At 38.0% G+C, this 144,179-nt stretch overlaps 2 protein-coding genes across 2 annotated transcripts; both read left to right on the forward strand.

Moving 5' to 3' along the window:
• Positions 1–25,858: 25,858 nt before the first annotated feature.
• On the forward strand, positions 25,859–89,712 carry PTGFR (prostaglandin F receptor). Its single transcript, XM_027114156.1, has 3 exons — positions 25,859–26,100; positions 27,556–28,425; positions 87,844–89,712. Exons 2-3 carry the CDS (start codon positions 27,628–27,630, stop codon positions 88,132–88,134), a joined length of 1,089 nt encoding a protein of 362 aa, XP_026969957.1. The 5' UTR covers positions 25,859–26,100; positions 27,556–27,627; the 3' UTR covers positions 88,135–89,712.
• A 46,213-nt stretch (positions 89,713–135,925) lies between these two features.
• Positions 135,926–142,936, forward strand: IFI44 (interferon induced protein 44). Its single transcript, XM_027113935.1, is given in 5 exon segments — positions 135,926–135,966; positions 136,350–136,545; positions 136,704–136,853; positions 141,751–141,778; positions 141,781–142,936. Coding segments are annotated over 5 exon segments (573 nt in total). The 3' UTR covers positions 141,939–142,936.
• The last annotated feature ends 1,243 nt before the right edge of the window (positions 142,937–144,179 follow it).

Consider the following 144,179-nt stretch of genomic DNA (forward strand, 5'->3'; position numbering starts at 1 on the left):
GTTATCTCACCATTGTGTTAAGTACACAGGAAGTGATGAGTGAATATTTCACGAATTTATTAACATTTCAGTCCCCTATTATAAATACCAGTTTTTGAATACCAAATCTAGTTTTTCAGATATTCAGAATTGCTTCTGCCTTAGGTAAACATCTAAGAATTTATAGTCTGATTTAACTCTTGTACATAAAACAAATGAATCACTGTATATCAAAATCTGTATTTTATCTTGCGCTATGTAGCTTGCCATATTGAATAATAGTTAAGAGAATGGGCTTAAGAGTTAGAGTGACCGGGTTTTAAATTCCAACTCTAGCACTTAATAGCTGTGTGACCTTGGGCAAATTACTTCATGTGTAAAATGAGGATAATAAGAGTACCTATTTCACAAGGTTGTTGAGAGAATAAAATGAGTTAATGCATGTAAAACAGCACTCTTTTTTTTTTTTTTTTTTTTTGTGGTACGCGGGCCTCTCACTGTTGTGGCCTCTCTTGTTGCGGAGCACAGGCTCCGGACGCGCAGGCTCAGCGGCCATGGCTCATGGGCCCAGCTGCTCCGCGGCATGTGGGATCTTCCCGGACCAGGGCATGAACCCGTGTCCCCTGCATCGGCAGGAGGACTCTCAACCACTGCGCCACCAGGGAAGCCCTAAAACAGCACTCTTTGAAAGAGATTTTTACACATGTTGTTATTCCTCCTCACCTCCATTTACTCTTAGACCTCTTCCAATCTGGCTTCTAGCCCCATCACCTATTGAAATTTCTTTTGTTAAATTCACCAATGACCTCCATATTATGTTGATTTTTCTTCATTTCTCTTATGCTCAACATCTTAGTAGCCTTCCTCTTTTACTTATCTTTATTTCTTCCAAGGTTATTTCACTCTCACCTACGATTTTAAAAACTGTCTACATGCCAATAGTCTCCAAATGCGACCTCATGAGAAATGTTTGCAACGTGGTACAAGAGAAAAGTAGCCTACACAATAGTACACAGTATGATCCCAGCTTTGCAAATTCACACACTTAGGGGCCCACTTGCTCCCTTTGTTGGGCACCTAAACAGCCACATACGAATGCCCTGCAGATCAAAATATCGTTGGCGCTTATCTATACATACTAAGATTATATAAATTGTATAAACAAAATTTGAGGTCTGAAGACCTGGGTTTGAGACCTGACTTCATAACTCACTTTCCAGACTTTCTCATAATACGACACAAAGAACAAATTACAGTATTTAGTATTTAATATATATTGATTTATATATAGTATGTAGTTCATAATATACAGTACTTAGTATAGTATGTATACTAATATACATAGTATTAGTATAATATTTAGTTTAATATAGTATTTAGTTGTTGTTGTCTCAGTCACCAGATATTTCCACTTTCCTAAACATCAATTCTTAGAACTTTATTTGACCTCCTGGTAGCATCTGTCATAGTTGATTACTTTTTTGTCCTTTACCTTTACTTTTTTTTCTTTACTCCCCCTCCCCCCACCCCCCTAATATCCCCTTTTTCTTGTTTTCCCTTTTCCTTTTCTCCTGCTTCTTAGTTTTTTTTTTTTTTTCTGTTCCCTCGTCATCAACCTGAACTCAGTATAAAAGCCCTTCCTCTTCTTACCTCTGTCTATACTTATTACTCCTTTGGTGATCACATTTGATTCCCTAGTTTTAAGCATAATCTATAGGTAGACATTCCCCATATTTACATCTTCAGTCGGATCTCCAGGCTTATGTATGCAATTGCCTGATCAACACTTTTACCTGTAGTTCTAACAGGCATCTAAAACTTAACATATCTGCAACTGAATTCCTGCCTCCCTCACCAAACCTTCTCTACCCCAGTCTTACTTTTCTCAGCTAATAGGAACTCCATCCTTTAGTTGCTTTGGCCAAGGTCTTGGAGGCATTTTGGCTCTTCTTTCCACTCTGTGTCAAATCCATCGGTAAATCTTACTGACTCTACCTTCAAAATATGTTCAACCACTTCTCACATTTCCACCACCTGGTTCCAAGCTACCATCATATCCTTCCTGAGCTAGTCTGGTTACCTCCAAACTGGAGACCTGAAGTACGAGAGGGAGTCGACAGAAAACACGGTAAGAGCAGTTATGCCAGAGGGAACAGCTAGTTCCAGGACCCAGGTCTCCTCCCTTAGAATGAAAGCTCCCCAAGGGAAGGGATTTTGGTGTTTTGTTCACTGCTATGTTCCCAGAGTGTTACCCAATGCCATAGCAATGCCTCAAAAATTATTTGTTAAGTAAATAAATTTTCACTTTTAATGATATCTTATGACAGGGAACCTATGGATTTCAGTTGTACAATTTCTTATACAGTTATGAAAATTTTGCAAATAATTATTTTTGTCAGTGTTACTTCTCTCTGCCTTGACTATCTTATTCTTTTTAATTCTACCTTCTAGTATGCTTTATATTTCTATGATCTTTCCACAAACTATTTTTTTACCTCAAAAAGGGAAGGAGAGAGAAGTAGGGGAGTGATATTTTGTGATCCAATTTTTTTGCAACTTGATATTTTTATTCTTAAGTGTGCATATTAAGATTTGTAATATTCATTAAAACAATAGGAAAAGTTAAAAAAATTTATCTTCATGAACGTATTTTTTCTTCATGAACATTTATCTTGTCATTTCTTGGGAAATATTTTCAATCTAATCATAATATATATTTTTATTTTGAAATTTTTGAACTTCTACTTAAAAAATAATAAGTAAAACATATTGCTATTAGCTAAAATTCCTAAGTTTCCATTAGCCATTTGTAAACTGTGTTTTTTAAACAGCAAAAAAGAAAATCTAATTAGAATCATACATATTTTCAGGTTTTCCTTTGATGAACAATGAAAAATGACTACTTTTCAAATGGAACTTTTTCATCTCTTCCTTTTTTTAATCGGGGAAATGAGAGTAAGACCCAAGCATTTGTTTGGAACCTTTTGCACAGTCAGTTCAGAGACGTTTAATACTCACTTATCCCCATAGGCCCTGTGGGTTGGGAGAATGGGACTGCTCAGTGCCAAACTTCTGCCCTGCCAGGTCAGCTGCCTGCAGCTGCTGGGAACAGCCCGAATTGGGGGGGATCCTCCCAGAGTCTTTGGACTTCTGCTTTCTGTCACTCTGAATCACTTGGTCTACATTCCTGAGTTTTCTACAGATGCTGGTGAATGGCTAACATTATTTTTCATATTATCCCTAAACCTTTCTTTTCTGGAAGATGTCCAGAGAATCTAGGCTTTAGTTTTTATAAAATTATCATCTCAAACCTCATAAAAATACCAAGGAAGAATTTTGAGAGCTATGAATCATAAAATCTGTCTTCAGTGCTTGTAGACAGAAAATGCTGGTGGGCATAGTAATAGTTTCACAGTTAAGATTGTTACTGCTTCAGTAATTAAAAATCGTTTCCTTAATTGTTATTTGGTTTTAAAAGAAAGTGAATTCATTTGAGCCATTGGTTGTTACTTCTTATTTGTAGCTGGTTATTTTAGCCTGTACCAGTTTCAGCCTACCTCACTCTCCACACTGCACACACAAAGGTATGCAAATTCTGTTTTTGAACTTAGAACCCTGGGAACCATTAGGAGACAGAAAATGCTGTCACGTTATAAATACAGTTTTTTGAATAATTTTAAAATGAAATGTTTTTAAAGATTGAGTTATACAACTTTTTTCCCTCAAATATTCAATCTAATACTTAAAAAAAAAACCCTCTCTGAACTATTATTTTAAAACTTTACTTTTACTTTTTATTGGTGTTAAAGAGCTCTTACTACTGAATTAATTTCTTATTGGACTCTAGAGAAAAGACACTTTAAATAAGCATTTATTATGTTAGAAAAGATCATATTTTACACTCTGAGAAATATAACTATATCTACACATAGCATCACTTGTTATTGGATGTACTCTTAACCCTTTCATATTTGTAATTCTAAGAAAAGCTATTTGTTTTGTATTATTAATATTAATAAGCTCACATATTTACAAGTGAGCTTTTCTCAGAGGGATTCTTCTCACTGCTTGACTTTCACTAGTCTGAGAAGCACTTGCTTTGTCTTTCAAATAGCCTGAAGAATTGATGCTATGTATGGGTTCTGGCCCATTGGAATGGATTCAGGACACTGAGCTGGAGCAGGGTAGCCAGGTTTCTGCTATTTAAAGCGTTAGCTTTTCAATGTTTAAATTCAACGTTTCCGATATAGAGGCGACCCAGGGGGTGTGGCCTGGGTGGAGGCTGTGTGCATGGGCACTGCAATGCTTGAGTTGGCACCTAGTTATCTATTGGCATGAAAGTATTTCAATGTTTTAAAAGCCAGATCTCCCATTCTGGTGCATATTGAAGAGTATTAGTACTAGTGGTAGCTCTGTTATTATCCCCCATTTGCAGTTAAGGAAATCAAGACACAGAGAGATCAAGTACCTTGCTGAAGGTCACAACTAATACATGATGAAGCTGGAGTTGAAACAGGAATGTTGGTGCCAGGACCTGTGCTCTTAGTGTGTAATACAGCTTCAGAGAAATGAGTGCTGCTTATCCTTTTTTTATTTTTATTTTTCAGTTTAAAATTTTGCTTTATTTATTTTTGAAATTGAAGTATAGTTGATTTACAATGTTGTGTTAGTTTCAGGTGTACAGCAAAGTGATTCAGATATATCTCTCTCTATGTATTTTATATATATTTATATCTATATTCTTTTTCAGATTCTTTTCCATTATGGGTTATTAAAAGGTATAGAATATAGTTCCCTGGGCTATACAGTAGGACCTTGTTTTTTATCTGTTTTGTATATAGTGGTTTGTATCTGCTAATCCCAAACTCCTAATTTATCCTTCCCCCACCCTCTTTTCCATTTGGTAACCACAAGTTTGTTTCCTATGTTTGTGAGTCTGTTTTTGTTTTGTAAATAAGATCATTTGTATCATTTTTTAGATTCTACATATAAGTGATATCATATGATATTTGTCTTCCTCTGTCTGGCTTATTTCACTTAGTATGATAATCTCTAGGTCCATCCATATTGCTATAAATGGCATTATTTCATTCTTTTTTATGATTGAGTAATATTCCATTGAATGTATATACCACATCTTCTTTATCCATTCATCTGTCGATGGACATTTAGTTTGCTTCCATGTCTTAGCTATTATAAATAGTGCTGCTATGACACTGGGGTGCATCTAACTTTCTGAATTAGAGTTTTTGTCTTTTCCAGATATTTGCACAGGACTGGGATTACTGGACCATATGGTAACTCTAGTTTTAGCTTTTTAAGGAACCTCCATACTGTTTTCCATAGTGGCTGCACCAATGTACATTCCCACCAACAATGTAGGAGGGTTCCCTTTTCTCCACACCCTCTCCAGCATTTGTTTGTAGATTTTTTGTTGGTGACCTTTCTGAATGGTATGAGGTGATACCTTGCTGTAGTTTTGATTTGCATTTCTGTAATAGTTAGCGTTATGCTTATCTTTTTAAAATAAATTTATTTATTTTTGACTGTGTTGGGTGTTCATTGCTGCACGTGGGCTTTCCTCTAGTTGCGGCAAGTGGGGATTACTCTTCGTTGTGGCACGCAGGCTTCTCATTGTGGTGGTGGCTTCTCTTGTTGCAGAGCACAGGCTCTAGGCACGCAGGCTTCAGTAGTTGTGGCACGCGGGCTCTAGAGCACAGGCTCAGTAGTTGTGGCACACAGGCTTAGCTGCTCCGTGGCATGTGGGATCTTCCCGGACCAGGGCTCGAACCTGTGTCCCCTGCATTGGCAGGTGGATTCTTAACGACTTCACTACCAGGGGAGTCCTATGCTTATCTTAAGCTTCAATAAACAGTGCAGGGATTGAGTGGAAGGGAGAGTGATGGACTCTAAAATAGACATCAAGCTTCTTGATTCTTTACCCCAAATGACATCCATAAGAAATTCAGTTGTGAAATGACCTTGAGAAACCAAGAAGGAGAAAATTGCAATAGAATGATGTCTGGTATATACTTTTTTAGCTTGCAAAAGTATGGAAGACTATTTTTTTTATTTTTTATTTTTTTGCGGTATGTGGACCTCTCACTGCTTGGCCTCTCCTGTCGCGGAGCACAGGCTCTGGATGCGCAGGCTCAGCGGCCATGGTTCACGGGCCCAGCTGCTCCGTGGCATGTGGGATCTTCCCGGACCCGGGCACGAACCCATGTCCCCTACATCGGCAGGCAGACTCTCAACCACTGCACCACCAGGGAAGCCCTGGAAGACTATTTATGTAAGTCCATATTTCATACGGAAACAGGTTGATTTAAAAAGAAGTGAGAAGGGAGGAGCTTCAAGATGGCAGAAGAGTAAAATGCGGAGATCACCTTCCTCTCCATAAATATGTCAGAAATACATCTACATGTGGAACAACTCCTACAGAACACCTACTGAACGCTGGCAGAAGACCTCAGACCTCCCAAAAGGCAAGAAACTCCCCACGTACCCGGGTAGGGCAAAAGAAAAAGAAAAAAACAGAGACAAAAGAATAGGGACGGGACCTGCACCAGTGGGAGGAGCTGTGAAGGAGGAAAGGTTTCCACACACTAGAAGCCCCTTCGCGGGCGGAGACTGTGGGTGGTGGAGCGGGGAATCTTCGGAGCCATGGAGGAGAGCACAGCAACAGGGGTGCAGAGGGCAAAGCGGAGAGATTCCTGCACAGAGGATTGGTGCCGACCGGCACTCACTAGCCCGGGAGGCTTGTCTGCTCCCCCACCGGGGCGGGCGGGGCTGGGAGCTGAGGCTCGGGCTTCGGTCTGAGCGCAGGGAGAGGACTGGGGTTGGTGGCAAGAACACAGCGTGAAGGGGGCTAGTGCGCCACGGCTAGCCAGGAGGGAGTCAGGGAGAAAGTCTGGAACTGCTGAAGAGGCAAGAGACTTTTTCTTCCCTCTTTGTTTCCTGGTGCATGAGGAGAGGGTATTAAGAGCGCCGCTTAAAGGAGCTCCAGAGATGGGCGCGAGCCGCGGCTATCATCACGGACCCCAGAGACAGGCATGAGATGCTAAGGCTGCCGCTGCCACCACCAAGAAGCCTGTGTGCGAGCACAGGTCACTATCCACACCTCCCTTCCGGGGAGCCTGTGCAGCCCGCCACTGCCAGGGTCCCGGGATCCAGGGACAACTTCCCCTGGAGAACACCCGGCGCGCCTCAAGCTGGTGCAACGTCACACTGGCCTCTGCTGCCGCAGGCTTGCCCCGCACTCCGTACCCCTCCGTACCCCCTGCCTGAGTGAGCCAGAGCTCCCGAATCAGCTGCTCCTTTAACCCCGTCCTGTCTGAGAGAAGAACAGACGCCCTCAGGTGACCTACACACAGAGGCATGTCCAAATCCAAAGCTGAACCCTGGGAGCTGTGCGAACAAAGAAGAGAAAGGGAAATCTCTCCCAGCAGCCTCAGGAGCAGCGGTTTAAATCTCCACAATCAACTTGATGTACCCTGCATGTGTGGAATACCTGGATACACAACAAAACATCCCAAATTGAGGAGGTGGACTTTGGGAGCAACTATATATATATATATGTATATATATATTTTTCCCCTTTTTCTCTTTTTGAGAGTGTGTAGGTGTATGCTTCGGTGTGTCATTTTGTCTGTAAAGCTTTGCTTTTACCTTTTGTCCTAGGGTTCTGTCTGTCCGTCTTTTATTTTTTACTTAAAAAATTTTTTTTCTTAATAATTATTTTTTATTTTAATAACTTTATTTTATTTTTATCTTATTTCCTTCTTTCTTTCTATTTTTTTCTCCCTTTTATTCTAGCAGTGTGGATGAAAGGCTCTTGGTGCTCCAGCCAGGAGTCAGTGCTGTGCCTCTGAGGTGGGAGAGCCAAGTTCAGGACACTGGTCCACAAGAGACCTCCCAGCTCCACCTAATATCAAATGGCGAAAATCTTCCAGAGATCTCCATCTCAACGGCAAGACCCAGCTTCACTCAATGACCAGAAAGCTACAGTGCAAGACACCCTATGCCAAACAACTAGCAAGACAGGAACACAACTCCATCCATTAGCACAGAGGCTGCCTAAAATCATAGTAAGGCCACAGACACCCCAAAACACACAACCAGACGTGGACCTTCCCACCAGAAAGACAGGATCCAGCCTCATCCACCAGAATACAGGCACTAGTCCCCTCCATCAGGAAGCCTGCTAACCCACCGAACCAACCTTAGCCACTGGGGACAGACAGCAAAAACAAAGGGAACTATGAACCTGCAGCCTGCGAAAAGGAGACCCCAAACACAGTAAGTTAAGCAAAATGAGAAGACAGAAAAACACACCGCATATGAAGGAGCAAGGCAAAAACTCACCAGACCTAACAAATAAAGAGGAAATAGATAGTCTACCTGAAAAAGAATTCAGAATAATGATAGTAAAGATGATCCAGAATCTTGGAAATAGAATAGAGAAAATACAAGAAACATTTAACAAGGGCCTAGAAGAACTAAAGAGCAAAAAAACAGTGATGAACAACACAATAAATGAAATTATAAATTCTCTAGAAGGGATCAATAGCAGAATAACTGAGGCAGAAGAACGGATAAGTGACCTGGAAGATAAAATAGTGGAAATAACTACTGCAGAGCAGAATAAAGAAAAAAGAAAGAAAAGAAATGAGGACAGACTCAGAGGCCTCTGGGACAACATTAAACACACCAACATTCGAATTATAGGGGTCCCAGAAGAAGAAGAGAAACAGAAAGGGACTGTGAAAATATTTGAAGACATTATAGTTGAAAACTTCCCTAATACGGTAAAGGAAACCATAAACAACATGAAAAGACAACTTTCAGAATGGGAGAGAATATTTGCAAATGCAGCAACTGACAAAGGATTAATCTCCAAAATTTACAATCACCTCATGCAGCTCAATATCAAAAAAACGAAAAACCCAATCCAAAAATGGGCAGAAGACCTAAATAGACATTACTCCAAAGGAGATATACAGATTGCCAAGAAACACATGAAAGAATGCTCAACATCATTAATCATTAGAGAAATGCAAATCAAAACTACAATGAGATATCATCTCACACCAGTCAGAATGGCCATCATCAAAAAATCTACAAACAATAAATGCTGGAGAGGGTGTGGAGAAAAGGGAACCCTCTTGTACTGTTGGTGGGAATGTAAATTGATACAGCCACTCTGGAGAACAGTATGGAGTTTCCTTCAAAAACTAAAAATAGAACTACCATGCAACCCAGCAATCCCACTACTGGGCATATACCCTGAGAAAAACATAATTCAGGAAGAGTCATGTACCAAAATATTCATTGCAGCTCTATTTACAATAGCCAGAACATGGAAGCAATCTATGTGTCCATCGACAGATGAATGGATAAAGAAGATGTGGAACATAAATACAATGGAATATTACTCAGCCATAAAAAGAAACGAAATTGAGTGATTTGTAGTGAGGTGGATGGACCTAGAGTCTGTCATACAGAGTGAAGTAATTCAGAAAGAGAAAAACAAATACCGTATGCTGACACATATATATGGAATCTAAGAAGAAAAAAAAAAAGGTCATGAAGAAACTAAGGGCAAGTTGGTAAGAAAGACATAGACCTACTAGAGAATGGACTTGAGGATATGGGGAGGGCGAAGGGTAAGCTGTGACAAAGTGAGAGAGAGGCATGGACATATATATACACTACCAAACGTAAGGTAGATAGCTAGTGGGAAGCAGCCGCATAGCACAGGGAGATCAGCTCGGTGCTTTGTGACCACCTAGATGGGTGGGATAGGGAGGGTTGGAGGGAGGGAGACGCAAGAGGGAAGAGATATGGGAACATATGTTTATGTATAACTGATTCACTTTGTTATAAAACAGAAAGTAACACACATTGTAAAACAATTATACTCTAATAAAGATGTAAAAAAAAAAAAGAAGTGAGAAAAGGTTATTAAAGTTTTCAATGAAATTTTAATGTGAGAAATGTTATGAATATATAAAATATTTTAAATATAAATAATATACATTACATCATTAAAATTTTAATGTGAGGAAATATTATGAATTCCTAAAGTGTTGTGTATCATAAAATGGGTAACAACATGTAGTGATTGTGCTCTAAGTTTTGCTAGATCCTTTAATTCTTACTCCTCTTGACCATATATTGTTTCATCCTTGATCCCATGTTGGATTTTTTAGAGAGAATGAGAGTGCAGCTGCTGTATGTGAGGTTAAGCTCTGAGTGAGCACCAAGCAGTGTCCTAGCTTGTGGACTCATTAGTTATGAGAGGACATTATCATGTTCCATGTCTAGCACAGCGCCTAGCTGGTGGGTGCTCTATAAATATTAGTTCCAAGTACCAATGTTTGAAAATTTGGGATGAACACAGAGGCAGATGAGCTAACCTTTCAGGGCACAATGTACAAATTCTTCAGTGAGAAGAATTCCATTCTTACATATTGCCTTTTACTCTTTTGATCACTTTAGTTTTGTTAGAACAAAATGACAGTAATAATATACTCCAGTTTCTTTTGGCATATTTGCTGTGGGGTTAGTTAGCAGAATTTGATTCAGAACGCAAGCTCTGGATATTACTGCCTGAATTTGTCTCTCAATCCACCACCTACCAACTTTGATACCCTGGACACATTACTTATCCTCTTGGTAATTTCCTCATCTGCAAAATTGGGATAATAATAGCACTTGCCTCATAGTACCGTCCTGAGAATAAAATATGTTAGCGAGTTAATATAAGTAAAGTACTTAAGAAAGTTCTTGGGACCATAGAAAAGGCTCAAAAATGTTGATTACTTCTGAAAGTCCAAGCAGGCAGATGACCACCTAAAGTTTACTTATGAAAACAGGAGATGTTAAGAATTTGCAAAGTGTGCAATACTCGATGAGAACCATTATTAGATGTCTGATGAATGACTGAGAGAAATAAAGAGACTGCTCTAATTGATTGAGATCTAACCATCTTGTTAATCGCAGAGCAGGAGATCAAGACAAAGTGGCAAAACAGGGGGCCCAGCTTACTGTGCTCCTGATGGTTAAGGCTATGCTTCATTACTAAGTTCGTGCGGATAATAAGACAATGGCTCTGCCTAATGTGGAGGTCAAATGAGCCACTAGAATGGAAGCATCATATTTTGTCAAACATTAAGTTTAATTAATTAATTAATTAATTCTTTTCACTGAATTGTTTTTGAAGGTCAAGTGTATGCTGCAGCAGAGGAGTACTGGAGCCATTCTCCTCATACATTTGAACGCACCCACCAACCACAACTCTCCCAGCCATGGAGAGTTATTGGCTACCTCCCCACTCACACACTCTCCCCCACAGAGTGAAGATCTTCCTATGTTAGTTTTGCCATAATTACCTGAGGATCTTGGACAAGTCCCCAGTGTCTTCTGGGACTTCTTTCTCCATCTTTAAAATGAGGAGTTACATTAGATGTTCTCTCACTGAACTTTCCAGTCTGCTATTATTATAAGGTTGTGACGATTTGTTCAATCAAATTTGGAGAGAACTAGAGTTATCAGTTACTTCCTTGTTGGGCTTGGTTAGGCAAGCTATTTAGACTTCTCGAACTTCAGTTTCTTTAACTGTACAATGAGGAACAGAATAGTATTTTCCTTATAGGGTTGTAGTGAGGATTCAATGATATGGTATGTGTGAATTACTGGGAACAATGTCTGGCTGTATGGCAGACACTCGATAATATTAGATATTACCGTTATTTATAGCAAAGTTGGCAATATATTTAGAAATTGTCAAATTAATTTCAGCCCATTGTTATTAATATAAAACAGTACACTAGAACCTCACATTTAACTTTAAGCTTCCAGTTAGGTTCCCAGGTAGGACATTTATCTTAGACATAAAATGCTAGTGGATGTTAATAATAGCCAAGATTGCTTGAATCTTTTGGTGCAGTGTCTATCGTGTGCCTGACACACTTGTATCACTTAGTCTGTACAGCAATCCTTTAAGGTAGATATTGCTATCCATGTTCAATTGCTTTGCATGTAAGACATAATTTACTCTTTACAATAATACTCTTAGGTAGGGACTTTAAAAAAAACCTCTGTTAACAGGTGAGAAAACTGAGGCTTACAGAGGTTAAGTAGTGGGGCCAGTATTCAAACCCAGATCTTTATGACTCTAGTGTGCTTATTCACCTTTGCACATTACATGTCACATCATGTTATACATCTCCCATCATGGTATCTCTCATTCACGTGCTAGGAACAGTCCTCGTCCCCCACCTTAAAGAACTGGCATTTCTCCCTTCCTTCTTTGTCTGAAACAACTATATGACTATTTCTTCCTTTACAAGAGACATATTAAGAAGCTTAGATCCAAATATGAGACTCAAATACAGTAACTCTATAATGCTGACAAATTGCTTTATAATGCTGATAAGTTTCCCTGCTATCCTACTCTCTTATTTGTATTTTGCCCAGCCCTGATTTTTAATTCTAAGCTTGTCTTTTTTTTTTTAGATCTTTATTGGAGTATAATTGCTTTACAAGGTTGTGTTAGTTTCTGCTGCATAACAAAGTGAATCAGCTATATGTATACATACATCCCCATATCCCCTCCCTCTTGTGTCTCCCTCCCTCTTGTGTCTCCCTCCCTCCCACCCTCCCTATCCCACCCCTCCAGGTGGTCACTAAGTACCGAGCTGATCTCCCTGTGCTATGCAGCTGCTTTCCACTATAAGCTTGCATTTTTTATTTAACAAACTATTAGATATAAAATAAACTACAAGGATACATTGTACAACTCGGGGAATATAGCCAATATTTTATAATAACTATAAAGAGAATATAATCTTTAAAAATTGTGAATCACTATATTGTGCCCCTGTAACTTATTTAATATTGTACATCAACTATACTTCAATAAAAAATAAGTTAAAAAATAAACTTGCCTTTTTATTAGCCATCTGTTTATTAAAACAACCCCCTTTAGGCTACAGTCAGATCTTTTGTGGAGCAAGATGAATGAATAAATAAATAAAGCTTATATCCATAGCCTGATAAATTGCTTAACAGGGTGGATTAAAGATACAATAGTTATTAACTGAGAGTGACCACTGCTCCTGGTTGTTTCCACAAGGTTTATGAATCTCAAATAATCACCTGTAAAATATACATTTTTGAGAGTCAATAGTGTGGGTTATTATCTGGAGTTGGAATTCTGTGAGGTAATAAACATTTTAAAAGCATGCCAAGACTAATATGTCATTCAATAGCTGTTGACTGGTTAGTTAAACATTCTGAGTTAGTAACTCTGAATGTATGTACCCCGAGAAGTAGTCCTTCACAGAGATTGTACAGCATATAGACAAAACGAAAAGGTGGAATAATTTTAAAGAAAGGAAACAAAAGGGGGTCATATTTCAATCTAATCATTCAGGGGTGATTCAGTTCAATAGAGACTTCATTTCTTTCACAGAAAGAAATGTTCTAAGATGTGGCAGAGGTAAAGTAATTGTGTGAATAACGCTAGGCAGTACGGCTTCTTTGGATGCCTTTACCACATTGTGAAATTTTCTGTGAATGCTTCTCAAGATCACATATGATACAGTCAAATTCTCAACTAAATATTTGAAACTACTTGTATGATTTCACTTTATACAGTTTAACTATATTAATGCAACTGGTATTTATTGAGTCCTTACTGTGTTCCAGGTTCGGGTTGAGATAACCTGAAGGAACAAAACAGACAGAATTCCTATCCTCGTTGGGATAGGCTGAGAAATGCCCACCAAAGAAGTTGACATAGTCCCAGGAAGCTGTGAATATGTTAATTTCTGTGGCAAAGGGACTTTGCTGGTAGGATTAGGTTAAGGACCTTGAGACGAGAGGTTAGCCTCACAGGATTATCCCTGTGAACCCTAACTGTGATTACAAGTGTCTTTACAAGAGGGAGGCAGAGAGAGATTTTCCTTCAGGAGAGGAGAAGGTGGAGATTGGAGTGATGTGCTACGAAGGTATAGGAAGGGCCCACAAGCCGCGAAATGAGGGTGGCTTCTAAAAGTTGAAAAAGAGAAAGAGATGGATCCTCTCATCAGAGCCTCCCTGCTGATACCTTGGTGTTAGCCCAGTGAAACTGGCTTTGGACTTCTGAGCTCCAGAACCATAAGAGAACACATTTATGTTGTTTAAGCCACCGAGTCTGAAGTAGTTTGTTATTGCAGCCATGGGATACTAAGGCATTCACGGAGATGTCATCCTAGAGGGGGAGAGAGCAAATAATAATTACAATAAAGAAAGAAATCATATATTATGTTAGAAGTTAATAAGTACTATGGAAAAGAGGAAACGTAGTGCATGGTAAGAGGGATGGAGAGGGTCTGATCCATGCAGGGGTGCTGGTGAGGCATGGGGGGAACAGTTTACAGTATAACTAGGAATAGAACTCATTGAGAAGGGGAGATTTCAACAAAGACATGAAGTTGGTAAAGGAGTTGGCTAAGCGGATATCTGTGGGAAAATTATTCCAGTCGGAGAGAACAACTGTACACATGCCCTAAGGTAGGAAAAAAAGCCAGGGTGATTAAGATGATGAGGTAGAGAAGGATGATTAGAGAGGTAGTTGCAAGCTGATCGTGTAAGCCACCGTAAAGTCTACAGTTAGGAAAATGAAACCATTTTACAGATTTGCTAGAAGGTATTTTCTAGAAGATGATAAATATCTGGTCAGTTAAGTTAAATAGGTTTCAATTGAAAAAAATTATTGATAGGGTAAACTAGGGGATAACCCTAGACCCAGAGACATCTTCTAAATTAGTTTCGAAACACCAGTTTGGAAGAGTGAAATCAATTAACTGATGATGTGTGTGAGACAATAGTTTTCCATTGCTTTTGAGTGTAAATACATAAGGACTGTACTTAAACTGAATTTCAGCGGATATCACTGCCTGTTTTTATTTTATAAAGTTTTGATTGATTATTTTAAGGTCAAACTTCACAATTCTGAGGAAATAATTTCTTCTTAATTTTTTTCTTCTTCTAGCATATGATTTTGGATTACAGTGCAGTTTTGGATTTAATGTACCTGAAACGGACAGATTCCACATGTGAGGCAGGGGTAACTATCAATACATTTTAGTTGGATGGGTCAGCCTCAGGCCCTCATGGCCGAACAGCCTGGACTGACCAATTGGAGCAGATATCTTGGTAAAGTGAAGGCACAATGACACAGTGATTGCCAACCTAATCCTGGCCCAGTGGTTCATTTCATATTCCAAGTACCTTCAGGCTTTCAGAGGCAGCCTGGTTTACCCAAAGTATTTTCCATACCACACCCTGATGTGGTTAAGTTCTAAAATCACCTGTAGATGTGGTGTGATTATGAGCTCAACTCCTCTTTCTTCTTCACATGTTATATTTGGGTGATGTCTACCATGCCAATTCTATCAAAGGCCTCTTGCCCACTTAAATTTTAGCTGCATAACTTGATGGCAAACTTACTCCAGAAAGTCTGGAATCGTTGTATCCAGAATTTTGTTCAAGCTAAACCCATAAACATTTGTTGAATAAATTAGTAAACCAGTGGTAGAATTAGCAGGGAGTGCCTGTCTTTGTTAGAATCTTCTCTAGCAGATTCCTGGGCTTGTTCTGATGGAGTGGTCGGTGGGCTCAGACCACAAGCAAAGGGGAACTGGAGTGGACTTTGCCCATGGGGTACGTGGGAAGAGTCCTAGGCACTTGCATGTCCGGTGGGCTGACTTACACTAATTCCACTTCATTCACCCACTCTTTACAAACAGGCTTTTCCCTTGGTTTTTTATTCTGTCCTCTAGTTCCTTGTGTGGCTGGTCCTCTGTACGGAATGCTATCTAACTGCTGATGCCCTGACCACCCTCATGGTGTATGGGAGGGTCGTTTTCATGTAGAGGCCAAGCAATAGGATTAGGATTTCGTATCAGGGTTCTCCAGAGAAACAGAGCCACTAAATTGTGTGTGTATATGTATACACATTGAACATCTGATTAGAACAAAAAGGCTGGCGTCCCCAGTGAGAGGGAATTCTCCAGTGGTCTGCCTTTAGACTGGAACTGGAGCATGGTCGTTCTGGGTCTCTGCCTGTGGGCTGAACACTCATGTAGTATATTACATATATATGTATATAATATATACTTTATATATATAATATGTGTAATATATATATGTAGTGTATATATGCACACACATACACAAGCACACACACACACACACACCTTATCGATTCTGTTTCTCTGGAGAACTAATACAGAATCCTAAAGAGCATTCTAGCCTAGTCATTCCTCTTTTCTGTTCCCTTGCCTGTTGTTCTCCAGTGTGTAGATGAGACGTCTGAAGATCAGAGGAGTCCAGTGACTTGTCCAAGATGATCAGCTAATTAGTGACTGAGTTGGTATGTTGAGCTATCGGTGGGGTAGGGAGAGAGGGGGCATCAAAGATGACTAATATATTGACCTGCTGGATACCTGGGATTGTCTAAAGGAACAGAGATGTCAGGAGAATGTTCACATTTTGAGACAAAGTTTGACCCTCATTCAATTGTGTTTAAACCATCAGCTGTGGCAGAGACGCAGAAGGTAGTCAATGTGCAAGAGAGGTGTTCTGGAAAGGAAGACATCTCTGTCTGATGATTGTCCTGTTGAGAATAGAGATTTATTCTCAGTTATGATGATGTGAAAGAACAAACTCTCAGCATGTGTGAAAAGAGCCAAGTTTCTATTTGTCAAGGCTGCAGCATTCTAACAGCAGCATTGTTCCCTCTGATTAGTGAAAAATGCCTCTGGCTGACATTTTCACAAGATGAGAGCCTCTTACAATCAGAAAAGTCACACTCTGAAAGCCAAATTTTTTCTGAATTAAAAAAAAGTCATGACCATACAGAGCTTTCAACCTTCAATTTGATTAAAAAAATTTTTTACGATAGAAGAAGAAACAATGTCAACCACATTAGAATAAGTTCTAACTGGCCTTTTTGAAAATGAGATGTGATGCCTCAGCTCTGTCTGGGTAGGAAACATGTTGTGGAGAACGTGGCTAATAAGTTGCACAATTCAGTCTGAGAACGACTTTTCCTCTCAATTTTTTTTTCTGCCTTGTGTGTTGGATAACTTGAGAGTATTTTTTGGTTTTAATTTATTCAGCCTATAATTTTGATCTCCACTTCACATTGTCTAGAGAGATATGGTTACTGAGACAAGGGAAAACACAAATGTATGTGGTGATTCAATACACTCTAATGATCATCAACAAAGGAAATGTGCTAAGTTTTAGGGAAGATACAGAAATATAGATGACACAGCCTCTCTGTCAGTTTAGCAGGTAGAAAGCTTTTAGCGCCGTAAGGGAAAAGTTGTTACAGGAATTTATTCATTCACTTACCAAATGTTTATTGATTGTATGTTATAGCCTAGAGGTACCCAGATGACTAGGATCCAGTGTTCAATGTGTGTAAGCTGAGAAAGAAATGCAAAAAGCAGAAAAAAGGGCAAAGGTGTTATATAAAGCTTTTCCTTCCTTTGTGGTCTGTCTCTGGCCTTGTCTTGGTGGTGTTTATTTGCTAGTTGATGTTCTAAGAAAATAGAAACTAAAATAATACATTACTAGCATGAATTTTATTGTTCTCTGTATGGTGCAATACCAATTCAAATGCAAATATCACATTTCACTTTGGAGTGGGGTCACCGAAATTACACAATTTGTATTTTGTGGCTTGTCCTTCAAGGGTGCCTCTAGCTGGTCAGAGACAAACTCAAGACTGAATGAGGAAGGTTGGAAGGAAGAAGAGAAAGTCTGGCAGCCTGGAGCTGGCTGAGGGAGCCCTCGGGGCATAGGGGCCAGTGCAAAACCCTCACAGATACCCAAGGGGCCCGTTCTGTGATTTGAGGTGTGTATGCATTTGCTGGGGCCTGATGGCTACTGGGTTCCTCCTCCCCTCAAACAAGGGACCCATGTGCAGTGTCCCGGTAGGGGACTTGGGCCAAGGGAGTCTAGCCAGGTGGCTCCCTGTTTCCACGGGCCCACTGCCCCACCCCACGGTAGATGGGAGACCCCTCAAGATCTTAAACCTCTGTGCCAGGATGTGCTCAGCACCTGGTTGAGAGCTTGTCCTGCCCTGGCCCAGACAAGTCTCACCCGGAGTGGGAATGACAGCAGCCATGTTTGGCCCAGAGATGCCAGAGTGTGTGCCTGATCTCCACCCTACCAAAGCTCGTGGCCAGGCCCCTTCCCAGGTAAAGAGTGGCAGCAGTCACCTGCTGGGGGTGTCAGAGGAGACTGGCTGAGGTCTGGGACAGGGGAATGAGTGGCCAAGAACCCATCCCAGGGAGGCCCATCCCAGGGAGGTGGGATTGTACAGGAGTTGGAGGTCTAAGCCCTTGGTGCAGGCTCCATTGTCCCACTGCACTTCACTTAAATACACAAGTTCAAAGATAAAATGATGAAGTGATTTCAAGGTCGCACTGGCTGCCTGCCCAAGAAGGCAGCCCTACTCTGGAGCTCGGCTTGTGGCTACTGTTTCCACAGCTGAGATGGCTCCATCTTTCAAGAAAAGCAGTTTCCCTTTTGTGCTGAGCTGGAGGAACAGTGAACCTATCACTGTTTTCTTCTTCAAGCTCTCTTTACTTAAATTGCAGTTCAAGGGACTCATTTTTAATGTTTTTTTAAGGGGAGGTTTTCTTGACTTTAGCAAGGACGGTCTCATCATCTTTCATGGTGGTTTCAGATTTGCTCTGGATTTGGGTGCGGGTGTTTTGAAACTTCACTGAAGCAACATTCATGTGAAAACCCTGGACAAACACTGAATGCAGATGAGGAATCAAGATGACCCCTGATAACTACTTAGCCACAAAGGACATTCCGTGACAGCTGCCAATACTGGGAAAACCCTGCGTGTCCAACCACAGCGTGCGGGGGCGTCTTGACAGCTTATCATTTTCAGGGAGGCGGTTGGGCCAGGGGTTAGGGTCAAGGAGTTGAACAGACCTGGTACTGAGTTCCTCCTCTACCATTAAGCAATTTAACCCCTTAATCTTTCTGTGCCTCAGTTGCCTCTGTGCAAAACGAAGATCATGATTTTGCCTTTTTAAATAGAGTTCTAGGGTAAGTTAATTGAATATATATGTAAAGTGTTTAGCATTGAGACACAGCCAATTCTCAACAGATGTAAATTCTATATTTTTTCATATGCAAGCATGCAAAAAATAGTGAAGGAGACAAAGTTTCTTTGCATAACACTGTCTTCCTTTTTGGCCCCTGTGGGGTCCCCAGTGCCTTCAGGCATTTCTGTGATGCTGCATCTGGTCCATTCTCTCCCCTGATGCAAACTCTTGCTTGCCACTTTCACTTTTGTCAAACACTGTATGTCTTGTGTCTCACCTGCTCAGGGCCACTTAAAAATGATAGTTTACTGGGTGAATTAAATTTGCTTCTTAGTTGGATCCTAGCTATCTATTTGAAATATTGAAGTCAAATAAATCAGGAAGAAAAGTATCAAAAGGGCAAATGGGAGCCAGGAAAAGGATGAAGGTGAAATGGAAAGAAAAGTGAAAAATCGGTCATTAACAAGAACTAGCATACTAGTCTAGATTTTAAGTTTCTTGAAGGCAGAAGCTGGGGCTACATGATCCCTGCATCTGAAAAGTCCTTAGCATAACACCTTGCTCAGTTTGAGTCTAATAAACTTGTAGAATAAATAGTGAATGGTGATAGGCATCCAGGGCTCCAGAGGGACTAGCCAGGGACAGGGTCCAGGCTGATGGGGAGGTGTGGGAATAGACGGGAGTTTTAAGAGGATCCGCATGGCCCCCTGTCCCTGAATGAAGCAGAAATTGCTGAGCACCTCATGGTTTGGGTTGCATCTCACTTTCATCATAGCTGTGTGATCTTGGACAAAGAATTTATGTTTTTTGGGCTTCGGTTTCTTCCTTTCTCCTCTGTGTAATGAGGATAAAATGACCATCTGATGGTGTTGATGTGTGCATTTAAAGAGCCTGTCACAGTGCTGGGCACAGGGCAGGAAGTCAATAAATATTATCTTGCTATTCTGCTTCCTTCCAACCTTTCCCATCTTTTCACCTCATAGACTTTCCATTCTGCCTGTCTTGAAGAGTTAACAAAAACATCAGTGCTAAAAAAGTGGCATTGTGGGTCTTGGATCTTGTGAAAGGATGTAGATGATTATTGAAAAACTTCTTGCACCAAAAGAAAAACAATACAGGCATTTGTCCTTCTTGTGGTAGGCTTAGCAGCAACAAACCCTGTGCATAAAGGACAGCACTTTATGTTTTATTAAACCCAGAGGCAATACGAAGAGTTGGTAAGAGTATGGGTTTTGTGGTCAGATAGACTTGGTTTTGTCACATGTACTTGCCACTCTAATCAGGCAAGTTACTTCTTTGTGCTTGGGTTTCCACTTCTGTAGTATGCTACTTCATTCATTCATTCATTCACTCATTCATGAGCACTTCCACAGCATGTGCAAGGTGCTGGAAATACAACGGCAATGATAGACAGGCAGTTAGCATGATGTACAGAAACCACAATAACTTTTGAGCACTGAAGCCTGAATAGGGATCAGGCAATGTGTGAGGGGTTGGAGGAAGATTGCTAAAGATAGAGGTAGCAGAAGGCCAAGGGGCAGGTTGTAGGAGTTGAGGATGTCAGTGTTGCTGAGGCAAAGAGTTCGAGCAGTGAGGAATGAGAGTTAAACCTCGGGGCAGAAGTAGGGGGATAGATTAGGAAGAGCCTTGAAAACCACCCTTAAAGAATTCAGAGTTTATCCTAAGGATGACAATAGCACTTCCCAAATAGTAATTCCGAGGGGGACCAGAGTCCAGTGGGAACCACTGAGCATGGTAGGTCTGTCAATGAATAATAATTTCCCCATGCATATATGGAAACTCGGTCCGTGAGAGATATATGTTTCAGATTAGTGGGGAAGGGAGGATGTACAAATTTGATAGGGCTGCCATAACAAAGTACCACAAACTGGGTGACTTAAACAACTGAAATGTATTGTCTCACAGTTCTGGAGGCTAGAAGTCCAAAATCAAGGTGTTGGCAGCATTGGTTCATTCTGAAGGTTATGAGGGCTATGATTCTCTTCCAGGCCTCTTTCCATAGCATGTAATTGGGTCATCTTCATGTTCACATGGTGTTCTCCTTCTGTGTCTGTCTCCAAATTTCTCCTTTTTATAAGGACACCAATCAGATTGAATTAGGGCCCACCCTGATGGCCTCATTTTAACTTGATTACCTCTGTAAAGACCTTATCTCCAAATAAGGTCACTTTCTGAGGTGCTGGGGGTTAGGACTTCAATATTTGCATTTTGGGGAACACAGTTCAACCCCATAATAGTGGGATCATTTAATAATGGTGCCACAAATGTTGGTTATCCATATGGAGAAAAACCCTGGATTCCTACTTCACAAATACTCAAAAATAATTATCTGAAGGATTAAAGACTCAAATGTGGAAGGCAAAAATATTAGAACATTTAGAAAATATATAGTAGAATATCTTTATAATCCACGTTCTGGAAGGCATTTTAAAATGTGACACAAAAAATGTTAGAGTACAGCATAAACTGTGAGATTAAAAATATTTAAATTTGACATCATTAAGTTAAGCACTGCTTGTAAAAAAAAATGATAGCAAAGAAATGATAGTAAAGAAAATGAAAAGGCAAGCTGTGATTTGGAAAAAGATGTTTGCTCTACAACTGATAGAGGATTAGTATCTAGAACACATAAAGAATTAATAAGAATATAAATAACCCAGTAAAAATTTGGACAAAAGAGACAAACAGATATTTCACAGAAGAAGAAACAGGAATGCAAAGAGAAATATAATTTAGTTTCCCAATGTGATATCACTTTACAACCATCTGGTTGGTAATAATTAAAGAGATAGACAATTGCAAGTGTTATCACAAATGTAAAGGAAATCTCTTAGGCACAGCCTTATCTTGGCAAGTTAGACATTTTCATATGCTATGACCCAGTAATTTCACTCTAGGTATATATCCTAGAGAAACTCCTACACAAAGTGATAAATACAAGATTATTCATAGTAGATTATTTCCTAAGAACAAAAAACTGGAAATAATCCCAATGGTTATTAATAAGATGATATTCTAAAAATTTGGATATCCAAACATTGACTATAGAATTTTGTAAATGAATAACTATTACTGTATACAATATGTGTGAATCTTATAAATCTTGCATTAAAGAAACAAGTTACAGAAGGTTAAGTTACAAAACAAGGAAAATTAAATTACATATTGGTTCATCTGCTTATTTATGTGATAAAACAATAAAAGGCAAGGGAATGATAACAAACAATTCAGGATAGGGGTTATCTCTGGGGGATGGATACAGAGGAATGAAATGGAGGCAGAAATATGCAGATAGATGTAACGATATTAGTAATGTTCTAGTCTAGCCCTTGTTATGGATGGAATTAGTCCCCGCCCTCCCCTCAAATATGTTGAAATCCCAACCCCGGGTATCTCAGAGTGTGACTGTATTAGGAAATAGGGTTGTTGCAGATGAAATCAATTAAGATCAGGTCGTACTGGAGTAGGGTGGATCCCGAATCCAATATGACTGGGCTCCTTATAAGAAGATGGCCATGTGAGGACAAAGAGAGAGAATGGCACGTGAAGATGAAGGGCAGAGATTGGAGTGAGGCATCTACAAGATAAGCAACAATAAAGATTGCCAGAAATTCATCAGAAGCTAGGCCAGGGTTATGGCACAGATTCTCCCTCAGAAGGAACTAACCAACACCTTGATTTTGGACTCTAACCTCCAAACTATAAGACAATACATTTCTGTCGTTTAAGCCACTCAGTTTGTGGTACTTTGTAACAGCAGTCCTAGGAAATTAATGCCGGCCTTAAATTAGATAGTAGGTGCATGGGTGTTTATTTTATAATTCACAACTTACAAGTGCATTATGTATGTTACTTTTCGTGTTTCAAAGAGTTACATAATAAAAATAAAAAGACAAAAGAAGTTGTTATTAGTTTCATTACTACCAAACTGGGCGTAGTTTCTAGTATTAATGTCAATGGCAAGTTCCAGAAAAGTTTTCCTAGACAGTTTTATTAAAACTATAAAAATCAACTTCCAACACTTCCTTTGATTTTTATGGAGTTTTAATTTCAGCCTCAGTGTCACTGAGTCCCAGTTTCTCTGACTTTAATTATAATGTGCACACTCTTCTGAGCAAAGTGATCTGCATCTAATCCTGAATGAAGATGATTGCCAGGTACACACCTGTCATGGTATGTTATCTCCTTGCAGACAGGCTGACATCAGCTTTGCCTCCATTAAAGGGAAGCCACCAAATCACATCAGGGTTTTGGACACATGCTCCACAAAAGTAAGTACCTCCCCCAGCCTAGAAGCCATACCAGAGCAGGGGCTTGGATTCTTTGTCCACACAGCTGTACCTCTGCCTCTTAGAAACAGTGCCTGACACAAAGTAGGTGCTCAAGAAATTTGTTGAATGAATGTATAAATTAAGAGTTTTATGTGCGTCCACTTAGTAGTAGCAATACCAACTACCACTTTTCAGAAGTTTATCAGCCATCCCCTCCCCCCACACACAATTATTGATCTGTTTGTTTCTCTCATCTGCTGATTGGCCAGCTAGTCTTCCTTATATAAGCAGTCAGAGGCTGCCATTGGGAACTTGGAATAGGGGATCAGATTTGGGTGTGATAAAGCCAGACATATATTTTTTTCTTTTAAGAGTAGTTAGTTAGCTGTTTAATCTTCCATATAAATTAGTAGCCTTTTCTACTGATACTAATATATTCTTTCTATCTTGAGAAGAGATGTAGATGCTTTAGAATCTTTTATTGAGACTCAGGTGAAATGTGTCGATTAAGGAATGGATTCTAAAAAAGGAACTCCAAGAATACATGTGAAGTGGATGGTTTTTTTTTGCGGGTCTCTCATTGTTGTGGCCTCTTCCGTTGCGGAGCACAGGCTCCGGACGCGCAGGCTCAGCGGCCATGGCTCACGGGCCCAGCCGCTCTGCAGCATGTGGGATCTTCTCGGACCGGGGCACGAACCCATGTCCCCTGCATCGCCAGGCGGACTCTCAACCACTGCGCCACCAGGGAAGCCCTGTTGGAAGATTTTTAATCACAGTCTCCACTTCAGTGCTTGTGATTGGTCTACTTACATTTTCTATTTCTATTTCTGTTTTCTATTTCTTCCTGTTTCTATATTGGAAAGTTTTTTTTTTTTAATAGGATTTATCTAGTACTTTGAAAACTAAATTAATAATGTTTTGAATATATTACATAATAAATATTATGACTTGAAATTGCATTAACGAGAATTTTCTCTTTTTTTACCCAGTAGATTGAGCAGCTGTTGTTAGTGAGATGTGCCAGTGAGAGATGGGGACTGTTCAAGATTTTGAAGTGTGATACTGGAAATGTCGGTTATAACATTGATGAATTCAGACAGCGTTGGATAAGTGACCAGGCATAATCCTGGGTGAGGACGGAGAGATGAATGAGACTTCTGCAGGAATTCAATTCAGTGGGAGAGACATAAGTAAATAGGTAATTGCATCTAATGTGATTAAGTGCTGTTAATCACTAAAGGAAAGAATAGTTCTCTGTGTCATGCACATTTTCCATGTGGTTTATTACATAGTTGTTTTTTGGACACTGGTCATCCAGATGTAATATTTCTCTACTAACCAGAATATTTGGTTAACCAAATTTTTCAATTCCCTGACCATACCTGAGTAACAGTTTATTTTACAAGTTATGATCATATCATTAAAAAAAACCCTCAATATTTACCACAGGGGAAAGCTGTGCAATCATTCTTTTCTATAGTTAATGGCTAATTTATTTTATCTCACTGTAGCACTTTATGATCCTTTCCAATTTCTAGGAATTTAGAGGCCCTTTCTGATTTTAGAATGGAGAAAAGAGAGTTTATTTCCATGTGGCATTGGTTTTTCACAAAAGCCGTGGCAATATTTTACTGATAAAAGAGCAAAGGTCAGTAATAGATTTCCATAAGTGATTAGCTATAAAAATGAGATAGTTAATAGGTACAGATCAAAACAATATTAGCAAAAAGTGGTTACAGCATTAAAATGGCTCAAATTATAATTCCTAATGAAGTAGTGGATTTTTCTTTACTTGATCATAAAAATAATCTCCACAAAATTTAAGAGTCACATCTCTTTGGGTAAACATACCACTAGAAATTCTCTCACCATTGGGCTTTTTTGATCATTAAAATGTTACTAATGCTTTATCTGCATGTGTCCTGTGAGAATACTGCTTATCCCTTTCCCTTCTCACATTCTTTAGAAAGCTAGGAACAGTCCAGTCCTCTAAGTGACAGTGAATCCTAAGGCAGTGACTTTCCATTGACAACACGTGACCCGAATACCTGTTTTTAACTTCCTGGGGATGTCGGTCCCTAAGCCCAAATACACCATCTCTTTCCTTCTACCTGGTTTCTTTATCCTTTTTGAGCTGGATTTGGGATGAAGTGTCTGCAATCTGCAATCTGACAGTTCAAGACGCTGTCACGACAGCTTTCTGCAGGCTTTCCTCAGCTCTCCTTGTTCCTATTTTACAGCCGTAGCGATGGCGCCTTTAGCTGGAGAATGAGTTTAAAACAAAACTTTTCCTTAAGTGGTCGGGCAGCTGAGGGGGCCGCTCTGATGCTGAGGAGGGGGACGTAGCATCCGAGCGCGGTTCTCAAGTCCCTCCGGGTCCGGCTCTGGACTCCAAGCAAAAGGGGCGGAGAGGAAGGGGCGGAGGTCAACCGCGCCCTCCACCCCGCCCAGGCGGTGAGCGCCGCTAGGTGCTAAAGGATCCGGGGAGCCCAGCGCACCCGGCAGGTTCCGCGCTGGGAGCGCGCGCAGAAGCACGCGCGGCGAGACAGAGTCGGAGCCCGGGCCGGAGCTGGAGCGAGAGCGAGGCGCAGGGCCCCAGGAACCGGCGGCAGCGACGGAGCGAAGCCGGGCGCGGGATGGCCCACGGACCCGCGCGCTCTTCTGCTCCACCTAGAGCCCTGCCCGCGGCCCGGGATGCCAAGGTAAACACCCCTTCAGCGGCTGGATTCCCACGCGTTGGCCACCCGACTGAGGTTTAGCCACCCCACCTCGGATGCCCGGCGGCAGCAGCAGCCGGCGGCACCGGAGGGCACCTTAGCCTGAGCTGGCCAACAAGTTTGGACCAGATGCCCCAACCTGGGGAGACCCGCAGAGCAATGTCTGATCCGTCTGAAGCCTGAGGTGCGCGCCTGGGGACCGGGTAGAACGGATCTCAGAGGAGGGAAACTGGTAAAGGAAAAGATCCCCTTCCCTCTCCTTGCTTCCCCGCCCGCGACACTTCGACTCCGGCATCCTGGCCAGCGCAGGCCTTTGGCGCCCCCCGGGGTGGGAGGGAAATCGGCCTCTGGCGTTTGAGCAATCGCAGAAAGTTTCAGGCAGTTAAGAGGTTTGGGAAGGATGTTGCAAGCAGAGGCCTGGGGGCGGTGGGGTAGTAGTGATCGAAAGTCGAGCTGTGAGTAAGACCGGAGGAGGCGGCCGCCCTCCGGGCAGTCCCGGGCGGCCCCACTTGGGCAGGTCCCAGGAAAGGCTGGCTCCGGAATTCCTAGCCTCCCAGAAAGCTGCTGGGGAAACGCCGGTGGAAATAGCTCGGGGCGGGGTGGCAGTAGTGGCGGGTATAGAGGGTCTGTGACTCAGGCCTCAACTCACTAGAGAAAGAGCGACAAATAAATAATTCGCCTGGGATGTAGCTACCCTGAAGCTATAACTTAGATCAACAGCATCTAGGCAGATGCGCCCACAGTGAGGTCGGCCTGCCTTCTATGCTCTCATCAGCCAACATTTCTGCACAGGTGGTAGCTGGACCAGAAAATCTTCCTAGAGACTCAACACTGAGCCTTCCAGGGGTCACTGATGTGTGTGGTTTGCTGTTATTTGACCTAAATCAAATAGTTTTAGAACTTATTCAGAGAAGCCCCATGCTGCGTCAGTGAGCTTGTGGCTCCACTTTGCACCCTCCCAAAGTTTGGAGAAGATGATTTTGTCTGCCTGACAGTCATAGGTCTCAGAGAAATAATCTGCACTTTGGGGACAAAGCTCATCAGAGAAAAAAGCAGAAACTTTAGAAAGTCACCTAGTTATTAAAATAGACTATTATACTTTAAAAACTCAGCTGGGTTTAAATCTAGCCTTGTTAAGCGACTTCGTAAACCTTAGGAGTTTTAAGGTGTCAGTGAATTGTCAGGAGGCAGTTTAGGAGGTGCCCAGTGGCAGAGTAGCCATAGAGGTTAACCAAGGGGTCTCAATTCTGGTAGCTTCTTTACCTTGAAAATGAAATGTGGAACTGCAGGCAGATGTGTGCTATTTTCAGTATGATGCAACCTTGCTCATGACAGGCCAGATAAGTCTGATTCCCACCACAGGGTGCTGGGGAGGTTTAGCCTTCAATGTCAGATGAACAGTTATCCAGGGCTCATAATTTCTCTGTCTTTATGCTACAGATCTCTGGACCGCAAGCCTGCACTGTTTTGAGAGGGAGATGACTTGAGTGGCCAGCTCTTATCTCCACAACAATGTCCACGAACAATTCCAAACAGCCAGTGTCTCCTGCAGCCGGGCTCCTTTCAAATACAACTTGCCAAATGGAAGAAGAGCTTTCAATATCTTTTTCGATAACCTTCATGACAGTGGGAATCTTATCAAACAGTCTTGCTATTGCTATTCTCATGAAGGCATACCAGAGATTTAGACAGAAGTACAAGTCATCGTTTTTGCTTTTAGCTAGTGCTCTGGTAATCACAGATTTCTTTGGGCACCTCATCAATGGAGCTATAGCAGTCTTTGTATATGCTTCTGATAAAGACTGGATCCATTTTGACAAATCAAACGTCCTTTGCAGTATTTTTGGTATCTGCATGGTGTTCTCTGGTCTGTGCCCACTTTTTCTAGGCAGTGTGATGGCCATTGAGCGATGTATTGGAGTCACCCAACCAATATTTCACTCTACGAAAATTACATCCAAACATGTTAAAATGATGTTGAGTGGAGTGTGCTTTTTTGCTGTTTTCGTAGCTTTGCTGCCCATCCTTGGGCATCGTGACTATAAAATTCAAGCGTCGAAGACCTGGTGTTTCTACAAAACAGATCACATCAAAGACTGGGAAGATAGGTTTTATCTTTTACTTTTTTCATTTCTGGGGCTCCTAGCCCTTGGTATTTCATTTTTTTGCAATGCCATCACAGGAATTTCACTTTTAAGAGTTAAATTTAAAAGTCAGCAGCACAGACAAGGCAGGTCTCATCATTTTGAAATGGTCATCCAGCTCCTGGGTATAATGTGTGTCTCCTGCGTTTGCTGGAGTCCGTTTCTGGTAAGGACCTATGGTTTTGACAATTTTTGCTTTGTTCAGTTAATTGATATTCAATACAAGGTTTCTTGTCTTTTCAAAGTTGGTAGTCTTGATGGGCAATGCTGTTTCATCTTTTCAATGCTGGAACTTACTTCTACTCAGAACTTACTTCAGTTCTCAGCTCTGGCTTAGAATTAAGCTATTTATGACATAGATGGTTATTTCCCCACAAGCCCAGAATTAAAAGAAATATCTCCCTAAACAATTCTAACCATAGTGTTACCTGTTGCAGTGTGGTATAAAGTAATTTTCACAAAAGTAACATAGTTTTAATATACTGAATATGATTAGTTTCTAAAATGTGAAAAAAAAAGGCTATAAAACAATATTAGAATGGACTCCAGTAAGTCTTGATAGAAAACCACATGGACTTGTAATTTATAGACTGGCTGCTTCTCAGCACACAATGACCAGGTCTCAGCTTGCAAAGGGAGGTGATGGGTTGATAGTTGGATAGTGTAGGTGAACTAGATGGGTAGATAAGGTAAAGAATCACTAGTTCACTAACCCAGGATGATAGTAATGCAGGGAGAGGTATGATTGGCAGGAGAGCCAGGGATTCTTCTCTTATCATTTCATTCCTTCCTCTTTTTCAATTTAGCCAGCAGCTATATTTAACATCTTGGTATTTTTATTTGGAAATGACGGCTAAGTTTAAAGAATTAGCAACAAACATAAATCATTTATATGACTTTCTAGGTAGAAGACAAAATACTTATGATTGATAAGTATGACCATAACTGTCTCCAACAGTTTACTTTATGATGGAAAAAGTGATAACATACAACGAAAGAGAAAACATCCTTCTGTATGTAGCTCCTGATGGCAGTAAAGATTATTTTGATCCCTTTTTTTGTACCAGTGGGGAAACAGATTGGTATCCAAAGATAGTAATACAGGTGATACCCAGGTAGAGGTAAAGCAAAAGGGTGAGACAAAGGTAGACATAACACAAAGGTCATGGTCATACCTTGCATCGTGTTATGCAGGTGCTTGTTAATAATGCAGTTCTTTTAGGCCCCCTTAGGTCCATTGCCCAAGAACTGTTGCCAGTAGGGTTTTAATGAACAATCCTGATGGTTCTGGTGAACAGAAAAGTCTTTGAGAGCTGTTGCTGCAGACAGATCCTATGGTAGTTGATTTTATTCTGCAAAAAGATTTCTACTTTTAAAATATTTCTTGGGCTTCCCCGGTGGTGCAGTGGTTGAGAGTCCGCCTGCCGATGCAGGGGACGCGGGTTCGTGCCCCGATCCGGGAGGATCCCACATGCCGCGGAGCGGCTGGGCCAGTGAGCCATGGCCGCTCAGCCTGCGTGTCTGGAGCCTATGCTCCGCAACGGGAGAGGCCACAGCAGTGAGGGGCCCGCGTACCGCAAAAAAAAAAAAAAAAAAAATTGTTTCTATCTCTGTTATTTCCTCACAATTTGAATTTGGCTTCTGGAATTTTTGTATCATTTAAATATTTTTTTCGTGATGTTCCAGAACTGTCCTAGGGGCCCAACCGAGGAGAGGATAGGCTACATCTGTCAATGGCAAGTCAACGTTTTGAGGCTGGCTAATTGTCAATTTAGGAGGCCTTGGGTGACCCCAGTTAGGGGTCTCATCTGAGCTCATAGTTCAGTTGTTTGAATCTGAATAGCAGAGACGAGTTCTATCAACACATCGAGTCATTTCAGTGTTCATTCTTAGAGAGTTTAATTTATGCTACTTGACAAAGGAAATTCCCTTAGAGTAATGCTCCTCTTCTTAAACTTTTAAATAGAGTAGCTTTTTAAAATAAACAGTGAGTCTGAGCAAAAACAAAATTAATTTCAGGGTTGGAAAGGGAATACTAAGAAAGGGAGAAAAGAGGTAGCTGAAAATATTTAAAGAAAATGTAAAAATGAAGGTCCTACTTCTGGAGAAAACCTGAAAACCATGAAATAGTGAACTTAATGAGAGACAGATAATCTGGACAACTGGGCTAATCACTGGTGTTTTGGTTTTTGCTTGTTCTGAGTCACCTTTAAAATTCTACTTAGTTCTGGCTTTTGACTTTGAGAAATAGGAGTTATAGGTTAACTACTGTAAGGGAATGGAAAGTAACAAAATTTCATCCTCACCATGGATATTTTGAATTTATGTTTTTCTCTAATTTCTTTTCCTGAATTTTTGGTTTCCTTTACTGTTAAAATAGATATTACAATTTAATTCATATTTTGAACATATTTCCTAGTGGAATATAATTTTATTTTTGTGAAACATTTTCTGAGGTCTGCGTTCTATTTAACTGTGAATTATTGCTACACCTATGACATCAATGTATCAATACTTCTAAAATGCTTTTTAGTGTGGAAAATTATTTCTGCATTAGATGTGTAGTAGGTTTACCACAGATACCCCTGCTGGATTGATGTTTTAAGTTGTTTCAAGCATTATTTTCAGTTTCTCTTGTGGAGTCTTGGGTCTTCATGGCAAGTTCTGTCTGAAGGATTTATAACTTGTGGCCTGGACATAAGTTCCTTGCACATTACATTAAGACCACCAGACAGTTCTAAATGGAACCTGAGTGAAAAACCCAGGCTTGGGAATGCCAAAATAACACCTAACACTGATTCCTCTGTTGAACCATTTCTTCTTTACTACTTAAGTGCCCAGGAGGAACTGCATAGGTATTAATGACTGAGCCATTATTCTCCACCCTATATTTTAAAAGCTTCTTGTTTAAAAAATATCTCTGAAACCAAGCTTCTAAATTCCCATAGATGCACTATAGTTGTGACATCTTCCATGTCAATGGCCTACTTTACACCATGTGCCTTCTCTCTATGATTGATGAGGATGAAATGTTGGATTTGTCATTTGAATGAACATCTGAAGACACTCTTTGACCTGTGTTCACTGTCATTTTCAAGCCTCAAACTGGAATGGGGTACAGGTGCATACACTAAAAGGAGGAAGTGAGTAATGCGGATGATGGTGTCTGGGTTTGGCAAGATTTACTGCATCAAAACATCAATAGTGGCATAATTTCTAAAACTTTTAAAATTTGTAGCTGATGAAAAGGGGGATACTTTATTAAGTTTGATGATTGACTTTAATACAAAGGTAAGATGATCATGACGTTTGTTAGAAATCTCTCTTTTAATAGACTTAATTTTTCTTGAGTAGTTTTAGGTTTACAGAAAAATGAGCGGAAAACACAGAGTTCACATATAGCTCCTCATGTCTCCACCCCTCCACCCCACAGTCATCCTTATTATTAACATCTTGCACTGATGTAGTACATTTGTTACAATCAATGAGCCAATACTTGTACATTATTATTGACTAAAGTCTGTAGTTTACATTAGGGTTCTCCTTATGTTGTACAGAGTGTGGGTTTTGACAAATGTATATTGACATGTGTCCACCATTGCAGTATCATATAGAATAGTTTCACCACCCTAAAAATCCCCTATAGCTTTTTTTCTTCATTTAATGTTTGTTTGTTTTTTTCCCACAAAGGGGAAAATGTGTGTGTGTGTGTGTGTGTGTGTGTGTGTGTGTATTTTCAGGAACTGAAATTTAGAAATGTAGTACAATTGTAATATTAGTTTAAAATATAACTTGTTAATGACTTAAAAAAATTTTCAATAACTGAATTTTATAGTTTTAAACATGGTTAACTCATATAAATTCATTTAATTACAATCCCAACTGAAAAATCCAGGAAAATACAATAGGTACTTATTAGCTTACAATTCCATTTAGCAACAAGTTAATACAAAAATCTTTGAGAGTCAAATGGCAATTATAAAATTGTCTTGCATGCATTCTAGGTAAATCACTTTTTCCAAATAAATCTTGAAGATTTTTTCTGACGTTTCTAGAGTGACGGAGAAAAAGAAGACATTTAACAGCACTTCTAAGTAACATTTCCTTCATAGTCTTTGCTTCTGTCTTTCTACAGGTACTGATTCTTTTTAATGTTCCATTTCTAGAATATGTAGTCCTAAAAGGAATTTATTATTACTGCTATGCTTATTTCACTAGTTTGGCAGAGCATTAAATACTTGTTGACTGCTTGACTGTAACTTAAGTAGTATGAATGTCAAGAGATTGGAAATGATTGACCAGAATGTGGATTCTGAGTTCTGTAGGTGAGCGTTAATTAAGCAAATATTGAAACCAAATGGTAATTTTTAATCTGTTCCTTAAGTCAGCAACTATCGGGTTATGACACAATTAAACTTCAGGGATCTTTTCTGGAAGGCTGTTTAGTTTGTTTACCTTCTCTTCAAGGGTAGAGGTTCATTTTGAATTGGGAAAAGAAGTATAAAGTATATGAAGAGAAAATGATATCTTATGTAGGTGAGTTTACCCAAGAAATGTGTTTTCTTGTGTAGGTAGAGTTTGAATTTGATTTTTCTGAGGTTGTTACTCTTCTGCTAGTATTTCTAGTCGTATAGTTAAACATTTGGTCACTAAGATGTTTGTCAGATATAAATCAAAAAATGAATGGTTAATTGAATTCTACTGAATTACTAAAGGTATTGGCATCATAATGACCAGGTCTTACAGGGCTAGTGGCAAACGACGGAACAGCACAACAGAATAGAACATTTTGACTACTAGTGAAGATTGCTTTCTTTGAGAGGCTGGCTCTCATTATCGTATGTAAGACCTGCGTAATGGAAATCTGTGTATGTGTCTTGTGCACCTGCCTCTACACTGAAAGGATGGTGAACAGATGTATAGTTACATGCTTCAAGTGAAAAGAAAAATACGGAAAATGTATAAATATGTATATACATAATGTGTACATGTTTGAATTATTTCCCAAACTAAAAAAATTAACTAATTTTTAAATTAGTTTAAAAATTTAACTAATTAGATCCATCATTGGATCTAATTGTACCAAATAAAAAGGGCTTTGAATGGGTTTCATTCTAAAATTAAAAACAAAATGGACTCTCACTCTCATATAGTTTTATGTCAGATCTTTTTGGTTATTCTTGCATCACTGCTGATCTTAGAGGCGATTTGTCGGAAATTGTTTTAGCTGGTTTCCTTTGTGAAGTGGGAATGCTCCCCGGTTTGGAATGTGGAAGTAGCAATCATGATGTCTGGAGAAAGGACTGGTAAGACTTAGGTTCTACTTTTAGGAAATTCATAAACAACTCAGACTCATGCAGCTTAAAATTCATATCCAGACGAAAAGGTATGTTTTAGAGATACATTAAATATAGTTTCTATGATGGGAATTCAGGCTGCTCTTGTGTTTGGGTGGACGTGGAGTACGTGGTGTGAGGTCAGTGACAGGAGCTGGCAGAGGAGCAGTTCTGAGAGATTTGGGAACATATTCCTGTCCCTGAAGCCTTGGTGTTCTCTTGCCTGGAGTACTCTCCTCCTGACATCCATGTGGTTCTCCCCTGACTCCTCTCTTAAATCTCATGTTGTCTAGGTAGTCTATCTTAAAAAGTACCCTTTCTCTTCTCTCCTCCATTGCTCTGCCTTATTTACTCTCATAGCACTTAGCAGTATTCGATAACATGGGGTACCTTTCTCTGTTTATTTTGTTGTTTTTTGGCTTCTGCCTCTAGCATGTAAGCTCCTTGAAGGAAGGGACCTCGATTATTGCTGCGTCCTCAGTTCTGAGACCAGTGCCTGGCACAGAGTTGAGCTCAGTAAGTATTTGCTAAATGAATCTCCCATAAAGGAGGGCTCAGTGGGTAATGGCCCTCATTTCCACTTTGGACCCAGTCTGCTGATGAGGTCAGGACTTAATTGGTCGGCCTCGGGAATACTTCCAATACTTTGAATTGGGATTTGGATTGGAGAAGTCCGAGAGGGGAACGTGTGTTCAGAGGTTCCCCAGGAATATTAGTTGGAAATGGTGTCCTGGAGAATCCTGAACATTCTACCATTTGCATCTGGTGCTAGAATTTAGGAATTTTGTCAGCATCATGGATAAACTAGGAATGATATTATTTTGTTATGATGTTTACATGCCAATTTCCTCTGTTAGTCTCAATGGTCCTTGGTAGCTAGGAGCTATATTACTGGTTTGTGTTTTAGTTTCTACAAGTAGTAGGTCATAAACCAATGTTTATTGAATGAATGGACTAAGGAACCAAGTATTAAATACAAAGTATTGAAGGCAAAGGAGACAATTAGCTGATATAACTTATTCATAGTTATATTTGCCCCATTATTATCTTTAGCGCCACCTTTTTCTCTACATGCACACATTTTTTCTCCCAAAATGTATGTATTTTTTATTGGTGTTTTATCTTTGAGGGGGTCACTTCAGGAGACAGAAGGAAAAACTTTCTTTGAGTAAAGACCTGCAGATACTGGTTGTACATTGTCATAAATAAAATCTCCAGAGTAATTGTTGAAATTTCTCTATAAAATGGGCTTGCTTACCTCAAGCCTTTGCCAGCTGATTGAGTGACTACATGGCTCAATTTGTATTGCTAATCAGACTAAAAGATTGAGTAGGTCTTTTACTCAGGGAGGATTAATTCTCAGAGAACTCCAACAGACCTGCTTAGTAGACATGGTGCCCCACCCAGATGCCCGTTGTGGTGAGTTTTGCCCCTGGGGAAATTACCCTCAGCCAAGGGAGCTGCCTTGCCCGTGGTTGTGCCCCCCTCTCTTTGGTCATTCTGTGTACAGTGACAGGTGGGTGTGGGCATCCAAAGCACTTACCCCCTTGCCTCATTTGGGACATTTCTGAAGGGTCATATGTGCTTCAGAGCTTGTAGCTCCATTCCAGCTCTGCTTCTCCCTGTGCCAAGTCCTGCTTTCCTCATCACCTCACAGTGCTCAGAAAAATGCCTGCATGTAGATCTCTTGTCTCAAAGTCTGCTTCCTGCAGAATCCGGTTTAGGACCATTTTCTAGAAGTCCATTTGTTCACACATTATCTAAATATAAAGTATATTACACATAGGTTTACAGTGTGATTTGGTAAATATATTGAGTTATGCATAGGCCTTTGGAATTGAACTCATTTGAGTATATGATCTCTCTTCATGGAAAAGTATGGTGCAAAATTGGACCAAAAGTCAATCAATTAAAAAAAGACACTGCTAGGTTGAGAATTTACACAAAAGTCTGTTGATTTAGTTGTGCACGGTTGTCTGGAATACTTAGGTATTTTAAGTTTATTTACTCTTGGCAAAATATGGCTTCCTGTTTTTAAGGAGAGAGACATAAAAACGCCCAAAGATATCAGACATTGAGACGGCACTTACAAAACATTACTTGAATGATTCAAGTGTAAATGAATCAGAAACATGTGGATTAAATTTATACCCTCATGAATCTAAAACTCTTCTCGCTTAATGTGTTTTGGGGTTTTAAATTAAGCCCCCAAACATTTCAAGAACAATTCAAGATGTTGATTTGCCCCAAATCTCTCTGGGTTGCCAGTTTTAACTTTATTTGCTTAGTCTCATCCTTACAGGAGGTATATAAAATGCATTTGCATTTATGTTTGCTTCGGAAATCATTTACAGCCACACCAGATTTTAACTGTTATTTCAATGCCATTTATCTGTATTTAGAGAGGATTTCATTCAATAGGAGAATTTTGTCTTTTGATATTTGCAAATATTACCTTTCAAAGCTTGTGTAAATTTGTCATTCTGTCAGTCCTCCGTCCTGGGTGTCAGGATGGTAATGCCACAGAGGAGTGGGTACAGTTGTGGCTTTATACAGACAGGGAGATGTTTTTTCTCACTCCTTCTAAGCTATTGAATCCCCAAATTAAATTCAGATTGTGAAATACCAAAACAGAGTATGGCTGCGGTGTGACGGCAAAGGAGACAGAGACAACTGGATTGTGTAAAAGATTCCCTTTAGCTTTTAGTGCACAGTCCCAAGTCAAGCATTTCTTTTAGAATGCTCTAGTTATTTAAGCACAGGCGGGGGGTGGGGCAGGGTCCCAGCCCCACCATCTCTTAGCTGTGACCTGGAGTTACTCTAAGCCAATTTTGTACATCCGTGAACTGATTATAAAAATGGATCTTACTTAAAAGTACCACTGGAAAATATGATTTGTCCTCCTTACCATCTCATAACATAGTGATTGGCATACAGTAAATGCTCAACACAGTCCCCAGATCCTCAAGCGTCTATTGCTGTTATTGCTACCTGCCATCTCAATTAGAAATAGTCATCTGTGTTTAGTCCAGATGTTTTCCATTTCTCCTGTCTTGAGAAGGTTTGGTCACGCTGGGATCAGAAAACGTTCCTGAACAATGTCCCTCGAAGGTTCAGATTATTGTGCCTCATTTCACTGTCTCACCAGAAGTAAAGATGTTTTTGTGCTAATCTTTCACATCTTATTTGAATTCAAATAATCTAATAATGTAGTATTATAATTATAATAATGTATTAGATATTAACTTATGCATTATTGAACCAAGCTAAAATTAGCAAAAACTATTGAGACTGTTATGTATAAAGTACTACTATTGGGGCTGTGCCCATTCCAGGAGTTAAAAGATAAAGCTTTTTCCTCGAAGAGCTGACAACTTAGTTGGAGTAAAAGATATACTCGAGGAGCTAAAATATTAGCTCAGTGTCATGTAGTAGTTAAGAGCCTGGGTTCATGTCCTGTTTCTTCTGGTTCCTGTGTGTCCCTAACCATTCTGTGCTTCAATTTCTTCACATGTAAAATAGGTAGAGTAATAGTATCGCTTCATTGGGTTGTTGTGAGGACTAAATAAATGAATAGATGTAAGTTAAAACAGTGCCTGACATAGTACCATATGCTTCAGTTATTATACTATTATCATTATGTTGCTATTACTGGCAAATATTAATGCTGTCGACCAATAAAAGCCAACAAAAGATCATCTCTCAACAAGCTGATCAAAGGCACTTTTTAATTAGTTATTAAATGAATAAGGGTGCTATAGTAGGGAGCCGTTACTTCCAATTTGGTAGTCCACAAGGAATTATTTGTCTACTTGTTTGACAAACGTTTATTGAGCACCTGCCAGGTGCCAGGCAGTGTTCTAGATGCAGAATAACAATTTCTGTGATTTAATTGGTCACTATATCTATGGCCTTAATTAACAGTGTTTATAGAAAAGGAAAAAGGAAGACATATATAGAAAATTGAAATATGAAGATATTTGATTATAATTTATGTTAGAATAAAATAGCAGGTACATGTCAATCCCAAACTCCCCAACTATCCCTCTGCTATGTTTAAAATGGATAACCAAATAAATGTCTTTGCTTGAAAAAAATACAATAAAATAGCTATGGCAAAAAAAAAAAAAAAAAAAAAAGAGTAGCAGGCATACTGTTATGAATGTAGTGGATAAGATTATTTTTGATAACTTATAAGTATCTATAGCATATCATTTAGAAGGAAATATTACTGGAAAAAATTGTGATCCAAAGTCAAGTAATGTAAATTGTAAGGTAAAACAAGGAGAAAACAGATAATAATGTATATAATTTCTAGAGATATAAAAGTGTAAGAATAACAAACTCTTTAGTATTTGGGACAGGCTTGAACAAGATTAGAATACAGCAGGTTATAATAAATTAATATTAAAAGCTAGATTTTTTAAGTAATGAAATATGAGTAGTAGAAAAATTAAATCAGATAATAAAAATTTCATAATTCAAAGTAGTATTTTATACTATCTTTTGACAAGGGAAGTGACTCAGGATATAGAAGAGAAATAAATGTTGGTGAAATGAAGCATCACAAAACCCAATCATTCCTTCCAAGAATTTAGGTTAAGAAAGTGTTAGCAAGGACTGAAGATAAAGAAAAACAAGTTGCTATGAACATTAATAATATAAATGAAGAAAATTAAAAAATCATTTATTCTTTAATCTACTTGTTAATTTACTCACTGATTTATTCTTTGAGCAGGTTTTTACTGAACAAAAGGCTGGGTGTCTCTCCAGGTGGAGAGTAAAACATAGAGACAGAGACATGACCTGGGAAAATTTTCCTGAGCCAAATTCTAGGAATCATATTTTCTAGCTCCTTCAATTTACCCACAACCTTTGTTCTCGCTCCTCCAATCTCTCTTATGTGCGTCCTCCTTTTCCTTTTCTTTCTTCTTTTAATATGACATAAATAAACCTATTTGTATTTTTTTGACCCTGCCTGGGAGCAGGGTAGAGGGTTAATTGCTTTAGTAATAGTGGAGGAACCTCTGGGTCCAAAGGTGTATTAGTATTAAATAATAAATAATAACATTGCTGTAGCAGCAGCAGCAACAGTCATTGTTGCTATTACTTTGATTACATCTTCCCCTGTTTTGCTTCTTGCATTTTTGTTCATGGCAGAGGACCAGAAAACAAGGAAAATAAAAACCACACAACAGACAGAGAGATGGAATGCAGGATGGGGAGCAAAGCAGGGATGAAGCAGCGAAGGCAGCAGAAAGCTGGCATATATAGATGTGAGGGTGGAGAGGCACTCTCATGTTATAGGAACTCTGCTGGAAAGGAAAGACCTCGCCTTATTTCCACGGGCATCTTATCCTTATTAAGGAATATTAAATTTCATGTGTTATATTCCCTCAAGCTACTTTGAAATAATGCAATGTTTTCTTTAACTATATAATTTTATTGTAAGAAAGTACATCAAACTACAAATTAAAATTTTAAAAAATCTTCCAAATCTGACTACCCAGAGATAAACACTATTAACATACTGGGTGCATCCTTTTACTCATCTGATACAGAATACATATTAGTTTAATTTCTTTGATTAACGGAGTGAACTTTTTTTCTTATATTATTGGGCATTATCTCCTTTCTTTTGTGAATGAGTGGGTATCTGTAAATGATTTTCAAGAACTTTTTGGATAACAAAGACCAGATAATGCTAATATATAAAAATAATTATAAAATCAATTGTTATAAAAGCAATTGTTTTTCCGTATTCATTGTTCGCCTTTTAACTTAGTATTTTAATTATACAAGTAGTGAATGAATCAATAATTTCTTTTGTAGTTACTGCTTTCTGTTTCATGTTAAGAAATACTTTTTCAGGCTAAGATGACATTGGTATTCATTTCTTTTTTCTTCTAGCACTTTTGCTTTTTCATTTTTTTGTATTTATGTTTTTAATACATTCATAGTTTATGTTGGTTTAATTTGCAAGTTAATAACATGAATTTTCTTTTGAATGGTTAGCTAGTTATCCCAAATCATTTATTAAATGGTCTTTCTGCAGCTGTTCTAAATTCCTACCTTTATTACGTATGAAATTCTTAAATGTGTTTGGATCTTTCTTTTTTTTTTTTTCTTCCCTTGCGGTACGTAGGCCTCTCACTGTTGTGGCCTCTCCCGTTGCAGAGCACAGGCTCTGGACGCACAGGCCCAGCGGCCGTGGCTCATGGGCCTAGCCGCTCCGCGGCATGTGGGATCCTCCCAGACCAGGGCACGAACCCATGTCCCCTGCATCGGCAGGCAGACTCTCAACCACTGCGCCACCAGGGAAGCCCTATTTGGATCTTTCTATACTCTTTATTTCATCCTGTTGATCTAAATTTAACTTTACGTACAATTACCATTTTCTTCACATTTTATTTAGACTTGTGTTCAGTTTATCAGTTACAATATAGAGTGTCCCCTTTCGTGATCATAATCATGTTTTGAATAATAATTTTGTAGTTTTGTCATAACACAAAATTTGAAATTTTTCTTTTAAAATTAGTCTTTCCAGAGGGCTGTTTAGTTTAACAGTTTAAAAATGCCTTATATCCTTTGTCAGTTGCTTCACCACTGTAAAGCAATTATACTCCAATGAAGATGTTAAAAAAAAAATGGCATACATCAACTTACAAACCTTACTGTTTTCAAGTTAGTTAACTTCTTGGTTTTTTTCTTTCTTTCTTTTTTTCTTAGTTAACTTCTTATTATCAGATTTTGTAAATATCCCATGGGCATTTGAAAAGAATTTACACTCTTTTTTAAGTTACAAAGTTCAATACATAGGTATTAAATCAAGATTATTGGTAATAGAATATTATTTTCTTATTATTCTTTCTAATTGTTCTGTCAAATAATGTGTATGAGGGCTTCCCTGGTGGTGCAGTGGTTGAGAGTCCGCCTGCCGATGCAGGGGACACGGGTTCATGCCCCGGTCTGGGAAGATCCCACATGCCGCGGAGCGGCTAGGCCCGTGAGCCATGGCCACTGATCCTGCGCGTCCGGAGCCTGTGCTCCGCAACAGGAGAGGCCACAGCAGTGACAGGCCCGCGTATGGCAACAACAACAAAAAAAAAAAAGTGTATGAGAACTTGGAATTTTATTATATTTGTGTTTTGTTAGTTTATATTTGTATTTCTAATGGTTTTCATTGGATTTCGATGATTTAGATTTCAACATAATGTCATCGGGGTTAATTCATGTCTGTTATATTTTTGTTGTAAATTATTCCTTTTATAAACATAAAGCAACCTTCCCTCTCACTTTTAAGACAGTTTGCCTTAAATTCTTTTTATCTTATACTGAAGGTGAGCATTATTAGTGCAATGAAAGCAATAGACTTTTCGGGTTTTTTGCATTTTGTTTGTGCGTCTACAATTATTGGGATAGTCTAAGAATCTTTTTGTGCCATTCTTATTAATGGAATACAACATCATCATAACATTCAAACAGAACAAGAAGAGCTTTTCTCTCCCTCTCTGTCATGCCCCCAATACCTCTCGGTTGAGCTCTAGAATTCTGACATTGAAGAAAATACAACATGGGGAGTAAATTTTCTGATATTCTGTAGTATGTACTCTGGTGGGTGCTTTAGTTCTGCTAATTTGGGAAGCATGAAGTTGAATCAGAAGGGGGGTCAGTGAAGGGAAGAGCATGGCTAATTTCCAGTTTAGAAAGTAGGTCAGTTCTACCTGTTCCCACGTATTTGTTACAGACCACAGTGGACCTCAGCACCTGTAACTGGCCTGTCCCTGTTCCAGGTTGTACTTTGGAATTGCCCAAGACCTATGCACTAGGAAGAAACTTCTGAGAATGTTTCTGCAACCCAGCATATCCCCTGGATAGGCTTAAATTAGAAATGCGGTCTTTTTGGGGAAAAGCCAGATTAGAATTGCATATAGAAAGAAAAAACTGTGTGAATGCCTTCTTTCTCCTCATTTCCTAATATGAAAGCTTATTTCCAAATTGCAACACAGAAGTAACAACACATATCTCTTTCATTATACTTGTGTTCAGTGCAGTGAACAGAAAATTAGTTTCTGATACAGTTTAATATTTATATGCTTCTATAATGACATTTTTGTGACTGACCATTTCAGTGTTTCTCTCATATACTATTTCTGAATCAAAAAACGACCTGACATACAAAAGAGCTAAAAAAAAAATTCCATAGTCTTTATAATCTTTGCTAGCATGAGGTGGTTTTGAAGCTATTATAGGGTGTGTGGTGATTGTTTTTTCCATTGAAAGTCCAAAGACAGCTAAGGCAGACTCTTTCTTATTTCAAGGGAATATAAAGAATTGCTGTTTTCAATCAAGAAAAAAAAATACTAAGCAGTTCTAAATGCATGACATTTAGAGGACATCTTTGCCTTTCTAGTTCATCTCTCTAAGCTTGTATCAGGCTCATCTGTGGATACGGATGCCAGGGCCAGCTTGCTAAAAGCATTCCTGGATGATGGAGAAGACAACAGTATGTCTCAGAGTAATTTCCATTGTGTGCTATTGACCTCCTGATTGCGCACTTTAGGTTTGTCTGTCTAAGATAAATGGTAGTAATACAAAAGCTAGCCTGCTTATTTCGAGGGTTTTAGATTGACGTGGATTTCACATTTGATTTGGCAAGCCATTTTATATTTGGCTGTTACGATGAATGAATAACCAGCTTTACCTATATCGGTGCCCTTGTCTCGAATACCTGCTTTGAGTATGAATTGACTTAATCTATAACCACAGCATTGGAGTCACCTTTCTCTTGGAATTCTTGGTTTGTTTTACCTGGTTGCCGAAAGCTCAAGTTCATGTCAATTCAACTTGCTCAGAGCTTATTTATCTGCTAAACAGGATAATGAGACAAGTAAGCAATCAGTTAAAAATCACGCATCACAGTGATTTCTGAAGGATGCCCAGCATATTTAGGTCCTGAGCAGAGTAACAAAGCCTCGTGAGTCCTGAGGAGTTTCTTTGTTACCTCCACCACACTACCCACCTTTCTCCAACAGCAAAACCAAAACGTTTCAGCTTGAAGGATGAAGGTGTGTATTCTGGGATTAAGCTCATTTTTCCTGTCCACTGAATGCCACTGGCATCTGTGGGAAACAGGAGCCTTCTTTGTGGTAGGTAGAGGGAGAAGTTTGGTCTCCCTATTCGGTGACAGATTACCACCTAGCCTGAGGAGGGGACAGAGGAATTAATGTGCTAGCATGACTTTAAGTACAGGTGAATACAGTTCCTTAAATAATGCTTTTATAATTAAAATCAGAACACTCATATATGAATGTTGCTTAAGTAACTTAAGTGTTTTTCCTTCCAAAATTTCTTGAAGAAAATCTAACGTTTCATAAATGAAATGCCGAAATTGCATGGTTTAGCATGAAGTATATAGTCAAATGTATATACGGCTGGTGGCTAAAGATCATCTCTCTAGGAGAATATGTCGCTATAGCATGTTACGCTGAGGCAAATCTGATTTTGTTTTTATTAGAGAAATTACAATTCTGGAAGTCTTGATTTGTTTTTATTTATATCTAATGATTTTCTTCATGAAACCTGTTCTGATTATTCTAACCCACATTTATCTCTCTTTCTATGGATAATGTATAGCATCAAATTCTATATAGTCATAAATTTGCACTACTTGTCTTGTGACTGTCTAATATCTCAAATGGACAGGGAGCCCCTAATGACAGAGTCAAGGCCATATGTTTCTACTCTATTTCTTGTGGTGCGTGGTATACTACTTGGAGAGGTTCAAGGAAAATGCAGCTCATCCATTAGAATCCTTTCGTTACAAAAGAAATTAGTGAATGAAGCAACATCCTTATAATGATGGTTATTAAATGCATATGATGTCACATAAGGATTTTATTTTTAAATGTTAGTTTTGGAAAAAAGCAGTAAAGTTCTTGAAAGGTAACTAGAAACTATAACTGTGGTGATCATTTTAAATGTAAAGTTTTTGCCTAGAAATTTCATTTTGTAGTGTGAGAATTAATTAAAACCCCTCATCTATATAGCTCCTGCCATATGTCAGACAATGCTCTCAGCAGTTTACAGATGTTAACTCACTGAATCCCTATTACCTTTTTTTTTTTTTTTAACATCTTTATTGGAGTATAATTGCTTTACAATGGTATGTTAGTTTCAGCTTCACAACAAAATGAATCAGTTATATATATACATATGTTCCCATATCTCTTCCCGCTTGCGTCTCCCTCCCTCCCACCCTCCCTATCCTATTACCTTTTCAATTGTATATTTCTTCAGACATGTAAACTATTTACGATTCTGTATGTTCAGAAGGTTTACCCAAAGAATACAATCGTATTCTTGGACATTATTTGCATTTAGCATCATGAGCAGTTGTAACATCACTGGCCATGTGTTACAATGCAAATTTTATATAGTTAAAATTAAGATATCTTCAGATTTCAGTCAAGAGAAGAGCTCTGACATGAAGATAGCTCAAAGACATTGAGATGGTTGTAATTTGTGAAGAAAGATGAACAGGATTAAAAGGAGGATTATTTTTGTACTGTACTATTTTTCTGACATAGGCCTGACTGGGAGTAAGTCCTTGAACAAATTTGCTAAAAAAGTCTGCCTTAAATAAATTAGAAAAAAAAAATTGCTTCTCTTCTTCCTATTGATAATATCCTTAGTCTCCTACCTTTTCCTGCTGTCCCCAAGCTAAATGGGTCCTAATTTATCTGGGTAAATTACAAAAATGATAATAGCAGCTCTGTTAGTTGCTATTGAATATCAAGCATAGCGTGCCATGAAGAGCCAGTTTCAGAATTTTGATTACAGCAAAACAAACTTTTATCCTGAAAATGTGTTTATCTCTCAGTGAACAGCCTCTTTGTTCCAAATGTCTTGCAGTCATAACCAGGCATGTTTGCAGCTGGAAGAAGCCATCATCCTTGATTTTTAGAGAGAGCTGAAGATATGGCCTTAGTGAAAATTCACTCTAAAAAAAACCTAAAATGCATCCGTAAATATAATATGTTTAGAAATGTTCATTTATTCAATAAATATTTTTCTTAGAGCCTTTCATGTGTCAGAGACTGTTCTGTGTTCTAGGAGCATGTGCTGGATAAGACAGGCAATATTCCCTCTTTTATGGAGGCTACATTCTTCTGAGGGTGGTGGTAGCCAGGGGTAGGGACTATTTGGGGGGGAGGAGAGAGAGAGAGAGAGAGAGAAAGAAGAAGTAAACAAAGAAATTAACAGAATGACTTCGTATAGCTGTATGTGCTATGACAGAGGGTGGGCTGGGACTCTTTTAGATTGGATGGTCAGGGAAGGCTTCATGATGAGGTTAGGCCTGGATGACAAAAAGGAGTCAGCCACAGGAAGATATATGGGCAGGGTGGTCGGGTAGAGGGAACAACCAGCACAAAAAACTCAGTGGTGGGTATAAGCTTCTTGTAATGAGAAGCAAAACCATTTGTTTTGGTTTACCTAACCACAGGTAAGGGTGGTAGGATTTGAGGATGGAGAGGAAGGCAAGGGTCAGATTTTCGAGGACGTTTTAGGTCACTGTGAGTTTGGATTAAATTAGGTTGAAATGCTTTCTTAACAAGAGAAAGATATGATCTGACGTATGGCTTTAAAAGATCATTTTGGCTTCTACATAGAGAATGGATTACAGCAGAGCAGGAATATGGCAGAAAGTTGTTTGAAAATTTTCATTTGAAATATACGTAATGTATACATTGCTTTTCTAGAACTTATATTGCGAAGTAAGGCAAATAATAAATCACTGTTAAATAAAGATTAGCTTGTGAGTAACAAAGGAAACACTTTCAAAACAATTCTCCTTAAGGCTTAAAATACAATTATATTGTGTGGCAAAAGTTTTAAAGGAAACATTTAGTTTCATCTTATCTATTCTATTTGGTTTATAATCTTCTTTGCTGCCTTAGCAAAGGGTATTTTGATGAACATTCATTTGGTTGAAATATGCAATTATCCATCCTATTTTGCTTTTGAGATGAGGTTATTTGGCTCTCTTTTAATTCTCTCTCTTTTTTTTTTTTTTTTTTTTTTTTTTTTGCGGTACGCGGGCCTCTCACTGTTGTGGCCTCTCCCGTTGCGGAGCACAGGCTCCGGACGCGCAGGCACAGTGGCCATGGCTCACGCGCCCAGCCGCTCCACGGCATGTGAGATCTTCCTGGACCGGGGCACGAACCCGTGTCCCCTGCATAGGCAGGCGGACTCTCAACCACTGCGTCACCAGGGAAGCCCTAATTCTCTTTATTATTGTAATCTTTTTTGGTTTTGCACAGCTACACACACACACACACACACACACACACTCACACTCACAAATTTGATAACTCCATGCTTTAGTTACAAATGATTTTCTGTTTCTTGACCCTAGAACAGCGGTCCCCAACCCTTGGGCTGGGGACGGGTACCAGTCCGCGGCATTTTAGGAACCGGGCCATACACAGGAGTGAAGCTTCATCTGCCACTCCCCAGCGCTCCCCATTGCTTGCATTACTGCCTGAACCATCCCCCCTCGCATCTATGGAAAAATTGTCTTCCACGAAACCAGTCGCTGGTTCCAAAAAGGTTGGGAACCGCTGCTCTAGAGAAATCAGCTTTGAAATGCCCTAATAACTATTTTACAACAAAAGAAAAATGTTCAACCATTATTGTGTCTATGATAACAGTATGAAGGACACACATGTACATGCATTTCTAGAAGAGTGTGTATTACATGTCAGATGGACCATGGGCCAGGAGTTTACATATCCCTTGTTTGGGGTTTTTAGGTTTTGACTCTGGAATTAAAAACATTTCTTTTTTTTACTATTGATTTTAATACTATAGTTCCCATTGTTTAAACTGTATAAAGCAGGAATGGGGCATATCCTTTTATTTTACAGAGCTTTTCTACAGGGCCTTAAAGTATTTAAGGGCAGAGAAAGAGAGCAAGCCCCACCATAACAAGCCTCAGCAAATTCTGACTTGAGAAGAGGCTGTGTTTTCTGAGTCAAGGTGCTTAACTATTCTCTAGCTTCTGTTGCTGGGAAGAAAGGATCAGTATTCATTCCCTGTTGAATGGCATAGTTAGGACCTCAGTACAATTCTTTGACTTGGAAAAATTGTTGTTTCCCACTTTAGTTTTGCATTCACTTACCAGATATTTAGCAGGCACCTACTATAGTCAAAGATGTCTTGATTTTTTATGTTGTCTACATCAATGAGCATCTTCATCAGTGTTGACTCCACAACATAATGGCTATACTGAGTCTCTGTAGCCTATTGTTGAATCTCTACTTCTAATTAGGTGAGTTCCCATAGCCTATTGTAGTGTGCAGAAATTTCTTTTTCAAAAATTTTAAAATTTTATTGAAGTATAGTTGATTTACAATGTTGTGTTAATTTCTGCTGTACAGCAAAATGATTCAGTTATATATATGTTCTTTTGCAGAAATTTCTCACTACCCAAGTTTGGATATGCTAGCCACATCTCCTTTGACAAATTATTAAGGATTTTTGTAAGCTTAAATTTTAACTTCTGTAAAATATGGTTAACAGTACTGATTATATCTATATACTGATTTAATCAAGTAACCTGTGAATTTTCACATGACATCTGGTAAGCACCCAGCGAAAGGTGCTGTGTGATTGTTTTGATTATTATTATAACCATTATTCCAAATGATACTCTAGTAAAACTCAGTGGTAATTTGAAAAACATTCACTAAGTGCCTTCCATGGGCATTTATTTGCACATGTGCTACATGGGTATATAAACATGAATAAAATGAGATCCTAACTTCAAAGGAATTTGTAGTTTATTTGGGGAGGCAGGAGCAGAACTGGCTCTGTTACAAGAGAATGCTGTGAGCAAGTGCCCATGACCTTCCAAGGAGCAGCTTTGCTGGAAACTTCATCTATGTTTAGTCTGCACCAAACAATGGAGGGTAGAGAGTTCTTGACCAAAGCCCCCTTGACTTCAGGCTTATGTGGTCTCTGGTGGTCTTTGGGTTTAGTGAAATAGGCGCTTAACTACCAATCATGAGACAGAGTTCTCTTCTAGAATTGCAATTCTTGTCTTTTGATTCAATCATTGATTTATAAACTTTCTGTTTTCTTTTCTTCCTTGGATTAAATGGTCTCATCTTTTCCTTACACTGATTTCTTTTCCATAAACTTGTAGTAAACACCATTTTCGGTTTGTACCGCCTCCTTTCTTTTCATGATGTGCTTCTTAATATGAATGTATTTAATAAAGTCAATTCTTCTCGAAGATGCCAACCTGACGTCGTTTCACCTTTTGGGATTTTGGATCTTTGCAATTCAGGGTTTTGGATCTTGTATCTTTCACTGGTTAACCCAACCAGGGAAATCTGGAGGCTAGTTCAGCTCTTCTTTATCAAAACACTTACCTGAATGCAAAGCCTAATTTCTTGTTGATTACATATGTTTATCTCCTCTTGTTTACTTCTGGGAAAAATCATGTTCTTTTAAGCAAGGCCATTTTTGTGGTATGATTTGCAAAACCGCTTAGGAATCCAATGTCTCTATATTACCACAGAAGAAGGGCTTGGCTTTCTGGTATTGCAAATAATACCACAAAACTTGGTAGCTTGATGGAAAAAATAACAGAGAATTTATATACTGGAAAGAATGGAGTGGCACTGGAACCAGTTTGACAGTACTGCAAGGATGAAATTTCCTGAGCATTTTCTGAGAGTCTCCTAAGGGAAGAACAGTCTTGATACCTTTGATGGTCATTTTCAGACCTACTAGACCTTTCTTAGTGATATGAATGAATCATTAGTGCAATCTGGCAACAAACTGCCTTCAGTTTGGGATCAATCATGATTAAAGTATACAGAGGGTGTCTCTATTGCCTTCCTTGAATGTGTTTATAAAGTGAAAACAACTTGACCTCTTTGGTTATCTATTTTAAATATAGTAGTGTGTACATGTCAATCCCAAACTCCCAATCTCTCAATCCCCCCACCCTGTCCCCCAAGTAACCATAAGTCCATTCACTATGTCTGTGAGTCTGTTTCTGTTTTGTAAAGTGGATCTTTGCATTTCCTCAGTTTTAAATATTTTATGGCTTTGTGCAATGCCAACTATTGTTAGTTAGGCACCATTGATGTTTGATAGTGAACTAGCTGCACGAATAATATTTCAAAAATTACCCAAAGATGGAAAGGAATAAGTGCAAAATTCTGAGATAGTATTTTTTAGAAGTCATTTCTTGACATTTCTAAAACAATTCTATGTTAAGAGGAGAAACAAATTATCTGTTGGGAAGACCAGGATTGTGATTAAAAAAAAAAACCCACCAATTTGACCTCTTAAGCTGCTTTTTATGTTAAATTTACTTACCAATCTGGTGGGTACTTATTTAGTATGTTGACATGCTTTAATTACTATTTTTGATTGCCCCTGGGGTCTGAAAATCAAGCTGCAAGGATTATTACCCTAGTCATTTCATAATTTGAAGGCAGGTAATGGCAAGGTCCCCAGCATTTGCATTCTCTGAAGACTGAGTTCATGTGGGGAAATGTAATTTGAGCTACACGTTTTTACTCTGTCCCCTCAGGCAGGATAGGATGGTCAGCTTGCTGGTCACGCGCAGGCCACATGGGTTGGTTTTGATTTCTTTTTTGTTTTCTGGCTGAGCTGTGCAGCTTGTGGGATCTCAGTTCCCCAACCAGTGATTGAACCTGGGCCACCGCAATGAAAGTGATGAGTGCTAATCACTGGACCGCCAGGGAATTTCCTGGTTTTGTTTACTTACTTTCCCATTCGCCATCCCTGTAGACATGTCTTTCTCCCTTCTATGCCAGTTCTGTTTTTTGTCTCATGCATTTTTTAAGTAAGCCAGCTTGCCTTGTTGATCTAATTGCACTCTCTCACCTTTCTTTGTAAGTACAGGAAAAAATAGTTAATTGACAGAAATTCTTCAAAGAAAGTGGAAGGCTGAAGTTTGTTCTTCCCAGCCAATTCAGGGAGAGAAATATAATGATTACTTAATTAATAATTATAAGTCGTGAAGCTCTTCTTCACCTGGCATATACCTGTATGGCTGAACTACTTCTTTATTGCCCATGCCATTCTAATTGATTGGTAGCAATGTTCTAAACATTTTGAATATCACCATTGATACGGTATATTTTTATTAACAAAGTAATATGTGTTCATTAAATATGGTTTGGAAAGTACAGAAAAAGGAGAATTGAGAAATGTAAGCCCCTGGCTTCCCTGGTGGCGCAGTGGTTGAGAGTCCGCCTGCCGATGCAGGGGACACGGGTTCGTGCCCCAGTCTGGGAAGATCCCACATGTCGCAGAGCGGCTGGGCCTGTGAGCCATGGCCGCTGAGCCTGCGCGTCCGGAGCCTGTGCTCTGCAACGGGAGAGGCCACGGCAGTGAGAGGCCCGCGTACCGCAAAATAAATAAATAAATAAATAAGTAAAAGTAAAAGAAAAATGTAAGCCCCTTTAAAGGGCTTGTTTATTTCTTGATTAAGTAAATTCCTAGATAGTTTATAATTTCTATGCTATTTTGAATGTTTTTTTTCTTTTTCTTATATTCTCTGGTTGCTAATGTTAGTGAGGAGAAGTGTTTTTAATTTTTCTGAGTTGGTCATGTATTCAGCAACTTGCTGAACTCTTTTATTGGTTTCAGTCATTTATTGATTCTAATCATTTCTAGACAACAAAGGTTGATCCCTTTTCTTCTAATTCTTATATACCTCATTTTTAAAATAGCATTGGCCAGGAATTATAATACTAAGTTAGGCAATGGTAGTAATAATAGATGTTCTTATTTTATTCCAGATCTTAAAATGCATCTATATTTTCTCCATCAAGTATAATGCTGTTGTAGGTTTTTAATACACAAATTTTAGTTTCCTAATTCTAAGTCCCTCATAAGTACTGTATTAGTTTTCTATTGCTAGATAACAAAGTCCTACAAACTTAACAGTGTGAAATTGCCCACTTTATTATCTCACAGTTCAGAAGTCTTGGTGGGTTCAACTGGGTTCTCTGCTCAGGGAATTGAAATCACGGTAAGAGTGAGGTTGGGCTCCAACCTAGAGGCTTGGGGGAAGAATTCTCTGCAAAGCTGATTAGGTTGTTGTCAGAATCCAGTTCCTTGTAGCTATAGATCTGAGGTCCCCATTTCCTGGCTGGCTGTCAGCTGGGGGCTGCTCTCTGGTCCTAGAGGCAGCTGAACTCCCTTCTCATGTGGTCCACTCCATCAACAAAGCAGAAATGGTGTACTGAATCCTCCTTACACTTGGAATCTTCGCTGGCTTCTCGTGCTACCTGCTGAAGAAAATTCTCTGCTTTTAGAGGAGCGCCTGTGGTTAGATTAGGTCCACCTGTCATAGTTGCACTGTGTTAAGGTCCACTGTGCCTTTTAATATAATCGCGGGAGACATATCTCATTGTATTCAGGGATTGGGTTGGGACATCTTTAGAGAGTCATTCTATCGTAAAAATTTTGCTTACGACAGGTACATACCCAACCTCTCTTAAGTACTGTTGATATTCTTCCATGCTTTCCTCAAGGCATATACACAGGTATTAGAGAGGCTGTATTAAGGGTGTGATTTTGGGAGCCAGATTATCTTTACTAACCATTTGACCTTGGGCACGTTAATTAACTTTGTCTCTTTTTCCTTATAATTAAAATGGGATTATTTGTAGTACCTATTTCAGAAGGTATGTAGTAATTATGCAATAAGTTTCAGCTATTATAATTATTATAGTAATCAAACTAAAATGCTACTATTTTGTAATCTTTATTTGCTTAACTACAATATAAATGTTTTATCTTATCTGTAAGCATTCTTAGGCAACATCATTTTAATGGCTACAAACTGTTCCATTGTGTAGGTATCCTATAACCTATTTTACAAATCCCTGCTTATTGGAGGCTGCTTCTGCTTTTCTGTTTTATAAAGAACATTGAGGTGTGCATCCTGTGGATTTTTGCACACTAATTCTATTTACTTCCTTAGAATAAATTCATAGACATGGAATTGATAGTTTCAAGGGGAAATATCTTATGAAGATGTATGGGGTATTTTGCCAAGTTGTCCTACAGAAAGGTTGAACTAGTTTGTACATTTCCCTCTCCTTTCTCCCAGAAGTCTGACTTACTTTTTAAAAAACTTAAAATTATGGAATAATATATTTAGGGAGTGAGGCTAGGGTGGTCAGTACCTTGAAGCAGTGGAAGGAGGAGAATGAGTACAATTCAGAGCTCATGGGGAAGTGGTCAGAAATAGAAGTCTGTGTTGGAGAATAGCATCTGGGGAAAAGGAGAATGTGAAAGACAAGTGTAAGTACCTTTGGACTACCTAGGAAATTGGCAATCTAGGGGTCAGAACCCTACATAGCTTTCAGATATGACATAAAGTTCCATTTAGAAAATAACTCTTTGTGTGTGTGTGTGAGGATTACTAACATTGCAACAGAATTTTATTTTAGTTATTTTTTTGTGTGTCAATGGCACAATATTTTAAACAAGCTTATATAGTAAGTAGATTTTACATTGTTATGTGAGCTGTATTCTGTGCTCTAAAAAGTAACTGATAAATGAATGCTATTTCAAAAGTTTGTAAATCAGGGACTGTCTATGGTTCGTTGTTTAAAGAAGTGATCCAGAGGATTTTTAAAGTACTCAGGTCACTCATTAGTTCGAATGTTGTACTGATACACTGCTAACTCTTGGGAACTGTATTCCTAGCATGTATGATAGTGGCCTCCAATTCAGCAAAAATATCAATACCAGATTTCTGGAAACAAAATCTCAACAGCTCTTTGGAACACAAAGATCTGGTTGTAAGTGATAGCATACAACAGTGTATGGATTCCTTAATCTTGATGGTGCCTTTTAGGCAGCTGCTGTAGTAGCTTATTGAGTATAATCATCTATTCATTGAAAAAGAATGATATAACTTGATAAGGGCACTTGTTAGAGGCTGGTGAAACCTTCTCCATCTCTGTACTTGCCCTCTTCAACCTCCACACTCAGCACACTCAGCAACTGCACATACTCAGGCTTGATGAGTTAGTTTACCCCAGAAGGTATTAGAGCCAGTTTACTCCATCTGACTCCAACAGAATGAGGAAGAGAGTAAATACATGCTATCTATAGTATTACTGCAGTTTTATTAGTTCTTGAACCCAGAACCAGAAAATCCTAATAATATCAACAATAATAATGACATCTTTAATAATTATGCTAATGCTTATAAGCAAATACTAGATGTATCTTTTCAGGAATTTATTATGTATCTGACGTAATACTAAGTGTTTAAATATTTTATTTAACCTTATTCACTTATAAACTTGTTTTTTTTTTTTTTTTTTTTTTGCGGTACACGGGCCTCTCACTGTTGGGGCCTGTCCCACTGCAGAGCACAGGCTCTGGACGCGCAGGCTCAGCGGCCATTGGCTCACGGGCCTAGCCGCTGCGCGGCATGTGGGATCTTCCCGGACCGGGGCACGAACCCGTGTCCCCTGCATTGGCAGGTGGACTCTCAACCACTGCGCCACCAGTGAAGCCCTAAACTTGCTTTTATTATTCCCATTTTACTGATGAGGAAAGTAAAGCACAGCGAGATTAAGGAAGTTGCCCAGGCTACATTGCTAGTAAGAAATAGAACTATGTTTTAAACCCAAGACTCTGACTCTAAAACCTATATTCCTTAAAACAACAAGAACAACAAAAACAATCCAAAAAAAACTATACAAGCTTTTTTTTTTTTTAATTTAGATTTACTAAATAGTTGCAAAGATGTTAAGGAGAGTTTATATCTATCTATCTATCTATCTATCTATCTATCTATCTATCTATCCCCTTCACCCAGCTCCCCCTAATGTTAACATCTTGCTTTACCATAGAACAATTATCAAAACTAAGAAAATCACATTGGTACAAGATAATTAACTTAAATATAGACTCTATTTGGATCACTGGTTTTTCTATTATGCCCTTTTTTCTGTTCCAGGGTCCAATCCAAGATCCAGCATTACATTGTTGTGACTCCTTAGTCATGTCTTCTTAGTCTCTGTGACAATTTCTCAGTCTTTCCTTGTCTTTTTTGACCTTGACACTTTTGATGTATTCTTGTCTTTATTTTGTAGGATGCCCCTCAATTTGGCTTTGTCTCTGGATAGTAAACTGATAGTCTTAATTGCTAGTTCTCTTAACAAAGATTGAGTGCATTTTTTTGTATAATTAATTTATACTTGTGTGTTTGTTTTGATGGACCGTATCACTTTTCATCCCTGGAATCCTGAGAAGCTACCCAAGGATTACATAAGCGGCAACATGCCTCCCACTGTTTCTTATAGAACTGGAGAACTCCATGCTGGAAGGACTCCTGCAGCCAGAAATATTTTACTTGTTTTTCCTCCCAGACAGTGCCTCAGTGACTCAGTGGGCTGGAGGTCTGTGAGGGATCTCAAATGTGCTTACATGCTCAAGTGGGTGCCTGATTCCTTTACTATCTGCCTCAAATTTCTTCGTGGCCCTCACTTGAGCCAGGAATTACAGAACTGAGTTTTAACTGTTCATACAAGGAATTGGTTATACCTTCTTTATCATAAGACTTCTACAATAGGGACTGAACAATACTAAGTTAGAGTGTATCTGGCCATCTTCACAGTTTTGGCAAAACCATTGTGGTTGCTGAGGCATGTAGAAAGAAAAGCAACAAGGAAGCATTTCTATTGAGATCTTCAAGCAAGTTGGCAAGGTCATGTCCCATGCATGCCTTAGGGAAGGTTTTTTTTTTTTTTTTTCTGTTTTTTGTTTTGTTTTGCTTAAAACCCTTTAATGGCTTGTCAGGTCTACAGAATAATGGCCAAATTCCTTAGTCAGCCAGAAAAGACCCACCCATGATATCCCCAGCTTTCTTTTCTGTGCTCTCTCTCTGAGGCCTTGATCACAGGACTTATACAGCTGTGTTTATTTTTTAATGAAGGATGAAGTTCTCACTAGAAAAGAGGGGCTTAATAATTAATCTTGATATCTCTAAGTACCTAGTACTGATTTATAATAGATGCTTTATAAATGCTTATGAAATGAGTGAATATCTGCATTGGCTACCTCTTTTGTTAGGTAAGTCAGCAGAAATGTAAAGAAGACATGAAAAGGGCTACTTTAATGATCAATAGAAGAAAGGCAAAACATGTGATTGTATCCTGCATGCTATTTTTTGCTCTCTCTCTCACTGGCAAGACAACTAGACTAAAATAGATCTGCCTCAGTAACTGAATATGTTTTGCCACAAGGAGCTTGGGAATCACAGTTTGATTTGAGATGTTGCAGATCTAGTCCCAGCTCTGACACTAAATATCTATTGGGCAAATTCCTTATCTCCTTGGCCCCAGTTATTTTCTTCCCTGTGAAATGAACAACTTAAGCTACATGATTTTTAAGGTTCTTTCCAATTCTAACCTTTTATACTTTTCTATAATAAAGTATTTGTCTTTTTTTTTTTTTTTTTAACATCTTTATTGGGGTATAATTGCTTTGCAATGGTGTGTTAGTTTCTGCTTTGTAACAAAGTGAATCAGTTATACATATACATATGTTCCCATATCTCTTCCCTCTTGCGTCTCCCTCCCTCCCACCCTCCCCATCCCACCCCTCCAGGCTGTCACAAAGCACCGAGCCAATATCCCTGTGCCTTGCGGCTGCTTCCCACTAGCTATCTATCTTACTACGTTTGTTAGTGTGTACATGTCCATGACTCTCCCTCGCCCCGTCACTGCTCACCCTTCCCCCTACCCATAACCCCAAGTCCGTTCTCCAGTAGGTCTGCGTCTTTATTCCTGCCTTACCCCTAGGTTCTTCATGACATTTTTTTTTCTTAAATTCCATATATATGTGTTAGCATACGGTATTTGTCTTTCTCTTTCTGACTTACTTCACTGTGTATGACAGACTCTAGGTCTATCCACCTCATTACAAATAGCTCAATTTCGTTTCTTTTTATGGCTTATAATATTCCATTGTATATATGTGCCACATCTTCTTTATCCATTCATCCGATGATGGGCACTTAGGTTGTTTCCATCTCCGGGCTATTGTAAATAGAGCTGCAATGAACATTTTGGTACATGACTCTTTTTGAATTTCGGTTTTCTCAGGGTATATGCCCAGTAGTGGGATTGCTGGGGCATATGGTAGTTCTATTTGTAGTTTTTTAAGGAACCTCCATACTGTTCTCCATAGTGGCTGAACCAATTCACATTCCCACCAGCAGTGCAAGAGGGTTCCCTTTTCTCCACACCCTCTCCAGCATTTATTGTTTCTAGATTTTTTGATGATGGCCATTCTGACTGGTGTGAGATGATATCTCATTGTAGTTTTGATTTGCATTTCTCTAATGATTAATGATGTTGAGCATTCTTTCATGTGTTTGTTGGCAGTCTGTATATCTTCTTTGGAGAAATGTCTATTTAGGTCTTCTGCCCATTTTTGGATTGGGTTGTTTGTTTTTTTGTTATTGAGCTGCATGAGCTGCTTGTAAATTTTGGAGATTAATCCTTTGTCAGTTGCTTCATTTGCAAATATTTTCTCCCATTCTGAGGGTTGTCTTTTGGTCTTGTTTGTGGTTTCCTTTGCTGTGCAAAAGCTTTGAAGTTTCATTAGGTCCCATTTGTTTATTTTTGTTTTTATTTCCATTTCTCTAGGAGGTGGGTCAGAAAGAATCTTGCTGTGATTTATGTCATAGAGTGTTCTGCCTATGTTTTCCTCTAAGAGTTTGATAGTTTCTGGCCTTACATTTAGGTCTTTAATCCATTTTGAGCTTATTTTTGTGTATGGTGTTAGGGAGTGATCTAATCTCATACTTTTACATGTACCTGTCCAGTTTTCCCAGCACCACTTATTGAAGAGGCTGTCCTTTCTCCACTGTACATTCCTGCCACCTTTATCAAAGATAAGGTGTCCATATGTGCATGGGTTTATCTCTGGGCTTTCTATCCTGTTCCATTGATCTATCTTTCTGTTTTTGTGCCAGTACCATACCGTCTTGATAACTGTAGCTTTGTAGTATAGTCTGAAGTCAGGGAGCCTGATTCCTCCAGTTCCTTTTTTTGCTCTCAAGATTGCTTTGGCTATTCGGGGTCTTTTGTGTTTCCATACAAATTGCGAAATTTTTTGTTCTAGTTCTGTGAAAAATGCCAGTGGTAGTTTGATAGGGATTGCATTGAATCTATAGATTGCTTTGGGTAGTAGAGTCATTTTCACAATGTTGATTCTTCCAATCCAAGAACATGGTATATCTCTCCATCTATTTGTATCATCTTTAATTTCTTTCATCAGTGTCTTATAATTTTCTGCATACAGGTCTTTTGTCTCCTTAGGTAGGTTTATTCCTAGATATTTTATTCTTTTTGTTGCAGTGGTAAATGGGAGTGTTTTCTTGATTTCACTTTCAGATTTTTCATCATTAGTGTATAGGAATGCAAGAGATTTCTGTGCATTAATTTTGTATCCTGCCACTTTACCAAATTCATTGATTAGCTCTAGTAGTTTTCTGGTAGCATCTTTAGGATTCTCTATGTATAGTATCATGTCATCTGCAAAGAGTGACAGCTTTACTTCTTCTTTTCCGATTTGGACTCCTTTTATTTCCTTCTCTTCTCTGATTGCTGTGGCTAAAACTTCCAAAACTATGTTGAATAAGAGTGGTGAGAGTGGGCAACCTTGTCTTGTTCCTGATCTTAGTGGGAATGCTTTCAGTTTTTCACCATTGAGGATGATGTTTGCTGTGGGCTTGTCATATATGGCCTTTATTATGTTGAGGAAAGTTCCCTCTATGCCTACTTTCTGCAGGGTTTTTATCATAAATGGGTGTTGAATTTTGTCAAAAGCTTTCTCTGCATCTATTGAGATGATCATATGGTTTTTCTCCTTCAATTTGTTAATATGGTTTATCACATTGATAGATTTGCGTATATTGAAGAATCCTTGCATTCCTGGAATAAACCCCACTTGATCATGGTGTATGATCCTTTTAATGTGCTGTTGGATTCTGTTTGCTAGTATTTTGTTGAGGATTTTTGCATCTATGTTCATCAGTGATATTGGTCTGTAGTTTTCTTTCTTTGTGACATCCTTGTCTGGTTTTGGTATCAAGGTGATGGTGGCCTCGTAGAAGGAGTTTGGGAGTGTTCCTCCCTCTGCTATATTTTGGAAGAGTTTCAGAAGGATAGGTGTTAGCTCTTCTCTAAATGTTTGATAGAATTCGCCTGTGAAGCCATCTGGTCCTGGGCTTTTCTTTGTTGGAAGATTTTTAATCACAGTTTCAATTTCAGTGCTTGTGATTGGTCTGTTCATATTTTCTCTTTCTTCCTGATTCAGTCTTGGCAGGTTGTGCATTTCTAAGAATTTGTCCATTTCTTCCAGATTGTCCATTTTATTGGCATAGAGTTGCTTGTAGTAATCTCTCATGATCTCTTTTATTTCTGCAGTGTCAGTTGTTATCTCTCCTTTTTCATTTCTAATTCTATTGATTTGAGTCTTCTCCCTTTTTTTCTTGATGAGTCTGGCTAGTGGTTTATCTATTTTGTTTATCTTCTCAAAGAACCAGCTTTTAGTTTTATTGATCTTTGCTATTGTTTCCTTCATTTCTTTTTCATTTATTTCTGATCTGATTTTTATGATTTCTTTCCTTCTGCTAGCTTTGGGGTTTTTTTGTTCTTCTTTCTCTAATTGCTTGAGGTGCAAGGTTAGGTTGTTTATTCGAGATGTTTCCTGCTTCTTAAGGTGGGCTTGTATTGCTATAAACTTCCCCCTTAGAACTGCTTTTCCTGCATCCCACAGGTTTTGGGTCGTTGTGTCTCCATTGTCATTTGTTTCTAGGTATTTTTTGATTTCCTCTTTGATTTCTTCAGTGATCGCTTCATTATTAAGTAGTGTATTGTTTAGCCTCCATGTGTTTGTATTTTTTACAGATCTTTTCCTGTAATTGATATCTAGTCTCATGGCGTTGTGGTCAGAAAAGATACTTGATACAATTTCAATTTTCTTAAATTTACCAAGGCTTGATTTGTGACCCAAGATATGATCTATCCTGGAGAATGTTCCATGAGCACTTGAGAAAAATGTGTATTCTGTTGTTTTTGGATGGAGTGTCCTATAAATATCAATTAAGTCCATCTTGTTTAATGTATCATTTAAAGCTTGTGTTTCCTTATTTATTTTCATTTTGGATGATCTGTCCATGGGTGAAAGTGGGGTGTTTAAGTCCCCTACTATGAATGTGTTACTGTCGATTTCCCCTTTTATGGCTGTTAGTATTTGCCTTATGTATTGAGGTGCTCCTATGTTGGGTGCATAAATATTTACAGTTGTTATATCTTCTTCTTGGATCGATCCCTTGATCATTATGTAGTGTCCTTCTTTGTCTCTTTTAATAGTCCTTATTTTAAAGTCTATTTTGTCTGATATGAGAATTGCTACTCCAGCTTTCTTTTGGTTTCCATTTGCATGGAATACCTTTTTCCATCCCCTTACTTTCAGTCTGTATGTGTCTCTAGGTCTGAAGTGGGTCTCTTGTAGACAGCATATATAAGGGTCTTGTTTTTGTATCCATTCAGCTAATATGTGTCTGTTGGTGGGAGCATTTAGTCCATTTACATTTAAGGTAATTATCGATATGTATGTTCCTATTCCTATTTTCTAAATTGTTTTGGGTTCGTTATTATAGGTCTTTTCCTTCTCTTGTGTTTCTTGCCTAGAGAAGATCCTTTAGCATTTGTTGTAAAGCTGGTTTGGTGGTGCTGAACTCTCTCAGCTTTTGCTTGTCTGTAAAGCTTTTAATTTCTCCATCAAATCTGAATGAGATCCTTGCTGGGTAGAGTAGTCTTGGCTGCAGGTTTTTCTCCTTCATCACTTTCAGTATGTCCTGCCACTCCCTTCTGGCTTGTAGGGTTTCTGCTGAGAGATCAGCTGTTAACCTTATGGGGATTCCCTTATGTGTTATTTGTTGTTTTTCCCTTGCTGCTTTTAATATGCTTTCTTTGTATTTAATTTTTGACAGTTTGATTAATATGTGTCTTGGCGTATTTCTCCTTGTATTTATCCTGTATGGGACTCTCTGTGCTTCCTGGACTTGATTAACTATTTCCTTTCCCATATTAGGGAAGTTTTCAACTATAATCTCTTCAAATATCTTTTCAGTCCCTTTCTTTTTCTCTTCTTCTTCTGGAACCCCTATAATTCGAATGTTGGTGCGTTTAATGTTGTCCCAGAGGTCTCTGAGACTGTCCTCAGTTCTTTTCATTCTTTTTTCTTTATTCTGCTCTGCAGTAGTTATTTCCACTATTTTATCTTCCAGGTCACTTATCCGTTCTTCTGCCTCATTTATTCTGCTACTGATCCCATCTAGAGTATTTTTAATTTCATTTATTGTGTTGTTCATCGTTGCTTGTTTCATCTTTATTTCTTCTAGGTCCTTGTTAACTGATTCTTGCATTTTGTCCATTCTATTGTCCATTCTATCTCCAAGATTTCGGATCAACCTTACTATCATTATTCTGAATTCTTTTTCAGGTAGACTTCCTATTTCCTCTTCATTTGTTAGGTCTGGTGCATTTTTATCTTGTTCCTTTATCTGCTGTGTGTTTTTCTGTTTTCTCATTTTGCTTATCTTACTTTGTTTGGGGTCTCCTTTTTGCAGGCTGCAGGTTCGTAGTTCCTCCTGTTTTTGATGTCTGTCTCCAGTGGCTAGGGTTGGTTCAGTGGGTTGTGTAGGCTTCCTGGTGGAGGGGACTAGTGCCTGTGTTGTGGTGGATGAGGCTGGATCTTGTCTCTCTAGTGGGCAGGTTCACGTCTGGTGGTGTGTTTTGGGGTGTCTGTGGCCTTATTATGATTTTAGGCAGCCTCTCTGCTAATGGGTGGGGTTGTGTTCCTGTTTTGCTAGTTGTTTGGCACAGGTTGTCCAGCACTGTGGCTTGCTGGTCGTTGAGTGAAGCTGGGTGCTGGTGTTAAGATGGAGGTCTCTGGGAGATTTTTGCCATTTGATATTATGTGGAGCTGGGAGGTCTCTTGTGGACCAGTGTCCTGAAGTTGGCTCTCCTACCTCAGAGGCAGAGCCCTGACTCCTGGCTGGAGCACCAAGAGCCTTTCATCCACACGGCTCAGAATAAAAGGGAGAAAAAGTAGAGGGAATTAGTGGAAGTATGAGGAAAGAAAGAAGGAAAGGAGGGAAGGAAGGAGGGAAGGAAGGAAGGAAGGAAGAAAGAAAGAAAGAAGCAAAGAAGGAAAGAAGGCAAGAAGGAAAGAAAGGAGGGAGGAAGGGAGGGAGGAAGGAAGGAAGGAGGGAAAGAAGGAAAAGCAGAAAGAAAGAAGATACAGTAAAAATAAAATAAAGTATAATAAAGTTATTGAATTAAAAAAATTCTTATTTAGAAAAAAAAAAAGGGACGGATAGAACCTTAGGACAAATGTTGGAAGCAAAGCTATACAGACAAAATCTTACACAGAAGCGTACACATACACCCTCACTAAAAGAGGTAAAGGGGGGAAAATCATAAATCTTGCTGTCAGAGACCACCTCCTCAATTTGGGATGATTCGTTGTCTAAAGGAGGGAAGGAAGGAAGGAAAGAAAGAAAGAAAGGAAGAAAGGACGAAGGTAAAGTATAATAACGTTCTTAAAATTAAAATTGATTATTAAGAAAAAAATTTTAAGAAAAAACCATGGACGGATAGAACCCTAGGACAAATGGTGGAAGCAAGACTATACAGACAAGATCTCACACAGAAGCATACACATACACCTTCACACAAAGAGGAATAGGGAAAAAAATCATAGATCTTGCTCCCAAAGTCCACCTCCTTAATTTGGGATGATTGGCTGTCTATTCATGTATTCCACAGATGCAGGATACATCAAATTGATCGTGGAGCTTTAATCCGCTGCTTCTGAGGCTGCTGGAGAGATTTCCCTTTCTCTTCTTTGTTCTCACAGCTCACCGGGGCTCAGCTTTGGATTTGGCCCTGCCTCTGCGTGTAGGTCGCTGGAGGGCGTCTGTTTTTTGCTCAGACAGGACGGGGTTAAAGGAGCCGCTGATTCGGGGGTTCTGGCTACTGAGGCCGGCGGGGAGGGAGGGGCACGGAATGCGGGGCGGGCCTGCGGCGGCAAAGTCCGGCGTGACCCTGCACCAGCCCGAGGCCCGCCGTGCGCTCTCCCGGGGAAGTCGTCCCCGGATCCCGGGAACCCGGCAGTGGCGGGCTGCACAGGTTCCGCGGAAGAGGGGCGTGGAGAACAACCTGCGCTCGCACACAGGCCCCTTGGTGGCGGCAGCAGCAGCCCCAACGTCTCCCGCCCGCCTCTGGGGTCCGCGCCTCCAGCCGCGGCTTGCGCCCGTCTCTGGAGTCGGCGCCCTCAGCCGCGGCTCGCGCCTGTCTCTGGGGTCCGCGCCCTCAGCCGCGGCTCGCGCCCGTCTCTGGATTCCGCGCTTTCAGCCGCGGCTCGCGCCCGTCTCTGGAGTTCCTTTAAGCAGCGTTCTTAAACCCCTCACCTCGCACACCAGGAAACAAAGAGGGAAGAAAAAGTCTCTTGCCTCTTCGGCAGGTGCAGACTTTTCCCCGGACTCCCTCCCGGCTAGCTGTGGTGCACTAACCCCTTCAGGCTATGTTCAAGCCTCCAACCCCAGTCCTCTCCCTGCGCTCCATCCGAAACCGAAACCCGAGCCTCAGAGCCTCAGCTTGCAGCCCCGCCCGCCCCGGCGGGGGAGCAGACAAGCCTCTCGGGCTGGTGAGTGCCGGTCGGCACCGATCCTCTGTGCGGGAATCTCCCCGCTTTGCCCTCCGCACCCGTTGCTGTGCTCTCCTCCGCGGCTTCGAAGCTCCCCCCTCCGCCTCCCGCAGTCTCCGCCCGCGAAGGGGCTTCCTAGTGTGTGGAAACTTTTCCTCCTTCACAGCTCCCTCCCACTGGTGCAGGTGCCGTCCCTATCCTTTTGTCTCTGTTTATTCTTTTTTTTTCTTTTGCCCTACCCAGGTACGTGGGGAGTTTCTTGCCTTTTGGGAGGTCTGAGGTCTTCTGCCAGCGTTCAGTAGGTGTTCTGTAGGAGTTGTTCCACGTGTAGATGTATTTCTGGTGTATCTGTGGGGAGGAAGGTGATCTCCGCGTCTTACTCTTCCGCCATCTTCCTGCTCCTCCTCAAGTATTTGTCTTATGTCAATCGGAAGGAGATCATAATAACTTTATCTAAAACTCTATACTTTGAACAAATGCAAGAATTTTTTCTGCTACTAGTTATGCCTAGGGTATCCACCATGGCTTAATTGAAAAGTTCATGTATATCCTCCGACTGCTTTTTAATGGTGTGAAAATGGTATCCCAATCACCAGTTCCAACATGTAAGATCAATATCAGGGTGCCTAAAATGAAGCAGTCCATGGCTATTATAATATTTCCAGCCTTACTTAACCTTTACCACACTTACGTGCTTGAAGATGTAACAAGGGACCTGCAATGCAATTCTGATGCTGACTGGCCAGAGTTATTTCAGATTTTACAGATTAAGGGCACAATCCCCTGCAAGATTGCCCTTACTTCAGACACTAACTGCAAGCTTGGGGATTCTCAGGCCACCTGCATTTCTGACCAACTGGAAATAAATTCAGGCATTCCTACTACCTCCTCAGGTTTGATAATTCTCTAGAATGACTCATAGAACTCAGGAAAGTGATATGTTTAATGTTTTACTGTAGAGGATATAAATCAGTCTAGCCAAAGGAAGAGACCCATAGGGCAAGATCAGGGAGGGTCCTAAACACCAAGTTTACATGTCTTCAGGGTGCTTCACCCTCCCAATACATCAAGGTGCAGCATCAACCAGGAAAGCTCACCCAAGCTTTCGATGTCCAGAGGTTTTATTGGATTTCATTACTTAGTAATGATTGATTGAATCATTGACCCTGTCAACCTCCAGGAGGTCAGGCTGATCTCATGTGGTTCAAAGCTCCAACCCATTAATTACATGAGTGGTCTTTGCAGCATGGCCTGACCCCATCCTGAAATTATTTATGGGTCCACCATGAGTCACTTCATTAGCATAACTCAGGCCTGATTCCAGGGGCCCATCATAAATAATAAAGACAAATCTATCATTTGGGAAATTCTAAGGGCTTAGAGGCTCCTGCCTAGGAACCAGGGGACAATGGCCACCCAAATTCTTTTTTATATTACAGGACCAAAGGTGGTATTACAATATTTTGTTTGCTGTTTTGAAATCTTAGAAACTGTTTCAATTCGCTAGTTATAAAGTGTAAGCAATCTTCTGAAATTAGTGATCGGCTTATGTAATAAATCTACATCATGATCGTACCAAGGAGTACTATTGTTGATTTTGGTCTATTACTGAGACTTATTTATATTAGATTGGCAATATGCCTTTAAAAGCAAAACATACAAACAAAAAATCCCAGGTCCTGCCCCATACTGCAAGAACTATACACAATTTAAATTATTCACTGGAACTAAAAGCTTATTGCTAGATCTTTATTTCAAAGTGGTGTCCTATTCAGTGATAAACAATTGAAGACAACCAATACATTTTTTCAAGAGGCCGCTTAAGTGTAGGGTTGACATAGCATCAAGTTTGACACCACACTGAGAGTGGAGAAGGCAGGAACATTCCTGAACCTCCATTATAGGCATGATTCATTTCTACAGAGAGTCTTAAATAAGGTGACTGAATCCTGCTAGGCATGTCTTAGTGCTCTTGCCTTTTGCTTTGTTTGACGTCATTTGTCAGCAAAGAATGATAGAAATGTGTGGTGTGAGTGGACAGAGTAGAGGTAGCCTGGATAGCGCTAACATCCAGTTTGCCACAGACATCCAGGGTCCCAAACAGTTTCACCTATAGGTTCTCCTGAACACTGAGGGGCACGACAAGAACACCAGTGATTTTACTGGAATGAAGCCAGGTCACCAGCATTTTCGTATACTCTTTAAGATGTAGATCCTCATTTGGGACAAATAGAAAGAATGGGGTCACCACCTATGTCATTCTTTGGCAAGCTACCAGTGAGGCAGTAAGCAATACCTCAGTCAGTAGCATGGCAAGGAAATGCTCATAACAAACACCGTGATTCGTGAGAGTAACGTGAGTGAAGTGTCTTTGGTGGAGCAAAAGTTTGGGGTCAGTATTGAGTCAAGGAGATGTTTCATGGATGGGTTGCAGTCACCCATTAAAAGGGATAGAATGCACTTGTGTTCACTGTAGAGATAACCAGGACTTACCCATAAAATAGGTGGAAGACGCAATCTGCTTCATAAAAGGCCGATCTCACAAGGCCGTGTAGCTCTTGTTAAGGATTAATGATAGCATGGCTCATGTTTCTTTTCTAGTAGAACACGTTGGCAAATTCTCAGTCTTCTTATACTTTACCAAAAGCCATACACTTCAGCCACAAAGGCAACTGATATAATTCACATTATCAACTATGAATTTTTAGGTAAGATAAAATGCTTTATAAAACACAGAAATGTTGCAGTCAGTACTTTTTTTTTTTTTTTACATCTTTATTGGAGTATAATTGCTTTACAATGGTATGTTAGTTTCTGCTTTATAACAAAGTGAATCAGCTATACATATACATATATCCCCATATCTCCTCCCTCTTGCGTCTCCCTCCCACCCTCCCTATCCCACCCCTCTGGGTGGTCACAAAGCACCAAGAGGATCACCCTGTGCTATGCAGCTGCTTCCCACTAGCTATCTATTTTACATTTGGTAGTGTATATATATCCATGCCACTCTCGCACTTCATACCAGCTTACCCTTCCCCCTCCCTATGTCCTCAGGTCCATTCTCTACGTCTGCATCCTTATTCCTGTCCTGCCTCTAGGATCTTCATAACCATTTTTTTCGTAGATTCCATATATATTTGTTAGCATACGATATGTTTTTTGTCTTTCTGACTTACTTCACTCTGTATGACAGACTGTAGCTCCATCCACCTCACTATAAATAAGTCAATTTTGTTTCTTTTATGGCTGAGTACTATTCCATTGTATATATGTGCCACATCTTCTTTACCCATTCATCTGTCGATGGACACTTAGGTTGCTTCCATGTCCTGGCTATTGTAAATAGAGCTGCAATGAACATTGTGGTACATGACTCTTTTTGAATTATGGTTTTCTCAGGGTATATGCCCAGGAGTGGGATTTCTGGGTCATATGGTAGTTCTATTTTTAGTTTTTTAAGGAACCTGTTCTCCATAGTGGCTATGTCAATTTACATTCCCACTAACAGTGCAAGAGTGTTCCCTTTTCTCCACACCCTCTCCAGCATTTATTGTTGGTAGATTTCTTGATGATGGCCGTTCTTTTTTTTTTTTTTTTTGCGGTACGTGGGCCTCTCACTGTTGTGGCCTCTCCCGTTGCGGAGCACAGGCTCCGGATGCGCAGGCTCAGCGGCCATGGCTCACGGGCCTAGCTGCTCTGCGGCATGTGGGATCTTCCTGGACCAGGGCACGAACCTGTGCCCCCTGCATCGGCAGGTGGACTCTCAATGCCTGCGCCACCAGGGAAGCCTGATGATGGCCATTCTGATTGGTGTGAGGTGAAACCTCATTGTAGTTTTGATTTGCATTTCTCTAATGATTTGTGATGTTGAGCACTCTTTCATGTGTTTGTTGGCAATCTGTATATCTCCTTTGGAGTAATGTCTGTTTAGGTCTTCTGCCCATTTTTGGATTGGGTTGTTTGTTTTTTTGATATTGAGCTTCATGAGGTGATTATAAATTTTGGAGATTAATCCTTTGTCAGTTCCTTCATTTGCAAATATTTTCTCCCATTCTGAGGGTTGTCTTTTCATCTTATTTATAGTTTCCTTTGCTGTGCAAAAGCTTTTAAGTTTCATTAGGTCCCATTTGTTTATTTTTGTTTTTATTTCCATTACTCTAGGAGGTGGGTCAAAAAGGATTTTGCTGTGACTTATGTAATAGAGTGTTCTGCCTATGTTTTCCTTTAAGAGTTTGATAGTGTCTGGCCTTACATTTAGGTCTTTAATCCATTTTGAGTTTATTTTTGTGTATGGTGTTAGGGAGTGTTCTAATTTCATTCTTTTACATGTAGCTGTCTAGTTTTCCCAGCACCACTTATTGACGAGGCTGTCTTTCTCCACTGCATATTCTTGCCTCCTTTATCAAAGATAAGGTGACCATATGTGCGTGGGTTTATCTCTGGGTTTTCTACCCTGTTCCATTGATCTATATTTCTGTTTATGTGCCAGTACCATACTGTCTTCATTACCGTAGCTTTGTAGTATCGTCTGAAGTCCAGGAACCTGATTGCTCCAGCTCCGCATTTCTTTCTCAAGATTGCTTTGGCTATTCAGGGTCTTTTGTGTTTCCATACATATTGTGAAATTTTTTGTTGTAGTCTGTGAAAAATGCCATTGGTAGTTTGATAGGGATTGCATTGAATCTGTGGATTGCTTTGGGTAGTACAGTCATTTTCACAATGTTGATTCCTCCAATCCAAGGGCATGGTATATCTCTCCATCTGTTTGTGTCATTTTTAATTTCTTTCATCAGTGTCTTATAGTTTTCTGCATACAGGTCTTTTGTCTCCTTAGGTAGGTTTATTCCTAGGTATTTTATTCTTTTTGTTGCAATGGTAAATGGGAGTGTTTCCTTAATTTCTCTTTCAGATTTTTCATCATTAGTGTATAGGAATGCAAGAGATTTTAGCGCATTAATTTTGTATCCTACTACTTTACCAAATTCATTGATTAGCTCTAGTAGCTTTTTGGTGGCATCTTTAGGATTCTCTATGTATAGTATCATGTCATCTTCAAACAGTGACAGCTTTACTTCTTCTTTTCCAATTTGGATCCTTTTATTTATTTTTCTTCTCTGATTGCTGTGGCTAAAACTTCCAAAACTATGTTGAAAAATAGTGGTGAGAGTGGGCAACCTTGTCTTGTTCTTGATCTTAGTGGAAATGGTTTCAGTTTTTCACCATTGAGAATGATGTTAGCTGTGGGTTTGTCATTTATGGCCTTTATTATGTTGAGGTAAGTTCCCTCTATGCCTACTTTCTGGAAGATTTTTCTCATAAATGGGTGTTGAATTTTGTCGAAAGCTTCTTTTGCGTCTATTGAGATGATCTACAGTTTTTCTCCTACAATTTGTTAATATGGTTTATCTCATTGATTGATTTGTGCATATTGAAGAATCCTTGCATTCCTGGGAAAAACCCCACTTGATCATGGGGTATGATCATTTTAATGTGCTGTTGGATTCTGTTTGCTAGTATTTTGTTGAGGAGTTTTGCATCTATGTTCATCATTGATATTGGCCTGTAGTTTTCTTTCTTTGTGACATCTTTGTCTGGGTTTGGTATCAGGGTGATGGTGGCCTTGTAGAATGAGTCTGGGAGTGTTCCTCCCTCTGCTATATTTTGGAAGAGTTTCAGAAGGAAAGGTGTTAGCTCTTCTCTAAATGTTTGACAGAATTCGCCTGGGAAGCCATCTGGTCCTAGCCTTGTGTTTGTTGGAAGATTTTTAATCATACTCTCAATTTCAGTGCTTGTGATTGGTCTGTTTATACTTTCTATTTCTTCCTGGTTCAGTCTTGGAAGGTCGTGCATTTCTAAGAATTTGTCCGTTTCTTCGGGGTTGTCCATTTTATTGGCATAGAGTTGCTTGTAGTAATCTCTCATGATCTCTTTTATTTCTGCAGTGTCAGTTGTTACTTCTCCTTTTGCATTTCTAATTCTGTTGATTTGAGTCTTCTCCCTTTTTTTTCTTGAAGAGTCTGGCTAATGGTTTATCAATTTTGTTTATCTTCTCAAAGAACCAGTTTTTCATTTTATTGATCTTTGCTATTGTGTCCTTCATTTCTTTTTCATTTATTTCTGATCTGATCTTTATGATTTTTTCCCTTCTGCTAAGTTTGGGTTTTTTTGTTCTTCTTTCTCCAATTGCTTTAGATGTAAGGTTAGGCTTTTTATTTGAGATGTTTCTTGAGGTAGGAATGTTTTGCTATAAACTTCCCTCTTAGAACTGCTTTTGCTACATCCCATAGGTTTTGGGTCATCGTGTTTTCATTGTCATTTTTTTCTAGGTATTTCTTGAATTCCTCTTTGATTTTTTCAGTGATCTCTTGGTTAGTAAGTAATGTATAGTTTAGCCTCCATTTGTTTGTATTTCTTACAGTTTTTTTCCTGTAATTGATATGTAGTCTCATAGCATTGTTGGAAAAGATACTTGATATGATTCCAATTTTCTTAATTTTACCAGTGCTTGATTTGTGACTCAAGATATGATCTATCCTGGAGAATGTTCTACGAGCACTTGACAATAAATTGTACTCTGTTGTTTTGGGATGGAATGTCCTATAAATATCAATTAAGTCCATCTTGTTTAATGTGTCATTTAAAGCTTGTTTTTCCTTATTTATTTTCATTTTGGATGATCTTTCCGTTGGTGAAAGTGGGGTGTTAAATTCCCCCACTATGATTGTGTTACTGTTGATTTCCCTTTTTATGGCTGTTAACATTTGCCTTATGTATTGAGGTGCTCCTATGTTGGATGCATAAATATTTACAGCTGTTATATGTTCTTCTCAGATTGATCCCTTGATTATTATGTAGTGTCCTTCTTTGTCTCTTGTAATAGTCATTGTTTTAAAGTCTATTTTGTCTGATATGAGAATTGCTACCCCAGCATTCTTTTGATTTCCATTTGCATGGAATATCTTTTTCCATCCCTCACTTTCAGTCTGTATGTGTCCCTAGGTCTCAAGTGGGTCTCTTGTATACAGCATATATATGGGTCTTGTTTTTGTATCCATTCAGCCAGTCTGTGTCTTTTGGTTGGGGCATTTAATCCATTTACATTTAAGGTAATTATCGGTATGTATTTCCTATTACCACTTTCTTAATTGTTTGGGGTTTGTTATTATAGGTCTTTTCCTTCTCTTATGTTTCCTGCCTAGAGAAGTTCCTTTAGCATTTGTTCTAAAGCTGGTTTGGTGGTGCTGAATTCTCTTAGCTTTTGCTTCTCTGTAAAGGTTTTAATTTCTCCATCAAATCTGAATGAGATCCTTGCTGGGTAGAGTAATCTTGGTTGTAGGTTTTTCCCTTTCATCAGTTTAAATATATGCTGCCACTCCTTTCTGGCTTGCAGAGTTTCTGCTGAAAGGTCAGCTGTTAACCTTATGGGGATTCCCTTGTATGTTTTTTGTTGTTTTTCCCTTGCTGCTTTTAATACTTTTATTTGTATTGAATTTTTGGTAATTTAATTATTATGTGTCTTGGCATGTTTCTTTTTGGATTTATCCTGTATGGGGCTCTCTGCACCTCCTGGACTTGATTAACTGTTTCCTTTCCCATATTAGGGGAGTTTTCAACTATAATCCCTTCAAATATTTTCTCAGTCCCTTTCTTTTTCTCTTCTCCTTCTGGGACCCCTATAATTCGAATGTTGGTGCATTTAATGTTGTCCCAGAGGTCTCTGAGACTGTCCTCAATTCTTTTCATTCTTTTTTCTTTAGTCTGCTCTGCAGTAGTTGTTTCCACTATTTTATCTTCCAGGTCTCTTATCCGTTTTTCTGCCTCAGTTATTCTGCTACTGATTCCTTCTAGAGAATTTTTAATTTGATTTATTGTGTTGTTCATCATTGTTTGTTTGCTGTTTAGTACTTCTGTGTCCTTGTTAAACATTTCTCGTGTTTTCTCCATTTTATTTCCATGATTTTGGATCATCTTTACTCTCATTACTCTGAATTCTTTTTTCAGGTAGACTGCCTATTTCCTCTTCATTTGTTTGGTCTGGTGGGTTTTTAGTTTGCTCCTTCACCTGCTGTATATCTCTCTGTCTTTTCGTTTTGTTTAACTTACTGTGTTTGGGGTCTCCTTTTTGCAGGCTGCAGGTTCGTAGTCCCTGTTGTTTTTGTGTCTGCCCCTAGTGGCTAAGATTGGTTCAGTGGGTTGTGTAGGCTTCCTGGTGGAAGGCACTGGTGCCTGTGTTCTGGTGGATGAGGCTGGATCTTGTCTTTCTGGTGGGCAGGATCGTGTCTGGTGGTGTGTTTTGGGGTGTCTGTGACCTTATTATGATTTTAGGCAGCCTCTCTGCTGATGGGTGGTGTTGTGTTCCTCTCTTGCTAGTTGTTCGGCATAGGGTGTCCAGCACTGGAGCTTGCTGGTCGTTGAGTGGAGCTGGGTCTTAGTGTTGAGATGGAGATCTCTGGAAGAGCTTTTCCCGTTTGATATTATGTGGAGCCGGGAGGTCTCTGGTGGTCCAATGTCCTGAACTCGGCTCTCCCACCTGAGAGGCTCAGGCCTGACACCTGGTCGCAGCACCAAGACCCTGTCAGCCACATGGCTCAGAAAAAAAGGGAGAAAGAAAGAACGGAAGGAAGGAAGGAAGGAAAAAAATAATTAAAATAAAAAATATAATATAATTATTAAAAATTAAAAAAATAAAAATTAATAAGAAAAAAGAAAGAAGAGAGCAAACAAACCAGAAAAGAAATCCAGCAATGATAACAAGCGCTAAAAACTATACTAAAAAAATAAAAATAAAAAAGGACAGACATAACCCTAGGACAAATGGGAAAAGTGAAGCTATACAGACAAAATCACACAAAGAAGCATACACATACACACTCACAAAAAAAGAAAAAGGAAAAATATATATGGTTGCTCCCAAAGTCCACTGTCTCAATTTTGGGATGTTTTGTTGTCTATTCTGGTATTCCAGAGATGCAGGGTACATCAAGTTGATTGTGGAGATTTAATCCGCTGCTCCTGAGGCTGTTGGGAGAAATTTCCCTTTCTATTCTTTGTTCGCACAGCTCCTCAGCTTCAGCTTTGGATTAGCCCCCTCCTCTGCATGTAGGTTGCCCGAGGGCGCCTGTTCTTTGCTCAGACAAGACGGGGTTAAAGTAATTGATTCAGGGGCTCTGGCTCACTTAGGCCAGGAGGGGAGGGAGGGGTGCGGATGCGGGGCAAGCCTGCGGCGGCAGAGGCCGGCATGACGTTGCACCAGCCTGAGGCGCACCGTGTGTTCTCCCGGGGAAGTTGTCCCTGGATCGCGGGACCCTGGCAGTGGCAGGCTGCACAGGCTCCCCGGAACGGGGCTGTGGATAGTGGCCTGTGCTCGCACACAAGCTTCTTGGTGGCGGCAGCAACAGCCTTAGTATCTTATGCCCGTCTCTGGGGTCCGCGCTTTTACCTGCGGCTCGCGCCTGTCTCTGGAGCTCCCTTAAGCAGCGCTCTTAATCCCCTCTCCTAGTGCACCAGGAAACAAAGAAGAAAGTCTCTTGCCTCTTCGGCAGGTCCAGACTTTTCCCCGGACTCCCTCCCGGCTAGCCGTGGTGCACTAACCCCTTGCAGGCTGTGTTCACGCCGCCAACCCCAGTCCTCTCCCTGCGCTCCGACCGAAGCCCAAGCCTCAGCTCCCAGCCCCGCCCGCCCCGGCAGGTGAGCAGACAAACCTCTCGGGCTGGTGGGTGCCGGTCAGCACCGAGCCTCTGTGCGGGAATCTCTCCACTTTGCCCCCTGCACCCCTGTTGCTGTGCTCTCCTCTGCGGCTCCGAAGCTTTCCCCCTCCGCCACCCGCAGTGTCCGCCCACGAAAGGGCTTCTAGTGTGTGGAAACCTTTCATCCTTCACAGCTCCCTCCCACTGGTGCAGGTCCCGACCCTATCCTTTTGTCTCTGTTTATTCTTTTTTCTTTTGCCCTACCCAGGTACGTGGGGAGTTTCTTCCTTTTGGGAGGTCTGAGGTCTTCTGCCAGCGTTCAGTAGGTGTTCTGTAGGAGCTGTTCCACATGTAGATGTATTTCTGATGTATTTGTGGGGAGGAAGGTGATCTCCACGTCTTACTCCTCTGCCATCTTGAAGGTCCCCCAGTCAGTACTTTATTTCAGAAAGAACATCAACTCAACCTAATAACTGTATATACTGCATTGTAGAGTTTTGGCTTTATTTAAAAGTTGAATTTTTATGACTTTTAAAAAAGCTATGGGATTAAAGGTTTAAATGGTATAAATGCAGTAATTTTTCATATTGTCGTAAAATGGTTTAGTTTTTAGACAATGACTGCTGGCCTCTGAGTCTTAACTGTATCTTAAACTAACAAAAGAATTTATTGTAATTTTTGATGATGATGACGATGATGCTAATACACCAGTAAATGACAGCCTTTCTGAGGTCTTAAGGAAGTGATGATTAATGGAATGCAAAAATGTCATTTTAATTGCATTCCCAAAATCATTTCAAAGAGACACATCAATGACATACTTATGCCCAACTTTTAAGGTCTAAGTTTACCACTTCAAATATCTGAGTTTCTTACCTAAAATAAAATAAAATAATAAATTTAAAAAGATCCCCTTTCCCCAAACCCTATAACCCATTAATTCTGCTTCTATTGGATGTTGAACATAGAAGTATCATGAACTTGATGAGTGTTGGCTATTCATTTATTTATGATATGATGTGGCCATTGCAGCAAATTGGGATGGTTTTCTGCATTACTGAGAAGACTGTATACCAATTCAGTTAGGCACTCACTATGTGCCCAGCGCAGGGTAAAATAAGAGTCATGGTTTGTGACCTCCATGGACCATAAAATTTCTTCTCATTCATTCTTTCATTTGGTATTTATTGAGCACCTGTTATATACCGCACATTGAACAAGGCACTTGGGATAAAGGAGTCCACAAGACAAAGTCTTTTTCTTGATAGAATTTACTGTTTATTGGAGCCAATGTATGTGCTTCTGAAACAGTTGAAACAGCTGAAAATTCACATGGGAGTGAATTTGTTTGGATTTACGCCAGTAGACTGTTGTCTAGAGAATGCTAGTGTATACACTGATTTACAACTAAGGAAGACAAATTTAAGTTTGCTACTTAGATACCCCAAAGAAAAATTAAAAGTGTAACTATATCTCTCCAGAGAATTAAGTTCAGAAAGTAAAAAAAGAAATCTCAATGATTAACAAGTTGTCTTATCCTGGTGACCAAACAACCAGACTGACTCAAGTGCTGCCATGAAATGGAATTATTAATTAAATTGACTGGATAATCTGCGAGGCCTGATTTTTTTTCCTGACCAGAAGTATATGTTGATTTCATTTTGAACTATACTCATATTATGCTTTAGATTTAAATAGACATTGGTTATAATCCTGAGCCAGACTCTACCTAGTTATGTGTTCTGTGTCTCAATTTGTTCATTTGTAAAGAGTCTGTAACAAACTTACCCATAAGGTTGCTGAGAGCCTTTGCATTTTGTCTGTGGGCTTAGGTTGCCTTTTTCAATGACTGATTTTCTCTTAAAAATGGTGGATGTTTTTTCTCTTTAAAGGGACACTCATTTCATTAAAAATTCCCATTACATAATAAATTATTGTGCTAGAGCCTAGAGAAGGCTTTAGAAAATCCTTCTGAACTTCTGTAGTAATAAACCAACTTTGCCTGTAGGAAATTTCTCTTTGGAAAAACGTAATGTGTTTCAGGGCAGATGTTTTACTGAAACACCTTAACATCTGTCCTGAAACACCTTACTGCTACAGTCTGCTTTTGCTATTAAAACAGTGTTGCCACTAAGTGTCCATCGACAGATGAATGGATAAAGAAGATGTGGCACATATATACAATGGAATATTACTCAGCCATAAAAAGAAACAAAATTGAGTTATTTGTAGTGAAGTGGATGGACCTAGAGTCTGTCAAACAGAGCAAGTCAGAAAGAGAAAAACAAATACTGTATGCTAATATATTCCATATATATGGAATCTAAAAAAACAAATACCATATGCTAATATATTCCATATATATATTCCATATATACGGAATCTAAAAAAAAAAGAAAGTTCTGAAGAACTTAGGGGCAGGACAGGAATAAAGACACAGACGTACAGAATGGATTTGAGGACACAGGGAGTGGGAAGGGTAAGCTGGGACAAAGTGAGAGAGTGGCATGGATATATATACACTACCAAATGTAAAATAGACAGCTAGTGGGAAGCAGCCACATAGCACAGGGAGATCGGTGCTTTGTGACCACCTAGAAGGGTGGGATAGGGACGGTGGGAGGGAGATGCAAGAGGGAGAAGATATGGGGATGTATGTATATGTATAGCTAATTCACTTTGTTATAAAGCAGAAACTAACACACCATTGTGAAGCAATTATACCCCAATAAAGATGTTAAAAAAGAACAACAGTGTTGCCAGCAGTCAAAGTAGTCTTTTATTCCCCAAATAGTGCACCTCCAATACTACAATTGATTTCCAACCAGTTGTTCTCTCTTTAAATCATAGGTGAGTTGTTAATAATTATCTTAGTCATGACATTTTAGATAAACATTTCTTGATTAGGGTGAGAATATCTTATGCATCTCTCGTTGCTAATGTTTAGAGCATAACCAATATTTCTTTAGCCTAACTATGGGTTTAAGGTAGATACTCATAGCTAGAAAAAAACAGAGTTTACAATACTGCTAAAAGCATAATTCAAAGTAAAATGCCTCAAATCATTTTTATAACAAGGTAGGACATATAAAGAAACATACATATTTTCATACACGTTTTCTTTTTCTAAGACTTAAAATTTTTTTCCTACCCATTTTTTATTTTCAATGTTGCCTAAGAACAGAAATGATCAACTAAGGATAACAATTAGAAGTGTGGATTAAAAAAAGATTCAAAAGGGTATTTGAAGACCAGTCAAAAGGATGAGAGGAAAGAGACTAATAAAATGATAATCATGCCATTTATCATGGGGTAGATAAGAAGAAGAAAAAAAAAACACGATGCTGAGCTTTGTCTATTCTATCACTTTACATCTATTAGTTAATATTAAAAAAAAAAAATACCTTTCCCTTCTGGATAAATAGCTCTCCTCTGCCCTTGCAGCTTTTTGACAACCGTCCTTCTGAGCCTAAGTTGGTACCCAACTCATATGACTTACCTGTCAGTTGCATCTGTTGTTATGGCACAAGAGATGTGGAGCAATACATTTATAAGCATATGTTCCCGACTTAAATAAAAGTTACTAGTGAAAGTATATTAATAGAAATACCGGGTGAGAGAGTGCTAGAATCAGATAGAAAGACAACTAGACATAGGCAGACAGAAATAGAAACCTAGAGATTTAAAAATGAGACCTACCAATGCCAGGGAGACCAGTACATGAATCCTTATTCACCATCTCCCACTCCTCAAATCCTGACTCCACCACATTTTAGTTGGGTGACCTGGGGCAAACTGCCTAACTTCTCAGTGCTTCAGTTCCTTCATCTTAATATAGGGATAATACTGCTTTCCTCAAAGAGTTAACAGGTTTAAAAATATTAGGTATAAAGTGTTAAAACAGTGCTTGGAACATAGTGACTACTCACTAAATGTTAATTGTTATTTTCTTTTTATCTTCTTGTTCATGAACGTAACATAGCACTACTGGTCTCATTACTGGGAATGGATCACAGGCTTTGAAGCCAGATAGACTTGGATTTAAATCCTGCCTCTGCCATTTACCAGCAGTGCAAACTTGGGCAAGTTAATGTCTTTGTGATTTAGTTTTCTTATCTGCAGTATCAGAAAAATAGTAACTACCGTTGGGAGTTTTGTTAATATATATCTAGCGCCAACATGACTTTTCCTTTCCCTTTCTACCCTCCACTGAAGACAGATTGGGATTCCATTATTCCTACTATGCCCAAGCCACCTTAGGTGGGCCTAGTCTTCCTGTACCACTCTTGTGACTGGAGGTGTCAGACACTGAAAGGAATATCCAATGGCCAGCAGTAGGTGGCTTCTCTAAAATTAAATCAAACTGATTACCAGTGAGTTTGATTTAACAGTGGTTGAATCTAACAACTTATTATGTAGAAAGTGCGAGAATGGCACAAGCTCGCTCTTTTTTTTTAAATGGTAGTAAACATTACATTCTTGTTCAAAGAATGAGATAAATTTTTAGACAATTTTTGAAATCTTTTCTTTGAGTTATACTTGATGTACAATATTATGTAAATTACAGGTGTACAATACAGTGATTCACAATTTTTAAAGGTTATACAATTTATCTGAATGAAGGTAAAAATTATTTTATCAGTGTTTCAAAAAAGTTTTTCATTTTGACTTTTTCAGTTTTGTTTTGTCTCCTTTGGAATTACTGTTTGCATTATGTTTTGATTTGGTTCAAATTCAAAAACTTTAAAAAGGTAAGTCTCTCTCACTCTTGTCCCACCCCTGACAGGCAACCACTGATATTAGTTTCTTATTTATTCTTCCAAAGACATTTTATGAATATGCAGGTAAACATAAATATATGTATAAATTATTTTCCCCTTCATACAAAATGTAATATATGCTTTCCTGCACCTTGCTTTTTCACCCTTAACAATGTGCCACAGAGACAGCCCTATTAGAATATATCAAGAGTGTCTCACATCTTTTTTTTTCTTACAGTACTTTCTTGTATAGATATACAATGTTTCTTTTTTGTTTGTATTTTTGGCATTTATTTATTGATTTAAATTGAAGTATAGTCGATTTACAATATTTCAGGTGTACAGCAAAGTGATTCAGTTATATACTCATATATATTCTTTTTTCAGATTCTTCTCTATTATAGGTTATTAGGAGATATTGAATATAGCTCCTTGTGCTATACAGTAGGTCCTTGTTGTTTATTTTATGTATAGTGTGTATCTGTTAATCCTAAATTCCCTATTTATCCCTCTCCCCCTTTCCCCTTTAATAACTATAAGTTTGTTTTCTATGTCTGTGATTCTATTTCTGTTTTGTAAATAAGTTCTTTTGTATCATCTTTTACATACATATAAGTGCTATCATATGATATTTGTCTTTCTCTGTCTGACTTACTTCACTTAGTGTGATAATCAGTACAAGCTTTTTAACCTCTGAGACAGAGAAGCCTCTGTTGTAGCACCTTGAATGCACACATTCCCCCTGCCTCCCATTTCCAAGCTCCCAAGTCCTTCTGGGATCTGGCCAGTGGAAATCTCTGCATCTGCATCTGTCCTCTTCACCCTCCCATATCATTCTCAGTTTTGACCAGAGACTATGCCCCTTCCCTAAGGACAGGAAAGATTTCTGGGGAGATGTTTGATTTCTAACTTTAAAAAAGTTAAATATTTAAAACTCAGTGTAATTAACCAGGCCTCTTTAAGTAAATAAGCACTTTTGGGCAGACTAAAACTTAATGGTCTGAAATATCTGAGGCATTCGTTGAAACACATGTCCACATAAGCTTTCTTTTATGTCTGTTGTTTTTCACTTTGAATCCTTGACTTGGATCTGGGGTTGTCAGGCCTGCTTTCTGCTTAAATCTCTGAACTTCTGTTCTTGAAATTGCCTGTTTCTTCTTGTCTTTCTCACCTAAGCTGTGGGAGTCTTTTCCCTATTGTCCTGTGTAACATAGAGGAGAAGGATTTGAGAAAGTGAAAGACATAATTCCTATCCTCAAGATACTTACAATATAATTGAAGGACTACTATACATATACTGACATTATCTCATTATATTTTTCGTATTACACTGATACTATGTCTGTCAATGCTCATGAAGTGGTGCCAAACATGATGGGAACGTATTTAGAATGAGAGATTACCAAGCTATAGAGAGCTTAGGGAAGGCATCCTGGAGAAGATGGGGTAGGAAGGATAGAAGGATACGTCATTCCCAGTGAGGGAAGGACAGGAAAATGACATGTTTTTGGCATTTATGAAATATTTGATAAAAGAATAAAGAAGTTGAAATAAGATAAATGAATAAGTAAAAAAGTTGAGTCTGGAAAACCAGTTAGGAGCCTGTAATATAATGTTCTGTTTTTTAAGTGATAAGACACTGAAGAGGGAACAGGATGTGGGTTTGAGGGACATCATCAAAGTGGATCAAAGAGCGTATGCATTGGTGCTGCCTCAGGTTTGACATATGAGGCTCTGGAACTGGATGTTTATACCATGAAGTAAATCCACTGACAGAGTCATAAATCTGTGACTCTAACTCTGCATATATTTAGATGTATGAATATATTGATGTATATTTATACATTCATATATCTAAGTGTGAATAATTTGGAAACAAGCAGGGAAAAGTGAAGGTTATCTTACTCTACATATTCACTAAGAGTACAATTAATAAGAAGCTTATTTCCTATAATGTGCTAGGAGTTAGGATCCATTCATAGGCTGCATGCCAAGGAAAAACTAGCTGACATACTCCTGGAAGCACAGGTAGGTAGTTTGTCCAGATCACAGGAAATGACTGTTCCGTTGAGCTTTGTACTTACTGGACCATTTATAGAATGTTAATTTTATTTCTGACCAGTGCAATTTTTAAAAGGAAGAATGAAACTAGGGTATAAGAGGTAGACAGCAGGAGTTTGCAAACTGTGTTGTATGGGAAGCAGTTGAAGAAATGAAGAAAATATAAGACCAGCGTTATCTTTAAAGTATGTGAAAGGCTGACATTAAACATGTGCACTTATTCCATGATGCTCCGGAGAGGAAAAATTAAGATACATAGAATAAATTTTAGCTTGTGAAAATAGAGAATGTTCAACAACTCACACAGTTAAAATGGCAGAGATTCTCTCATGAGTAGTGCTGAGTCTTTCCCACTAGTTACTTAAGGACACCTGCAAGGGATTTGTGCTTTGTGGAGAAGACTGGACTAGATAAAGGAAACTTTCCTGTGTTCATTAAGATTTTGTGATTCTGTCTTCTCAGGTGAAGTGATGTACACAGGTACATGTGTACATAATAAATGAAGCACATTTTGTTTTCCCTTCTCTCAGGATTAAATTATATTTTTGCTTTCTTTGAAACATGAACGTAGGTCTTAGTGGTAGTGATCACAAAATCACATAATCATTTACTGTAGCTCATGACTAGATTTGGGCCGAGAAACTTTAGCATAGTTCCTCGGACCCCTCTGACTCAGAGACATCAGTCCTAAACCTTGTTTTATGGCCTCTGCCTTATTCTTGGCCTCTCATAGGGGCAAGTTGGATATATCTGTGTTAATCTGAAGGGAAAAAGGGAAGGGCTTCTTCAGGCATTTTTACAACTGAAGCAGGGCTTCAATCCTGCCCCACTTTCTTCTTCCATCCCCACCACTGCCTCAGGGTGGACTGAGAGGTCGGCTGGAGCAGAAGATTACCGGGCCACCTTCTCTAGGCCTGGTTGCGGTGAGAGCTCTGTTCCCTCAGGCAAGTGTCTCTCTCAGTGTCTCCCACCCCCTAGGAAGCTTTGTTTACTCTCCTGAGTGAAGTTTGGTAAGAATATTGAGCAAGTAAATTGCAGGGCCCTTAGGCAGTCTGGTGTAGTAATTAGAAGGACAAGCCCTGGACATGCTTTCATTCAGGCCCTGACATTAACATGGACTTGTCCTTTATCTTATTGAACCATAGTTCCCTTATCTGTAAAGTGTAGATAACAATAGTACATATGTCATAAGGTCATTGTGAGGTTTATTTGACCTAATACATAAAAAGAGCTTTCCTAGCACAGGGCAGTACTCAGTTCTAATTTTAGTTGTTATTATTTGTGGCTGTATCTCTTACTCATAGGTGGCATAGCATGTTGCTCTGGTTTACAGGAGACTTTCTGCCTTTCCCATGATTTAGGATCCCATAACTGCCAGGATGACCAGTTCTTATAGTCTGATGCTGGCCTGTGTTTTGTGTTTTTTTTTTTTTTTGCGGTACGCGGGCCTCTCACTGCTGTGGCCTCTCCTGTTGCGGAGCACAGGCTCCAGACACGCAGGCTCAGCGGCTATGGCTCACGGGCCCAGTTGCTCCACGGCATGTGGGATCCTCCCAGACCGGGGCACGAACCCGCGTCCCCTGCATCGGCAGGCGGACTCGCAACCACTGCGCCACCAGGGAAGCCCTGGCCTGCGTTTTGATGGTGGTCCAGTTCTATGATAGAGCCTGCAGTTGTAGTAAAGATGTTCTCTTAACTGTATAGTTTGTTCTCATTCATTTATGAGTAAGTTTCTCTCATTGTAGCTCAATACAATCTCTATTTGGTTTGTAGAACATATCTTTTGATTGTATTCATTTCACATTTCCTACATTTTTTTCCTTAAAGAAATCACATGTGATATATATGTATATGTGTGTGTGTGTGTGTGTGTATAAACATTTTATTTATTTAAAATTTTTGTTATATTTTGTATTCTGGGATAAATGTATTTTATTCCTTTGAAAAGTGTCAGAAAAAAAATATAAAACTTGTGTTTTTTTTGTAAGGCCTAGCAGCAGGGGACCATGTGGACGATTATTCCTAGGAGTTCTGGCATAAATTTTCCCTCTAAACAGACTCAAAAAAAGTGCAGGCCTGGGAGAAGATACCGGAATAGAAAATGAAAATACACGGATTCTACAAATGAACCTTCTCTAGAAAGATTAATATTTTGTTCTTTCAAGTATTATACTTTTTTTCTTCTCTATGCACTGTTCAGTTGAAAATTTTTCCCGCTCTTCATTTTGCACCTGATTTCCTCAGCCGGCACGAAGCAGCAAAGATGCACACAAAATATTATGGTTTAGGACCGTCCCATTCTAGGGGGAGCTATCTTGATATAGCATGCCCTGTTTTCTCACTTCTTTGTAACTGTCAATGTCTTTAGGCAGAGACAAAAATGTGCTGTCAATCGTGTCAAATGTGCTGTTAATCCTCTATCAACAAATCAAACAGAAAAAAAAATTTATTGTACGAGTGTTTGTATTTTGCAGCACTGATGTAGACTTTAGGGGTAGACAACATTTCACAGCTCTTCTAGAGTTGTGGTATAAGAAATACCACGTGTTTTTGTCCGTTTCTCCCTGCACTATAATATTTCTGTCTTACTTATCTCTGAATCATTCACCATGTGCAAATACTGTCTTAATTTTAATGAGTATTCAATAAATAGGAAATGAGTGAAATATTACCTTCTATATTCAACAATGTAGAAATTTATAAAATTCATGTATGGGAAAAGTTCATAGTTGAAAGATATATCCTGTTAGAGCCTCTACATTTCAATTTGTTACTTAAAAAAAAATCTATTATTTGGGAGTTACGCTAGAGTAAGTTTTTTTCTCAAGGTTCTTGTAGTCACTGATGCAGAGATAAAATATTCTATTTTAAGAATAAATGCTAGAGTTAAATCACCACAAATATATTCAACTCTAAAAGTTACCTGTTGTATTGAGATGGATTCAGTGATTTATATAATGTACCTTTTCCAAAATTGCCATTAAGGCAATTTAAATGAAAATGAAATGAAATTTCTAATTTGCAATACTCATAGGTGCTGTGACATTTAAAAATCATTCATCTATACCTGGTTCTTTACTCACTAGTTATCCAAATTAACACATAGATTGAACTTCTCAAACTTGGAGATGTAATGAAATGGTTCCTTGGTAAAGCTTCCAGATGGACCATTGTCATCATCTGGTAAGACTGGATTGTAATCGCATAATCACAATTAGCCCCCATCTCTGTGGTTATTCAAGTGCCAACCCTAAAGATCAGTCTCTGGATGACCATGCTAGAAGGGACAATAACTTGCTAATCAGTGAACTGTACTTCTGTGTATGCTTTCAGTCCCCAAAGAAAGTGTCCCTGAACTAAGTCTTTTATGATGACAGAAAGGAGGAAAGGAATGGTCTGCTTCTTGGAATAAGAAAGCTATGTGTGAGGGGCTTCCCTGGTGGCGCAGTGGTTGAGAGTCCACCTGCCGATGCAGGGGACACGGGTTCGTGCCCCGGTCTGGGAAGATCCCACATGCCGCGGAGCGGCTGGGCCCGTGAGCCATGGCCACTGAGCCTGTGCATCCGGAGCCTGTGCTCCGCCACGGGAGAGGCCACAACAGTGAGAGGCCTGCGTACAGCAAAAAAAAAAAAAAAAAAAAAAAAAATGAAAGCTATGTGTGAAAATACCTGCTTTAGTGACTAGATGAGAATCATGTGTAGTTGTCATAGACATTGTTCATATGAAAATAGATGTTAATAAAATGCTAGAAAATGGCTTTGTATCTAAAGAAGTTGGACATTCTACCAGAAATGGTTTTTTGATTATGTATTCATTTAAATTTCCTTAAAAAATGGTGCCAAGGAGAAATACAAACTCTAGCAGAAACAAAATTCATAATTAGTGAAGTCTGAGTAAATGAAGTTTTGATGTACTAGAAAAATTGCAAAAACTCATTATTTTAATTACAGCATCTGTGGTCATGTACCAGCAAATAGCTCTGCCTACGGTACCCTTTATATGTCTTTATTATATTACTTACAAATTATAACTGTTTGCTTTCTTGTCAGTCTCTCATCATAGGGACTTCATTCATTTAATTCATTCAACAAATACTGACCTGCCCTACTCTATGCCAGGTGCTGGGGATACAGCAGAGAACCAGATAAAAATACATGCCTAAAAGATGATATTTTAGTGGCAGAGACAGAAGTAAAAACTAGATAAAGAAGGAAAATATATCATATGTTGGGATTTCTCTAAATATTGTTCTTTGCGTCACTAGCATCTACCACAAGGCCTGGACATAGTAGACACTCAAACTACTCACTGCTGGCTTGATTTACTTTCATGATTACTCAAAGGAACAGAATTATAATTCTTGAATTTACCATTGCTTTTAATTGTGAGCAGCCACTGGAGTGCTGATACCAGTCAACAAATATACAGACTTAGGGTAGGGGATGATGGAGTAACTTCCAGAATAAAACTTGAATGACCATGAGCTCTATTATCTGTGAGTAAAGTAGCCTGGTAGATTCATTAATTTGGTGACCTTAACAGTTGATATAATTGTACTATGGGGCCCAAATACATGGAGATTTTATTTTAACACCTGTTTTGCTCTTTGCAGCTAGCAATGAACATAAACACTCTGGCCCATACACGTCTTTGATTTCATTATTTCTCTATTGTCTTAATGTTGAGTGTCTTGAGAAGTATCAGGTTAATTCACTTATTTTTTCACAGAGTATCCAAACATTTGGCCTTTCCACTTCTCAGTTAGAATTCTAATCATAAACAAAGATGACCAACTGTAACCTGCCAAGGTCCAATGGAAGATATTTCAGAAAATAACACATAATAGTTACATGTCGGGTAGCTCTTGGAAACTAGATGAAAGGCTGCGTGTGGATGAGAATCTGTGCATGGCTCTCTGGAATCCAAGTTCCGGTGGGCTGGCTGGAGAAGAATGCTTTCAGGGCTTGTGAGGTGACTGTTGATGGAGCCTGTGGAAAATGGTAGACATTCCTGTTCTTACCCCAACTCCCGACCTTCTACCAGGCTTATCAGGGCTGAAATTCCCCAGCAATTCTGCAGCACCTCTCTCACATACACATAGACATTCATAAATGATTAACAATAGCTCTGATTCTTTAGTACCGTAGTACAGGCTTACCTTGGAGATATTGTGAGTTCGGTTCCAGACCACTGCAATAAGCTGAATATCGCAATAAAACGAGTCATGAAATTATGGTTTCCCAAGGCATACAAAATTATATTTACACTATACGGTAGGCTATTAACTGTGCAATAGCATTATGTCTAACAAAACAATGTACATACCTTAATTAAAAATACTTTATTGCGAAAAAAAATACTGACCATCATTTGACAACGCAAGGTTACCACAAACCTTTAATTTGTAAGAAAAAAATGCAGTATCTGTAAAGCGCAATAAAGCAAAGAGCAATAATACAAGGTATGCCTGTATATTTCAACAAATTACATGGGGAAAAAAAGATACAGATTACAAAAGCAATGCACAATCTACCCAATAAATTAGTAAATTAGAGACAAACCAAAGGAGAAAATCAAAATCCTCTGTAGTTCTACTATCTGGAGTTAACAAAGGAAAATATTGAAATACACTCCAGGTTTTTTTTTCTATGCGTGCACAAAATTATTATTATTTTTTAAAATTGGGATCATGCAGTGAATACAGTTTGGTAACTTGCGGGACTTCCCTGGCAGTCCAGTGGTTAAGACTCTGCTTCCACTGCCGGGGGCATGGGTTCGATCTCTGGTTGGGGAACTAAGATGCCGCACATGCCATAGGGCGAAGTTTGGTAACTTGCTTTAAAAAAAATTAAGACTGAATCACAAACATCAATGCTTTCATTTTTTCCCATTACATGAAATTACCATAATTTATCCTTTGTTGCATACTTGGTTGTCCTGAATTTTCAATAATATACTATTGTCAACAATATACTATGATCTTTCTTTTACACGAATACTCCACCCAAATCTTTACTGGTGGGTAAGTGGTTGGTGCTTCTCCCAAGCTAGGCCCTAAAGCAACCTCTCTTCCAGGTTGGGGCTGGGGGTCAAGGGAGGGAGAGAGAGGGAGTGCCTGGCCACTGCCCTGGTGTTCTGGAGAGAAGCCTGGGTACTGGCTGCCCTCAGCAGAGGACTCAATGGCTTTTCACGGCTGGTGACCACACTGCTGCTTGCAGGGAGGGAGGAGAGTCAAGTCAGAGAAGTGTGTGTCATGTAATTCAGGTAGGTTTTTTTTTTTAATTTTTATTTTATATTGGAGTATAGTTGATTAACAATGTTGTGTTAGTTTCAGGTTGTTTCTAAACTAGGCCCAGCTGTTCTATGCAATTGCACCAAGCATCTTTGTTCCCGACTACACAGAGCCATGTCTTGGCTGGGCTCTGAAATTGCCAGGAACACACCTAGTCATAAATAGGAAATGCATTCACTTAATATTCATGAGGCAAGAGGAAGATTGATTCCTTCATTCTTGAACCAAAAAAACCCTCCCAAAACTCAGCAAATAGATTTTAAGTTCCATAAGGGCAGGAAATGTCTGCTTTGTTTGCCACTGTGTCCTCAGTGCCTAGCACATTTCCTGACACATAGCAGATAATCAACACGTATTTGATGGGTAAAGAAAAAACATGAAGTGAAAATATTGGGTTGGCCAAAAAGTTTGTTCAGGTTTTCTTGTAAGATGTTATGGAGAACCTGAATGAACTTTTGGCCAACCCAATATCTCAATCCGATAGCCAATTGGGGCTTCGCTCTGCTTTCTTCTGAGACAAACAGGGCTCATATAGGCTTACTTCTTCAACCCTGCTGGCTAACTTGGGGAGCAGGGATATAGGACTCTGGACCTGACCCAGGTACTATTGTATGGGGACTAATTTTCTCTGTGTTTGATACATTTTTGATACTTTGATACATTTTTCCCCTACAAAAGGACCTATAAAGGAAAGAACCATTTCCCAAAGAATCTGTGTGGACTGCAAGATCTTGTTCCTTTTAGTGACAACAAACCACCTTGGAATCCTTTACTAGTGGATGGTGTTGTGTTAAAACTTTTAGAAGTATTCTAAGCCTCACAATATTAGACCTCTGTGATGGACGAGCAGATGTTTCTCTGATGACTAGCTGCTGTGCTTCTAGAAACAGCCTCAATAAATAAAAAATAATACAATTTTATTCATTTCAGCACTTACTAAGAACATCTTAGGTATCAGCTTTGTACCAGATATTAGAAATAAAAATAAAAAGAAGAGATGATCATAGATATACAGGATAATACATAATTATCAGGCAGTGTGGCAAGTGATACAACTGGGTATAGACAGGGTGCTGGGGCAGCACAACTTGCTAATTCATCTCGGTGAAGTTGGGGAAAGTTTCATGGAGGTGAGCCCATTTTGACATGGGGTTTGAAGGATGGGTAGGAGTTTGTCAGGCAGAGAAAGGGGGAGTAGAAGTTCAAAATGAAGAGACTTACACAAGCCAAAGTTCAGAAGGGAATGGTGCATTTGGGACAGATGAGGCCTTTACAGCAGTTGGAGCAGGGGGTGTTGGCAGGAGAGATGAGGTTTAGAGGAGGATTTCAGATGCATCATCAAGAAGGCAATTAAGGAGTTTCTACTTTGTTGTGTAGATAATGAAGGTTTTGGTAAGGGACATTTTTCCTTCAACCATCAGTATCACCAGGCCAAATTAAGATATTTCTTCTTGATAATGACCCATCAGGAAGACCAAGAAGACTTGATTTTCTTTTCATTTGGGTTTTAGGCTTTTACATCTTCTCTTAATCCTGGTGGCATAATAATCTAAGTCTCCCTTAAGTTTTCAGTTTTACCTTTTGTTCATTTATTTGTTATTTGTTTTTATATCCTAGGTGTTTTCAAAGATATCTTGTTTGCTCTGCAGTTGTTCATTTAGAAGTTAAAGCTGGGCTCAGTGATTAGACCAGTTCTAACCTATAGCTGGGATCATTTATGGAACTTATTCTACAAAATGACCTCTTTAACATCATGAGTGGTCAGGAAATGGACACATGAGACCCAAATCTACATTGTTATCGTTAAGTCTCAATGGTAATGAAGAGGGGAACCCACTTCCTCAAAGCCCTTAGGAAATCCCATTGCATTTTGGAATATTTTAGCCAAGTTAAGGCTAGGGTAAGAGATGAAGGAAAGGGAATATGAAAGAGAAGACATTAGTATCATTGTAGTCACCAAGCAGAAAATTTTAAAAGTAACATTCCAGAACAATATAACATACCATGTGCAAATTAGTATCAGATGCGCTAAATAATTTTTTTAAAACTCTATAGTTTATCCAAACTTTAGCTTATCTATACTTTATTTGCATAAATAAACTTTAGTTTTTTCATTGAAATTTACAAATGTGTGTTGGCTTTGAATTTTCTCTTCCCAGAAGTAAGAGAAGGTCTGTTGCTAGGATCAGTGTTTGTCCTCTCTTGGGTCATTCTATTTGTGCACATTTGACTTTCCAGATAAGTTATCATTTTTGTAGTTCTGATGTCAGTTTGAATTCAAAGGATTCAGACGTCTACATCAATGTTTCTGTGACTGTTCATTTCTTTTTCTCAGTATTTTGCAAAATAACATCACTTTGTGGAAAGTGAAATGAATAGCATTAAAGCAGTTTGTTCAGTTAAAAAACTACAGGACTGAGCTTTGTGACCACCTAGAGGGGTGGGATAGGGAGGGTGGGAGGGAGACGCAAGAGGGAGGGATTATGGGAATATACGTATAGCTGATTCACTGTTATACAGCATCAACTAAAACAACAATGTAAAGCAATTATACTCCAATAAAGATGTTAAAAAACAAAACAAAACTATAGGACTGAGAAAATGTCTCTCAGCTGATTTCCGTATTTTGTTTTGCAGGTGACAATGGCCAGCATTGGAATGAATAGGCAAGATTTTATGGGTGCCTGTGAAAGAACCCTTTTTACTCTTCGAATGGCAACATGGAATCAAATCTTAGACCCCTGGGTGTATATTCTTCTACGGAAGGCTGTCCTTAAGAGTCTCTACACATTTACCAGACGCTGCTGTGGAGTACATATCATCAGCTTACATGTTTGGGAGCTTAGCTCCATTAAAAATTCCTTAAAGGTTGCTGCTATTTCTGAGTCACCAGTTACAGAGAAAGTAACTCAGCAAACAAGCACCTAGTTCAGTAGGATGGTACATCAGTGTAGGTCTAGGACCAAATTAAGGAAAGTTTTGGCAATATTTCAGTTAATGTATGAATACAGAAAGCCTAACTGGAAAAATCAACCCTCAGCCAGACAGTCTGGGGGGCACTTTTGTCAGATTTGGCCTTTGAAATTTGTTAAATTAACTGTATAATTGTGCATTTTCACATGTTTTTGTCAACTGGAGGTAAACGTGATGAACTAATGCCACAGGAGTCAAATTGAAAACAATTTTGGGCTTATCTGTGTTATTGATGCTTTTGGAACAAGTAACTCTCTTGAAGCCTGTAGCATTTACTTGGCCTACTACCTGTGCAATGAAATGGCTGTTTGGGGGTGTCACTGCTCTATAGCAGTTCCTTATAGACTAGGCACAGTGAAGCGGAGTGCCCTCTTTTGATCTGGTCTGTTTTACCCCAGATTATGTAGCCTCAATTAGTGTGTTGTCATGTCACAGTGGATTCGTTGTGGCTTTGTATAATGACTTCCACGTACGTGACGTGTGGCTGTCAGTTTGCCTGATCTTGTGAGCCTGTTTAGAATGAGCCTATCCTTGTTATATTTGACAGATATGACTGCTTGCATTTATTATTATGGAGGTCAAGTGTTGTTTGAAGATATTCTTGTTAAGTCATAGTTTTCAAGTAATCACCATTTCCTCTGAAAATTCTAGTGTATAGTCAATAATTTTTAGAGAAACAAAGGCTCTGTGAGCACGTGTATAGGTGACATGCATTATAGCAGTTCATAAGAAGCTCTGCCATGGGTAATGCAAACCAGTAGAACTTAAACCCCAAGTGATGGATGCAAAGAACATTGGCAGATGCGCTTTACTTTTAGAGTCACTGACACAGTGTCATTTCTATGTCAGGGAACAAAAGAAACACAACCTCTAGAGAATAATATTCAAAGACCATCTGCAGCTAGTGTGGTTCTTTCCACTTACACACACACACATACACACACACACACTCTCTCACACACAAAGAACATCAGAAATTTCAGTTGAAGAGGGCTCCTTAAATCTGTAATGTGGCATCTTCTAAAGCCTGTGCTACCAGTGCCGAGGAGAGGGTTGGCAATTAGCAGGCATTTTGAGACCCTTATAATGGCTAACCAAGAGATCAAGGGTTGAAATCTTTCCCCAAATTTCTCAGTGATATTTTAAACTTTATTTTTGCTTGTTTGTATAACTTAACCCAAAGAATTTTAGTAATCATTCAAAATGTCGTGGGTCTATCACTGCATAGGGTAGCTAGTTCTGCTTTATAATAGGGAAATGCATTTCTGTAGAAAGAGTCCCTTCATTAACTGGGGTCTGTTTTAAAATTAATCTTCCCCATGAGACTGATTTTAGATTCTCTAGGAAATCTGTGCAGTTCAATTAGACTTAAATTATTATTTTCACAAATTTTTGCTTTTGACTGGTAATTTACATTGGAAGTTATTGTTAACTTTGGTCAATGTTGGTAAATTCTAATGAATGCATTAAAAAAAATTGGGGCTTCCCTGGTGGTGCAGTGGTTAAGAATCCGCCTGCCAATGCAGGGGACATGGGTTCAAGCCCTGGTCCGAGAAGATCCCACATGCTGCGGAGCAACTAAGCCCGTGCGCCACAACTACTGAGCCTGCGTGCCACAACTGCTAAGGTCCGCACGCCTAGAGCCCGTGCTCCGCAACAACAGAAGCCACCGCAATGAGAAGCCCGTGCACCGCAATGAAGGGTAGCCCCCGCTCGCCACAACTAAAGAAGGCCCGTGCACAGCAATGAACATCCAACGCAGCCAAAAATAAATAAATAAATTAAAAAAGAAAAAAAGAAAAACATTAAGCAAACAACCTCAGTGAAGATTTAAAGACAACTATCTTTTTTTCCAATGAATTTAAAGTACGGCAACATACATATACACACTGGCATATGATATTCTTAGTTTATGACCAGTAAATGATGAATCATACAAATGCAGGTCATTCTCATATATAGAGTTCTGAGTAGGTGCTTGATACTTGCCAAAACTGGAAAGAATTTCTTGGTGCAAATGAGCATGGATGTGCAAAGTTTTTGTGCATTTTTAAACTGGCAATTACATACTGGTTATTTTAAGATATATATATATATATATACATATATATATCTTCAGTGTATATACTTAAAAAAAAGCCATTGCAGTTTGTTATTGTTGTATTACATAAATGTTCTCATGTGTTTTAGGAGCACTTAAAGACTAAAAGAACTTGCAGATGGTTTAGAGGAGATATGTATTTCCTACATTGCTTGAGAGAGTGTTGGTGTTTTGTGAGATGAGGCACAAGGAACCAAAGCTCCATCCTTTCTCCTCAGGCTGGGTAGCATGCTGCAGCGAACACTCCCATAGAGCCTGATCTGGGAGAGATGTGGAGGAGAAACCCTCATTCAGAGTTTTAGGCCTCTTCTCCTTGTGGCTTTTACTCAAATGGCAGAATTGTTGCTCTATATCATGACCCTTGGCCATTATGTCATTCTGGCCATGTGTGTCTGCATTGAGGAGATATTGTGACATGCCCATGTGTGGGAGAGTATGAGCTTAGCATGCAAGATTTTGGGGAGTGACAGGGTGGTCATTCTCTGCATAACCTGGAAGGGTTATCTCTATTATCTGAGCATAGGTTTAGGGTAACTAAATTGGTTTTATGATGCTGTTAAAAAATAAACACCAAAAATTGAAAAAAAAATTAGTCAAAGAATATGTGTGTTTACATTGTGTTAGGCTTTTTTTGTCCACAGAAAATGAAATAAAGTGAACACAACACTACGCATATCTGACTTCAGAATTTTATTTCTGTTATTATATGTATTTCAGTGTAGTTTGACAATTTATTGTATACGAAATAATAAATGGAGCATCTACCAATAACTTTCATATATTTGTTCAAAGTACTGGAAGTAAATAGTGTTCAGCACATTTACCAGTTTTGAAGTTTTACACTCTATTTTAAATTTTATCATTAGACCATCAGAGTAACTGAATTTCCCTTCTCATTGGATAAAGTAGTAGCTAGGCAACTTCACATGCAGTTTGATCAAATTATTTCTGGGGAATTATATTACTCTAGGCAAATTACTTGAAAATAGCAGACTTTTTCTGATGTTAGTGAACTTAAAAAAAAATGAGACCAAAAAACCCCCAAGAGCACATGGGTTTTTATGCTTGTGAATGCAGAGACAGATAACACTGATTCATAATTAGCTGTAAGTGTATCCCCAAAACATTAGATTGTTTGCTGATGGATTTTAACTAGGTGATAGAAATATGTTCTTTAAACATTTTTTCTAAAGGTAGAAAGTTGCTTCTAACTATCTGTATTGCTGAAGTGGAAAATACTTAAAAGTTAACACACACACACACACACACACACACACACACACACACACATATATACACAGATATATCTGTCTTGTAAAACAGATGGTCTTCTTTGATCATTTTCAGTCTTAAAATGAAAAACTTACTTCAGTTTTGTGCTAATCTGAGTTTAGAATCCAAATAAAATTATTTGTTAAATAAATAAAGTGTGAACTTTTTGTGAAACTTATTGCTAGCATCACCTATATCACCATTATTGCTCTAAATTCATTGTCTAAGGTGAGAATATAAAGGATGAGAGTGTACATTTTCCTGCTTCTTCATCTGGAGGTCAGAATATTTTACCACCTGGTAAAGAATAGTGTTGGACTTCAACTTGTTATTGACATATTTTAACAGCAGATGAAATGTTATGTGAATAAATGTATTTTGTTCTCTTCATACTTGTTGGATTGTATAAGAGAGTAAAGAGTGATATGTGTATTTTGTGGCTTCCGTCAGTATGCAACTCATGTAATTTTAGTGCTTTGACTAGTTTAAAACTTTAAACAAATGATTTTAAAAAAAAATAAACTTGGACTGATGTTTATCAAGAGTGGTTATTTTTAGGAAGATCATATAAAACTTGGAACTCTTGAACCTACCTAAACTTCCATTTTTACCTGCTATTAGACAGGAAGAATTTCAGCTTGTTTTCCATTATTACCTTTTGCTATCCCTTTCCTGTCCACTCTTCTGTGACATCTGCTTTCTTTCTTTTACCTGTGCCTCATTTTACGTAGGTAGGTCATAATTCTGATGGGAATCTGATCATTTCCAAAACACAGTGGCCCAAGTATACCTGTGATAACAAACAATCCGCAAATCTCAGTGCCATAAACCCAAAAAGGTTTGTATCTCACCTGTGGATGCTGTCCACTCAGAAGGGGAGCTCTGCTTACCGTAACCACTCAGAGACCTCAGGGGACAAAGCAGCCATCATCTTATATGTTGCTGTCTGCAGTGCTAAAGGGAACAACAGCCTGGTGAATCATGCACTAGCTCTTAGAGTTTACACTTGGAGGTGATACATATTACTTTTGCTCACACATTTCTGGCCAAAGCAAGTAATATGGCCCCACTAACTTCAAGCGGGGCAGGTAAATGCAATACTATAAAATGTGCAGGAGGAGAACTGAAAATAATTGGTAGATAGCACTAGTGATTTCCACATTAGGTAATTTTTTTTTCATTATTGCCTTTCTAACGGCATTCAAACTGGAACCAGGTTTAAAAATTTTTTTTTTTTAATTTAGAAACGTCGTGGGATTAAAAATATTTAGGTCTCATTCACCTAAGAATCTTGTAATCTATAAAGATAAGACAGAATGAATGCCATTATATATTCCACAAGCTTTTTGAAATTAATAAAAATTTTAGATGACAAAAAACCCCCACAAAAACATCATAGAATAAAAAGTGAAAAACTTGGTTCTTAAAAATGCAGGGAGTGGGACCTTTCTGTACAATGCCTAAGAATAGCTTCGTTGCAACACTGTCTGAAATAGTTGCTTTTTTAATAAATGAGGATATTTGAAATTTATTTTTGCCTTTGCATTTTCAGTCTCCTTATAATTGAATATCTTGATACCTTGATACACTCTTTGCCATTGAATTTTATTGAACTGTCAGAAAACCCAAAGTAGTATAATAGCACTAGAACAAGATTAAACTACATTTCTTTTCTTTTTCTCCAAGTCTCTTCATTTTGAACCCAAACATGACAGTATATGAAATGAATCAGAAACTTGGCTAAATTTAAACCTTAGGAATCTTGAGATGTAAGTTCATATACACCAAGTGTCCTGTTCAAAGATTCTGTAGGAAGTTATTGCAAAGAATTTCTGGCAGAGCTGTCTTTCTGCCCTGCAAAAATATCAACTGAAAGTAATATGATAAGGATATGATATGCAATTATGAAAAAGTAGTTGGAAGGTTTTTACATTATCAAAAATCTCATATTTGTTAAAGTATACTTTTTAGTTAATCATCTAGTTTGTGAAAGAATAATGAAAATACTGTTTTATATACATCTTATTCATAAAAAGGAAAGGTAGAATTATTGAAATGTAAAGGAACTATATTTTGGCTTTGAAGTGCCCTTTACAATTTTACTTAGGATGTAAACTCAGTCTTAGAGTTTTGTATTTAATTTCATTTGAATTATTTTTAATGTCTGATTGGTAAACTCCAAATTAACAAAGTGCATCCTGCCGTTACAGTGCTACCTTTCCCACGTTAAAGGAGGCAATTCAACACTAGTACACACCAACATCATCTTAGCTTTAAAAAATGAGATCATATGAGACATCTATTGTGTTCTGCACTTCTTAATTTCAATTGTTCATGTCAGTATATTCAGAATACTCTTCTTTAAAAGCTAAATAGTATTATATAATATAAATGTGCCATAACTTAAAGAAACAATTTTCCTATTGAAGGAGAGTTGTTTTTGTTTCCAGTTATTTCCCTTTTTTAAATAATGCTATTTTGATATGCATACGTTTATACTTTGTGTGTGTGTATGTTGTGGAATTGCTGGCTTAAGACATGCTCATTTTCAGTGTTCATATGCATTGCTAAATTGTGCAGTGTGTACAGCCATTCTCTTCTAAAAGAAGATGCCCTATTCCTGACATCACCACATCACCTACCGTGTATTCCAGCAATCTTTTTTTTTTTTTTTTTTTTTTTTTTGCGATACGCGGGCCTCTCACTGCTGTAGCCTCTCCTGTTGCAGAGCACAGGCTCAGTGGCCATGGCTCACGGGCCCCGCCGCTCCGCGGCATGTGGGATCTTCCCGGACTGGGGCACGAACCCGAGTCCCCTATATCGGCAGGCGGTCTCTCAACCACTGCGCCACCAGGGAAGCCCTCCAGCAATCTTTTCATGACAATAAAGTCACCAATCTTATTGGCAAAAATAAAGCATATTTAAGTCATCCTTTAGGTTACTTGCATTTCACTTTGCTAATGAAGATGAGCATGTTTTCATACATTTATTAGTCATTTGTGCTTCCTCTATAAATTTCCTGTTCCTGACCTTTATCTATTTTTAATACACTCATTTTTTCCTCTTGACTTACGGGAAGACTGTGTATATTAAGGATATTATCTTTGTCAGCTTGGGCTGGTCTAATGAAGTACCATGGACTGGATGACTTAAACAACAGAAATTTATTTCTCACAGTTCTGGAGGCTGAGAAGCCCAAGATTAAGGTGTCAGTCAGTTAGATAACTGGTGAGGGCTCTCTTCCTAGCCATCTTCTTTCTGTATCCTTACATGGCAGAGAGAGAGAGAGAGAGAGAGAGAGAGAGAGAGAGAGAGAGAGAGAGAACAAACTACTGTCTGGTCTCTTCTTATAAGGGCACTAATCCCATTATGAAGACCTTGCCTTCGTGACCTCATCAAAACCTAATTACCTCCCAAAGGCCCCATCTCCAAATACCATTACATTGGGGGATAGGGCTTAAACATAGGAATTTTGTGGGGTGGGCAGACACAATTCAGTCCATAGCAGTTATTAATACTTTTTGATATATGTTACAAATACTTTTGTACCAGGCTTCCATTTTCTTCTGCATTGAAGGTGTCTTTCACTATATAAGAATTTTACATTTTTACTTAGGTAGAACTAACCTTTTATGGATTCCTTCTTTTGTTTCTTGTTTAGAAAGTCCTCTGTCCTCAAAGGTTATAAATATATCCCCCTATGTCATTTTCTACAATTCAAGTTTTGTTTTTTATCTTTAAATTGTGTAGTTTTCATGGAATTTATATTTTTATGTCATGTGAGATGGATATCTAACTTTCCTTTTTAAATCCCAGATGTATAACCAATAGATCCAACATCATGCTAGCAATTTCAGAATTTTTTTTTAAGTTATATTCTTGAAGTCTTATCTTGGGTAGATTTCTATTAGGCTTTTTGAAATATTGCAGCCCATCTGGCCTCTATTATTAACTCAGGATGGAAAACAATTGTCTAAACCACACAAAAGTAATACTACATTTAGTATTCAACAATACCACTAAGACCTATCACTACTAGGACTCAGCCTTTCAATTGTTTTTCCAGAAAAGAATACAATTTTATGTACTGCCATTTTTCCTGTTTGCCATATGTTTTCTGTGACCATCAACAGTTTCCAACTTAAGGTTAAGCGGGTTAATGAGGAGATGTATTATTTTGCTGGGGCTGTTATAACAAAGAACAACAGACTGGGTGGCTTAAACAACAGAAATTTATTTTTTCACATTTCTCGAAGGTAGAAGTCTGAGCTCAAGGTGTCAGTTGGGTTGATTTCTACTAAGGCCTGTCTCCCTGCCTTGTAGATGGCTTTCTTTTCCCTTTATCTTCACATGGTCTTTTGTCTGTGTCTAATATCCTCTTCTGATGAGGACACCTGTAATATTGGATTAGGGCCCACCTTAGAGTTCTCATTTAACCTTAATGACCCTCTTTAACCACCCTATCTCTAAATTCAGCCACATTCTGAGGGACTGGGGAGCTAGGACTTCAACATATGCATTTCGGAGGGACACAATTCAGCCCATAACAAGAGTATAGTCTGAGACATTAAGATAAAGTTATGGTAGATGGACCATACAAGAGTTGAGTCTTACCTCAGGTTTATTATCCAGTGGTTCTCAAATGTTAGTATGCATCTCTTTTACATGGAGGTCTTGCTAAATCAGATTGCCAGGCCCCATCCCAGTGAGTGATTCAGTAGGTCTTGGGAGGAACCACTGAATTTACATTTTTAACAAGATCCCAAGGGAAGGTCCCTAGGCAATGCTGGTCTGAGGAACACACTTTGAGAACCACTGGCCTAATCAACTAGGCTAACCAGCCACAGATGGCATGATATGAAACATACAAAGAACCATGAAGCTTTTTGACAGTGCAAAACTGTACCACTGTTTTAGTACTGGCATTTTAATTATTTTCCTAAACACATTTTTTGCTCCAAGCCCAAACAAATTTGACCTGAAAAATGTAAAAACTATCCAGAAAGTGGCTAGAAGAACATGGGCTAATATAGATTGACAGTAAAAATTGTATACAAAAAGACAAAGCAGACCTAAGTGAGGCCACGGTTTAGATGCCTATAAATTTCTTACTGGTGTCAAAGGAATTTTTGTGTTATGTTGTAGACTGGCAAAATTCCCATAGTCTAAAAATATTGCTTACCTTTTAATTCTAACCAAAAGCTTTTAACAAGGTTGTTTGGATAAATTTTATATTTTCCTCCCCACACTTTCAGTGTTTATAATCTTTTTTGATCCTTGTGTTTTCCACTCTTGCTTGAGTCCAGATGATCTTAAAATAATTCCCTGCTCTGATAAAATAAATCTTCAGTCAGTTTTTGGCTTCCCAGAGGGGTACTGAGACTTTTCAGTTTCCAAATAAAATATAACACTAATACTTTTGGGTCAAGTAAATTATTAGAGTGGTTTTTATTAAAAAACAAACAGAATAACAGTAGACAATAAATGGACCAAAACTAAATACTTGAATACAAAATCTTGAATACAAAATCTCATGCTAAAGGCATTAAAATACAAGGTCTTTTATACAACTCCAAATAAATGGTATTTCTAAGGTAAAGGGGAAAAAAGCTACAGAAGCAAAAGCCCAGGCTGTGCTTTTTCAAAACACCTTTCTACCTAGGAAAGTTCCTCTCCCTCTTAAGAATAATATATCATTGGTTACTGGGAGACTTACAAAGAATATCAAACATAAACACAGATAAAAATGTTTTAAGTAGCTACTTCTTTAAATAAATATATCATTCTGAAATCTCAGTGCCAAATGTACTAATTTATAAAACTTGGCCTATTAAAAGAGTGGAAAACAGCAACTGGATATAGTTTTCTGAAGACTGTGACATTTGTCATCACTTTATGATTTTGGTTTTATAAGATTAGTGATTTCCTCACAGCAATGCTCAGGCAAAACAGAGAGCTTAAAAATGTCCTGAGAATTAAAGAAGCTAAAGTTAGAAGCACTACATAGCTATTTGCTTTCCAAATTGTGGTTGGGCAGATATTAAAATTGTCATTTAGTGATGCTTTCAGTAATGCCTGAAGAAACAATGGCATTTCCCATGAGGTAGCATTTGCCAGATGATCTAGCTGAGGCTCTTGTGGATCCTATCCTCTTTCTGGTTTGTGGTACACACCTCCCAGCCCTTATTAATTGCACTAATCAGAAACTTGTGGTGTTTGGGAAGAGTGTTCCAAGAAGAACTCCATGTGCCAGGGCCTTGAGGTGGAAAGCAGCTTGGATCTGTGTGGTGGTTGTAGTTTCGTGCTATAATAAGGAGGTATCAACTGGCTTTGAGGGCAAGTTGTTGGCCCTCTACTGATTTAAGCCCAATATAGCTTATGTCCAACTAAAATAGAAATACATTTTGGACTAGCTTGCCTTTACCTGTCAAGAGAACCTATCGTCGGTTGTGATTCAGTTCAGAACTGATTCAGCAATTCAATCTGACCTAATGAAGCAGCATCAACCACTTAGCTTACGGGCTGGCATTGCAGTCATTCACCTGTACATGTTTAGAAACTTCCCATAATTTTGATTTGCAGGGAGTAAGCATGAGGGGAAAAGAATGATTTTAATGTCTCTAGCTTCAGAAGAAAAACATCTGCAAGAATGGAAGATGATCCACCATCACATTACCACACTGCTCTTGGAAATAATTCAACTCTCATAAGCATTGCCAGTAATTCTTTATAAAATTATGATCACCCCCCTGAAATTCACCATTTCACTTGTAATGCTGAGTAAATTTTGCAAGTAGGTAAGAGTGTCATTATTAAATTTGTAACTATTAATATCATCTGCGCCTGTGTGGTTCGACCTTCACTTGCCCAACGACACATTTCTTTATGGATTTAAATCATTTTTTCTCTGATAATTAAGCGAGGGTAGATGGCTGCTGAGTCCCAACATGTAAGCTTTTAAATTTTGCTCTTCATTACAATTACTACTGCAAGTCAAGTATCACATTTTACCTGATCTATAGCTGCCTAGCTGTTGTTTTTTTAAACCACTTTGTTTCCCAAAGAGTCACCACTTTGACCATTTACCCTGAGTGTGGAATTTTCTTCCTAAAAATAACTATGACTATTTAACCTACCTGCTTTTGAATTATTTCCATTCTTCTTTGCCTTCAAATTTGGTCCAAAGTACTTAGCATGACAAACAAAGCTCTTCACTATCTTGTCTATAGTGGATCTTTTCTGGAGAGTCTGAGCAAACCTATAAACCATCCAGCCTTCGCTGAGATTTCTGAGTCTCCTTTTATCATTTTCAGAGGTTTTTACCTATAACTATTCTTGTACTCTGAGACTAATTGAATCTGACCACAAGTAGACCTCTTTATCAAGTTCTGAAAATCGGATTCTCTTGCCTGAAATTTTATTCATAAGCTTATCAGTGATCTAATTTGATCTTTACTTGGTATTATTATTCCATTATATTATTATGTCATTTTAAATAGACAAAATCTATAGCTTGGTGAAACCATTTGCTTAAGAGCACAGAGAGAGGATTAAAACACCAGTCTTAAAATTGAGGCTACATTGCTGCTGTGAAAAATAATTTTTAATGTGGTGGTATAATTAAAGAGCCACATGAATTACCTAATTTATAGGACTGGACATTGAAGCCATTATTAAGAATTCTATTAGTCTGATGTTATTTAAAAGTTATCAAAGGATTCTGCATAAAGAAGATGTGGCACATATATACAATGGAATATTACTCAGCTGTAAAAAGAAACAAAATTGAGCTATTTGTAGTGAGGTGGATGGACCTAGAGTCTGTCATACAGAGTGAAGTAAGTCAGAAAGAAAAAAACAAATACCGTATGCTAACACATATATATAGAATCTAAAAAAAAAAAAAAGGTTCTTAAGAACCTAGGGGCAGGACAGGAATAAAGATGCAGATGTAGAGAATGGACTTGAGGACATGGGGAGGGGGAAGGGTAAGCTGGGATGAAGTGAGAGAGTGGCATGGACATACATAAACCTCCAAATGTAAAATAGATAGCTAGTGGGAAGCAGCCACAAAGCACAGGGAGATTAGTTCGGTGCTTTGTGACCACCTAGAGGGGTGGGATAGGGAGGATGGGAGGGAGACGCAAGAAGGGGTAAATATGGGGATATATGTATATGTATAGCTGATTCACTTTGCTATAAAGCAGAAGCTAACACACCATTGTAAAGCAATTATACTCCAATAAAGATGTTAAAAAAGAAAAAGAATCCATTGTGAAATAAACCAGAGTGCCAACTACAACTGTGGTACAAAAATATGCATGTTACAAAAGTTAATGTACCAGAAAAAACCCTGAAATTTCTACTGAGCTTTTTTTCTAAATGCACATAAAATATGTGATATTGCTCTAAAATAGAATGATGAATTAAGTGAAAAGTTCCCCAGTCATCAGAATCTTTTTACAGACAGTAAATTTATAAAAGAGTAGCCATGAAGTACAGATCTATAATTACTTTGTTTTCTCTCATGTTTCTGCTGTTGAAGCTCAGTGTTCAGTGGGATTTAAAACATGTCATTAGCTGTATTCTAAAGGGTCTAAGTAAAATAGAATAATATGCTATCAGATTCATTAAGGGAATGAATTGGCTTTTAGCCAGTCACTTCAAAATTGATACGCAGTACTTACTAAAAGAGTATGCTGCCCCAAATTCCTTTCAACTAGTGGGAGCCCTATAACTAAATTCTGGTCCATGGATATCAGGAGAAATGTTTTGTAGGACTTGTTTTGTAGGAGAAAAATTGACTGAAAGAAGTTACTACAGTTAGTTGGAGTCCATTGTTTCCCATTATACCTTTCCTCCTTCTGCAACTCAGACACGATGACTGAAGGTCTTCCTACCATTTTGGATTGTGTGGTTACCTGCCTATGTTTTTCTCTAAGAGTTTTATAGCATCTGGCCTTACATTTAGGTCTTTAATCCATTTTGAGTTTATTTTTGTGTATGGCATTAGGAAGTGTTCTAATTTCATTCTTTTACATGTAGCTGTCCAGTTTTCCCAGTACCACTTATGGAAGAGGCTGTCTTTTCTCCATTGTATATTCTTGCCTTCTTTATAAGAAATAAGGTGGCCATATGTGCGTGGGTATATCTCTGGACTTTCTATACTGTTCCATTGATCTATATTTCTGTTTTTATGCCAGTACCATGCTGCCTTGATTACTGTAGCTTTGTAGTATAGTCTGAAGTCCAGGAGCCTTATTCCTCTGGCTCTGTTTTTCTTTCTCAAGATTGCTTTGGCTATTCGGGGCCTTTTGTGTTTCCATGCAAATTGTGAAATTTTTTGTTTTAGTCTGTGAAAAATGCCATTGGTAGTTTGATAGGGATTGCATTGAATCTGTAGGTTGCTTTGGGTAGTATAGTCATTTTCACAATAATGATTCTTCCAATCCAAGAACATGGTATATCTCTCCATCTGTTTGTATCACCTTTAATTTCTTTCATCAGTGTCTTATAGTTTTCTGCATACAGGTCTTTTGTCTCCTTAGGTAGGTTTATTCCTAGGTATTTTATTCTTTTTGTTGCAATGGTAAATGGGAGTGTTTCCTTAATTTCTCTTTCAGATTTTTCATCATTAGTATATAGGAATGCAAGAGATTTTGGCACATTAATTTTGTATCCTGCTACTTTACGAAATTCATTGATTAGTAGTTTTCTGGTAGCATCTTTAATATTCTCTATGTATAGTATCATGTGGTCTGCAAACAGTGACAGCTTTACTTCTTCTTTTCCAATTTGGATTCCTTTTATTTCTTTTTCTTCTCTGATTGCTGTGGCTAAAACTTCCAAAACTATGTTGAATAACAGTGGTGAGAGTGGGCAACCTTGCCTTGTTCCTGATTTTAGAGGAAATGCTTTCAGTTTTTCACCATTGAGAACGATGTTGGCTGTGGGTTTGTCATATATGGTCATTATTATGTTGAGGTAAGTTCCCTCTATGCCTACTTTCTGGAGGGTTTTTCTTTTAATCATAAATGCATGTTGAATTTTCTTGAAAGCTTTTTCTGCCCCTATTGAGATGATCATATGGTTTTTATACTTCAGTTTGTTAATATGGTGTATCACATTGATTGATATTGGTATACTGAAGAATCCTTGCATTCCCGGGATAAACCCCACTTGATCATGGTGTATGATCCTTTTAATGTGCTCTTGGGTTCTGTTTGCTAGTATTTTGTTGAGGATTTTTGCATCTATGTTCATCATTGATATTGGCCTGTAGTTTTCTTTCTTTGTGGCATCTTTGGGTTTGGTGTCAGGGTGATGGTGGCCTCGTAGAATGAATCTGGGAGGGTTCCTCCCTCTGCTATATTTTGGAAGAGTTTGAGAAGGATAGGTGTTAACTCTCCTCTAAATGTTTGATAGAATTCGCCTGTGAAGCTATCTCATCCTGGGCTTTTGTCAGAAGATTTTTAATCACAGTCTCAATTTCAGTGCTTGTGATTGGTCTGTTTATATTTTCTATTTCCTCCTGGTTCAGTATTGGAAGTTTGTATTTTTAAGAATTTGTCTATTTTTTCCCAGTTGTCCATTTTATTGGTATATAGTTGCTTGTAGTAATTTCTCATGATCCTTTGTATTTCTGCAGTGTCAGTTGTTACTTCTCCTTTTGCATTTCTATTTCTAATTCTGTTGATTTGAGTTCTCCCTTGTTTTCTTGAAGAGTCTGGCTAATGGTTTATCAATTTTCTTTGTCTTCTCAAAGAACCAGCTTTCAGTTTTATTGATCTTTGCTATTCTTTCTTTTATTTCTTTTTCATTTATTTCTGATCTGATCTGTATGATTTCTTTCCTTCACTAACTTTGAGTTTTTTTTTGTTCTTCTTTCTCTAATTGCTTTAGGTGTAAGGTTATGTTGTTTATTTGGGATGTGTCTTGTTTCTTGAGGTGGGATTGTATTGCTATAAGCTTCCATCTTAGAATTGCTTTTGCTGCACCCCATAGGTTTTGGGTCATTTTGTTTTCATTGCCATTTGTTTCTAGGTATTTTTTTATTTCCTCTTTGATTTCTTCAGTGATTTCCTGGTTATTAAGTAGTGTATTATTTAGCCTCCATGTGCTTGTATTTTTTACAGATTTTTTCCTGTAATTGATATCTAGTCTCATAGTGTTGTGGTCAGAAAAGTTACTTGATACGATTTCTATTTTCGTAAATTTACCAAGGCTTGATTTGTGACCCAAGATATGATCTATCCTGGGGAATGTTCCATGAACACTTGAGAAGAAAGTGTACTCTGTTGTTTTTGGATGGAATGTCCAATAAGTATCAATTAAGTCAATCTTGTTTAATGTGTCATTTAAAGCTTGTGTTTCCTTATTTATTTTCATTTTGGATGATCTGTTCATTGGTAAAAGTGGGGTGTTAAAGTCCTCTACTTTGACTGTGTTACTGTTGATTTCTCCTTTTATGGCTGTTAGCATTTGCCTTATGTACTGAGGTGCTCCTACGTTTGGGTGCATAAATATTTACAATTATTATATCTTCTTGGATTGATCCCTTGATCATTATGTAGTGTCCTTCTTTATCTCTTGTAATAGTCTTTGTTTTAAAGTCTATTTTGTCTGATATGAGAATTGCTACTCTAGCTTTCTTTTGATTTCCATTTGCATGGAATCTCTTTTCCTATCCCCTCACTTTCAGTCTGTATGTGTCCCTAGGTATGAAGTGGGTCTCTTGTAGACAGCATATATATGGGTCTTGTTTTTGTATCCATTCAGCCAGTCTATGTCTTTGGGCTGGAGCATTTAATCCATTTACATTTAAGGTAATTATCGATATGTATGTTCCTATTACCATTTTCTTCATTGTTTTGGGTATATTACTGTAAGTCTTTTCCTTGTCTTGTGTTTCCTGTCTAGAGAAGTTCCTTTAGCATTTGTTGTAGAGCTGGTTTGGTGGTGCTGAATTCCCTTAGCTTTTGTTTATCTGTAAAGGTTTTAATTTCTCCGTCAAATCTGAATGAGATCCTTGCTGCGCAGAGTAATCTTGGTTGTAGGTTTTTCCCTTTCATCATTTTAAATATGTCCTGTCATTCCCTTCTGGCTTGCAGTGTTTCTGCTGAAAGATCAACTACTAACCTTATGGGGATTCCCTTGTATGTTATTTGTTGTTTTTCCCTTGCTGCATTTAATATATTTTCTTTGTATTTAATTTTTGATAGTTTGATTAATATGTGTCTTGGCATGTTTCTCCTTGGATTTATCCTGTATGGGACTCTCTGTGATTCCTGGACTTGATTAACTATTTCCTTTCCCATATTAGGGAAGTTTTCCACTGTAATCTCTTCAAATTTTTTCTCAGTCCCTTTCTTTTTCTCTTCTTCTTCCGGGACCCCTATAATTCGAATGTCAGTACATTTAATGTTGTCCCAGAATTCTCTGAGACTGTCCTCAATTCTTTTCATTCTTTTTTCTTTATTCTGCTCTGCAGTAGTTGTTTCCACTATTTTATCTTCCAGGTCACTTATCCGTTCTTCTGCCTCAGTTATTCTGCTATTGATTCCTTCTGGAGAATTTTTAATTTCATTTATCATGTTGTTTATCATTGTTTGTTTGCTCTTTAGTTCTTTTAGGTCCTTGTTAAACGTTTCTTGTATTTTCTCCATTCCATTTCCAAGATTTTGGATCATCTTTACTCTCATTATTCTGAATTCTTTTTCAGGTAGACTGCCTATTTCCTCTTAGTTTGTTAGGGCTGGTGGGTTTTTACCTTGCTCCTTCACCTGCTGTTTCTCTGTCTTCTCATTTTGCTTAACTTACTGTGTTTGGGGTCTCCTTTTTGCAGGCTTCAGGTTCGTAGTTCCCATCGTTTTTGGTGTCTGTCCCCAGTGACTAAGATTGGTTCAGTGGGTTGTGTAGGCTTCCTGGTGGAGGGGACTGGTGCCTGTGTTCTGGTGGCTGAGGCTGGATCTTGTCTTTCTGGTGGGCAGGACCACGTCCGGTGGTATGTTTTGGGGTGTCTGTGATCTTATTATGATTTTAGGCGGCCTCTCTGCTAATGCGTGGGGTTGTGTTCCTGTCTTGTTAGTTGTTTGGCATAGGGTGTCCAGCACTCTAGCTTGCTGGTTGGTGAGTGGAGCTGGGTCTTAACATTGAGATGGAGATCTCTGGGAGTGCTTTCACTGTTTGATATTATGTGGAGCTGGGAGATCTCTGGTGGACCAATGTCCTGAACTCAGCTCTCCCACTTCATAGGCACAGGCCTGACATCCAGCCGGAGCACGAAAACCCTGTCAACTACATGCCAGGTATGTGGGGAGTTTCTTGCCTTTTGGGAAGTCTGAGGTCTTCTGCCAGCATTCAGTCAGTGTTCTGTAGGAGTTGTTCCACATGTAGATGTATTTTTGATATATTTGTGGGGAGGAAGGTGATCTCCACGTCTTACTCGTCCACCATCTTGAAGGTCTCTTCACAATGGAGTCTTAAGTTGTGTCTTTTTTGACACAGAGATACTTTATTCAAACATGCATTCATTTGATTTTTATCTTGATTTTCCTACTTTTGACAGGAAAATGGCTTTGTAGATGCTGCTGGGTTTCCCCAGCCACATCCTCTCCACCCTTTGATTTTGGAAGTGACTGTGGTGGATACTTCCCTGATTCCTACTTCAAGCCCTAGCAGTATCGCTCAGTTTTTTCTGCCTCAGGGCTTTCCCCAAAGTTAAGGGAGCTGATTCTGCCCAGAGTTGGTTGGGGCAGGTGGTGGGGTGGTGGAATGAAGTGTCCCTAGTTGCAGCCCTCAACTAATGTAGAGAGGGGGAAGCAGTGGATGAATACATCAGCTCCCATTATTTGAAGGAAAAATTCTGAGGTGGCATCTTCACAGTTCTCAGAGGTCCTTGGGGAGGACTGTGTCTCCATTGTTTACTGCAGCACCAGTTCAGTAAAGGATATTCCCTTGTTTTTCTCTCCTTCGCTTTCTCAGTCTTCCTAACTCCCTCATTCTGGCTTCCTTCATTCCTTCCCAAATAAACTCTCTGCATTCAAGTCCCTGTCCCAGGCTGTGCTCTCTGAGAAACCCAACCAAGACTCACATTTACAAGAAATGTTCAACTTTTCTAACTCTGTTATTAGAAAAACTATATCAACAACAGCATAAGAACACTGATGTTTATCCCTTCCTACTCAGCCCTAGTTTTTGAATAAAACAAGGAATAGTGCAGATTAAAGTAAACTGGAAAGAGTTATTTCCTACGCAAAGGGAACAGTGCAACTTAGTTCCAGTCTATTTGTAATTTCTGGGAATGGGCTAGATCTCTTAATTTTTCAAAAGGACATGGAATATTGCTAATTGAAGTTTTCAAAATAAAGTATTCAAAATAATTGTATTTAGTATGGATTGCTTTTAGTCTGGATTAAGTCTTTGGATTAGCAGTTAATAAAATAAAATTACAATGTCAGTAAATGGCTTTCCTGCAAGATAGCCAGACCAGTTGGTGTCAAGTAAGTAGGAATAAACATAATAAAAATGTTCAGAATCTAAATGAAAAATACAAAGTCTTATTGAGAGACACCAAAGAATATTTGAAAATTGTTAAGATGTAAATCTTCCCTAAATTAACCATTAAAACTAGCGCAATACTAATGAAAATTACATCAATTTTTTTCAATCTGAAAAAATATAAAGATCATTTAAAAATAAACAAAATTAACCTGATTGTTTCAAAAAATAGGAAAGATACTTGCTAAAGCAGAGAGTATTAAATTTATTATAAGTTAGAGTAATTAAAACCTTGTGGAACCACAATAATATGTCATTTCACACCCACTAAGATGGCTATAATAATAATAAACCAGTATTAACAAGTGTTGGTGGGGATGTAGAGAAGTTTGTGGTGGGAATGTAAAATGGGGAAACTGCTATGGAAAACAGTTTGAAGTTTTCTCAAAAAGTTAAACATAGAATTAGCATATGACCCAGCAACTCCACTTCTAAGAATATACCCAGAAGAACTGAAACAGGTATTCAAACAAAAACTTGTACACAAATGTATCACCAAAAAGTGGAAACAATGCCCATCAGACATCAGTTGGGGCCAATATTTACAGAATTTTGAAGAGAAAAGTTTTGATCAAAGAAAATTATATCCAGTCAAGGTGTTGGTCACGTGAGTTGCTAATGAAAAAATAAATTCAGATACACAATAGTACAGAGAATTTACCCTAAAAGGATACTTTTTGAGAAATACTTCAAGTCATATATATGTCAACAGAAAAATAAATAAAGGTCTATAACCCCAAAATGAGTAATTTGTGGTGTTAGAGGAATGGGATGAGTGTGAAAAACATTTCAATATAAAATAAATTGTAAGCAATTATTTTAAAATATTGCTTTAAAATACTGTAAATATCAAAAGTAATTCTTAAATGAAAACACATGTAATATTAAAAATGATAATTTGATATGACTAATATATATTGAACTCCGAGGTTATATTTACAAATATAGATTGGGAAGAAAAAAATAAGTAAATTCCCATTTTACTTGGAGTGGTGGTAAGGCAAATTCATTATTGATTTTGGTAATCAGAAAATTATGGTATTTTTATTTTTTTATCTTAATGTGATTAGCAGCATATTTTAAAGCAGGATATATCATTGTTAAATCACTGGAGTAGATAAAAGCTAAGAATGTTTAGCCTATGCAATAAAATGTAAAAGAAATGAGTATTTTTTTTAAAGAGGAAGTATGAAATAAGAGAACTGTTATATCAGTTATGAAAATGGATACAAATAGCTTAATTTCCCCTATTACATAGCAACATTTCATATTGATTTAAAATGGATATTTCAACAACAGGCTGCTTGTAAAAGCATATCTAAAGTAGTGACACAGGTGATTAAAAAACAAAGAATGATAAAAAGTAATAAGGCAAGTAGAAACAAAAAGCAAAAGAAGAAATATTAAATTTCAAAGAAAAGACAATTCAAGACAAATCATTAAGCAAGATAATTTTATATCAATAAGCATGGTTCACAATGACTGTATAATAGTCATGAACCATTTTAGCAGAATATGTAACCTTGCAATATTTCATGTAAAAAGGTGTTAGAAATATACAGATAACTTGATAGAAGCAATAATTTTAGAATACTATAAAGCACTCAACTAACTAAAGAAATTATACCCAAAGGCCAGATATTTTAATAACAAAGTCAATCATTTTAAAATTTGTATACATTTTAAAATTAATTACGCACAATCACCTAAATTACTATTAGATGTAAAATACAATTCAGACTCAACTTCATACTATTTAGAGAAAGTAAAAATGAAGTTTTCATATTAAAACATGAAATACATCATCTAAAGACCTGCTCAAGAGCAAATTCAAAACTTTAAATATTTTGAAATTTAAAAATAATGAATTAAACATTTATCAAATGCATTTGAAAATGAACAAAAAAATATATTGAAGGCACTATGAACAGGGAAATGTGTAGGAAAGGTAAAACTAATCTCATTCCTAAAACTCAGAGGATGAGCACAACACCAAAAATGATAGACAGTACAGAGCAAATAAGAAATTAGTAACTCAGAAAGTAAACAGAACAAGGAAACTGATAAAAATCTAAAAATTGGTTGTTTGTCTGAGGGAAGGAAACCCAACAATCTAATATTCTTGAAAAGCCTAGCAAACAAAATTGAAATAAAGAGGGAACTACTAAAATCAATACTGAGAAACTAGATATAGGGACACATATCTAAATTATTTTTAAAAATTAAGAAATGCTGCACACAATTCCATGCTTGCAATATTAAAAACCTGGATAAAGTTGATTATTTCTATTCATCCCAATTTCTCCTGCCTCAACATACATTTTAAAAAATGAATAGTATTTTACAGTGTACAATACTGGTTTGTTACCTATAGGTATTATGTTGTATAGCAGATCTCTACAACTTATTCATCCTGGACAACAGAAACTTTGCATATGTCCAAACTCATGAAGGGTCTGCATGAGTTTATATGAAATGTATACAGTATTTTTGTGTATAAATTATACCTCAATAAAGCTAAAGATGAAAAGAACAGTATTCAACTAATTTCTTATAATGGCACAGGCTGAATTAATTTCAGAATATAGACTCTATTACTGTTTTACTTTTGTCAAAACATTGTTTAATTGTTTTGTCTCCAGTCCCTTTCTCTAATAATAATTTTATATACTACATCTCTTCTTATCTACTTATTAGATAGTTTATCTATCTTTAATCTCTTCTTTCATAGAACGTTATACATATAAGCCCTCCAATATTTGCAAAACTCTTTTAAGCTTCCTGGAAGCAGTTTGCTAGCTCCTAAGGTGAAGATAAATTGGAGTCTTATTACAAACACCAAAATATACACTTATTCCGGTAGGTATAAGTGTAAATTTGTGTGGTCTTACATCTTCCCCCAAATGTATTATGCTTCAGTGGTCTCAGCTGGATATCTGGGTTAAAATAAAGAACGAGAAACCCATACTTCATTTGATCTCAGCTTTCCTAAGGTCATAAATAATGAAAGACAAATTGTGCCTTCCTAGTATTTCCAAAGAGTCATCAGGCATAAAGGCATGGCAGTGGAACAGAGCATTAGAATATAATCAGGCTATTTGTATATTAACAGAAGCAACACCTGTTGATCCTGATCTCTGAACTTTGTGTTCTTCAAAACAGGTGCTTAATTTTCCTGTGCTAATAACTCTGTAAATTGTAACATTATATTATCTTCATTGGAAATACTGATCTTTCTTTCACTCTTAACAAATATTTGTTAAACACCTTTCAATATGTCCTAATTTTAAAAGCCATATATTAAAACTATGTAATAATTATTAAGCTCGTGGCAACTGAGTGGTCAATGTTCCTTTCATAAGAATAGAAAACATAATGGGAATTTGTAGTTTATATTGGCTATTATTAATTTAATAACACCTGGTAGTTTTAAGCATAAAAGAATTTGTCCTTGGTTTCTTTTAAAAAATAATTTATTATAGTTGATTTACAATGTTGTGTTAGTTTCTGGTGTACAGCAACGTGATTCAGTTATACATATATATGATAGTTTGCATATGCTAATCCCAAACTCCCAATCCATCCCTCCCCCACCTCTCCTCCCCCTTGGTAACCATAAGTCTGTTCTCTATGTGAGTCTGTTTCTGTTTCATAGATAAGTTCATTTGTGTCGTAATTTAGATTCCACATATAAGTGATATCATATGGTATTTTTCTTTGACTTGCTTCACTTAGTATGATAATCTCTAGGTACATCCCTGTTGCTGCAAATGGCATTATTCCACTCTTTTTTACAGCTGAGTAGTATTCATATATATATATTCATGTATATATATACACCACATCTTCTGTATCCATTCATCTTTCGATGGACGTTTAGGCTGGTTCCCTGTCTTGGCTATTGCAAATAGTGCTACCATGTATAAGGATGCATGTATCAATATCTTTTTGAATTATAGTTTTGTCCAGATATATGCCCAGGAGTGGTTTCTTATAAAACATGAAGCTCATTGATTAACATAATGTGAATACATCTTCCTTTGATTTCTTGGCTCAGACATATCATTTAACTCTTTTGAACCAATTTTTCTCATATGTAAAGTGGAAACATCATTTATATTCTGGGATTGTTTAATGTTTTAATAGATAATAATGATATGTAATATATGAACATCATTAACATGTCCATCATTTCTGTTGGTGATGTCAGAACAGATGTTTGCAGTTGTCTGGCAGTTAGTCTAGGAGAGGATCAGAATGAACAATAATGAAAGCTTAGTCCAGGCATAGGGAACAGTATATTCAAAGATATATCCATGTGTAAAATCATGGTGTGTTAGAAATACTGTGTCCCTGGTGCTTAGGGTGAGATAGTCAAAGATGAGTCTGGAGAGTATGGTACAGCCTGGGCCTTACTGAATTTTATGTCATCCTAAAAGCCATGAAGAGTCACCAAACTGTTTTACATGGCAAATCACATAAGATTTTCATTTTAGAAAGAGTCCTCTCACAGTAGTGCACAGAATGTGTCGGAGGGACTGTTGCTCTTGTCTAGTCGAGGGCAGTGTTATGAGCCCTTGATGAGCCCATTGACGATTCTAAGAGGGACAGTGACAGTGAAGAAAGAGAGAGAAGGACAGAACAGAGGGCTAGTACATACGAGGTTGATTACCAGGATTCAGTGACAATGGTATTTAGAGGGCAAAGGGAAGAATAAAGTTTAATTTCAATGACACCGATTTAGATAAACTAGGAGGAGGCTCATGTTATTCTCCAAATTAGAGAACAGAGGAAGATCAGGTTTAAGAAGGAAATGGTGAGTTTAAAGTGCCTTATCTTCACCACAGATAAAGTTCATATTTCCAGTTGCCAGCTACATACAAGAGTCTTGGGTTCAGTTGGGTGTATGACAGCCTTCAACATGTATGTCATAACTGAAGCCATGGGAATGGATGAGATTTCTTAAAGTGAGATGCCAAAGGCTGTGTTCTGGGGGTCATTGTTATTAATAGTTAGGCAGAAGATAAAATAGAAACCAGAGTGATTCATTTAAATGAAATAATGGAGGAAAATAATTTATTAGACGTAGTACACTGACATTACGGATCAGATGAAATGTTGGATCTTATTGCTTCATGAGAATGTTTCATTTCAGCAGTGCCAGAAATTATATTCTGCCTCATAGAGAAAACCTAATTAACAGTGGTTAACTAAAAACAGTGAGATTTTTTTCCCCCTTTAGGTAATGAGAAGGTAGGAGGAAGGTATTCTAGCTGGTATAGCAGCTCCAACATGTTGTTAAGATTCTAGCTTTCTGCCCTGCCATTGTTAGATGTGAGTTTTCTTCTTGTTTCTGCTACATAAGTGCAAGATGGTTCTTCTGCTTCTGGCCATTTACTTGCTTCCTAAGGGAAACTGCTCTCCCCAAGGTGTGGCTGAGGAAAGCAAGGGTGTCCATGTTCCATGCCTTGTAAACGTATCGGCCATGTATGATTGTACCAAGATGAACACTTTTAAGATGGCCTGGAAAGTGTTGATGGTAGTTAGCAGGTCCCACTAGATTCACTCATTATCAGGAATTTGAATAGGGAAGTTTAGAGAAAATTACTTAATTGGTAGCTCGAGAGGAAATGGACATAGTAACTGAGCCATGTTGGTAGCAGAAAAACTAGAGTGATGCAGGGACTCTCATAGTGGGAAGGGTTAAAAGTTGACCAGATTTTTACAGTTGCCCTGGTGCCTGAAAGACGTTTTGGTGCCATGAGGGCCAAGAGCACTGTGGTGTCTCTTCTTCCTGTTCGGGCTGGGTGCTTGGCTTTTCTCGAATTTCCTTGACAACTGATCATGTGCCTAGGATTCTTACTTTCTTCATTTTCCTGTGCATCCCACCAGTTAGATCCTCATTAATTAAAATAACTTGACTCTGTATTTTGCAAAGAGAATCACAAACAAACATACGCACACATACTTTATTCACTATTCTTTGAACATTCTTGCTAGATTCTAACCAATGATTTTAAGGAAATAGCCAATAAAGTGAAATCAAACACTCATGAAATCATGAGAGCAATATCTCTAAATTTAAGACAAGTAATGAAGTGGAAACCATTCTGAAAGTTAGTGAATTCTCGCCAAGGTTAATTACTTTATACAGAATGGGAAAAATATAGTACTTATATTTTGAAAAATAATAGTAAGAACTATGCAGTATATAAAAGTTGATTTCTGGATACTTTGAAATTTATCTGAAGCCATGTCAAATCAAATCAAATACATTTAATATTATCTTAGCAAAGATATTAAGAAGCTGGAGAGTATACCTGCCTATAAAATGAAATTATAAAGATCTTGAGCTTTCATAAATTATCTATTGTGTGGGAAAAAGAATAAACACAATATTTACCCAGTACTGAATATATGGCCTATACACAAAACTGAATTTTCCAGAATAAATTATGTCAGACTATGCTTCATCAATCATAGATATAGGATTGTAAGGTGAGTCAGAAATAATCTCAGTGCCTAGGATTTGAGAAACTTAAAGAGATTGAAAGCAAAAGATTCTCAGATTCAATGTTATCACTGCACATGTCTTTCAAGTGCCAAAGATTTGAGAGGACTAAGTCTCACAACATTCAAGTTTTTTGGAAGTTTTTCAGGAGATTTAGTAAGTAAAATTTTTATTATTTGCTGCAGTAGAAATATGAGATAGGATTATTATCTGAAAAAAAATATTTGTTGACTGGAACTAAATGGAACTAAAGATTCCAATGCAAGTCCTATTAGTTGCAAAGAGTAATTTTCAATACACCATGGTGTTTTCTACAATATACTATTTACCACTGAATTGAAAATCAGACTTCAAATAATAAGAAAAACTTTTATTTATGTACATATATTTTCTATTATCATTCTTTTTTAAATTTTTGAACAGTTGTAGGGAGCTATGTTTGCTGATCTGGTGGAATCTGAAATGCTTTTATTTAATTTCAAGAAATAAATGAATTCACAACTATTTTATAGAAAGAAAAGAGAAATTTACTTATAATTCTTTTAACATCTGTTATTTTGTAGATGGTTTCCAAGATAAGTATACTTATTGCTTGTGGTAATGTCATTATTAATATACTTTTATTATTTTGACTGAATAGTGTTTTTATATTTCACTGAACAAACTGTAAAGCTGAAGGTTTTATTCACAACACATTTGAGATCTAAAAACTAGTTCCCAGCAGTCCTAAATGCTTGTAAACAAATTAATATATTTGTCTGTAATCTGTTTCTTCCTCTTCTCTCTCTTCCTCTCTGTCTGATTCTCTCTCCCTTCCTTCCTCTCTCTCCTAGCCTTCTCATTATGTTACATTCTGACTAAAATTAAAATGTGGATTTTTAGAAGCAGTTTTCTTTACAGCAGAAGTGAGGTCATTAGGTGAGAATGATATTTAAGTAGTGTCCAGTTCCACTTTAGGTAAATCATCTATTTTGCCAAACTGGTTTGGCTGTTGTGATTTGAGTTGACCTATCAGGTTAGTGGAGAAAATAAACTTTTAAGTCAGGCAAATGTTGGCTATCTGCCTTATTAAAAAATTGTCAAAGTTTTGATCTTTGAGCTTGCTTAGGAAGTGTTTTTAAAGTGATAACATTTGGTTTACATAACTTTTGTTTAAATAATCTTTTTTATATAAATACTAGCACTGGTTCAGGTAATACAAAAATGGACAAAAACCAGTTCCTGATTCCTGACAACAAGAAACGTTTCCTGGTCCCCAACAGTGTTCTACAATATGTAAGGCAGAAGTTAAACTACTCTCTATCTTCAGTAATGGCTGTTTGGGGGCATGTTAGGCTGTGGGGCAGAGGGATGAATCATTGAACATTATCTAAATACAACCTGGGATACGCATTCTACTGGAGTTTCCAAAAATCAGCTCACAGAAAGAGAGGGGAAGATAAAGGGATGAACAAATGGTGAAGTGACAGGAACACCTCATGAGTTCCTCAACACTCATATGTTTAACAGGCAACTGAAAAATGCTACATAATTGTTTAACATCTAACTTTGTATACTCAAAGTGGAACTTTTGGATCCACGTGCCAAATCTGATCTTTCCTCAGTTTCCAGTTTCCCTTTGGCTCAGAAAATGACACCTTCGTATAGTCAATTGCTTAAGCCAAAAATTTAGAAATTGTTCTTTGTTTCTTTCTGCCAGTCCCATATACAGTCCATTAGCAAGGTCTCCTGGCTTTACCTCCAAAATATTCTTCCTACCTCTTAATTTATTTTTATCCTGATCACCACTACCCTAAGCCAATCCATCATAACTCATTTGGATAGTCACCCACTTTTGCCACCTTCCCTTGCCATCCCTCTTCTTTTCAGCATACATAGTGATGCTTTCAATCTATCAACTAGATCATATCTTTCTTCCACTGAAAACCTTCAATGGCTCCCTATTACACTTGGGATGAAACACAAACTCCCTGACATGGCCGATCAGTCCACACTTGCTCTGGTCCTTGCCAACCTTACCCGCCTCATCTCACACTTCTTCTGCTGTTGCTCCCTATACATTACTTTGACCTTCTTTCTTTTCCTCATCATGCTTGTTACTGCCTCAGATCTTTCTTTGGTTGCTATTTTCTATTCTTGAAACTTTTTTTTTTGGTCATTTTTGTGGCTGGTTCCTCACAATTCAGGTCTTAACTCAAATGGTACTTCTTCAAAGAGGTCTTCCCTGACCACCCTATCTAAAATATCTCCCTGTAACTCTCTACTACGTAAGTTTGCTTTTATTAGTGTATCAAAACTTTTGCTATGTGACACTAACTTGCTAATTTATTTGTTCAATTATTTATTTTCCATTTTTCTCCCACTGAACATAAAGCTCCTTGAAGGTAGGAACTTGTCACATTCAAGGTCCCCATCCCAGCTTCTAGAAAGTGCAGAGCACCTTGCAGGCACTCCATATATACTCGACAAATGAATGACTGAATGCATGAGCAGACAAAATTATAGAGGGAAGTAATGATCACTAGGTACCATCATAACTTAGTCAAAACCAGGTCTTGGCAGAATAATCTAATTCTCTTTGTGAAGTAGGTTTGCTCGACCTAAAGACTTGGGTAATGCTGTAGACATAAAATATATGTAGACAAGATAGAGAAATCTAAATATATGTAGACAAGATAGAGAAATGTAAATATATGTAGACAAGATAGAGAAATGTAAATTAAGTTTATAATTATTTGGGTTCAAATTGCTCTCTTCTTTGAATACATTATTTCACCAAATTGGCTTAAATGAATATTACTGAGTTATTACTATATGCTAGGCACCTTATGAGGTAGGAGACATTCATTTACATTTGTGTGTAACACAAGACTTGTGGAATCTAATTTGAAAACCAAATTAGATTAAAAATAGCATGATAGGTTGACATAATTGTCTAAATTTAACAGAAAATTAATAAGGATTAACATAAGGATTAACAGAGTCCTGAAACGTGTTTGTACAAAAGATTTAAACATGACAACACCCAGAAAAAAAAATCTGTGGGTGCTACCCAACTGTCAGTTTAAAAAGTTAGAGATAGGATGTAGCTGATAAACATATCTCAGTTGCCTTAATAGAAAGCTTACACTCTGCCCAAAACAGAGAAATTCAGTCCTGAGAGGCAGAGCAAGAACAAAGGCTAGAAATGACAAGGGGATAGGTTTAAATATTAGATTAGGATACACTTTCTAGTAATCAGATTAAGAGTTTGACGAAACATCTTCCACTACTTGTTGGATGACAATTTTTGGAGTAATTGTGGAGAGGCTTCATGCTATATTCTATTCTGTAGATTTACAGATTTTCAGTAGAGTGTGCCTTGTTGAACCCTTCAAAGATAAATAGGTAAAATGCATCAGAACACCAAAAGAATCTAGAAAATATGTAGTGTCATAAGTAAAGGAGTGTAGCAAGGGAACCCCCTTGTGGCAGGATAATATTATTCCAAACGAAGACTGTAACTAGAATTCGTTAGATTTTTCTTATCTTATACCCAATGTTTGAAGTATGAGTTAATTGTACCATATTCATTAATTTGATGTCATTGTTTGTTTTTGTTTCCTTTTCTCTCTTTTTAAAGCAACTTATAGAAGTATAACACATACAGAAAAGTATACAAATCACAAGTGTATAGCTCAATAAATTATCATAAATTGAACATACCTATGTAACCAGCACCCAGATCAAGAATAAAAATATTACTACACCAAGAACACTCCCATTGTTCCTGCTTCTAGTCACTGCTCCTGCAAGGGCAGCCACTATTCTGATTTTTAACACCATAGGTAGGTTTTGACTATACTTGAACATTGATAAATCATACATTATGTATTCTTTTCCCATCCTTTTCCCATTTTTCACTTAACATTGTTTGTGGGGTTCATGATATGAAGATATCATTCTTTTGCTCTCATTGCTGTACAGTATTTCATTTTGTGAATATACCATATTTATTTGTTCTATTGCTAATGGGCATTTGAGGAGTTTTCAGCCTGGGACCATTACAAACAGTGCTGCTATGAACATTCTTGTGTGCGTTCTGTGATGAATATGGATAGGAGAATGCATAGGTGGTAGAATTGCTGAGTCATAAGGTACCCTTATACTCAGCTTTCATTGATATTGCCCACTAGTTTTTTTTGTTTGTTTGTTTTTTGCCGTATGCGGGCCTCTCACTGCTGTGGCCTCTCCCGTTGCGGAGCACAGGCTCCGGATGCGCAGGCTCAGCGACCATGGTTCACGGGCCCGGCCGCTCCGCGGCATGTGGGATCTTCCCGGACCGGGGCACGAACCCGCGTCCCCTGCATTGGCAGGAGGACTCTCACTAGCCCTGCCCACTAGTTTTTAAAATGGTTTTACCAGTTTATACTTCCACAACCAGAATTGCCATTGTGCCACATTCTAGCCAACACTTGGTTGATCTTTATCATTTTGGTCAGTCTGATAGGTGAATAGTGATATATCATTGTGGTTTTAATTTTTACTTTCTTGATTATTGATGAAGTTGAATACTTTGCATATGTCTATCCACCATTTATGAAGCACTCATTTTTCTGTTGGTTTGTCTCTCCTGATTTGTACCTGTTCTTGAAATATTCTGGATATGAATTCTCTGTTGCATATACGAATTGGGAATCTCCTCTCCAAATTTGTGAGATGTATTTTCATTCCTACAGGTGTGTCTTTTGATAAGAAATCCTTAATTTTAATATTTGTCACTTTATCAGATTTTATAGTTACTGCTTTTTGCACCCTATTTAAGAATGCTTTGCCTACTCCAAAGTCTGGAAATGTTCCATATAGTTTTCTACTAAAAATGTGATTGTTTTACCTCTTACATTCAGATTTGTAATCCATTTAGAATTAATTTTTTGAGTAGGATCAAAATTAATTTTTTTTCTGTTTGGTCTTCTAATTGACTCAGAACCATTTATTGAATGAACTATCCTTTCTTCACTGTACTGCAGTGTGTGTTTATCATTAATCAGGCGACTGTATATGTGTGAATCTGTCTCTATAGACTCTATTCTGTTCAAGTGGTCAATTTCTCTATCTTTCATCAATCACACACTATTTTAATGATGGTTTTATAATAGTTTTATAATAATGAGTCCTCCAGTTTGGGTGGTGTTCTTCTTCTGTTCCAGTTATCAATTTATTGCCTCCTGGCTCCAAATTCACTCTTTATTGCCCAGTCTCTGATGAAAATTGTCCTTTTAAATGTTTTCCCTTTGTCAGTTGGTATGAAGTTGAGCATTGTTAGTAGAGGGCACTGGAGAGACATTGCAAGAGAAGGGTTTTGCTTCCCGGTTCTGCAAATGCTGGAGCGTGCATGGCTTCTCCAGGGTCCAGCTCCCGCAGCATGCACAGCTGGCTATTCCAGTACCAGGCTCCTGCAGTGCATGGCAGCCAGAAGCACCCAGCAGCCTGCAGCGTTCCCCAATACCCCACCTCGGGTAGTTTTGTGCCAGCATGACTCCAGTGAGACACCGCTGTCTGAGCAACTTTCCCCAGCACCCCAGAGAGTAAATTTCCAGCAATTTCCACCAATGCACGCAACAGGCATTTCTTTGCCATTTAGAAAGCCACTGCCATACTTAAGATCTGGGGTTCTTTGCCCTACTGGGACGTCTGGCTGTGTGTTCTAACTCGTCCTAAGGGTATGACTGTTCCTTATATCTGCTATTTATGAAGTTTTTAGTTTTTACTTCTAGACAATCTGTCATTGTTACAACCCTCTGTTACTATAACTAGTTCTTTGTATTAAACTTTCCCAGATTAAATTACAGTGTGGTTTCTTTCTCCTGATTTTATCCAGGTTGACATAATATCTTTAAAATAAAGTCTTCCACTCTGAACATGGTACGTTTTTCCATTTAGTTAGTTCTATTCTTGTACAACATTTGATAGATTTATTACTTTTTTTAACATGCATTGATGTTATTGTAAATGGTATCTTTTATATTTAGTATTAATTTTGTTATTGTTATATAGGAATCTGATTTTTCACAATTTGCCTTTTATTCACTGAACTTGCTAAATTCACATATTATTGCTAACAGTGTGCCTGCACAGTCTTCTGTATTTTTCCACATATACATTTAACACTTATGCAAATCACTGAATTTACTTTTTCCTTCTAATTCTTATGCCTTTTATTTCTGTATCTTGACTTATTGCATGTTTACATTTAACACCTTCAATACGAAGTTAAATAGAACTGGTAATAGCAGATACTCTTTCTCTTGGAAAAAAAATTCAGTATTACACCATTAAGGGTGATGCATGCTGTAGTTATTTATCATTAGATACTCTTTATTAGATTAGGAAGGTTCCTTCTATTCCTAGTTTGTTAAGGATTTTATTATTATTTTAAAATCATGAGTGGGTGTCAAATTTTTTAAGTATTTTCTCTTTGTGTAGATCTTATATTGTTTCAAAACTTTTTGTTTATTAATACGTCAAATTAGTTGCTTTTCTAATGTAAAAACACTCTGCATTACTGCAATGAACCGAAGTCATTGGGATGTACTATCTTTTTTATTCACTAATAGATTCAATTTCCTAAATACTGTTTAAGATTTTTGTATATATGTTGATAGTGGTTTATAGTTTTCCTTTCTTGTCTTATAATGGCCCTGTCAAGTTTTGTACATAGGTTACTCTGATCTCAAGTTTTGTATCTACGTTAACTGATCTCAAGATTTGGGAAGTGTTCTTGAAAGTTTTGTGTGATGTTTGTATTATTCATTCTTCTTATATTTAAAAGATTTCACTAACAGAACTACCTGGGTTTGGGGTTTTCTTCGTGAGATTTTTCTTTTAATTTTTATTTTGCAGTAGTTTAGACTTACAGAAAAGTTGCAGACATAGTACAGAGAGTTCCTATAAAGTTCCTACATACTCTCAACTCAGTTTCCCTTAATATTAACATTTCCCATAATCATAATACAATTATCAAAACTAGGAAATTAACATTGGTATTATACTATTAACTAAATTACAGACATCATTCAAATTTTGTCAGTTTTTCTACTAATGCCTTTGTCCCAGGATCCATCTAAGATCACACATTGTATTTAGTTGTCTTCTTAGTCTCCTTCAGTCTGTGACAGTTCTTAATTCTTAATTCTTAATTCTTGTCTTTTATGACCTTGACACTTTTGAAGATTTCTGTTCAGCTTTTTTTGGTAAAATGGCCTTCGATACGACTTCGTCTGATATTTTCTTATGAGTAGATGAAAGTTATGCATTTTACCAAGAATACCATAAAAGTTATATGTTCTTCTCAGTGCATGATAACTAGGAGTACATAATAGCAATATATTTATCCTGTTAATGTTAACCTCAATTACCTAGTTAAGGTGGTGTCTGCAGAATTTGTCTATTTAAGTTACTATTTTTTCCTTCAAAATTAATAAATATCTTGGGGGAGATACTTTGAGACTCTGTAAATGTCCTATTTCTCCTCAAACTTACAACTCATTAATTTTAGCATACATTGATGCATCTTATGGAATTTACCTAATATTGATTTTCTATTTCCCTCATTTTTCCTACACTTATTAATTGGAATTCAGAGCTGTACTTTGTCATTCATTTATTTACATATTAAATTATTTATATCAGGATGAGTTCATGGCTATTTATTTTATTCTATGTGTTATAAACTCATATGATTATTATTTATTTTGCTTCTCAAATTATTTCCCCTTCAGTCATCCTGTGTCTTTTTGACATTTTTTTGGAGCACCGTCTCACGTTCTGGCACCGCAAGATAGTCATTTCTTAGTTGACGGATCTAGGAATATATGTTGCATAATCCACACATACACATACATCTATATTTCTGTATCTATCTATTTGTATGTGTGCTTATACCAATTCCTGCAATTCTAATACAGCACTACAGGATTCCTGCTAGCCTTCTTCCTTTTCTTATTTGTAATTTCTTTGGCAAAAAGAAGCATAGTTATTATTATTTACAATACATTTAATTTTCCTTCAATTCTAGTTGGAACAAACATTAATTTATTTCAAAACTGCTAACCCAAACCCCTATTGCTAACACATTTAGTAACTGGAATAAGGTGTTTTACAGTTCTTTTTGTCTTTAGCATTAGAGTATTTAGTCAAAGTACTGTTTTTCTCAGTTACCTGGGTTAGTTCTTTTCTTCTCCCTCCCTCTCCTTCAATGTGGTTCCATCATTTCTGGGCACATGGTTAGGTTAAGTTCCTTTGCTACAGTTCATATTGTATTTTGGGTTCCTCCCACATCTTGATTGATTTAAATTGTTTATTTATTTGTTTTGGTATGTGAAACATTACTATAGTTCTACGAGTAAGAGGCAAACCAAAGGACATACTTAGAGAAGTGACATTCCTTCCTTATACCTACTACTCCTTTTTCAGTCCCCCTTTTACTCTACACCTTCCCCACCCCATTAGTAATCAATCTCTTTAGTTTCTGGTTTAGCATTCCTGTACAGTCATCCCTTGGTATCCCTGGGAGGATTGGTTTCTGGACCCCCAGTAGATACCCAAATCCACAGATGCTCATGTCCTATATATAAAATGGAGTAGTATTTGTATATAGCCTACGCACATTCTCTGGAATACTTTAAATCATATCTAGATTACTTATAATAACTAATACAATATAAATGCTATGTAAATGGTAGTAAATACAATGTAAACACTATGTTGCTGATGTGTGGCAAGTTCAAGTTTTGTTTTTTTGGAACTTTCTGGAATTTGTTTCTGCATATTTTCAATCTACATTTGGTTGAATCTGTGGATGTGGAACCCATGAATATGGAAGGCTGACTGTATTTCTTTTGCACAAATGAGTGGATACATGCATATTTTCTTACATTCTTTCTTACATGAAAGGTAGATGACTATAGATACTCTTATTTGCACTTTCTTTTTTCACTTAATAGTAAATTCTGGAAATTACTTCATATCAGTTCATAGAGATTTCTTTATACAGCATAATTCTCCATTGTGTATTGTACCATTTCTTCATCTGATCTCCTATATATAGGCATTTATGTTGTTTCTAACATTTTGCAATTACAAAGAATGCTGTAATGAATAACCCTGTGTATATGTATTTTTGCATTGTTGGAAGCATATCTTCATGGTAGATTCCTAGAGGTGGGATTGTTGGCCGAAAGGTAAGGACATATGTACTTTTCTTACCTATTGTTCAATTCCCCTCCTGAAAGGCTGTACCAGCTTGCATTCCCACCAGTAATATATGAGTGCTTGTTTCCCTCTAGTTTCACCAACAGAATGTGCCATAATTTAAATTTAAAAAATTTAAATACAAGTGAGAAATGGTATAGCAGTGCTTTTTACATTTTCATTTCTCTAATTATGAGTGTTTTTGAACATCTTTTCATGTGTTTGATGGATATTTTTAGAACTTTTTGTCTGTTTATGATTCTTTGTGGAAAGATTTTAAATAAAAGATTTAATTTCTTTATTAGAGAGTGGAAATTTTAAATTTTCGATTTTTTCTTCTATCAGTTTTAAGTTGGGTTTTTCTAGAAAAATTTCCATTTTATATATATTGTCAAATATGTTGACGTAAGCTGCTAATAATATCTTTATTATATTTTTAATGTCTTTAGGATTAGGTAAGTAGTGATAGTGATGCCTACTCTTTCATAGCTAATGTTGATCATTTGTGTTCTCTACCTCTCATTCTCTCTCTCTTTCATTCTCTTGATCTGTCTTGCTAGGTTATCAGTTTTGTCTTTGCAAAGAATCAACTTATGGCTCATTATACTGTGAGAAAGCCAAGCAACCATGTCAGAGAAAATCAAGACTTCTAGCCAACAGCCCCAGGAAAGCTACTAACCAGCAGCCAGAAACAACTTCCAACTTCCAGCCTTGGGAGTGAGGTCATTTTGGACTTCTGGCTGTTCTACACCCCAGCCAAAATCAAGTGAAGCAGAAGCACTTAATGGTGAATGCATAGAATCCTGATAAATAATTGTCATTGTTTTAACTCAGTAAACGTTAGAGGTACTTTGTTATGCAACAACAGGTAACTGAAACACCAAAACAGAGCTTGTATCACTATCTAAGTTAAATAAGATAATAGTTTACACTAGGGATATTAGAGAGAAAAATATTTTGTAGTGACAGCTTTGCTCATAATTTGGATATGGAGTGAAACAAAAAAGAGAAATTAAGAAGAATTCCTAGGCTTTGTCTGAATAAAGCTAGATGGGTATTGGTATCCTTAACTAAAACAGGAACTACTAGGGGAGAAGTGAGGTCATGTTTGAAGGCAGGTTTTGGTGTAGGCCTGTTAAAAACTTAAATGCTTTTTAGACATCCAGTAGAGATATCAAGTGGTCAGCCTGATGTTCTGGGAAGAGGTCAGGACTGAAGACATGCATTTAAGAGTCCTTGGCATATCAACATAGGTGGTATTTAAAGTAAGGGACTGTTTGTTTTTTTGATATTGAGTTGTATGTGCTGTTTGTGTATTTTGGAATTTAAGCCCTTGTCATTTGCTCATTTGTGAATATTTTCTCCCAGTCTGTAGGTTGTCTTTTCAACTTGTTTATGGTTTTCTTTGCTGTGCAAAAACTTATAAGTTTGATTAGGTCCTATTTGTTTATTCTTGCTTTTATTTCTTTTGCCTTGGGAGACTGACCTAAGAAAACATTGTTACGATTTATGTCAGAGAATGTTTTGCCTATGTTCTCTTCTAGGAATTTTATGATGTCATGTCTTATATTTAAGTCTTTAAGCTATTTGGAGTTTATTTGTGTGTATGGTGTGACGGAGTGTTCTAACTTTATTGATTTACATGCAGCTGTCCAGCTTTACCAACACCACTTGCTGAAGAAACTGTCTTTTGACCATTGTATATTCTTGCCTCCTTTGTTGAAGATTCATTGACTGTAGGTGTGTGGGTTTATTTCTGGGCTCTCTATTCTGTTCCATTAATCCATATGTCTGTTTTCTGTGCCAATACCATGCTGTTTTGATTACTGTAGCTTTGTAGTATTGTCTGAAGTCTGAGATGGTTATACCTCTAGCTTTGTTGTTTTGGCAATTCTGGGTTTTTTATGGTTCCATATGAATTTTTTGATTATTTGTTCTAATTCTATGAAAAATGTCATGAGTAAATTGATAGGGATTGAATTAAAGCTGTAGATTGCTTTGGGTAGTATGTCCATTTTAACAATATTAATTCTTTCAGTCCAAGAACATGGGATATCTTTCCATTTCTCTGAATCACCTTCAGTTTCCTTTACCAATGTTTTATAGTTTGCAGCATATAAGTCATTCACCTTTTTGGTCAGATTTATTCCTAAGTATTTTATTTTTTTGATGCAATTTTAAAAGGGATTTTAAAAAATTTTCTCTTTCTGATATTGCATTGTTAGTGTAAAGAACTGCAACAGATTTCTGTATGTTAATCTTGTATCCTGCTACCTTGCTGAACTTGTTTATCAGTTCTAATAGTTTTTGTGCGGAGTCTTAAGGTTTCATCAAATCAAAAAATGAGCAGAAGACTTAAATACACATTTCTCCAAAGAAGACATAGAGATCTCCAAGAGGCACATGCAAAGATGTTCAACATTGCTAATTATTAGAGAAATACAGATTAAAACTACAATGAGGTATCACTTCACACTGGTCAGAATGGCCATCATCAAAAAGTCTACAAATAATGAATGCTAGAGAGGGTGTGGAGAAAAGGGAAACCTCCTACACTGTTGGTGGGAATGTAAATTGATGCAAAAACTAAGGAAAACAGTGTGGAGATTCCTTAAAAAAACTAAAAATAGAGTTACCACATGGTCCAGCAATCCCATTCCTGGGCTTATATCTGGAAAAGAGGAACACTCTAATTTGAAAAGATACATGTGCCCCAATGTTCACAGCAGCACTATTTACAATAGCCAAGACATGGAAGCAACCTAAGTGTCCATAGACAGATGAATGGATAATGAAGAGGTGATATATATATATACACAATGGGATATTATTCTGCCTTAAAAAATAATGAAATAATGCTTTTTTCAGCAACATGGATGGACCTAGAGATTATCATACTAAGTGAAGTACATCAGGCAGAGAAAGACAAATATCATGATATCACTTATTTGTGGAATCTAAAAAAACCGATACAAATTAGCTTATTTACAAAACAGAAACAGACTCACAGACGTAGAAAACAATCTTATGGTTACCAAAGGGGAAAGGGGGCAGGGGAGGGATAAATTAGAAGTTTGGGATTAACAGATACACACTACTATATATAAAATAGATAAATAATAAGCACTGACTGTATAGCATAGGGAACTATACTCAATATCTTGTAATAATCTTTAATGGAAAAAAATCTGAAAAAGAATATATTATATATATATATATATATATATATATATATATATATATATATTTGCTGTACACTTGAAACTGACACAACATTGTAAATTAACTGTATTTCAATAAAAACACTAATTGTACCATATACAAAAAAAAAAAAAGAAAAGAAAAACAGAGTATGGGACCAAATCAAATCATCCAGGATGTGAGAGTGTTAAGAGAGAAGTAAATGTAGGTTTGTTAGGGTTCTATTGTTATAAGCAACAATAGTCAATGCTCATTGACTTAAAGAACAGGAATGTGTTACATGGATATCAACAGGGAAACTGGAAGTAGTCTTGTCCAGGAGTCAAGGGAGAAGGGGCCCAGTCAAGCTCCTGTCACTGGGATAGTTTGCTTAGGACACATGCCCTAACTGCTTCAGGACATGTACTGTCCTGCTGCTGGATTCAATGTCCTTGGTCCAATTCTGAAAGTGAAGAGTTCCCCAAATGCCAGAGCATAAATTCCCAACACTCTGGGAGAGGGATTCAGAAATGAATAAATTGATTTAAAGAAAACGATGATTTAACATACTTGAGTTGGAAGAGTGAAATTTGTATCTCTTTTAAATATATTTCTATTTTATGCTCATGGTTACTGTGAAAATTTTATTATGCAACATTCTTTTTCATTTAATAATAAAAATGTTAAATGTAGTAAAATTGGTAAATTTGACATTTTTCATACCACAGTTTATTGTAGCCCCAAATGTGAAATTACATAAGCATTGTAGGCTGTTCTTCCTGAGCCTAAGTCTAGTATCATATTAAAATCAGTTCACTGTTCATCTACAATGCAGAATAATAAGAAATCAATAAATGAATAGTTGTATGTTTAATCATAAGGAAAGGAAATTATTTAATCATAGGAAAATATTTATTTTCATTATTTTTATTTTCTCCAAGAGACATTTTTCTTTAAATATGCTCTACTTTATCTTTAGAAAATGGGTCACAATGGTCATGACCAGGCTCTTATTTAACCTTGGGGGTTTCTAAATTGTCATTCATCTGTTTAATTTAATTCATTCTTCCAATGTATATTAAGCAGCTGAGGAATAACAAGCAGAAGTGGAGACTAACCACAGAGGAGAAGGAAGAAAGCCAAGGAAGGAAAAATGTTAAGGAGGAAGAAAATAGAAAAGGAAGGCATTATGGGATGAGGAAGCAAAATAAGTGGAAAGAAAACAAAATGTTCAAAGCAAGACAGTACTGGGAAGCTAGAGACTCTGAGTCTGTATCTGGAAGAGGCTGCAGAACAACAGGAAACGCGAAGAAGGAGAAGGAAGGCAGGGCCATACCTTTCTGTCCCCCAGGTGAGGCAGCCGTGGCTCTCTGGTCTTCCTAACTACACACAGTGTGGGGGATGCTCACTGCTTTTGGAGGGCCCCCCCCCCATTCAGCTACAGGAATAACTCAAGTGACAAAACACTTGGGCCATTTCAGTCTTTAAGGCCTGAGTCTAGGATTTAGATTCTTACCCTAGGCAGACCTAGGAATCTTTTTTTTTTTCCTGTTTGACTAAAATTTTTTTTAAATTGAAGTATAATTGGCTTACAATGTTATGATAGTTTCAAGTATACAACACAGGAATAAGAAGAGTAAATGGGCAGCAATATGGATGGACCTAGAGAGTAATATACTTAATGAAGTAAGTCAGACAGAGAAAGACAAATATTACATGATATCACTTATATGTGGAATATAAAAAATAAAACTATATGCAAAACTGAAAAAGACTCACAGACATAGAAAATAAACTTGGGGTTACCAAAGGGGAGAGGGAAGAGAGGGTGGACAAAGTAGGGTTATGGGAATAACAGATACAAACTACTATACATAAAATAGATACACAACAAGGATTTACTGTATAGCTCAGGGAATCATACCCCTTATCTTATAATAATCTATAATGGAACATAATCTGCAAAAATACTGGATCACTATACTGTATACCTGAAACTAACACAGTACTGTAAATCAGTTATACTTCAAAAAAAAAAAAGAAAAAAAAAGGACTGATAGATGAATGGACAAATGATTGAATAAATAAATAAATGCAAAAGGCTAAAAAGTGGTCTCTTTGATCTCAGTCTTGCCCTTTGTGATAGTCAGAAATCTATGATGGCCCCCCCATGACCTACACCCTTGTGTAACTCTCTACCCTTGAGTGCGAGAGAGATCTGAAAATGATGGGATACCACTTCCATGATTAATTTATTAGCTTTAAAAGAGAGATTATCTTCAGTGGGTGGGCTTGATGCAATCAGGTAAACCCTTAAAAGAAAGGGGCTCTCTCTGAAGGAGATTTGACACGAGGGACATTCTGCTGCTGGCCTTGGAGGATTCTGTTGCCACCATGTCTTGTAAGCCTCAGATGAGTGAGACCATTGGCAAGGAACTGGGAGCATCCTCTTGGAGCTGAGAGTGGCCTCAGGCTGGCAGCGAGTAAAGAACAGGGGACCTCAGTCTTACACTTTCTAGGAACTGAATTCTGCCGTAACCGGAAAGAGCTTTCCCAGAGAAAGATGAGACCACTCCTGGCCAACACCTTTAGTGAGAGACCCTGAGGAGAGAATCCAGTTGAGCCATGCTGGTCTCCTGATCCATGGAAAAACTGTGCCATAATAAATGTGAGTTGTTTCAAAGCCTCTAGGTTTATGGTATTTGTTACAAAGCAAGAAACAACAAATACACTTTTCTTTCTAAGACGTTCAATTTTGACCATGCCACCCCCTGCTTTTAGAGTGTGAATGTTGTCTTCCTGATAAAAATTCAATTTAAATAAGACTTTTTCCCCCCCCAGGTGTGTATATATATTTTTTATTTTGTACAGTTTATTTATTTTTTTAAACAACTTTTTTGGAGTATAACTGCTTTACAATGGTTTGTTAGTTTCTGCTGTATAACAAAGTGAATCAGCTATACATACATACATACATATATATATATATATATATATATATATATATATATATATATATCCCTGTATCTCCTCCCTCCTGCCTCTCCCTCCCACCCTCCCTATCCCACCCCTCTAGGTGGACACAAGGCACTGAGCCGATCTCCCTGTGCTATGTGGCTGCTTCCCATCAGCTATCTATTTTACATTTGGTAGTGTATATAACTACATGCCGCTCTCTCACTTCGTCCCAGCTTACCCTGCCCCCTCCCCGTGTCCTCAAGTCCATTCTCTATGTCTGCGTCTTTTAAAACCCTGATCACCTCCCTAGCCTCATTGCCTGCCAATCTGATGTTGTCACTCCATTCCAGTCAGACTAAAATAATTGGAGGTCTCATAACACTGTGCTCTCTCTTGCTTCACTTCTTCCTTGTAATTCATGTCTCAGTCTAAACTTTGATCTTTTAGCAAGCTTTTTCCTAGTGCACTAAGACTGGGTGAGGCCACCATCATCCTGGTCCCCAGAAAATCTCGTTCTTACTCCACTTGTAGCCCTCGGCACACTAACATAATTGTCTGTGTACCCGACTGTCTCCCTAACATAATTGTCTGTGTACCCGACTGTCTCCCTGAGTACACAGCATGGTCCCTGAGGGCAGTGGTTTTATCTTACTCAGCATTTTCCTTCCCAGGATCTAAGTCTGTATTGAATGAATGAATGTATAAACAGGAAAAGAGGCCGTACACTGCCTTACGTATGCATTCAGGAAAAGCCAAATCATAAACTGTTTGTTCCAGTGCAGAGTCTGGGTTTTGAATACCAGATGGCTGCACCACTCTATCAGCTCCATTACTTTGGGCAAAGTCTCTTAATGTCCTTAAGTTTTATTTTCATACTCTGAGAAATAGGGATGCTAATAGTGTTTACTGTATGAGATTGTTTTGAGCAGAAACTAGGAAAATGCAGGTAGGTGCACAGTGCCAAATACATAGTTATATGCACAAGAAATTATTAACTATTAATTTTATCGCAATTTTTAATTAATAATTGCCATTTCATGCATGTCTAGATGTGGGCTGCAGAGGGGACCAAAGATCTTTTTCCTGTGCTCAACAGGAATCTTTTTATTTTTTTCTTGTTTTCTGTCTCTTTTTTACTAGAGAAAAAGAAACTTAACAGCAGGTGGCTTGCTGTCTCCTGATTGTTTGCTGCTGTCTCTTTTTTACTAGAGAAAAAGAAACTTAACAGCAGGTGGCTTGCTGTCTCCTGATTTTTTGCTGCTGTGAGTTTCACTTTCCTTTCTTATGAACAGGAAGCCACTGATCTCAGCAGAACCTTCAGTGTCCCAACTGTGGCGGTTCCATAAATCAGAGAGAGCAGTTGAAGCCTCGTCCAACTCTGAAAAACCGGTAAGTGACTTGCTGCCATCCAATGTTTCCTAGCTGTGTGCGAAGAAAGTTGCCCGTTTTTCTTTCTTTGAAAAAAGTTTCAGAGTGAAATCACTGCTAATGATCATGCTTTTCTCTTTCACTAGTTTTGTTTTTTAATTAATATTTCAAAAACAGGGAACTATAGAGAATAAATGAACTCTACTGTAATCTTATACAGTTCTACCTGATTTTTCGAATGATTTGCTTTATTTAATTAGAATGTGGAACTTTTTTTTTTTTGTGCGGTACGCGGGCCTCTCACCGTTGTGGCCTCTCCCGTTGCAGAGCACGGGCTCCGGACGTGCAGGCTCAGCGGCCATGGCTCACGGGCCCAGCCGCTCCGCGGCATCGTTCTCAAGACTGATTTGGCTATTCGGGGTCTTTTGTGTTTCCATACAAATTGCGAAATTTTTTGTTCTAGTTCTGTGAAAAATGCCAGTGGTAGTTTGATAGGGATTGCATTGAATCTATAGATTGCTTTGGGTAGTAGAATCATTTTCACAACGTTGATTCTTCCAGTCCAAGAACATGGTATATCTCTCCATCTATTTGCATCATCTTTAATTTCTTTCATCAGTGTCTTATAATTTTCTGCATACAGGTCTTTTGTCTCCTTAGGTAGGTTTATTCATAGATATTTTATTCTTTTTCTTGCAATGGTAAATGGGAGTGTTTTCTTGATTTCACTTTGAGATTTTTCATCATTACTATATAGGAATGCCAGAGATTTCTGTGCATTAATTTTGTATCCTGCTACTTTACCAAATTCATTGATTAGCTCTAGTAGTTTTCTGGTAGCATCTTTAGGATGCTCTATGTATAGTATCATGTCATCTGCAAAGAGTGACAGCTTTACTTCTTCTTTTCCAATTTGGATTCATTTTATTTCCTTTTCTTCTCTGATTGCTGTGGCTAAAAATTCCAAAACTATGTTGAATAAGAGTGGTGAGAGTGGGCAACCTTGTCTTGTTCCTGATCTTAGTGGAAATGCTTTCAGTTTTTCACCATTGAGGATGATGTTTGCTGTGGGCTTGTCATATATGGCCTTTATTATGTTGAGGAAAGTTCCCTCTATGCCTACTTTCTGCAGGGTTTTTTATCATAAATTGGTGTTGAATTTTGTCAAAAGCTTTCTCTGCATCTATTGAGATGATCATATGGTTTTTCTCCTTCAATTTGTTAATATGGTTTATCACATTGATAGATTTGCATATATTGAAGAATCCTTGCATTCCTGGAATAAACCCCACTTGATCATGGTGTACGATCCTTTTAATGTGCTGTTGGATTCTGTTTGCCAGTATTTTGTTGAGGATTTTTGCATCTATGTTCATCAGTGATATTGGCCTGTAGTTTTCTTTCTTTGTGACATCCTTGTCTGGCTTTGGTATCAGGGTGATGGTGGCCTCGTAGAAGGAATTTGGGAGTGTTCCTCCATCTGCTATATTTTGGAAGAGTTTGAGAAGGATAGGTGTTAGCTCTTCTCTAAATGTTTGATAGAATTCGCCTGTGAAGCCATCTGGTCCTGGGCTTTTGTTTGTTGGAAGATTTTTAATCACAGTTTCAATTTCAGTGCCTGTGATTGCTCTGTTCATATTTTCTCTTTCTTCCTGATTCAGTCTTGGCAGGTTGTGCATTTCTAAGAATTTGTCCATTTCATACAGATTGTCCATTTTATTGGCATAGAGTTGCTTGTAGTAATCTCTCATGATCTTTTTTATTTCTGCAGTGTCAGTTGTTACTTCTCCTTTTTCATTTCTAATTCTATTGATTTGAGTCTTCTCCCTTTTCTTCTTGATAAGTCTGGCTAATGGTTTATCTATTTTGTTTATCTTCTCAAAGAACCAGCTTTTAGTTTTATTGATCTTTGCTATTGTTTCCTTCATTTCTTTTTCATTTATTTCTGATCTGATCTTTATGATTTCTTTCCTTCTGCTAGCTTTGGGGTTTTTTTTGTTCTTCTTTCTCTAATTGCTTGAAGTGCAAGGTTAGGTTGTTTATTCGAGATGTTTCCTGCTTCTTAAGGTGGGCTTGTATTGCTATAAACTTCCCCCTTAGAACTGCTTTTGCTGCATCCCATAGGTTTTGGGTAGTTGTGTCTCCATTGTCATTTGTTTCTAGGTATGTTTTTATTTCCTCTTTGATTTCTTCAGTGATCACTTCGTTATTAAGTAGTGTATTGTTTAACCTCCATGTGTTTGTATTTTTTACAGATCTTTTCCTGTAATTGATATCTAGTCTCATGGCGTTGTGGTCAGAAAAGATACTTGATACAATTTCAATTTTCTTAAATTTACCAAGGCTTGATTTGTGACCCAAGATATGATCTATCCTGGAGAATGTTCCATGAGCACTTGAGAAAAATGTGTATTCTGTTGTTTTTGGATGGAGTGTCCTATAAATATCAATTAAGTTCATCTTGTTTAATGTATCATTTAAAGCTTGTGTTTCCTTATTTATTTTCATTTTGAATGATCTGTCCATTGGTGAAAGTGGGGTGTTAAAGTCCCCTACTATGAATGTGTTACTGTCGATTTCCCCTTTTATGGCTGTTAGTATTTGCCTTATGTATTGAGGTGCTCCTATGTTGGGTGCATAAATATTTACAGTTGTTATATCTTCTTCTTGGATCGATCCCTTGATCATTATGTAGTGTCCTTCTTTGTCTCTTTTAATAGTCCTTACTTTAAAGTCTATTTTGTCTGATATGAGAATTGCTACTCCAGCTTTCTTTTGGTTTCCATTTGCATGGAATATCTTTTTCCATCCCCTTACTTTCAGTCTGTATGTGTCTCTAGGTCTGAAGTGGGTCTCTTGTAGACAGCATATGTAAGGGTCTTGTTTTTGTATCCATTCAGCCAATCTGTGTCTTTTGGTGGGAGCATTTAGTCCATTTACATTTAAGGTAATTATCGATATGTATGTTCCTATTCCTATTTTCTAAATTGTTTTGGGTTCGTTATTATAGGTCTTTTCTTCTCTTGTGTTTCTTGTCTAGAGAAGTTTCTTTAGCATTTGTTGTAAAGCTGGTTTGGTGGTGCTGAACTCTCTCAGCTTTTGCTTGTCTGTAAAGGTTTTAATTTCTCCATCAAATCTGAATGAGATCCTTGCTGGGTAGAGTAGTCTTGGTTGCAGGTTTTTCTCCTTCATCACTTTCAGTATGTCCTGCCACTCCCTTCTGGCTTGTAGGGTTTCTGCTGAGAGATCAGCTGTTAACCTTATGGGGATTCCCTTGTGTGTTATTTGGTTTTTTTCCCTTGCTGCTTTTAATATGCTTTCTTTGTATTTAATTTTTGACAGTTTGATTAATATGTGTCTTGGCATATTTCTCCTTGGATTTATCCTGTATGGGACTCGCTGTGCTTCCTGGACTTGACTAACTATTTCCTTTCCCATATTAGGGAAGTTTTCAACTATAATCCCTTCAAATATTTTCTCAGTCCCTTTCTTTTTCTCTTCCTCTTCTGGAACCCTTATAATTCGAATGTTGGTGTGTTTAATGTTGTCCCAGAGGTCTCTGAGACTGTCCTCAGTTCTTTTCATTCTTTTTTCTTTATTCTGCTCTGCAGTAGTTATTTCCACTATTTTATCTTCCAGGTCACTTATCCGTTCTTCTGCCTCAGTTATTCTGCTATTGATCCCATCTAGAGTACTTTTAATTTCATTTATTGTGTTGTTCATCGTTGCTTGTTTCATCTTTAGTTCTTCTAGGTCCTTGTTAACTGATTCTTGCATTTTGTCCAATCTATTGTCCATTCTATCTCCAAGATTTCGGATCAACCTTACTATCATTATTCTGAATTCTCTTTCAGGTAGACTGCCTATTTCCTCTTCATTTGTTAGGTCTGGTGCATTTTTATCTTGCTCCTTTATCTGCTGTGTGTTTTTCTGTCTTCTCATTTTGCTTATCTTACTGTGTTTGGGGTCTCCTTTTTGCAGACTGCAGGTTCGTAGTTCCCGCTGTTTTTGATGTCTGTCTCCAGTGGCTAAGGTTGGTTCAGTGGGTTGTGTAGGCTTCCTGGTGGAGGGGACTAGTGCCTGTGTTGTGGTGGATGAGGCTGGATCTTGTCTCTCTAGTGGGCAGGTTCACGTCTGGTGGTGTGTTTTGGGGTGTCTGTGGCCTTATTATGATTTTAGGCAGCCTCTCTGCTAATGGGTGGGGTTGTGTTCCTGTTTTGCTAGTTGTTTGGCATAGGTTGTCCAGCACTGTGGCTTGCTGGTCGTTGAGTGAAGCTGGGTGCTGGTGTTAAGATGGAGGTCTCTGGGAGATTTTCACTGTTTGATATTATGTGGAGCTGGGAGGTCTCTTGTTGACCAATGTCCAGAAGTTGGCTCTCCTACCTCAGAGGCAGAGCCCTGACTCCTGGCTGGAGCACCAAGAGCCTTTCATCCACACGGCTCAGAATAAAAGGGAGAAAAAGTAGAGGAAATTAGTAGAAGTATGAGGAAAGAAAGAAGGAAAGGAGGGAAGGAAGGAAGGAAGGAAGGAAGAAAGAAAGAAGCAAAGAAGGAAAGAAGGCAAGAAGGAAAGAAAGGAGGGAGGGAGGGAGGCAGGAAGAAAGGAAGGAGGGAAAGAAGGAAAAAAGACAGAAAGAAAGACGATACAGTAAAAATAAAATAAAGTATAGTAAAGTTATTGAATTAAAAAATACTTATTTAGAAAAAAAAAAAAGGGACGGATAGAACCTTAGGACAAATGTTGGAAGCAAAGCTATACAGACAAAATCTTACACAGAAGCATACACATACACCCTCACAAAAAGAGGTAAAGGGGGAAAAAATCATAAATCTTGCTGTCAAAGACCACCTCCTCAATTTGGGGTGATTCGTTGTCTAAAGGAGGGAAGGAAGGAAGGAAGGAAAGAAAGAAAGAAAGAAAGAAGGTAAAGTATAATAAAGTTATTAAAATTAAAATTAATTATTAAAAAAATTTTTTAAAAAAAACCATGGACGGATAGAACCCTAGGACAAATGGTGGAAGCAAGACTATACAGACAAGATCTCACACAGAAGCATACACATACACATTCACAAAAAGAGGAAAAGGGAAAAAAATCATAGATCTTGCTCCTAAAGTCCACCTCCTCAATTTGGGATCATTCCTTGTCTGTTCAGGTATTCCACAGATGAGGGTATATTGAGTTGATTGTGGAGCTTTAATCCGCTGCTTCTGAGGCTGCTGGGAGAGATTTCCCTTTGTCTTCTTTGTTCTCACAGCTCACCGGGGCTCCGCTTTGGATTTGGCCCTGCCTCTGCGTGTAGGTCGCTGGAGGGCGTCTGTTTTTTGCTCAGACAGAACAGGGTTAAAGGAGCCGCTGATTCGGGGGCTCTGGCGCACTCAGGCCGGGGCGGGGGGGAGGGAGGGAGGGGCACTGCGTGCGGGGCGGGCCTGCGGCGGCAGAGGCTGGCGTGACGCCGCACCAGCCCGAGGCCCGCCGTGCGTTCTCCCGGGGAAGTTGTCCCTGGATCCCGGGAACCCGGCAGTGGCGGGCTGCACAGGATCCGCGGAAGAGGGGTGTGGAGAGTGACCTGTGCTCGCACACAGGCCCCTTGGTGGCGGCAGCAGCAGCCCCAGCGTCTCCCGCCCGTCTCTGGGGTCCGTGCTTTCAGCCGCGGCTCGCGCCCGTCTCTGGGGTTCCTTTAAGCAGCGCTCTTAAACCCCTCTCCTCGCGCACCAGGAAACAAAGAGGGAAGAAAAAGTCTCTTGCCTCTTCGGCATGTGCAGACTTTCCCCCGGACTCCCTCCCGGCTAGCCGTGGTGCACTAACCCCTTCAGGCTATGTTCAAGCCGCCAACCCCAGTCCTCTCCCTGCGCTCTGTCTGAAACCGAAACCCGAACCTCAGCTCGCAGCCCTGCCCGCCCCGGCGGGTGAGCAGACAAGCCTCTCGGGCTGGTGAGTGCCGGTTGGCACCGATTCTCTGTGCGGGAATCTCCGCGCTTTGCCCTCCGCAGCCCTGTTGCTGTGCTCTCCTCCGCGGCCCCGAAGCTCCCCGCTCCGCCTCCCGCAGTCTCCGCCCGCGAAGGGGCTTCTAGCGTGTGGAAACTTTTCCTCCTTCACAGCTCCCTCCCACTGGTGCAGGTGCCGTCCCTATTCTTTTGTCTGTTTTTTCTTTTTTTCCTTTGCCCTACCCAGGTACATGGGGAGTTTCTTGCCTTTTGGGAGGTCTGAGGTCTTCTGCCAGCCTTCAGTAGGTGTTCTGTAGGAGTTGTTCCACGTGTAGATGTATTTCTGGTGTATCTGTGGGGAGGAAGGTGATCTCTGCGTCTTACTCTTCCGCCATCTTCAAGGTCCCCCCTCTCTACTATAGGTTTTGTCAATAAAATTCGTAGTGCAAATTATAGCAGGTAACTTGTGGATCACCAAGAACAAGTTATATTTATAATCATAAAATATTTCATAATAGTAATGTTAAAACAAAAATAGCACTGAGTGGATGAAAGACATTTCTAATGTTTTTATATACTTGAATGGAAATAATTATTTGGCTGAATGTCTACACTTTTGCTTAGAATTCTTACAGCTATGGCTGGTTTCAACTACTTCAGGGCAGGGGTGGTTGGCAGGTGGGGAATACCTATCATGAACTTCAAGAACATGTTAGAAATTTTCTACTTCTATAAACCTCAAAAGTCACATATTATGTTGTGGTTTTTGAAGTTTATTATTGATAATTTATTTTCATGTTTAACATAATTGCTGTTTATTCCAAGGTTTATATATGCTTAAATCTGAAAGGTTTTATGTCTGATTGTCTTTAGTTAAAACTGTTACTCTTACTTCTTTTACAATAGGATTTGAGATAAGATATTTTCGTGTCTTTTTATACAAGATACTAATCAAAAATAAATAATAACATATGAGAAAAAAGACTGAATTCTAGGAAAATTTATGGTAGAGTCTTGTGACCTAACCTTAGTCAACTGTTAAACTTGTCTTGTCTAAACAGGCTCAAGGAGAACTTATTGTCTGCTATAAGAACTTCCGAACCATATGGAGGCCTGGTTCACCAAATACGAATTCTGCTTTTGGGTCCAATTGGAGCTGGGAAGTCTAGCTTTTTCAACTCAGTGAAGTCTGTTTTCCGAGGCCGTGTAACAAACTAGGCCTTGGTGGGGTCTAAGACAACTGGGGTATCTGAAAACGTGAGTCTGTTCTAGGTCACTCAGCCTTTGCTTCTTTGTTCAAGTTAATTATATTTGAAAAGTCTTTTGCTGATCAATTTCATTACATGTAGACTTCATTTCAATTCACAGTTTTTTAGAAAATGAACTTTTAAAGTTACTTTTGTTTTCCTCTGCAGTACAGAACATATTTCATTAAGGATGGGAAGGATGGCAACACCCGGCCATTTATTCTGTGTGACTCAATGGGGCTGAGTGAGAAAGAAGAAGGGCTGTGCATGGATGACATACCCTATATCTTAGAAGGCTGAATTCCTGACAGATACCAGGTAAGATTTGGCTAATTATTGAGAAAGTATAATTGATACTTGAAATGTTTATTTTTGCCCACTATCGACAATATTAGACTCTAGTGCACTGGCATTTATTTTATTAAACTACACTTGTTCAAGATATTTTTCTGCTTTTTGATATTTTATTTTATAAAGAATTAAAACATCCATAGGGTTCTTCTCTCATAGTTGTTATAACAACTCTGAATGTTGTTATACATTCAATTGCTTTTGGCTATGTGAAACAGAAGTCTAACTACATCAATTTCCTCACAAGGGTGATTTTTCTTATGTAACAGAAAGTTTGAAGGTAGGCCGCTTTGGGCAAGTGTGGAAGGTTATTAATTTCATGTGTCCTTCTGACTTTCTGTTCTGAGATCCTCAGCATAAGGCTATGGATGTAATGTTTGCCCCCCACCCTCCATTCACATGTTGAAGCCTTAATCCATAGTGTGATGATGTTTGGAGACAGAGCAAGTTTGGGAGGTGATTAGGTCATGATGGTGAAGCCCTCATGAATGCAATTAGTGCCCTTGTGAGAAAGAACACAAGAGAGATGACCTCTCTTGCAGCCATATGAGGACACAGCAAGAAGGTGGCTGTCTACACACCAGGGTCTAACCACACACAAAATTTACCAGCACCTTGATCTTGGATTTCCTAGCTTCCAGAACAATGAGAAATAAAAGTTTGTTGTTTAAGTAAACCAATACGGTAACTTGTTATAGCAGCCCAAGCTAAGACATGTGGTTTTCATCTTTATATTCTCAAGATGTTCATGCTGAGCACTGTTGGTATTCCAGGCAAGAGGAAGGAAGAGATGAAAGATAAAAGCTACTTTAGTCTGCCTTTTAAAAAAACTTTCTGGTTCCTTTTTATAAACATTTAGATCTTAAGTTGATTATTAATTCACCTTGTTCCAAATGAATAGGCGAATGTGCTAACATATTTTATTGAAAGTTGTATCTTTCCCTTCTAAATATGGGTATTTAGTTTTGCAATCTATAGTTTGTCCTATTAATGTATTTTTCAATTCCTTTATAATATTGCTTTTATTACCATATTGTCTAATTGTTTTAATTGCCATAGCAATCAGTTATGTCTTGATAACCAACTGGATGTCATATTCATTATTCATTTCTCACATGTTTTGGACTATTTTATACATATACTTTTCCTTTTCTAAATGAACTTGTTAGTGTTTTATTTGATTGTTTGTATTTGTGTTTGACTTGTTGGTGCTTTGATTGAAATTACATTAAAATTATATATTAAGTGTTGATATACATCTTTACATATCCAGTGTTTTTATCCAGAAACAGAGCGTGCTTTATTTTTATATTCATGCAAACTTCTTTCATTCTTTAAAGTTATCTTGTAGAGGTAGTTAAGTTTATTTTAAAATATTCTTTAAAAGAAATATTTATTTAGAGAATGTTAAACCTATGCAAAAGTGGACAAAACAATTTAATGAATTTGCATTTACATAGCTTCAACAATTTTTTATTTATAGCCAATCTTGTTTCATCTGTGCCTACCCACTTTCTCCTCTCCTGTATTATTTGGAAGAAGATCTGAGAAGTTATAATATTTCATCCATAAATGAATATGCATTTAAATATATATATATTTAAATTAAATATATATACACATAAGGTCATATGTGTCTTTTATTAAACATAGACATGATATGCTTATCACATTTAAAAGTAATAGCTGCTCTTAATGTATCAAATATTACCCATTTCTAGTTCTCTTTTAAGTATCATACACCTTTTATAACAGTTTGTTCAAAAAATTATTCAAATAAATCTATCCAGCCTCTTTTCCTTTTTTATTTCTTTTATTTTGTTGAAGGGACATGCTAGGTTTATTAAAAGGGTGACAAGAACAGAATACATAATTACATTTTTTTAAACGTTTTAATTGGAGTATAATTGCTTTACAATGGTGAGTTAGTTTCTGCTTTATAACAAAGTGAATCAGCTATACACATATCCCCATATCTCTTCCCTCTTGCGTCTCCCTTCCTCCCACACACCCTATCCCACCCCTCTAGGTGGTCACAAACCACCTAGCTGATCTCCCTGTGCTATGTGTCTGCTTCCCACTAGCTATCTATTTTACATTTGGTAGTGTATATATATCTATATATACACTACCACTCTCTCACTTTGTCCCAGCTTACCCTTCCCTCTCCCCGTGTCCTTAAGTCCATTCTCTAGTAGGTATGCATCTTTATTCCTGTCTTGCCCCTAAGTTCTTCATGACCATTTTTTTTTTTTTTAGATTCCATATATATGTGTTAATATACGGTATTTGTTTTTCTCTTTCTGACTTACTTCACTCTGTATGAGAGACTCTATGTCCATCCACCTCACTACAAATAACTCAGTTTCGTTTCTTTTTATGGCTGGGTAATATTCCATTGTATATATGTGCCACATCTTCTTTATCCATTCATCTGTCAATGGACACTTAGGTTGCTTCCATGTCCTGGCTATTGTAAATAGAGCTGCAATGAACATTGTAGTACATGACTCTTTTTGAATTATGGTTTTCTCAGGGTATGTGCCCAGTAGTGGGATTGCTGGGTCATATGGTAGTTCTATTTTTAGTTTTTTAAGGAACCTCCATACTGTTCTCCATAGTGGCTGTATCAATTTACATTGCCACTAACAGTGTATGAGGGTTCACTTTTCTCCACACCCTCTCCAGCATTTATTGTTTGTAGATTTTTTGATGATGCCCATTCTGTCTGATGTGAGATGATATCGCATTGTAGTTTTGATTTGCATTTCTCTAATGATTAATGATGTTGAGCATTCTTTCATGTGTTAGTTGGCAATCTGTGTATCTTCATCGGAGAAATGTCTATTTAGGCCTTCTGCCCATTTTTGGATTGGGTTGTTTGTTTTTTTGATATTGAGCTCCATGAGCTGCTTGTAATTTTTGGAGATTGATCCTTTGTCAGTTGCTTCATTTGCAAATATTTTCTCCCATTCTAAGGGTTGTCTTTTGGTCTTGTTTGTGGTTTCCTTTGCTGTGCAAAAGCTTTTAGGTTTCATTAGGTCCCATTTGTTTACTTTTGTTTTTACTTCCATTTCTCTAGGAGGTGGGTCAAAAAGGATCTTGCATGATTTATGTCATAGAGTGTTCTGCCTATGTTTTTCTCTGAGTGTTTGATAGTGTCTGGACTTACATTTAGGTCTATAATCCATTTTGAGTTTATTTTTGTGTATGGTCTTGTGGAGTATTCTAATTTCATTCTTTTACATGTAGCTGTCCAGTTTTCCCAGCACTACTTATTGAAGAGGCTGTCTTTTCTCTATTGTATATTCTTGCCTCCTTTATCAAAGATAAGGTGACCATATGTGGGTGGGTTTATCTCTGGGCTTTCTATCCTGTCCTTTGATCTATATTTCTGTTTTTGTGCCAGTACCATACTGTCTTGATTACTGTAGCTTTGTAGTACAGTCGGAAGTCTGGGAGCCTGATTCCTCCAGCTCCGTTTTTCTTTCTCAAGTATGATAAATAGAAATGATTAAAAATAATATGCTTTGAAAATTTAGACAAGGAAAAAATTGTATTAAAGTGGATGGGGGAAGATTTCATTACTGGGGTGGTACTGGGAAATGGCTTTCAAGGAGGAGGACTACTTCAGTAAGTGAAGGGACAAAAAGGCGAAAATATTGAGGCCCTAGGGGCAACATAAATCAATACATCAATGAAGGAAAAGGCAGCATGTATGGGAAGCATGGAGTCATTTAGTTTAGCGGAGGGCTGGATCTTTGGAGGGAGAGAGAAAGTGAGAAAGTTACATTTGCATGAAGTGGTTTTATTAATTAGGTGCATTATGTGGAATCACAGCAATGTTTTTTGAAAGAGTAATGATGTGACCAAAGTTAAGCTTCACAAAAATTAATCTGCTGCCCATGTGCACAATAGACTGGAGTCAAAAAGAACCTGGAGGTGGAAACAACAATTGGGAGGATATAATGATAGCTAATATTTGTTGAGCACTAAATATGTGATAGATTTTCTTTTTTTTTTTTACATCTTTATTGGAGTATAATTGCTTTACAATGGTGTGTTAGTTTCTGCTTTATAACAAAGTGAATCAGTTATACATATACATATGTTCCCATATCTCTTCCCTCTTGCATTTCCCTCCTTCCCACCCTCCCTATCCTACCCCTTTAGTGGTCACAAAGCACCGAGGTGATCTCCCTGTGCTATGCAGCTGCTTCCCATTGGCTATCTATTTTACGTTTGGTAGTGTATATATGTCCATGCCACTCTCTGTGATAGATTTTCTTATTCAATACTTATAACAGCCTTATGAGATGGATACTGTCATTACCACATTTGATAGATAAATAAACAAAAACACACAGAGTAAAGCATTTGCCAGTTTACTGACAATGTTAGGAAGTGACAAAGCCCTACTTTGAACCCAGGCAGTGTGGTTCCACAAATAAACTAGTCTAAGCATGAATTAAACATCAACATTAAACTAGTCTAGTAAAATAGACTTATCCTGAGAATAACCTTTAAAAGGAAGCTGAAGGAAATGATAGATTCTAATATAAGGGTATTAAAAATTCTTCAATTTCAGAGTAGTTTGTATGGATCTATTAGTTATCTTTAGTTTGTAACTCATATTGAATCTATTATGTGTGTTCTAAATGAAAATTAGCAGTGATATTAGAACTTGACTTGCGAAGTTCTTGAAGAAATTCCTTTATGGGGCCAGATCTCTGTCTCCACATTCTCCAACAGGACAAGTATTGCCAAGCTCCTACTTTTTGATATTACTTTCACAATTTATATCAACATAAAATTGTATTTTCCACTGTTTTAAGATTTCTGGGTTTTAAATTCTGTATTGCAGCTAGAGGCAGTTCACAGAGAACTTGGATTTGTTCTTCTGACATCTTTGTGGTTAGTAATTATACGTCAGAGTGGGAGCTGGAGCCTGTCATGGACGTTCTGAACCTCTCTGCATTGAGACAGATGCTGTGGGCTGCAGATGACTTCGTAGAGGATTTGCCTCTTGAGGAAACAAGTAGAGGTTTTTGAGGTGTAGAAGCTTGAAGGTGTCAGCTACATGGCTACTTCCGGTTTGGGTACATCCTAGAGGATCTATACTACTTCTCATCCCCCTTGTCTTATTTTAAAATGAAATATTTGAAATGATTGACCTCTGTCATTCCCACTGTCTGAACATCCCAAGCAGTATCCTTGCCCTCTTCTGTTAAAATGGGCTTTGCTGCTTGGGACCCAGGATGGGATTGGCTCAGCATTGTTTCTGATCAGATGTGATCTTTGATTATCAGTTCTTCCTTTAGACCTTATACTTCCACCATTATTGACTTGACTTTTCAATGCCTCTCCCTTGTCAAAGTCCCTCTTAATGCAGTGTGGTCAGTTCTGGGTAGAGGTGTGTGCCTTTCCTGTTTATGGCCTCAGATTTTAGTGTTATGTGTATTTTCTCTTATCAGCCTGTGCATAGTACACACTGCACTGTTCCAATCAAAGATCAGACAGAAGTATCAGTCTAAACTCAAATCTTATTTTAGCTTGTGGGAAATCAGAGTATCATATCATCTCTAGTTCTCTCTCACTCACAAACTCCTGGGAAACTCTCACATTACTACTTTTGCTGTCCTGACTCTGCCATATTGGTTTTTCTATTCCTTCTCTTCCTCATTGTGCATGCATTCCCAAAGTCAGGGTTGGCTTAGACCTCCTGTAGCCCAATGTTTCTTCTTCCTATTGGTTGATTTTCCCCAAATAATCCATCAAGAATACTTTGTTTCTCTTTACTAAGAGGTCAGAGGAAAGAAATGATCAGGTGTAAGTAAAGAAAATAAGTGAATGCTTTGCATATTAAAAAGTTTTTAATCTCATCATAGAAGAGTAAACAGTGTGAGATGAGAAAACATAGGAAAAAGAGAAGTAGTTGAACCTGAGGGGGGTATTTTATTTAAGTCTGGAATGAAGTTACACATACAAGATCATAATACCTACAAAGAGGAACAGGACCATTTAAAGTCATTAATTGTAAAAAAAAATTATAATTTATTTTAAAATTATGTTCTGTATCTGTGAAAAATTAAAGTTTCTCTTTGTAAAAACCGAGTCTAACTTGAGTGTGTGCATATGTGTGTGTGTGGTATGTGCATGTGATTCTGGCAAAGCTTATTTTAATATGACTTGTCAGCATCTTCTGATCTTCACCCAAGTCATCTTAATTTTGCTTTCTTATGTTACTTCTAACGTGCTTGATTTTATTCTCTTTGGGCCCCAGTTAACATTGTATCCTTTAACCTAAAGCCATTTTTATTTGAATATCTGAACACTTCTTCAAGGATGTGGCAATTAATATTAATGAGTTCCAGAGGACTAAAACTGAGAGGGACCATAGTTTGATTACTCTGTCAATTACAACTATTTTAATTTCAAGTGACAAAACTCAACCTGAACCACATGAATAAAAAAGAGGACTATAGTACTGGATCAAGCAATCCAACAATAGAAAAGGCTGGGATTGAATTGAATTGGCCTCAGGAATTGTTGAATCTAGGGATTCAAAAGCTATTCTTTCTCTCTTTCTCTCTTTCACACACACACATACACACACACATACACCACAGCCTTTTGATTCCTTCTTTCTGTGTATTGCTGTCATTCTCTCACGCTAGCAATCTTGATAAATCCTTCATCTTTTGAGTCCAAGCTTCAGCAGGCTGACATTCATTCAGTCTTGTGACCTGAAAAGAAAGGACTTTTCTTTTCTAGTTTCATTGTGAAATACTCCCCCAAAATGACTGCAATTGATCCAGCTCAAGTCATACACCTAACCTCCCTCCCCCAGGAATAATTACTTTACCAAGAAGAGCAAGGAAGTATGATCAGCCCATCTTAGGTCATGTCTGCCCAGGAAGAGTGATTTATTATTATTAGAAGAAAGTTAATCATGGACATGGCTACTGTTGGATTAACTGAGCTGGAGAGACACTGTAATATGTATCTCATAGATCAGGAAGTTTTGTATCTAGTTCCTCATTTAGATTAAAAAGTTTGCTAAAAAATCTTATTAGTAAGTCTAAAATGGTTAAATTAAGAAAAACTTTTTAAACTTTAATAAAAAATATTTTGTTAAAGTACCATATACACATAAAAAGTGCATGGTTCAAAAGTACAATATATAGCTGGATTTATTTTTACAAACTTTACAAATCCATGAAATTAGAACTCACATTAAAAATAGAACATCACCAGCATCAAATAAGTCCCGTTTATGCCAGGTCTAGTTAT

This window comes from Aethalodelphis obliquidens, unplaced genomic scaffold (assembly GCF_003676395.1).
Source record: "Aethalodelphis obliquidens isolate GAN/ISIS:26980383/991018 unplaced genomic scaffold, ASM367639v1 scaffold13, whole genome shotgun sequence".
Taxonomy (NCBI): Eukaryota; Metazoa; Chordata; class Mammalia; order Artiodactyla; family Delphinidae; genus Aethalodelphis; species Aethalodelphis obliquidens.

What these genes read in the sequence shown, in the direction of transcription:
- PTGFR (XM_027114156.1), top strand. Translation starts at nt 27,628, where the DNA reads ATGTCCACGAACAATTCCAAACAGCCAGTGTCTCCTGCAGCCGGGCTC. An exon ending in TTTGCTGGAGTCCGTTTCTG is followed by an intron (nt 28,426 to 87,843) that starts GTAAGGACCTAT and finishes TTTGTTTTGCAG; the next exon opens with GTGACAATGGCCAGCATTGG.